Source organism: Artibeus jamaicensis, unplaced genomic scaffold, assembly GCF_021234435.1.
Source record: "Artibeus jamaicensis isolate MK-2021 breed Jamaican fruit bat unplaced genomic scaffold, CSHL_Jam_final contig_452, whole genome shotgun sequence".
NCBI classification, from domain to species: Eukaryota; Metazoa; Chordata; class Mammalia; order Chiroptera; family Phyllostomidae; genus Artibeus; species Artibeus jamaicensis.
In genome coordinates this window covers 17,043,728-17,187,906 of record NW_026521837.1, presented here as the reverse complement: position 1 = coordinate 17,187,906, position 144,179 = coordinate 17,043,728, and the positions used below count along the sequence as shown (strand labels likewise).

The 144,179-nt window shown below is 36.4% G+C and overlaps 1 protein-coding gene and 1 non-coding gene across 3 annotated transcripts; both read left to right on the top strand.

The window, feature by feature from the left end:
* Window positions 1-26,215: 26,215 nt before the first annotated feature.
* Window positions 26,216-115,667, top strand: EMCN (endomucin). 2 transcript variants are annotated; one of them, XM_037151929.2, is made up of 12 exons: window positions 26,216-26,427; window positions 56,473-56,601; window positions 60,631-60,708; window positions 72,643-72,753; window positions 84,450-84,488; window positions 98,158-98,250; window positions 98,736-98,789; window positions 100,449-100,544; window positions 104,511-104,535; window positions 105,710-105,771; window positions 111,050-111,123; window positions 114,846-115,667. In XM_037151929.2, the coding sequence occupies exons 1-11, from the start codon at window positions 26,358-26,360 to the stop codon at window positions 111,082-111,084; spliced, it is 792 nt and encodes a 263-aa protein (XP_037007824.2). In that variant the 5' UTR covers window positions 26,216-26,357; the 3' UTR covers window positions 111,085-111,123; window positions 114,846-115,667. The 2 variants fall into 2 exon arrangements, with proteins under 2 accessions (XP_037007824.2, XP_037007825.2); XM_037151930.2 differs by lacking the exon at window positions 84,450-84,488 and having other exon boundaries at window positions 26,220-26,427.
* LOC119054097 (U1 spliceosomal RNA) lies at window positions 80,799-80,962 on the top strand. Its single transcript, XR_005083446.2, has one exon. It is a non-coding gene; the product is annotated as a U1 spliceosomal RNA (small nuclear RNA).
* Window positions 115,668-144,179: the final 28,512 nt, after the last annotated feature.

The following is a 144,179-nucleotide window of genomic DNA, read 5'->3' as shown; positions in this document are numbered from 1 at the left end:
GTTGCCAACACACACACACACACACACACACACACACACACACACACACCCCACAGTCACGCACTCACATAGAGAAGAGACAGAGCTTGCTTCAGTAGTGGACATCTGTACTAGGTAGCTCATGGGTTTCACCTAGAATCCAATGCAGAGAAATTCACCTGCAACATGTCCCTTTTGTGCTGCAGCAAAAGGACTTCATTCCTTCCCCATGGGGGTCAGATACAGCTGTGGAGTTGGCCAGCTGCTGTATGACAGAAAAAAGCAGAATGAAGGAGTACATGGTGAGTCTGAGACAGGAACAGATATTCCCACACAAGGCAACAAGTCAAGCATGAGCTGTGAGGACTCTTTATCCCTCTTTAAGGAAGTATTCCAAACCCAAAGCCCATTTTGATGTGGCAAAGTAGGGGTTCAAGGAGTATATGCACAAACTGTCTTTCACAGCATCACAAGGCTTCTTCTGCCGTATTAGATCAAATAGTTGCAGGGCCTAGATTCAGTGGAAGAGGCTTTAAAACCTGTCGCTTAGTGGAAGAAGAGTAACAGAGTTTGCAGACCATGTATTAAAACTCCCACAGTCCATCCTACAGCCACAAATTTTATCTCTTTCACAGCTAAAATACATTTACCTCTCTTCAAAACACCCTCAAAAGTTCCATCTATTACCTGATCAGACTCCAGTTGGAAGTCCAGGATCTTGTTATCCAAATGAAATACTGGTAAGGACACAGTAAATTTTTTTAACCTTTTATATATGGTTTCTTTCAGTGTAAAGCTCTGTGAACCAAAGCAGCAAGTTATCTACCCTCAGCACATCCAACATATGTTGGTGAAAGAGGTAAAGGATAACTGACTACCTGCTACGGTCACATTCCAAGGGAAGGAAAATGCGAGACATACATCAGTCACACACATCAGTCAGCAACAGCAATTTGGAAGACCAGCTGGGTGTATGTTGCCACTTTCTTGATTATGGTCAAGTACTGCTGCCTGGGAATAATTCTCTGTAGCTCATGGTTTCATACCCTCTTCATTCAAAAGACTCCATAAAGCATCACCTTAGATCTTCATGAGATCTTAACAATGGATCTCAAGGTACTTCTTAGATTTGATCTTTGCTCTTAAACTTTTTCTTGCTTTTTGAATCTTATGCCATTTGGAGAAACTAGAATTGAAGAATAGTTTTATTTTCACATCCAGAAAGTCCAGCCTCCTTTATGTTTAACTGTTCATTCTTTAACTGATCTCCCCCCTTTTGCATTTTATCACACACAACAAGAATACATAAGGTGCCCTTGGGATATTGTACTTGGACATCTCATTAGGTATATGAGACGTCAGCAGACCATACCCTTTGACATAACACTTATTCTTGTAAATAAACTTTTATTGTAATAGAGTCACATCCATTTATTTTTATCTCTTTGGTTGTTTTCATGCAATAATGGTATGGTTCAGTAATTATAACAGAGAACATACAGCGTAAAAGCCTAAAATATTTACTATCTGGACCTTTATAAAAAAAGTTTGCTGCCCTGGCTAGCGTAGCTCAGTGAATTGAGCACGGGCCTACGAACCAAATGATCATGGTTTGATTCCCAGTCAGGGCACATGCTTGGGTTGCAGGCCAGTTCCCAGTGGGGGACACACAAGAAACAACCATACACTGATATTTCTCTCCCTCTCTCCTCTTCCCTTCTAAAGATAAATAAATAAACTTTTTTTTAAAGTTTGCTGACTTCTGATAAACTGATCATGGAGTTCATCGAGTTTCACAAATTTCCTATTTTCCATGTCACTTCAGATGCCAGTAATGCCACCTGTTGCACCAACACAAGGATCTGTTTTTCTTCAGGTTCTAATTATATTTTCTTCACATTACTTTAAACCATCACTGATAGCCACCTAGATTCTCTTAAACTTCTGTTTGATGTCCCTGGGCTCTTATTAATATCCTGATTTTCTCTCATCATTCAGTCACAAAGCCAACATCACATGTTATAATTTTCTAGGTACAGCAACTAAAATTTGTTCTAATACTTCATAGCAAACCAGTCTATAGCTATATGGCTCCATACAACAGTAGTCATGTACTTGGCCCATGGATCTGCAATCTGGGTAAAGCTCAGTGCAGACAGCTTGTCTCCATTGTACTTAGTACTGGCTAAGGCAGTTTGACTGAGGCTAAAGTATCCACTTCCAAAGTGGTACACTTGTGCTATGCAAGTTCATGTTGGCTGTTGGTTGCTATTCGCACGGGGCCCTTTACAGATTGGGTTTTCAAACTACATGATGGCTGGGTTTCAAGAGAGCATTCCCACCTAGCCAGGTAAAGCATACAGTCTTTTATAATCTAGCCTTTCCAGTCATATGGCAACACTTTCACCATATTACATCAGCCAGGCAGTCACTACGCTTCACTCACTTTTAAGATGAAGTGACATACACCCTGATACCTGATAATAGGGATGTCAGGAATATATCACTTGAGAAATATATGCTATAAGAGATATTATTGTAGTTATTATTTTGACAAATACATGTGCCACAGACCTCAACAGGTCTTTCATAAAAGATAAACAGAGGAGAAATAAGCACATGCACAAAAAAGCATTTTTCAACAGAGAAATGCATATTAAAACCACAGTGTATCACTTCTTGGCCTTCTGGCTAAAATCAAAACCAAGGGGGAGGGTGGAAGCAAGTGGGTTTGGAGGGGGTGGGGGAGGGGTGAGGGGAAAATGCAGACAACTGTAATTGAACAATAATAAAGAAATTTATAGGAAAACACTGCACTGAATAGTTGTTGGAATAAATGTGATGTGTAACAGAAAAAAATTAAAAAATAAAGAAAAAGTATTTCACACTTAGATTTTACTCAAGAGCAATGAGATATTGTCCACAAAAAATTGTACAAAACTTTTAATAGACACTTTATTCTTAAAAGCAAAAAACCAACAAACAATTTAGAAACCACCCAAACTTCCATCAGTAGGAGAATGGATAAATAAATTGGTATATTGATACAAATAATACTACTCATCAATAAACTGTAGCAAACTACTAGTATGCATAACAATGTGAAGTGACTCTTGAAAGCATTATGATAAGGAAAAGGGTCTAGACACAAAAAAGTACCTACTATTTAAGTTCAAGTATAAACAAAACTATATTTATATGGTGGTATAAATGAGACAATAGTTGCCTATGGGGTAAAAATTAATTCGGGCTGATAAATATACTCTATATCCTGATCAGAATGGTAATTACCTGGGTTATACATTTGTAAAAAGTTATCATAGACTTTATTGCACATAAAATTTATCTCATTAAACAACTTTAAAACTTGTTGAGTTGTCCACATGATGTGTTCATTTTTTAGTATTGATATTATAGTTAAAACATCTTTAAGAATTTAAGATAAACCTGTGAGGTTTTTAAAGAAAAATATGCGTAAGATATACTTATGATCCTGCTCACCTCTATCCCCTCTTTAAGAAGTATATGAATGCCCTGAGTTATTCTTGGCAGTTTTATATAGTAATTTGAACTTGTCTTTTGAATTTCTCATCTCTATGTGATTCTGAACTCTGCACTGTCAGATTTCAACATCGACTCCATGTCTTGACACAGAAACCTGAGCTTTCACTGAGGCAGTACTTTTCAAACTTTAATGTGCCTGAGAATCTTGTGAAACTTCAGATTCAGACTCGGGAGGTTTGGAGTGGGATCTGAGAGTGTGTACTTCTAACAAGCTCCCCACTGATGTTGCAGCTGCCCATCCAGGGGTTGTCTGTGGCGGAACTCTAGTGAACACGGGTATAGTTTCTTCTGTGACTCACAGCCCTGTGAGCCTCAAGCAGAAATCTTCCCCAGTTTCTTGCACCTTCAACACAAACTATGACACCATTCTTCAGACTAGTTTCTATGTCAGGCCAGCTCCAGATTCAACATAAGGACACTATTTAACCACTATCCACACAGAAAATATGTGAGGACCTCATTAATCTGGGTAATAGGTTTTTCACTTCTGTTAATTTTCCAAATAACTGAAATTTTCTCTAATCTAAATTTAATATTATTTTTGTGCATCTAACTCTTTGTAGGACTCATTACACTTCCCCGAAGTCTTAAACAGAGAACACTAAAAATGATTGAATCTTTCATTATTAACTCAGGGACATTGTTGGCTTGCAATGCAGTGATACTCTCTGGAGCTATTGAGGTCTGTTTATTCCTACCTTAAAGGGTCCTAAGCCACAATTCTTCCTGTGCTCTGTGTACTTTTGGAAAGTAGTTTTGTTTTTCTAATTCCCTGACATGCTCTCAGACATTAGTTCTTATTATCAGACTTCAGATTGCCTGGCTTTAGCAGTCATCTTTCTCTCTTCTAATTGCTGTTTTAATTCAATTATAACATCTTAAAATAAATAACCGAACAATGGTATACATTTGTATAAAATAAAATAAGACTTTGGATGAGGACATAAAGCTTCTTCCTGTAGGAAGATACAGAAGCTTTAGCATCTAACTTTCACCAATTTAGTAACCTAGAGGCTAATTTTGTTTTATTTTTATTATAGCCTATTTTCTACATTTTTTTATGTTTGGTGTATAGACAACTTACAATAGAATCAGCTATGATGGTTACTAAATCCCAGTTCATAAGGTCTTGCCTTAGATGTGCTTACACATTAGATCCTGAGTTGGACCCAGGATTCTGCGATTACAGAGCACCTCAGCAGCTTTCTACACCTGGAAAATTTGAAAAAAACACTCTTCCTGTATAAATGTCATTATTATTTGAAGATCAAAATGCCTTCTTTAAATTCTCATTACAATGTCTCCTTTATCCCCTTGGTTAGATCAGTCTCTCCATGCTGCACTAGAAGACTTGTTTGTCATGATTGGGAAGCTTCTTATCATTAAATGACACAACCTTTTCTAATTCTTAGAAGTGGAAATGAGATAGAAATTTACTAACTTACATATCAGGACTCTAAGCCTGGTCTGTGACCCTCTGAACTTAAACACTGATTGGATAGGGCATCCAAGTAGCCAAGTCACGATTAACAAACATAAGTTTGTCTTAGATGAAAAAGCCAGATGTACAACTTAAGGTTTGAACTTAAGCTCACCTTGTTGATGTGAAAAATAATTTCTTTAATTCAAAATATTTACCTAGTATCTAACAAAGAACTCCCATCTGATTTTAACATGCCCTCTAAAAGTGGCTCGTCTTTAATTCTCAACTATCTAAAGATTCATGAAACAATAAGAAGCCCAAAATTTTGTCTAAGGTAGAAAGAAGAAGAAAAAACATCTCTGAGACAAATTCTTGTGGTCAAAAGCCCCTCCCTCCCCTTCCCTCTCACTGTATCCTAGCAACTGACAGCTATAGAAAAGAATCACACACTCATGGTCACCACCCTCAACAATGTGGCTTGTATTGCCTCGGCATCTTAGTACATTTTACTCAACACCTGGCTCTCTCATTTCTACAACAATTCATTCATTCAGCAAACATTTGTAGAGCATCCACAGCCAGGCACTGTGCTAGCTGCTAGGGATACAGTAGTGAAAAGGCAGATAGAAAACCCTCTGCTCTTGAAGATCTTTACATTCTGGTGGGAGAGATAGACAAATGACAAGACAAAAAATTTGAAGTATATAATATAATAGGTAATTACACATGCCCAAGACAAAGTAGGAAGGAGAAGATGGGGATGAGAAGTATGGGCAGAACAGTTGAGATGTTAGTGTGGCCAAGAAGATTTCTCTAAGAGTCAAGTTTTGAGCAAATCCTGCAAGATGTGAAAAAAAACCCTAGCCACTTGGACTTCTAGAGAGAGAGAATTCCAGGTAGAGGAAGTGCCAGGTGCAAAGGTCCTGCACTGGAATCATCAGTGGTGTTCTCATGGAAGGCTGGAGCTGACCAAACAGAGAGACTTGTAGAAGAGTGCAGACAAGAGACAGATAGCTGCAGAAGTGAGTGACAGCTGCCTTACAGGTCTTCCTAAGGACTGTTCTGTTCTTCCTCTGAATGAGAGGGAAAGTCATTGATGGGTTTGGACAGAGTAATGTGATCTGACTCAAGTTTAACAGGCAGGCTTGCTCTGGTTCTGTGTTGAGAATATATTGAAGAGAGAGAGGAGGGCTGGAGAAGCATGAATGAATGGGAGGATATTGTAATAGCACAGCTTATAGACAAAATGACATATTTTTCTATACTGTTGTCAAATTTCCAGCACAACCCTTTTCCACTCACCATTAGCTGCTAAGAAAATTGGAGCAATTTTCTGAATTTGAAAATGAGAAATCTCCCTCCCCAGTCCACCACAAACATACTCATATCTGCAACGGCATTGGATCTCTTTTCTAATCCCAATGGAGGAAATTATCTTATTCTAATTAAAGATAAACAGTAAAATTCACTGAGTGAGGATATTGGTTCTGGAAACAGATGCTTGAAATATAGTTGTTTCCTCCAGTTAAATTCTGTGGGACTTGGAAAAATTCTTTAGTAGTTCTGTGCTTCATTTTTTTATCTGAAATATGAGGAAAATTACAACAGATGTTGGGAAGACTAAAAAAAATAATAACAATATATTCCTATCACTGAGAAGAGACCCTGGCATATAATCAGAGCTCAGTGGGACTTAGTCTGACCTTCCATGCATTTGATGGAGACTATCCTACCTCCTTCCTTGAAAACTATATCCCAATGATGATTCTCCCTTTCTCCTGCAATTTCAACACTTTAAAAAAATTCTTCTCTTCGGTAGCATGCTCAGATCTTTGCCATCTTTAAAAAAACAATAACAAAAGGCCTCCCTGGACCCTTAATAGCTCAGGTTTACTAGAAACCAGAGAGCCTGGTACAAAAATTAAATTTCTGATGCCATATTTGAGAGGAAAGGTGTGATGAAGAAGGACTTAAAGCAATACCGAATGAGGTTTTAGCAAATAGCTACCCCTTCGCTATAAGCTCTGAACCATGTAGTAGGTTGTTCAACAGATGACTGACACTTGTAACATTTCTGGACAGGCTGCAGAAGAAAATGTGCCCAGAGTAGTCCTGGGGAGAAAGAAACGTGAGGGAATTGACTTGCTGAACTCCCTTCTAGCTCTTGTTTTCCACTGGGCTGTGTGTACTCCTTGAGTGGTTAACTTCTCAATTTTTTTTTAGTTTTGTGGCCTGGCACTCTTAAATGTCAGATTACGGGTTGGAATCTGGAAGTATGGTTGTGATTCATCCAAATTCAGAAGGGATAAGAGAACCAGAAAATCCAGCAGTGCAACTGGTCAGCTTGGCTACATAACGTAGTGAAGAGGGAGAGGTGGTTTTCCCAGGGCAAGTGACTGGTGGAGCCCAAACAAGGAACCTGTGTTGGTTATAGAGCGTCAGTTGGCCTCCACTGAGACCAATGATCTGAGAGGTGGGCAGTGCCAAAGGAGTACAAGTCACATGTAGCCCCTCAAGTTACCCCTGCCTCTTCAACTTTTTACATACTTCTTAAAATGTCTGTCTGTATGCTTTGTCTATTCTTTATTAACTCCAAAATTTGGTTTCCACACTAACCCTAATATTCAAGTAGCTCTCAGAATAGCCATCCATGAGCCCCATGACCCTTCAGCCAAATAGTATTTAAATTCTTATCATTGTAACTTTTTAGAAGTGTTTGCTGCAAATTGACAATTTTCTTCACTATTTGTTCTCTGCCCTTGGCAAAGACAAGGACCTCTTCTGGATTTCCTCTTCTCTTTCTGGTTACTGATTTTCTTAGTTTTCTCTATTGTGATTCCTTTAAATGATAGCGCTCCTTAGGGCTGCATTTCAAATGACCTCTCCTTTCTTCACATGTTCTTTCTTGGTATCCCATCCACTCCACGGCTTCAATTACCATGTATAATAATTCAGAGCTGTCTCCTACAAAGTGATGTCTTTGGCTCAGTCCTCTTTTCTACTTTTATTTGGTGTTTTAGAGACACCTCAGGCTTTATCAAATACTCACACTTTAATGCTCAACATGCTCAAATCCTAGTCCATGCTCTGCCCCACAAAGCAGCTGCTTCTTTTTAGTAGACGACTCTATCACCTGCCTGATTACTCACACCAGAACTCGGAAAATCTCCCTTGACTCCTCTCCCACCCTCTCTTCCTGTGTACAAGTCATCACCAAGTCTTATAAATTTTACTTTCAAAATATTTCTTTAATTCATCTGGATTGGTCCATTTCTTCCCTAGGTCAAGCCATCTTTTGTTTGTACTAAAACAGTGGCCTTATCATAGGCTATTCCAATCTACCTGTTCCTCTGCAGTAGAAGTAAACCTTTCAAAAACATTTCCTAAATCCTGCACCTACTTCTGAGTAATTACTCTCTTTTTCCCAGTTGAAGAAATCTGGGAAAGATTTCTTCTTTATGTACTTGTGATTTGCATTTCTTGTTTCTCATATTTTAGTCACAATGGCCCGCACCGATTTTCCCCTTTTCAGTAATTCGTTTTCTCCTACTTTTCCTAAACTGCTCAACAAAGGTCTATTATACTTTCAGTCTACATTTCCTCAGAATGATTTCCCGTCTTCTAGTCATGCACCAACCCATTCTAAAAGGGCTTCCATCCATATTACCTGTTGAGATATTGCTAAGCTCTTGAGGTGCTTTAAAGGCCTCATCTTACTTAATGTGTAACTGTATTCCATAGTGTGGGGCTTTTACTCTACTTGGAAAACTCTTCTCCTTTTTAAGTCAAGAGATTTTAAACTTTTTAGATTTCTTTTGTCTTTGTATACTCTTCATCCCTCATCCAACAATTAATGTTAGCATTACTGTAGACCCTTCCTTCCTTGGCAATTTCACCCATTGCTATTCCTTTAAACTAGGGGTCCCCAACCTCTGGGCCATGGACCTGTGTTGCTCTGGGTCTGTTGGGAAGCAGGCTGCACAGCAGGAGGTGAGCTTCAAGGTAATGCACTTGAATCATCCTGAACACCACCCCACCGTTGCCTTGTCCATGAAGAAATTATCTTCTGTGAAACCAGTCCCTGGTGCCAAAAATGTTGGAGATTGCTGTTTTAAACGACAATGTATGTGCAGCTCACACTAAGTTTGCATCTCTGGCCCCTGCATTTTCTCCTCAGATAGACACATGCATGTAGACACTTGTATCTTTTCTTGAATATCCCAAGAGAACCTAATGCTGAAACTTCAAAACCAAACTTAGAGCTTCTGAAACCCTGTGTATTTCTAATATTCTTTATCTCTGTAAATGACACCACTATTATTTAAGTTTTGGAAGTCAGAAACTTAGCAACAGTTTACTTTCCCTCAGTCATTACTTTAACCTTTCATCAATCCTCTCATGATGACCTCCTAAGCACGTTCACAAATAGGGTTTGCTCTCATAGGGAGCAAGTTACTCTCTCTCCTGGAACAAGTCCATGAAACCTTAAGATAAAGTTCAATATCCTTGTCACGCTCCGTGAAGATAGGCTTTTCCCTGACCTGGTTCTTGCCCACCTTTCTGATCTCACTTTTGCTACGTCCTTCTTACTCACTTGTCTGCAGCCATGATGACCTAGTTTCCTCTGCCTAGAAGTCAGTGATATTTTTCTACTTCCAAATCTTCACAACTTCCCAGTGCCCTTTGTGCTTGCCTATCTAAGACTCACTCGTCCTCTAGGTTTCATTTACTGTCTAGTCTTCAGAGAATTTTAAAATACTAGAAGTGAGAGTTTTGTTATATATTTTCATTACATAATTTACATTTTTCTTATAACTGTCATCAAAACTGTAGTTAAATGATAACTTTAATACTTAAATATTTATAATTATGTTTCTCTATGTATTTAATCAAATAAGTATTAAAAATTGAGTTGTATTCACCAAATTTATGTGTTGAGACCATAAGCCCCAACAAATGGGATTTGAAGATGAGGTCTTCAGGAGGTAATTAGGTTTAGATAAGGTTAGGAGGTTTGCCCCTCATGATGGGATTAGTGCCCTGGAAGAAGAGACACCCAAGAGTTGGCCCTGTCTCTCCCACCACATGAGTACACAGAAAGGGGGCCCTTTGCAGGCTAGGAAGAGGGTTCTCACAAGAAACCAAATCAACCAGCCCTTTGATCTGGGACCTCCAGGCTTGTGAGCAATATATTTCTGGTTTTTAAACCACCAGGCTACGGTAATTTGTTATTGCAATGTGAGCAAAATAATACAATAAGTAATTACATATTATTAATTAAGTAATTTTAAAAGAATTAAAATTTGTCTTCACACCATAGACACGAGGGCAGGTACCCTGTTTATTGTTTTATACCTCGTCCCTATGTCAGCAATGGGCTTGTAGTAGGTGTTTAATAAATATATGCTGAACAAATGATTTAATCTTCATAGACTGCTGCATTTTATTTGTTTGACTCCAGTTTCTCTGAAAATTTCCAAATTGGTCACAAGTGTGAACTCAATCTGGTTTTTAAGATTTTATTCTGTGAGCTTAACTTTAAGTTATTGCTGTTACAGTCCTGTCGGCTATCACTGGAGCTGTGGACAGAGCAGAGAAATGTGACCAGAAAATCACTGGACCAAGAGCAGGGAAGCTGGTTCAGATCCTGGCCTGACCTACTTAGTTTCTAAGACTTTAGTGTGAGTGTTAGACTAAATAAAGACTTCTCAAGTTTCTTTTAGTGTAAACTCAACCAGCTGAATGGTTTTCTTTTATTTCAAAGACTGCCCAAAAATGTATCCATTCATTAATCCTGTAGATTTAGTTATATGATCTATTCATCTGCTCAAGGGTTTTCCAGAGATAATAGGACTTTTCTTCTTGTTGTATTCCTAGTTAGCATCTACAGCAAGCGTAAATAGTCAAGGACAACTGCTCAGAAATGTAAGAGGAGTTTAAAGATTACTCTTGATAAATAGTGTTTAGAGACATAGAGGCTTGAAGAGAGTGAACTTTCCAAGTAGATTTGCAATCGATAGAGGGGAAGTATTAATTGGCCTTTGTGAAGACAAGAAAACAAAGTTAGTGTAGAACTCTCTCACTGAGGCTTAGTGATCTCCTGCACAAATTATAATGATGAATGTGGAGGAAGTCTGCTCTGTTTTCTAAAGTATAAAATGTCTAGACAGTCTGTGAGTGTGTGTGTGTGTGTGTGTGTGAGAGAGAGAGAGAGAGAGAGAGAGACTAAAAGACAGAGACCTGGTGCATTTTTATGCTACACTACACAGTTTTGGAGCCCTTTTCTTCAGGACCATGTTATTTTTAGTTGAATATTTTAGACAACTTAATACCTTCCATTTAGCTCCTTCACAAAAGACAAGAAAGATTTTGTGGGACCTGAAGTTTATAAAATATAGTCTTCATTTTTAAGAAAAAGACACAGTATAGGTAGGTACTGATTCATTTAGAATGAAAAAAAGGCACAGAAATTCCATATTTTAAAAGCCAGCAAATATCAAAAATGTCACCAAAAGCATGTTCCTGTAACACATGTATTCTATATGCTTTGGCTTGGCAATATTTGATCTTTTCTTTATATGACAAGGATTTTGTAAAACCATTTCTTACAGGGGGAAGAGAAGAACAACCAATCTTTCTCAAGATGAGTTGAACAAAACTTGTGTTAGGTCACTTCTAGTGGAACCGCTTACATCTGTGACTGCACAGAGCTATACACCTGGTTTTTGGCACAGTAATCCACAAAATACTGCCAGCCTGATTAAGCCTATTTCTCATAATGTCTATCAAAATAAAAATTGATATTGCATTTATACTTTGCCATATGACATTTATTAAGTGTTCTCCTGACCAAAGAGAACAAAGAGAAATATAATTGAAAATCACAAAAATTGTCCATAAATTAGCACCTGACTCCATAGTTTTAAACATTGCTCCGCTTCTGCAATCCACAATATTCCAGTACAAGAGCCGTAGAATATATCCATACTGGAATCAGACAATGGACCTTCCCCATACATGCGCAAGGCCAATTAGTGCTGTGACCAGTATAGACGTTCCTTAAACACTGTACACAGCATACTGGAACAGCTTGCTATAACTTAAAGAAGTGGTAATGAACCGAGTAAAAAATGACTGTAAACCACCAAAAATATATACCACCAAACTTAATTTCCAACTCAGTTTTCCCTTACTTATTTCCCCAAAATATTCATTCCAGTGCTACCCCACAGGAGGAAAGAGAAACAATGGAGAGAGACAAGTTTAATGGATTTCAGTTTAAAGTATCTTCCTTTTGCAAATTTTATAGCAAAAATGTATAGCTACATGAAAGCATTGCTATGTTCCACCCAGATGACCTTGACATAAGTATTTGCAAGTGAAAGTTTCTGATGTGTAGATTGTGTTAGCTTGGTGGTATATCTGCCTCTGCCCCTAGATCTGTCTCTGGGGGACTCTCACCCATCAGTGTACGATTTCCCTTGCAGAATGCAGACAGGGGAAGGCACCGAAGTGGAGAGGAAGTCTGGCTTCCTGCAGAGCAGAGGCTCTTGCCATGGGCTTCTAAAGGGCTAGTAGTCCTGAGGCTCATATTTTGTCTTCTAGCTATTCTGTCTCTTGAAATGTCAAGGGGAAAATGAATTTGTTTGGTATAGCAAGTGTTTCTATTTTTTTTCATTATTTTTATCATGAAGAAAATCAACAGAAGAAATAGGATCTGCTTTTTTTGGAGGTTTTCTATGCATGAATAATAACTACCATAATAAGAACATACCTGAAAAAAATAGAAAACAGAAAGTTTCAGGCTATGGGCAGCTTCAGGCTATGAGTTTCTTCTCACATCTCTAGTGATATCTTTCTTGTGTTTGTTTGTTTGTTGCTCTGTATACAGTCTTTGTCCTTCTAAAGTCTCAGATCATTGTAATCATCAAATAACTTTATACTGTAAGGCGACTATCTCAGCCTCAGGTCTACCTATGGACAAATTCCCCAAAACACATGTTTTACTGCCCTGCAGGTTTGGCTTTAGAAAAATGTCTGAATCTGTACTTTGTGGGCCTTTGTATTTTATAACAAATGAAGTCACTAAACCAGCATTTAAATAAACAGAAACATTCCCTTTCTTTTACTCCTCACCAACATTCCTATACTTACCAATGAGGTAGAAAGGATGTGTGGGGGTTAGGGCTGGAATCCAGGGTATTGATGGACTCCCTTATGTGAAAACTGACCTTGAATATCCAATATGGATTGAATATCTTCCTCAAAACCACATTGGTTATCACCAAGTGCAAAGGGCTTGGTTCTCTTAGTTGCTGATTGACAGATCCCAGCCTCCACATAGAAGTCACACTTAGAAAGCCTTAAAGAAACAAATAAAATAAAACACACACCAAAACGAAACAAAACAAAACAAACACCTATAGCTGTGCTTCCAAAACTTCAGCATACATAAGAATTGCCTGGGCGAACCTCTCAATAGTATAATTTTGGGGTCTTATCTTTAGAATTTGACTATTTCCTCCAGACTGAAAACCCATGCTCTTCATTTGCTTTTTAACAAGCATCCCTGGTGATTTTCATGCTTGGAGAAGCACTGCACTACAATATTTACAGGCTCGGGTTGACAAACCATGACTGTCGATGGCTAGTACTCATACTGAGCTTAACACCAGACTGGGTTAGAGCCAATAGAATTCATATATAAGCATTAAGTATTTTCTTTTTCTTGTCTTTTCACGTTTAATAATTTGTTCTATTTTTGTTTGTTTCTTTGTCTTATTTTTGGTGCAGTAGTCGGTTTTAATGGTTTACAAAAACAAGATATTTTTCAGAAGTTAACATTGGACTTTGGGACAAGAAATCTCTTGGGTAAATCTTAATATTTTTAATAATTGTCAGATATCCTTCTAAACCATGCACTTACAAGTTTTATTTTTTCTTGACTTCCTTTTGTCAATAAACTATAAATGTCTTCCAAAATTATACTTAAGAGAAAGCAAGCAAGATCAATTGTGTCCAGTCTGCTATGGAAATTTGGCATGCATTATTTAAAAGTCAAATCAGTTTTAGAAATTCAGAGCTGCTCAATTCAAGAACAGTGTCAGCCATGGAGTTTATAGGATGTTCTCATTTTTAAAGGACAAAGGAGGAGGCTGCAAAAAAAACTTTCAGGATAAAACTGCTAATTATAGTGCTGGAAGTGGGCACCCATTGCATAGGATTGTGGGCATTGTGACAACTGTGTGCTTGCTATTGAGCTGTTTTTGCTACTTGCAATAAGCTTCCATCAAAACTCCTTGTACATTTTAACAGGAGTGTGAAGAAAAATTCTTTCTTTAAACAAGTAATTTAACACAACAGAGTTTCAATGGAATGGTACTTAAAGAAACAAATAGACTACCATGAGAGTTTATAAAAATGGGAAAGCAATTTTCAATTACAGAATTCAAGGTTTAAAGAGCCATCCTTGATGTTCAAAACAGTTGTTTGGAAAAAAATTTTAAAAAGTGTGTGTTCTATGTAGTTCAGTGGATAATGAAGTGGAGAATTCTTTGTGGTGACAGGAGCAACAGCAATAAAAATGGAGACGTCATCCAGTGTGCTCGTGGCTTGGTGGGTCAAAGTGGATTAGCTACTGGCTTTCAGTTTCAAAAATCCAGAGACTCACATTTTTCAACTGTGGGGAATTAAACCAACCTAGTTATAGTCAAAAGAGATTGGTTGCATAGAAACGCAAATGCTAATTTATGGACTTATATAGAACATAATTACTGCTAAGGAGCAGAGATATTTGCATTATTGGTCAGCATGGCATTTTTTCCCAGGAGGATAATTCCACTTCAATTGTAAATGTCTAATGAGAAGATTACTTGGACAGCATGAAATAAAATGTGGTATAAGTAAACTGTCTAGATAGAACACCATTCTAATAGGATCACAGCTTAGTCACCACGTCTCAAATTTGGTGAGGTAGTCACCATACCTCAGCCAAATAGAAAAAAACAAACAAACCCTGAAACCACTTGGAAAGTAACCATTACCTCAAGAAGATAGAGGCATTGTATTCTTGTTCTATAAATCAGGATGCAACTATAATGAGATTTCAAAGGGGACTCATAAACAATTATTCAAGGCAATTTAGAATATTTGGGATTTAAAGGCTCAAATAAAAAGTAATTATGTGTTTCCATGGACTGGACTCATTGTCACTGGAAAAGATCAAGCCAGGATTCATTGGCTGTGAGTTTGACAATATAAATGGAATTTGTATTTTAATTTAAAGCAGTACAAATTCTGTAAAAGTGAACTTCTAAAATACTGTTATTGCTTTTGAAAATTTCATTATACCGATGTTGAGAAGGCTTGATACAAATCAATTAGAAAGACGTATAGCAGTGATTTTTAACCTTTATCACTTCGTGACATACATAAATTAAGCACTAAAATCCTGCAACACACCAGAAATATATTTTTGCTGTTTTAACAAAAAAACAGGTATAATTTTGAGTCATTTACACCAGATGCCTTTTGTTGTGTTGGCCGTTGTCGTTTTTTAACTTGAGAATTTAAGGGGAAAGAAATCAATGGCCCTGACTAAACAGTCAGGCTTTGCATGTTTCAGACATTCTTACGATGTGCCTCTTGTAGTGCACCACTCTACCGTGGCACAGCGGCTGAGCATTGCTAACAGTCTCTTAAAATGAAGACTTTGGGCATGTTTGCTGAGAGTGAGGACCAGAAAATGAAGTTGCTTCCTTTTAAATATTAGTAAGCACATGTATTAAAATATATCTTATAATGAGCTAAATCATTAATTATTAACTGAGGTGACTATCAAAATCACCAAGAACATATACAGGGTCCAACACCTGCTTTAGTGTGGTTGGTAGAGTACATGAACGTCTCACAGGAGATGGACAGCAATTTGAAAATTCCACCTAAAATATCACATGGCGTGCTTGAGTGTGCTATTGTTATGTTACAGAGTCACATGCTTATGATTTTATAATACAAGATTTTATAATAAAAGTAGGGCATTATTTTTGCTGGGCCCTGTATATAATTTTCTTATACGTGTGCCTAGTCCCCACCCTGGACTTCCTAAATTGAAAGTTTATAGGCAAAGCCTAAAAATATGTTTTTGAAAAACTCTGTAAGGTAATTCTGATAACAAGATTCATGGTAAATGTAGGCAAAAAATCAGTGGTGGAACATCAGACAGTCCAGGTCATCGGTATTGAAAACCTCCTAAGGCAGGAAATTCGGATTCTGTGATTGGACGGGTGCTCAGATACAACACTCATCTTCTTGTGAAAGCCATTGCTATGTAATTTTCTCTGACCAGTTGAAAGGACCGGTCAAAGTGGACACCGGCTTTGTTTTTCATCCAAAATACTGTTATGTTTAGTTACACAGGGTGAGAAAATACTTAGCCAGTGCTAGTTTGCTCAAGTTGAAAATATTTATAAACTATTCTAGCTGGTGATGACATAGAAATGACTTATTTTGAGTAGCTTGGTTTGAAAACCATTTGCATTTTGCTAAAGCAGTTTGCATTCTGGCAAGACAAGGCATTTAAAACTATTTGTATTACTTATTGAAACATATTCTTAATTTTCAGAAAACTTAAAAAATAGTATCTTATTTTTATATAAAAACTAATAGGTTTTAGAATGCATTCGTTCCAATTATCTTGTTGAAATAATACTATCAGTTTGATAGTTTCAGTACTAAGAACTGTCATTGTCATTTGGTAAATGAATAAACTAAGACTCAATTAAAAAAAAACTGCTTCTACTGTAGTGTCATATAACAGGAATGTGAGGAGTGTCAAATGCTTCAGATAATTTACATATGTGAATCTCATGTATTGTTTCCACAGCTCCATGAGAAAACTATTTCTTTCGTCCATTTTAAAGATGAGAAATAGGGTATTAGGAGGCTTTATTAAGGTCAAGAGGGCTTGACCTCAGCCACATAGAAAAAAATGACAGAGCTAGGGACAGAGCTTGCCCCTAACACCCATGTTCTCATGTTATATTAGCACCTCTCAGTAAAATAAGAAACTCTACATGATCTCTACAAAGCTGTTTGGACCTCTTCTCTCTCCACCCACCTCCTGGACCAATCGATGACCCTTCAATTAGATCGATTAGATCAATAAGGGCTTCAATGCATTTTATTGCTGAAGGAAAAATAGAGCAAGTAAATGTGGGGGAGAAAACAGGACTAAAAATAAGATTGTTCTAAAAGGTTAGAATCAGTACTGAGAGATCAACCTACTTGATACAAAAAAAGTTAATTATTTTGTGCCAGACACTGTGCTGAACTATGAGGATAGATGACCAAGACAAATGTTCTGCTGTTGAAGAGTTTAATGTAGTGTGGGAGGCTGATGATGTCTGAAAAGTATAACCAATTTAATTTTAATTCTATCACAGCAACATTTTTAAAAGAAAGTAGTAAATAAGACCCTTACTGGTCAGGATATACTTTGGTAACAAAATAAACTTGAAATCTCATTGGTTACATCTAGTAGCTGTTCATGGGTTGCCCATGTGAATTCACAACAGATCTAAGGTTTTGGGGGTGGAAGGCTTGCTCTCCGCACAGTCACACAGGGATGCAGAATGCACCATCTGAAATGCATAGTCTCAAACAGCGCCATGAGAAGGGAATAAGAAACAGAGAGGACTTCTACCTGTTCATTCATATATTGTCCTGGAAGTGGCACGCTAATTTTTAATTCTTTTATTTAATCTGCACTGTATTTTTTCTATTATCATTTAGTCCCTTTACACCTCTCCCCGCAGCAATCACCACATTGTTGTCCATGTCCATGAATCCTTTTTCCTTTTTGCTCAATCCCTCCATTCCCTAACCTCCCCGACCCTGTAACTAGCTGTCATCTGCTCTTGATCTATGAGTCTGTCTCTGTTTTGTTTGTTAATTCAGCCTATGATACATTACTTTTTTAAAAGCCTCTGGCCAGAACTAGCCATACACACCTACCTAATATGGAGAACTAGACATTCGGTAGGTAGGCAGTAGAAGCCTTGGCTACAAATCTCAGTCAATTTTGACAAGAGTCTGGATACAGGATGTAGAATATCATCACCTGGGAAATCTCTCCTCAGGTTGATCTGCGATACAGCATCCAAAGGAAAACCACACTAAAACAACAACAAGAGAGAAGCATGCGCTAGGTTAAAAGTCAGAATCCTGGAAGAGAATGACCAAAGAAGACTGGGAATAAAATATAGACAAAGAGCAAGCAGCAGTTTCTTGACTCCCTGGGGTATGGCCCAGGGACCATTAGTAATGTAACTCTTTCATGGAGTTATGTGTAGAGTGGTTTATTAAGAAAAGTAAGCCAGTACAAACATTCCATTTCTAACTGTAAGTTTACATGTTTCTATAAATACCAGAAAGCTGTGTGTGCAAGTTGCCTTTCTCTGTTTGGAAAAAAAGAGAGAAAACAACAGAATTTTTAAATAATTAACTTCAACTTTCATTCATCTGGAATTTGGATGGGAGATGTAAATAAATCACCTCATCAGCTTTTAAATTGGTTCAGATCTGGTCCTGCAAAAGATTCTTTCATGTATTGTGAAATCGCCATAGAGATGGATAATACAAAAAAAGAATTTGGGAAAATGAGAACAAGAACTAAAATGAGCCGGGTAGTAAAAGGAATGCACTTTAAATTAGTAAATTAATAAAGCAAATGAGTAAATAGGTGGAGCATATATAAAATGAAAAGTAAAGGCGCTTAGATACTATTTACTTTGCCAACTGAGTGTCCTTGGTGGAGCCAGTTCAACATTAACTGGAATCCCCAATTTGGGGTGTGGTCAGGAAGGAAGCCATTCAGGGCAAACAGCTCCACTGTGACACAGCACTCCTGTTAGGAGGCTCTGAGGCAAAGAGGCAACCTTGGGGCTGGGTCTCTCTGTAGCTAGACAGCTCTGCTCCACTCCTCCCTGGTCTGCTCTGCCCTGTGTTGGTCTGCTTCACTCTGTGCCAGCAAGATATCTTCATTGGTCTATCTTCAGTGTTTCAGCTCCAATAAGGGAAACACATCTCCTATCCTCCATGGAAAGGAAAAGTTGCTCTCAGAGCCAGAGGGGCGCTGACTTACATGGAAAGAACTCCCCCACTCTGATCCCTGATTGCTTTGTCCTTGTGCAAATGAAGACTCCAAATCCTCACAGTTTGTTTGGTCTAAAAAGCACTGTCCTGATTGGTCAGAAAGGAACTGCTGTGATTAGTTGATGAAGAAGCTGATGGGAGATATAGCTGCATAGTTTCGACTGGATGAGGAAAGCCGCAGTCTTATCAGCTGAAAAAGAATTCCAGAAACTCCTTTAAAAGGATTGGTTTGGATGGCAAAAGCACAGTGCAGGCAGGTAGTTCAGTATAGAGGCAGGGAGTTCTGTGCAGGCTTCTCCCTGAAATGCAGTTTGCATGGGAGGCCCCTGTGTAGAAAGGGCTGCTAGCTGTGTTTTTTTTTAAACTTGAAGCCAGTTGGCCCTGGGAGCCTTCTTGGTAGGTATCTTCTTAGTCAGGGTCTGCAACTCACATGTTACACTTTTCTAGGAACTTATCTATAAAACCTCCCTGGCATATACTACACAGTCAACAACTTTTAATAAATACTACTTAACAGAAGAAAAGGATATTTTTCCTAAGATACTGTTTCCGTCACATAAAAAGTGAGACATCTGAGCAGAAATCGTGGATATGGGGCAAATGTTGGACCAAATCGAAAATTGAGAAAACTATTGAAGAACTTTATACTTGCCTGTTTAGTTTTTAGTTTATTTACATATTCTAGATTTCCAAGGAGGTGATCATTACTGTGCTTTATTAGACATAATTAAATAAACTATAAGCTATCTTATTCCCCCAAAATTATTGGAAAAAATCTTGTTTACTTATTCTTGTCATTTATATGACTAATGAAAAAATACACTTCAGTTTAGTTTTGCGCGTAAAAAAATCAATCTATGACAGTGATTTCCAGAGCTTCTTAAGGCAGATAAGGATAAAGAAAACATATTTTAATTTTTAACAAGGAGAATGGTCCAACAGGAGAATGGATGGCCTCACAGTGTAATGAGGTCTCGTCATTTCAACTGCTGATCTGCAGGCTCATTCAGAATTTGCCAGTGAGGTTCCTAAATGAAAATGTTAGGTAAGACTATGTACTAAAGTAATTTTTTGTATATCTCATCTTGAGAAACTGTGTTTTATGATCCCCGCCCCCATACTTATGACTTTAAATATCAAGAGTTTTAAGATATTAATTCCAATCAAGTTAAGGAGTTTGTGTGATGTGAGAAAATCATCTTTATTTTATTTTATTATTTTATCAATTAAATTAACATTCAACATTATTTTGTACTAGTTTAGGGTGTATAGCATAGTGGTTAGACAATTACATACTTTATAAAGTGGTCCCCCTGATATTTCGAGTAGCTATCTGGTACCACACATAGTACAATATTATTGACTGCATTTCCTATTCTATAATTGATATTCTCATGACTATTTTGTAACTACCAATTTATACTTCTTAGTTCCTTCACCTTTTTCACCCAGTCCCCCGAACTCCCTTCCCAAAAGCTACATCAATCTGTTCTCTGTATCTATGAGTCTGTTGCAGTTTTGTGTATTTGTTTATTGTGCTCTTTGGATTTTACATGTAGGTGAAATCATATGGTACTTGTCTTTCCGCAGCTGACTTGTTTCACTTACCATAATACCCTCTAGACCCATCAACACTATCACAAATGGCAAAATTTCGCTCTTTTTATGGCCTAGTAATAATCCATTGTTTATTGTTAATAATGGCCTAGTAATAATACACTCATTTATTGATGGGCACTCTGGTTGTGTCCATATCTTGGCTATTATCATAAATAATGTTGCAATAAACGTAGGGAGTATACATATTCTTTCAAGTTAGTGTTGTGGGTTTCTGTTGATAAGTATCCAGAAGTGGAATTGCTGGGTTCTATTAAAAGAATAGACAATTCTAAAAATAGACAGCTCTGTTTTTAATTTTTTGAAAAACATCCACACTGTTTTCCATAGTGGCTACACTAGTCTGCATTCCCACCAAAATTAGACTAAGGTTCCCTTTTCTCCACATCCTTGCCGGTGCCAGCTGTTTGGTGATTCATTAATGATAGCCATCTTGACAGGTGTGAGGTGATATTTCACTGTGATTTTAAGTTTGATTTTCCTGATGATTAGTGTCAATGGAGATAAAAGACCTGTACACCCGAAATTAAAAGACACCGAAGAAATAAACTGAAGAAGTTAAATAAATGAAAGTACGAGGTCTGTCCAGAAAAAGTCCAACCATTGTTAACATAACAAGAATGGTTTGCACAACATCCATGTAACCTGGCAGCCAAGGAGAGTAGACTGGAATGCACATGCATAAACAATACTGACTTCTTACTGTACTAATCAGTGGGGGCAGTAGATGCTATTGAGTGAGTATGTGTATTGTGTGGCCATTGCACTCAAAATGACTGAGCAGGTGGAGCAATGAATCTGCATCAAATTTTACATTAAGGTTGAACAGTTCACGGAAAATATTCAAGTGATTCAGAAGGTCACAGCTATGGGCGACTGGTGATTGGCGGCTGCATAATGACAATGCGCCCACTCCTGCATCACATCTCGTGTAGAGTTGTTTGGTGAAACATTAAATCACCCAATGACTCAGCCCCGTTATAGCCCAGATTGGGCACCTTGTGACTCCTGGCATTTCCCAAAATTAAAATCACCTTTGGAAGGGAAGCGATTTCAGACTGTTGATGATATTCAGGAAAACACAGTGGGGCAGGTGTTGGTGATTGGGAGAACTGTGTGAAGTCCCAAGGTGCCTACTTTGAAGGGGACTGAGGTGTCATTGTCCTATGTACAATGCTTCTTGTATCTTGTGTTTTCATCAATAAATGTCTCTATGTTTCATATTACATGACTGGATACCTTCTGGACTACCTCTCTTGTATATACTGTGCTCATAGATAAGAAGAACTAACGTTATTAAAATGTCTTTATTACCCAAAGCAATCTATAGATTCAATGCAATTTCTATCGAAATACCAATGGAATATTTCACAAACCTAGAACAAATAATCCAAAAATTTATATGAAACTACAAAAGACACTGAATAACAACAGCAATCTTGAGAAAGAAGAATAAAGTTGGAGGAATCATGCTACTTCATATCAAACTTTACTACAAGACTATAGTAATAAAAACAGCATGGTACTGGCATAAAAACAGGCCTATAGGTCAATGGAACAGAATAAACAGCCCAGAAATAAACCCACATCTATATGATCAACTAATATTTAGCAGAGGAGTCAAGAATACACAATGGGGTAAAAACAGTCTATTTAATATTTGGTGTTTGGAAAATCGAACAGATACACACACACAAATATGAAACTAGACTATTTTTTATATACAAGAATATATGCAAAATGTATTCAATACTTAAGACTACTACCATATACAAGAATAAACCCAAAATGAATTAAATACTTAAATGTAAAGTTCATGCCATAAAACTCCTAGAAGAAAACATAGGCAGTAAAATCTCTTACATTTCTGTTAGTAATATTTTTTCTGACATATCTCCTTGGGCAAAAGAAACAAAAGAAAAAAACCACAACAACTTATCTTTTAGATTACACAAAAAATGCAGAAGGTAAATTGTGAAAAAACAGAAGCAAAAACATCTGTGTATCTCTCAGGTTAGTTTCTCTAGGTGGTTTAGTTCTTTTCACATGTTTTATTTCATTAAATACTCTTAAGTCACACACTAATAATTAAAATATTCAATTAAGGTAGAATATAAGATGTTTCTAGAGATATTTTCTCAAAATATTAAGTTAAACAAAAGTATCAGATCAAATGAAAGCTCTGTTTTTTAAGCTAAAAAATACATGTTTACCTTAAAAATTTAAGAAAAATAAACAAATGTAAGATTTTAAAAATCCATAGTTCACTACCAGAAGATGAAGTGTTAACACTTGTTAACATTTCCTATTTCTCTCTCTCACCCTCTCTCTATATACACACACACATACACACACACATACACATATACATTGCATATAGTTAAATGTATATGTGCATACAAATACATATGTACATAAAATATCATAAATGTATTTTTACATATATAAAATTTCTCTAATACTATTTTTGTCACAGGATACTATTTCAGTTTATTCCTAATAATTGATGTTGCTGACCACATGAACATGGACTTTAAGGAGCATCTTCATTTTTAACAAAACTTCCTAAAGAACTGATTTCAAGTTCAAAGAGTATGATTCTTTAAGAGTTTTGATGTGTGCTGCCAAGTCACACCCAGAAAGGGCAGAGCCGAAGAATAAGACAGTAACCAAACTTGAGCATTCATCAAAACTGAATGTTGTCAGAAAGCATACCTTATGATTTATCATTTGCTTTCTAATGAGATGCATATATATATATTTTTAAAATTTATTTATTTACTGAAAAGGGAGAGAAGGGAACACTGTGTCTCTCCAAGGCTCCTGACTGGGGACCCCCCCGGAACCCCCTTTCCCCCACTGCTATCCAGACAGTGCCTTGACTGACCCTCAAACCGGTGACTTTTCAGTTCATAGGCTGGCACTCAATTCACTGAGCCACACCAGCCAGGGTGAGATGTATATATTTTTTCATTTTGTTGAACTTCTTTTATGATGTTCTTTTGTCTGTCTTTTACTTTCAGAATCATTGTTTTATTGTTGATTAGTAAGAAGTCTTTATGTATTAAATATACCAAATATTTATTGTATATTATACTTTACAAGTTTGTTACCATTTCATCTTTGGTCATGATGTGTCCAGCCAAAATGTTCTAATTTTCATGTAACAGATGAAATCTGTCCTTGAGGTGCTCTGCTTCTGTCATCATGTATAAAATGTCCTCTCGACCCAGTTACAGGCAAATAGTCATCCATAGTCTCTCCTAAAACTTTCTTTGAAAAAAAAATTACTTTAATTGTTGTTCAAGTACAGTTTTCTGTCTTTTACTCCCATCCCAGCCCACCCCCCAGTGCTCCCCACCTCCCTCCCATTTCCACCCCCCTTAGTTGTTGTCCATGTGTCCTTTATACTTGTTCCTCTAAATTCTTCCCCTATTTCCCCTGAAATTCCCTCCTCTCTCCCCTCTTGTCAATGTCTCCTAAAACAGTTTGATTTTGTTTTTTACACTTAAATCTTTAATGTGTAAGAAATTTATTTTGGCATTTGAAGTGAAATAGAAACTTTATTTTAAGATGGTTAACAACTTGTCAAAAATCACTTATTAAGTAATACATCCTACTAACAGCACTTATTGTAATTAATCTCTCTCTACAGATATCTGCAAATATATCTATATCTATATACCTATACATGTCTGCAAATATATTTATATTTATATATTTTTCTGTGTCTGTAATTTCTATTTACATCATTGATCAGTCATCTCCTCAGTGTCAATCACCACTGTTTTAATGAATTATTTTACCTTAAAATATGTTCTGATTTATTAAGACAATCATGATCCACCATATTACTTTTCTATTTTTACCTAGTCTTTTAAAATGAATTTTTTTAATTTTTATTTTAGCTTTTTCATCTATAGGTCCTAGCTTTTTAACTAGACATAATATTTTTTATCAAGCATTCTTGGAATAGGTCTGTAGTCTTTTTCATGGAAATGCCTCTCATTGAGGGCTGAGAAATCACACCGCTATTGAATCCCTGCAACAATGATCGTGACCAGCATCAGTGGTGACCCCGTTTGCTGAAAGCTCCGGAGATAAAGCTGAGCAAGGAGCAGGAAGTGAGGTGATGTGGGTGCTGGACTGTGAGTACATGGCCACACCCCGGCTTATTTCTGGCCTATGCATGTGACATGTATTCACATACATTGCTATCTTTATTCTCTCCAGGATATGCCAAATAAAGGAACAACTGCAAAGGCGGTCGTCTTAGAAAATTAATTAGAAAAGATGGTATAATTAAGTTTCACATATACACAAAATAGAAATTTGGAGGCTCTTCTGAGACGTGGCATAACTTCGGATGAAAGAAGCTAGTGCTCTGGGGCATTTTGATCAGTTGACTTACTCTAACCCCTCTCGTAATGAATCCTTCCCAGCCCTAAGCAGTAGTGAAATGAATGCACATCCTCCTTATAAACAGGTAAATGTATAATTTTGGAATGGTGTTTGTTTGTTTGTTTGTTTGTTGTTGTTGTTGTTGTGGAGCAGATGAATCTATACTGATCCATGGACACTGTTTTGTCCAGGAGGCTTATGCCTAAAAGTATATAAGAGGACAACCAGCTAAGATGAGATGTGCAGACTGTGGCCAAGGAAAAGTGTAGCGTTACTGGCACACACAGGGGTTGCAGCCAGGGTTGTGGCTGTGTACTCACTGTGTTTTAGTCAATTGCTCCTAATATTAAAGAGACCACTGATTCACAGAGGATCTAGGCTGCTTGGCATCTGATTTGAGGAATTCATTCCTCCCAACTCACTGAAGTGTTGCGAGAGCATCCCATGCCAGTTCCCTTCTAACAGCATTTTCTAGAGAAGGGCGTCCTCAAGGGATTGGAATTATTTTTTCCTATCCGTCAAATTCCAACAATAAAAACCATAATAATTGGTGAACATTTACATGTCTTTGCTCAGTTCTATTAGAAATATCCCGAGAAATTTCCCTGGACATGCCTAAGAAGTCTCTTTGCTTAAGAGCAGGTCATGTTCTATTTAATAAGGTTTTGCACTTATCTTCAGAAGATGGTCACTAATCTGGCTTTCGATTTGGAAATAGAAAAGAAAAATTGACTCCTCATGGATTTTGCTTTAAAGTTTAACCCTCAGGCAGTTAAAGCCTCTTTATCCAAACTGAGTCACTCTTTAAAGAGGCCCCTTAATAAGCACTCCAAAAAGCAATTTCAAAACAAAAGTTAGAAAGCTGTATGACCCATTCTCAAGAAAGATTTGTTTCTGTTGAAAACCCGCCCTGACCTTTTTGTTGAAGAAGAACAAAATAATGTAGTAACAAAAACACAAGTGGCTGCCAAAGGAAGAGAGAAAAAAAAGTTCCTGTAAGGGACTGAAACAATAAATCTCCTCTCTGCTGAACTCCCAAAGGGAGTGTGTGTATTTCCTCCAGTTCTTTATCAGAGCCCCCGAAATAAGTAGGAATGGGCAGTGGTTGTTCACATTCAGCACACCTTTTCCATTTGCTAATAAGGGCCTGCCAGACTGGAAGGGAGTTGTCCCTGTCTGACTCTGGAGTGAGGAGCCACTGCAAAGCTCCACCGGCACCATGAAACTGCTGCAAGTGACCATCTTTTGTCTGCTCCTGGTTTCCAGTCTTCGTAGCAGTGAAGGCAACGGTACCATTTTCTCTTATTCCTCTGACGGTGTGGATTAGATGTCACTAGCAGGAGCTGTTAGCCTCAGTTTAGCATCAGGGAGTTTCCCCTGAAACTGAGATGAAGCAGTTCATTCGCTGAGGGGAGGGTGTGGGTGCTGACTGTGAGTGCCTAGAGCAGGCTCCACAGTGAGGATGTTTGCTTTCCCTGAAGGGAAATGTTTGCCCGTGCAGCAGCCTTAAGGTGTAGTTGACGGCATCCTAAAGGTACTGGAAATATACAGTGACCTTTTTAGAGAATGAAAATCTGGGGATTAAAAGCTGGTTTCAAGTGTTCTCTTTCCAGACATAAGTCTAGAAATAACAAGGTTGTCATGTAGGGGTGAAAGGCTGTAGGTGGAAAAATCTCATTGCAGATGCTGGCCTATGCTTTTACCAATATTTCAGCTTTGGTAAATTGAGAGGTTAAGTTGCCTAGAGGGGTAAATCACAGTATTTTGAGGAGTGGGGTAGGTAAAGAGGAGAGTCATTTGATTAAAGTTTATAGATGTTTGCTCCAGAGATATGCACATATTTACACACAACATTTTGCATAACATTTCAGTGTGTTCTAGACACAAAACCCTACCCACTGATTGCAGGTTCTGAAATTCAGACGAGGGCTATATATTAAAGGCTATATATGTACCTGCCTAAGCCCTGACTCTATTAGTGACCAGTTGCAAGAAATGATTACATTTGTCTCTTAACCCTTTTGGAAGTATTCACAGTAAACAATTAAATGCAACCAATATTTATTAGGCTCCAGCCATGGTCTCAGCAGTGCAAGGAATAAAAAATGAACAAGACATTGTTCTTGCCCATAGTGGTGAATATACTATTGGGAAAATAAGCATGTAATTCAATACAAGACAGACTTAATACATACGATACAAACTGTCATAAAAGAACTCAGTTGGGAAGGATTGACCCTGACTCTGAGGAGCCTTGGAGGGGAAAAAATACAAACTTCTGTTCTAATTTCATTTTGCTTGTGCTCTTTTCAAAAGTTTGCTTCCTATAAAATTCTAATTTCCACTGATAATGTAGCAAAACACAAGCACACTCTTCTAAAATACATTTATCATTAATTTCTCAAATATATTTATAAATTTAGGATAAACTCCTGAACACTTCAAAATCATAATGATTGTTCACCATGCATCTTGAAGTTTTCAGGGTTACACATTGCCATGGCTATCAAGGCCATAAAATGGAAGAGCTACGAAGAATCTGATTTCTTGAAAGACATTTATGAGGTGTCACAGAAATCAATGCACTGGTTCAGAAGTAGCTCTTTAGCATGCGTGGGAATGACTAATCAGAATCCTGATTCCTTGAAAACACTGGTGTCATGTCGGTGTAAACTCTGAAAGTCGGGGTGAGGCTGCTCTCCATTTCAGGTCCATGAGCATTATGAGGACACTACTTTCCTGGCATTGTTAAACTCTGAATGAATATGTCCTTCTGTAAGCAAAGAGGAATAAGACTAATAGAAGCAGCCTACTTCTGTTGGAAGGAAAGGTGAAAGGTGAAGGACAACCCAGAAGTGGCCTAGCAGATTTTTCAACAAGGGCATTTTGGGGAAAACACCAGCCTCCTTTAGCTCACTGGTAATGAACCTAATCTCTCAGTTAACAATGTCTTCTTTCTAATGAACTATTAACTGAAGTAAGATAATTTCTCACTGGAGCAGAGACAACAGTTACATAATGACTATCTTCTTCAAACACTGCCAATGAGCCTATCTGTTCACTTTAGGCAAGTGTTTGTAAAAACCACTCCATTTGTCTTAGAAGAGAAACTCTAGTTTGGGAGTGTAATTTGACCATCCAAGTGGTGCCCACAAGCTGGAAGAGATTTTTCCATCCCCGTGAATGATTTTGTTGCACCTGGGTCTGCCTGTTTTACCTTTTCCTTTGCAGATACGGTGCAGGAAATGAAGCATTTCCCAAGATGATTTATTAAGATTTTTCTCTAACTTCCTTTCCCAGAAACACTTTGATTTCAAAGCTTTATATATTCTCAAAACTTAGAATGCTTAACATATTCCATTGGCAGAGTTAATTTTTGGAGATGGGGAGGGAGGAGTTTCATCTGTATTAAATCCACAAGTTGTCAAAAAGATCCATGGGGCTTTTTTGCATAGTAATTTATTCCTAAATAATGATCTTTTAAGGAAATTAGCTACTTTATTTTTCTTTCTTATTCTTTTGTCAAGTCAGTCTGGGATTTAAATTAACTCAATATAGTCCATTGTGGTCTTTGAGAAAACCAAGGGGATGTTTCTATGTGGAAGTGAATGACTTCCTATTACTTGGTTTGTGGTGTAATATTTTACAATCTCCAGTTTGGAAAGTTGTTTCACTGAGATATATATGGAAGTTTCCCAAAGAGGAACCGTCATTCCTCCCTGAGGCTTTCTAAATTATATTCCAAACTGAACAGACCCCTACAGGGGATTTTGAGCCCTTTTAACTTATAAATCTAAATCAATAAGCTTTTGAGTGCTGTGACTGAAAGAAATTAAATAAAAGAGGGATCCCCAGAAAAAGGGTGCCTTGAAGCAATTTAATCTTCAAGTGTCATTTGATTTTTCAACTTTATATTAATTTAGGAAATATTAAAATGTTTTAGGTACTTGCAAGTAAGAACAAATATCACTTTACTGGTATCTGAAGAATAATTTAATTGCTTGGAGAAATTCCTTTGTTAGTGATTGAACATTCAATTTCATGGGGAAAATGGATTGTACACACTGTGCTAAATACTGTAGGTTTATGGAGATCAATCGAACTCAGCCTTTGCCTTTAGAAGTGGGGGGTAAAGGGGAGAAGCCAAATAATTATAACTTTGATTAGATTGTGTCTTAGTTTTGGGTGTAGGGACATCAGAAACATCTTCATCTAAAAGTGGAAATTATGATAAACTATGAAGCTTGACAATGAGAAGTTTCCAGATGAATGTAAATTCCTGAGTAGGAGTATTAAACATCAGTATAGTCTAGTCTGGAAATGAAAGACATCCACAGGTTGAACATAGATAAATGCTGGGAAATAAGGATGGAAATACAGCCTCAGGATATGTTGAATACTAAGATGAAAACTATTGTCTCCTATAATTAATGAGTTTAGAGCCTCTAAATGTGTTGGAGTATGGGAATTATGTAACTGGGCTATACATTGGGAAGATTAATCTGTGAGCAGGATATAGACTGACTACCCAGTTAGGAAGGGTAAAAGTTCATTCTAAACCAACTTCCCCAAAATACAAAATGGCTTTCTAAAAAAGCAAAGTTCACAAAAAGAGAAGTTGAAAGAAAGTTAACTACTACACATTGTTATGGTAATTCATGTGTTATTTTAGGAAACACATAACTTGCTTTAAATATCTTTTACTATAACTTCTTTTCAGTTTAAGTACTATCAACAGATATTACATAAAGTGGGGGATTTGTTACAGGAAGAGTGACCCAACATGGAACCAAATCTACAGGAAAAGTATACAGTTCCCAATCCATTTGCTTAGCCTTCTTTCTCCACTACTTACTTTTTTAATGGTCTGTACCTAAAAGTAGATGTGATCATTCTAGAATTCCTATTTTCAAGAGATTCATAACCATGGTCACCAGCAAATTCTCTGGCAATTTTATCTTGCTGATTGTAATTATTCGGATATTAAGAAAAAACAATGAAAAGTTGAGGGTCTCAAAAAAAGTTTTTAATTTACTGGATAATTGATTGCCCAACCTTTTCTTTCCATTGATGAAGTTACATTTCAAACTTCAAGTAAATATTTTAACGTGTAAATAATGATCTAATCCAAGTAATTTCTATTTGTCTTTTTAGTCATCATTTACCAATTCCTCTTCCCCTTTGAGAACAAATTGAGATGTGCATGCTAAAACAGTGAATGTCAGAGCAGGAACTTACTCTAAGGGACATTCAGTTCCTGTGTAGTGTCTTTTTTCCTGTTACTGAATTCCTATGAATCACAGGTCCTTCTATCAGCTTAGGATCATAGTGTCCTGTGCAGTGTTAGAGAAAGCTCTATCAGTTAGCAAACAAGACCCTTTTGTACTGTTGCTCTCAGTGTTAGCATCAACATGGGAAACATTAGCAGTGTTAATTACATCTAGAAGGGCCACTATATGGTAGCCAAATTTCAGGCAGTCATAGGAAAAACAGTTTTCTAAATTTAAATAGAAATTCTAGGTCTTGTAGAATAATATATTCATGGAGGTAGTCATCACTAGTCTCTAGAAGCAACCACAATATTAACTGACACCTGTTTTGTCTTCCACTCTATTCTCTCTGGCCATGTTTAGTCCAGCCATTGCTATGACAGCACAGGACTTATTATATATACTTTAATGAAAACATTTTGGTTTGGATAATAATGTATGCCTAGATATAGATTAGTGTTAGTTTCTCTAACACTGATTAATACTTATTATTTTTCTTCCTCTTCACTTCAAAAAAGCCTTAAAATTAAAAAGCTTCGATCAATCTTTTATTGCACAGGTTAAATGATATTCTAAGCAGGTCCTATTCTAAGGCAATCATTTGTCTGTTAGACTCAGTAATAAACTATATTTTAAGGTTAGTAGTCAAAAATGTCTATGTCATTGACTTCATTCTTGGTATACTGCATATCCAAAATGTGAACTGCCTTTTAATTCATTTAATCACTCATGGTATAGCCTAAATCTAACTTAGTTGTGTCAAAAAACAGAGACTGGAGGTCACCATTGGATTTGGTACGAGTTAACCCAAGTAAGTATCATCTTAAGATCTACTGACATCTACTATTTATTGTGCCTGACACTTTAAACACATTACTTCCATCACAACACTTCAAGTTCAGCTTTATTATTCCTATTTACTGATTAAGAAACAGAAGTTTGGAAATAATATGAAGTTTTACTAGGGTAATACAATTAAATCAAAGGACATTGTTCTTCAAAATATTCCCCTATAGTCTGATCCCTTCCAATGTAGTGAAACTGCAGTAGCTGAATTTTTCTGATAGAAAATAACAGGGATAGAAGTTTGCCACTTGAATAATTCAGAAGTCATTGCTACCTCTCAGAGCATCTTCAGCACACCTAAACCAACAACTAAGATAATAGAGCTATGAATGAATTTTTAGTGGCAACAATTCTCTTAATATTCTGAATTCAATGAATTCTTAGGGAGTGGGTTGAAAGAGTTGTAGACATGTGCATACCTGCTCATTGTTACTTTATTGTTATGATGTTTGAAAAAAATGTGCTTGGGGCTCCAATATTCACTGAAGCCAAACGCAGCCTCTCACAACACCACCAGCTGGTACACTGAGACAGATGGATTCCTAGAATGCTCACCTAGTGGGGGAAGTCTGTACTACAAAGGGCCCCCCTCCAGAAAATAATTAGTTCTTTTGGGGGGGTCCCCCTGGTAATTAATCTCTTTTCCCCCCAGAACATATCTTTTGACACTTATGCTTACTAACTAGCTCTTGCTTTAATTTGGAGAACTGTATTTCTTCAAAAGTCAGCAGAGTTGAAAATGCCCAAGGTAGTTTGGATTTGTTTTCAGTAACTTGAGGGTAATATTTATTTTTATCCTTGGGCTATGTAGTGGAGAAGATGTGAGTGTCGTTTTGGGATACTCTCTTGGTTGGCTGGTCTTATTTGACTTGCTTTACCAAATTGACTTGCCATCTTATTATAGTATAAATAACAGAAAATGGCTGTCTGTGATTTATATTAACTGTCTTAAGTCACACAAGAGTGGCATGATTATCCAAATGTAAGTGTTGAATCATCATTCCCAAATCTTGCTCATGCACATACAAAAAAATCATTATCCTATAATTCTATACATCATTTATCATGGAATCCTGAACAATTTAAATCAAAGTAATTCTCACCCCCACTAGAATAAAATGTAAACTTATGGAAATTCAATTATAAAGACATGCTGACTATAGATTTCACTTCTCTATTCCTGTAGTCTTGGTTTTGTGTTTTGAGAAATTAACTGTATTCTCATTATGTTCAGAAGCAAAGACATCAGATAATTCAGTTATTCCCAGCTATTTAAACTGTCACTGATCAATAAATAATCAAAATGTCCTTTGGACAAGTGAGTGACCTTATATTATCAGCTTTTTACTTTTTCAAATAAAGACACAGAACCCCTATAATATGTGTACTATTTACCTATATTTTACATAAAGTAAAAGCTACTTTAGCACACTCTCCCTCTTACAATATCACAAAGCTTTTATGTTTTATGCTCACTGAGCTCTGACCTGTGTCATAGGTCAGCATGGGGTCACAGTAAACAGGGCGCTGTCCTGGGAGCCAGAAGCCCCTGGTTTTAGTTACCAAGCTTTCTCTGTGTCTGGGCCAAGCAAGGTTTTTTAACCACTTAAGGTTTTAATTGCCCCGTCTACAAAATGAGTGTGGTTTATCTCAATGATACTCAAGTTTTCTTCCAGATCTATGATTGTATAATCTTATTATAACCAACAATTTCACATATATTTCACCTCAAGTGATCTTGTTTCACTTTCATCATTGTTTCATCTTGTTTCACCATTATTCCTAAATATATTTATTTACAGGAGTAAAGTTTCCATTGTATTTCCTAATGTTTACCTCCTTGGGGAATTTCAGACAGGACTGTTGGGAAGTATCTGCTTTGCATGTGAAAGGCCTATTATCTGCCTTGAGAGACATTTCTTCTCACAGTACACACCAACAAGCAATGTTTTTAAAGATTTTTCCACGTGGTATTATGGGGTCATTTGTATATAAGAGATTTGGTGGTGGGAGGAAGAGAAAAAAGATGGAGGGGTGGGGAAGAGAAAGAGAGAGAAATTCCCTGACATTGAAAAGACTGAAAGAAAGAAAGAGGTTTAAAAAACGAGATAATGATAGAGTCTATGAGAAGGAGAAAGCCTCTCTGATAGGGCTGCATGGGAAAGATGAAGAATGAGAAGGGGGAAGAACGATAGAGAGATGAAGGGAGTACTAAATGCTGTCAGAGAGAAGCATTCCCCAAAGTATCTCTCACCACGTCCACAGGCCCAGTACCCAGCAGAGTTCCTTCTTCTTATTAAATCTCTTGCAAGCCCTTAGTTCTCCATTCATTTAATTTGCAGAATATTCTACATTTTCAAAGCACCTTCATCGATCAATTATTTCACTGAACCCTTGCAACTGCCCAGGGGATTGAGAAGACTGGTGTTGTTTGCGGTCCTTATCGGAGGAAAGCCCAAGGACACATACTTTGTGACACAAACCAGTGGCTCTTAACAGTTATTATTCATAAGAATCACCTAAGTATCTATTAAAATATATTTTTCTAGGGTTCAGCCCCAGAGATCCCAGGAACCTCTTTCAGTAAAACAAAACCAAAACCAAACAAACAAAAAGAAACTGTTTCTAGCAATTACTACTGATAATTTTTACACACTGGTACATCAACACATTCTTTGAGAGATCTTGGACTGGACTCAGGTTTCCTGACTAGTCATTTGAGTCCTTTTGACCGGCCCATACCCACAAGATAAACAGAGATGTTTACCTTTCAAGGAAAGTTCTGGGATCTAGTGTTCTGAGGGAAATTTTTCATATTAACTCAGTGTAATCTCTTTCTCTCTCTCTCTCTCTCTCTTTTTTTTTTTTGCTTGTATTGCTTTAAACTAATAGGAAATGAGATTTGGCCAAGACAAATATTATTTGAAGGAATAAAATATCCCTAGGCACACAGGCTGAAATTCCAGCTTTTCTGACCATCTCTTCTTGAGGAGATGCCCTTCATTCCCTACTTATTATAAGATCTTATTGATTGCTTTCAATTCTACTAATTACCTCTCACCTGTTTTCATTAACACTGAAAGACCCTGGGCCTCTTCTCCATACACTTGTCAGAGAAATTAACCACCTTGAATAGTGATTTTCATCAAAGTTTCAGGTAGGTTCAGGATGTGCTTGATACTCCAAACACAATTTATTATGTTTCCCAGGGAATTTTCAGAGTAGGGGATTAAAAGATAAGTAGTAATAAATAATTTGTGAGCATGAAAGAAAATGAAAAATCTTTGATGTGCTAAATTTGAGCTAGATATACAGGAAAACTGCTAGTATTGAAAATGGCAAACAAATTTGTCAATGGGTTCATTACTCTGCCATTACTTAGTAAGCTGAGATAAGTTATGAGATATCAACAGCCTTTCTCACAAAATTCACAAACTAGCAGCCTCTGGCATGTAACTTGCAGGCGTGTGTTGTTTGGCCACATCGTTTTAAGAGTACAAGGGAATAGTACTTAAGAATAAGAACACTTCACAAAACAACGGTAACAGAAAAAATGGAGAAAATTCTATTTTTAGCTCTTCAGGCAACTCTGGGACTCACATTTCCTCATGGCAGCTATTCAGTTAAAGCTGGATAATGTGCCCCGTTAAGCAGGGAAATGCTCTCTCTCCCACAAACTTGGGCGCACTTACACGTTACCCGATTCTCCTGTTTACCTCACTGCTTAGGCCCTGTGAACATCGAGTTAATCCTTTTGCCTATTTTTATAATAATTGAAAATTCTATCCTGTAGCTCATGCCAGTGTGGAATAAAATCCTACAAAGTGACCTTTTTTAATATGTTCTCTATTTTTCTGCTTCTCTGTTCTCTCTCCAGCCCCTTTGTGACCACTCCACATTGCGAGCAGGGTGAGGGAGCAGTGAAAACATTGAATGAAATGTGTTACTTGACCTGGCACTATAAGTTGTGCCCAGAGCCTGGCAGATGGTTAAAGCCAACTGCTGAATGATGCATTTTAATGGGCTCCTCAAAGGTGTGCCTTTGGGCCTCTCTCTTCTGTAGCTCCTTGGTTCATAAGGATGGGTCCTTATTCTGGGAATTCACTGGTTACTCCTTCCAAAGCACTGGCAGTCCTGTATTAACCAGACCTTCAAGATGCTGAAGTGTCCAACTCCACATAGCTCTAAGGACAAGAACTTGTTCTCTCTTCCCGTTTGGTCCACAGGAAACAATCACTTACCCCTCTCTCTAAATCCCTGCCAGGGCAGGCTTATTCTCAACATAGTAATGATTCTCCCAGTCCCATTCCAAAGCAGCTAGGTGGCAAACTTTCATTTTCTTGATTTCCCAGGTATAAGTCAGACAGCTCACACCAATCTGAGGCCACTATGCCTTTCAACTGTAGTGGGGCCCACATGTTCAGGTGGGTTTGAACTGCAGAGGGCTATCAAGTCTTGCTCCTTGGTGGTGGGAAACTGGAAATGGGACTCAAAAATGTAAAAAAAGTATTCTGCAAAGAGAAGCTCCTCTCAGATAATATCTACATGTCTCATTCCACACTTTTATTTTTCTGATGTTATAAGTGGACAAAAGAACTCAAGGGTCCACAGAACAAGCTTCAGCTATTTTATTTGAAAATCTGTGTATGATTATTTTTCCACCTCTTTGTAATTTCGCATCTTTGTACCTGATTAAAAGTTTTAATGTTCACATTCCATGCCAGATAGCTCACACCAACCTTTCCTTTCAAACAAGACCCAAATGTCTATTTTTCCCAAGTTTATTGTAATTATGCTAAAAATTAATAATGTAATTAGAACAATTAAAACCTCAGTATGGATTGAGCGTGGACCTGCAGACCAAAGAGTCACAGTTCGATTCCCAGTCAGGGCACATGCCTGGGTTGCAGGCCAGTTCCCAGCAAGGGACACACAAGAGGCAACCATACACTAATATTTCTCTCCCTCTCTCCTTCCCTTCCCCTCTAAAGATAAATAAATAAAATCTTTTAAAAAAAGAAATTTTCTTTAAAAATAAAAATAAAACCTCAGTATGTTTAAAAATTAAGGCATTCACTTATAAATAACCAATGAATATAGAAAAAATCATGATGAAAAATATGTTCAATTGAAAGAGAAAAAGTATTTTATAACAAAATGTGCATGATGCAACTAAACCAGAGATTAGAGAGAGGGAACTTTTAGTCTTAATGGCACATATTAGTTTAAAAAAACCTTTGAAGACTAAAATAAACCTAAATAAAATGGATGAGAAAACAAAATAACAGTATTAAATTAATGAAATATTAATGAAATAGAAAAGAAATATTAATATTAGAGCAAATGTTAATGACATAGAAAAGAAATATATAATGTAATAATTTATGTATTAATAATGAGATAGCTAAACCTCTGCCAAAACTAATCAAGAAAAATTAAAAAAGGAACAAATAAATAAATATTAAAAGGAGACAGCACTACATGCTGCTAAACATTTGTTTCCTAGGTGGATAAGATAAAAAGCTTCATACAAATAATTTTGGAATTTATATGAACTGAATACATTTATAGAAAATAGAACCAATTAAAACTAACTGAAGAAGAAACACAAACTTTTATAGGCCTTTAACTATTTAAAAAATTGGCCCTGGCTGGTGTAGTTTAGTGGGTTTGGTACAGGGTGCAGCCAGGGGGGCCCTCCAAAAAAGATTTGGAAAGGTGTCCAGAATTCAAAGTGTATAGAAATATTGGAGAGACATATAAGATGTCCTCACCCCCCCCCCCAGGGGGAAGGGATAAATGGAGCCAGGCCATTGAGAGCTGTTTTGCATAGCAACAGTTTTGCAGCTAACCTCTGGAATGATTATTTAACATATCTATAACCTTTAACTGGTTTCATAGATATGTTAAATAGCAGTGGCCAAGTTTGGAGAAGAGAGAAGGAACTAGCGGGGACTGAGGATGGAACTAGGAGGACTCAAGATGGGAACTAGGGGGTGCTCTCCTGAGTGAGTGGACTGGGACTCAGGAGAATGTAACTAGGAGCTGCACTCCTGAGGGAGAAGGAACTAGCAGGGACTCAGGATGGAACTGGCAGGGACTCAAGATGGAACTAGGAGCTGCGCTCCTGAGTGAGAGGGGACTCAAGATGGAACTAGCTGGGACTCAAGATGAGAACTAACGGCTGCTCTCCTGAGTGAGAAGGGCTTGGACTCAGAATGTAACTAGGGGCTGCGCTCCTGAGTGAGAAGGCCTGGGAGAGAGAGCCACGCGGTTTCAGCAGAGTGAGGACCCCCTCTAGGTGAGGTGAAAGAGGGGAGCCACGTGGTTTTGGCAGGGTGCAGACCCCCTCTTTCCGAGGTGAAAGGGAAAAACCACGCAGCTTTGCCAGAATGGAGATCCCTGCAGCCAGGTGAAGAAGAAAGCCACATGCTTTTGGTGGAGTGCGGACTCCTGCAGCTTTGGTAGAAGAGGCCCACGCAGCTTTCGGGTGCCCCCTTTGGCCGCGTGGCCTGAAAAAGCAAGAGAGACTTTGACTGGAACTGGGTACAAAGGACTCTTGCCAGTGGACCATGAGAGGCTACCACAGTACTTTGGATTAACTAGAGAGAGAGAGATCCTGCACAGTGACACAGCTGACGGTGCCAGAGGCCTGCAACACAGACGTGTGCTCTTTTCCTGATTTACGGTACCCGGAGTTGGGACAGTGGGAGAAGGGAGCACTGTGTGGGTGTAGGTGTACAACCTAAAGGACTTTGATATTTTAGTGGAGGCATTAGGCCTGAATAGCATTAAATAAACATTTTGTTTCCTTTTCACAAATCTCTGGCATTAAGAGATGTCTTTCCAATTGGCGGCGGACAGAAGGGCCCAGTAGATTTTAGTATTTTGTTTTTGGGAGGGGCCCCTGTTGTATAGCAGTTTTGGGCATCCCTAGGTGGGCCAAATATTGTATTGCCCCTCCCTCGGACCTCCTCTTGTTCGGTAACAGGTTGAGCACAGATCTGCAAACCAAAGGATCACCAGTTCAATTCCCAATCAGTGCACATGCCTGGGTTGTGGGCCAGGTCCCCAGTTTGGAGTGTGAGAGAGGCAACCACACACTGATTTTTGTATATCTCACTTTCTCCTTCCCTTCCCCTTTCTCTAAAAATAAATAAATAAAATCTTTTTAAAAATTTGAATAAGCAAGTAATAGTCTTCCTACTCACACATAAAAATTCCCAGTCCAGGTGGTGTTACCAGAAAATTATACTAATCATTTAAATAATAAGTAAACTAGTTTTATATAAAATTGTCCAGAGAATAAAAGTAGAGATTTTACTCCCTAACTTGTATCATGAGGCTAGCATATGGGTGAAAATAAAACCCTGCCAGAAATATAAGAAGGGAATATTATACATCAAATTCATTATTAAAAAAAATGTAAAAATACACTAAATCATTAAAAAAGGTACTTAAGTTCATCAAAGTTGGGATTTCATTTGCAATGTGAAGTGGGTTTAACACTAGGAAATCAATCAGTGTAATTTGCTACACTGACAGAATACAGAGAAAATATATAATCATTTGAACAGATGCAGAAAAAACACTATTAATAATTCAATATGTATTCCTCATAAAAAATTAGTAAATAAGACTATAGGGGATTTTCTTCATCTGACAAAGTAGCTTCAAAAACTATAGCCATCATCATAAACGTTGTGAATAATAGATGAATGTTAGATTTCCCTTTGATAATGAAAATAGCACAATCTTGCCCAGAAATATTACTTTTATCAAACATTGTACTAACTATGCTAGCTAGTGCTGTAAAACAAGAAAATAAACATCTCAGTTAAAAAAGAAAAAATAAAACATTTTTGTAGGTGATATATAATTGTGTAAGTAGAATATCCACAAGAATTTACTGATAAATTATCAGAATTAGAGAATTCATCTACCCTGATAGTATGACTCAGTGTTGTCCCATAAACTGAAAGCTTGCAGGTTCAGTCCCTGGTCAGGGTACAATGCCTACATTGTGGATTTGGCCTCTGGTTGGGACGTGTATAAGAGGTTACAAATCAATGTTTCTCTCTCACATCCATGTTTCTCTTCCTCTCTTCCTTCCTTGCCCTCCCTCTAAAATCAATAAGCATGTCCTTAGGTGAGTATAAAAAAAAAGAATGCATCAAGTTTTCTGGATATAGAACTTACGTATTAATTATATTTCTATCTATGCAACAAAATTTTTTAAAGAAAAACTTAACAATATGCCATTACAGAAAATCAAAATATATCAAGTACCTATAAATAATTCTAATACAAGATAGTCATGATTTCTATGAGAAGAATAATAAAAGATTATTGAGTAGAATTAAAGAATAGCTTAAATATTACTAATATATAATAATGTTCCTAGATTTGACAACCCAGTATTTTAATTTTATTCATTGTCTCCTAAAAGACCTACAGATTGAATATAGTTACAAATAAAACCCCGATAGATTTTATTGTGGAATATAAGGAAATGATTATAAATTTTTATGTGGAAATACATACGGTCAAGAAAATCTTAGTAATTCTTGAAGAAATGCAATAAAGGAAAACTAGCTTTACCAGATATCAAGCCCCATATCAAAGATGTAGTAGCAAAAATTGTTAAATTATTGCAAGTTAGACATATTAAACAATAATGGCTTCAATGCCATGTAGATCAGTAGATAGACTAGAGAGTTCTGACATGAACCTACAGGTATATGGATTTCTGACATAAAATAAAGATAGAACCACAGTGCATTGGGAAAGCATCGGCCTTTCACTAAATCCTGCTGACACAATCAGGAAGACATTAGGGAAAAATTATATGGGATTCCTGTATAACAATTCAACTAGCCAGCCCCAGATGAATTACTTACTAGGATGTGAACTCAAAAACTTTAAGAATAATATATAGAAGAATATTTTTGGTACTTTATTCTAGGAAAATACACAAAAAGCACTAACCATAAAGGAAAATACATGTACTTTATTGTTTTAGAATTCATTACTCTACTTATCAAAAGACAGTAAGTAGCAAAAGTGAAAAGACAGCCACAAAATGGCAGAAAATATCTGATATGATTACAACTAACAAAAAACCCCTTCATCTACAAATATATATGTAAAAACTATAAATCTGTAAGAAAAATAAAAATAATCCAATCCAAAAAAGGGGCAGACTTACACAGGTACTTAACTTTTTCATAAGAATAGAAATAAAGTATGCTTATAGAAATTTTATAATATGCAAAAATTAGTGGAGCACAAATAACTAGAATTGCAAGTTAATAAGCAAATTATGGCTTATTCATTCAATGAACTGTAGACAGTGCCAGTGAACAGACTACAGCTGTACTCAACAAAATAAAGTATTATAAACTATACTATTAAATGAGATACAAAAATACAATATATTTCCATTTACATTAAGTTAAAAACAGTCAAATCTAAGTTTTATTGTATTGAGATGTGCATATAGACAGTAAATCTATAAAACAGTGATTTTCAATCTTTTCCATCTAATGGTAACTGTAAACTAATAAAATTCTGTGGAATACCAAAATATGTATATATTTTTTTACTGATCTGACAAAAAGGTATAATTTGATTTGTTCACACCATATGGCTATTTTTGTGTTGACTGTTGTCATTTTTTTATTTGACAATCTCATGAAAAAGAGGTCAGTGCCCCTGACTAAAATAGTGAGACATTGTATGTTTTAAAAATTCTTGTAGCACACCAGTTGAAAATCCATACTGTAAAAAATGGCTAGAAGTAATGGCCATAAGTCAGATTAGCTATGGCTAACCTCTAGAGCAGCAGGAGAGGTGTGTAACTAACAGAACATTTCCAAGGAGCTTCTGAACAGCTGATAATATTCTATTTCTTAAACCAGGTCATAATTGCACCAGACTCCTAAATTCATTTTGTCCTTTACTGGCTTATAATCTAGTTTGTAATGTCAAAATCAAAAGCCTTAGTCAATCCTAACTAGATTATTGTAGGGCCCTGACTTGCGATTTGTAGAGTCATCCCCTCCTGTCTGTGGATAATACTTCAAAGACATACAGCGGATGCCTAAAACCACAGATAATACCAAATTCACACTTTTTCACTTAAAGGAAGCCCTTTCATGGCTTTTCTTTGGCATATCCGAATTGCCAATATCACTATTCTCATGCTTTAAGGCCATTATAAGTAGAGTAAGGGTAATTTGAACATAAGCACTTCGATACTGTGGCAGTCCATCTGATAACAGAGAAGACTACTAGGGACCAATGGGCAGTGAGTTCACACAGCATGGAGACACTAGACAATGAGATGATCCACAGTGCAGAGGAGAAGGCCAATACCAAGAGATTAGATCATGAAGGGTGGGCAATTTATAATTCATTAACTGTTTATTTCTGGAATTTTTCATTTAACATTTTGGACTGTGGTTGACCATGGGTAACCGAAAATGTGGGAAGTGAAACCATGGATAAGGGGGACAAACATATATATTTTCTTCTCCACATACGTATTTGAGACAGTAAATGATTGTCAATCACCTACTCAGCCCTTCCTTTTTACCAATATCATCAGGCACTTAAGCAATACTGATCTTTGGGCTCCAGTGACCTTGCTTTTTAAAGGGTAAGATTAGGAAAAGGAGAAGCAAAAGAACTTTTATGTGTGACCCACGGACATGAACTAAGGTGGGGGAATGATGGTGAGAGGGAAGTACAGAGCAGAGGGGAATAAAGGGGAGAAAAATATGGGACAACTGTAATAGCATAATCAATAAAATATATTAAAAAAATAAAATACAGTATAATTATAACATTTTGAGGATTCTGGCTATTCAGGAAAAAAATTTACTTATATCTACAATTTAATAAAGCTCTATTTTTCCAGTATAGCACTCATAGTAGAGGTAGACAGACATGTTAATGCTAACCTGGTATTCATTTCTAATTGCTTGAAATCTATCATTCTGGTATATCTGACATAATGATTCTAAACAAATAAAAATGTTTAATTATACAAGGCACCATACTTTTTAGGCATTCTGAACAAAATAAACTAATTATATATTGATAATAATGACAGATTATACATAATTGGTTTCTCTTTCTATCTCTGTTACTCTGTCAGGAAAGTAAATTTAATTGTTCAGCCAGGAATTTGTCTTTGAAACCAGAAAAAATCAGTTTACAAATAAATGTCAACTGTGATTTAATGGCAACCTTCACAGTTAGAAAATACTTTATTGCTTAATACCAGTGATATCTCAGATTTCAGTAATTATTGCTGCTGCATTGAAGTGTTTATTCCATAGCTTGAGGATCTATATTTTTATTATCTATCTTGCTGTATTTATGAAGCAAACAATTTATAGCCAACTCTATCTGGAATAATTTACTACAGAACAAATTTATTATCATCCTCTGCTCAGCCAGTGGATAAATGTGACTTAGCAATTTTGAATCCAGTAAATGGTATTCAATAAACTAAGAAACTAATTTTATATAACTCAGAAGTCACTGGGATATCTCCATCCTTTAATACAAAAATATGTTCAGATCGAACACATACTCTTCTCTGAGGAAAGAGCAATGCTCGACATTTGTGCAAACAAATCCTTTGTGGCAGGGGGAAGATTAAGTTCTCAGGCTCATCTTTCTTTGCAGCTACCTGTGTCCTTTAAATCTTGTACTCCATTTGGTATCTTGCAACATTTAGCTTTGCATTAGCAGCAACGAAAATGTAGTTCCCCTTTCCTTCATACATGCCCAGAAAGGTCCTCTTAACTACAGTTTGGTTTGGTATTTGCAGACTGCATGTGTAGAAACCGAATTTACAGAAGAAAGGAAGGTTTGACCAAAGGAAGGTTTTATGTAAGAGTTAAGGATGAGTTTTAAATATCTCTGTTACTCAAATTCCTTCTTACTTGGCCTTTTTTCTGTTCCTCCATATATTCTGCCTTTTCAACCTCAGAGGGGAAAAAAAACTAACAAATTGTTTCAGGGGTTTGTTTGGTTTTTTGGTTTTGGTTTTTGTTTGTTTTTGGTTTTGTTTTTGTTGAGCGGAGCTATTCAGATCTTTCTAGCTCTTTCTCTTACATCGCTTACGGCCTGCACATCCTTTTGCATTAAAAAAATCACCTTTAGAAAGACCACATCTGACCATTTGTTCTCAGATGAGAACAAATTTTCCATCCAAGTCTTCATTTTCCATGCCTAGTCTTGGCATCTGGGAATGGATTTTTAGAGGGTTCATTTTTGTAGTTAAAAGTGGATGGATGATGTCATGCAAGAAGGTACCACTTTAAAATAATGAGACAAATGAATTTCCTGATTTCTCCCCCATCAAGAGAGCAGATACTTCCCAAACAGGCTTTGAAAACATTTTCTGGAAACGTCTGTTGCCTACTATTAAATACAAAAATCTGTTGCAATGTTCAGTGTAACTTCTTTCTTTTTCCAAGGGCTGCATCTGTCCCTCGACATACAGAGTTATTTTTAAATGTGTTAGATTTAATTAACCCACCACAAGTGACTATTTTGATGGCATTCTAATGAAAAGTTGAGAATATTTTTAACTTGGAAAACATGCCATGTAAAAGCTAGTCTCTAGAATCAGAAAGTAGACACCATAACTACCTTGTCCTTGTGTAAATTCGTGATGGGTTCCTAAGGGGCATGTGGGTCTGTGCAGTTTTTCTATAACCAATGTGGAGAAACTGTGGGAAGTAGATTTACCGAAAGCACTTAGAAATGGGACATACTGGAATCAAAAGGGCGTATAAATCCATTGCTCTGTAAGTCTTTGCTTGTTTGTTTCTAATTAAAAAGTATGAGTCACAGGTGTACAGAGAGTGTCCCTAACCATTTGCCCGGAACAGTTGAAGAAGATAACAAAGTCTGATTCAGTTTGTGCTGCTAGAGAAAGCCTTTAGTCAAAATAACCAAATTGTACTATTATTGATATGCAAAGATATATTGTACAATGAAGTGGACTGCAATTTTCTGAAGATAAATCTCATTTATGTGGAATTTATTATGAACTCCTTTTCCACAAAGATAATAATTGCATCCACGTGTTTAGAAATGGAATGCTTCTAAATATTTAGCACTTTAAAATTTTTCGTATTTTATTACTCACAGTAGAAGCTATATATATCTAAAGATAGCAGCATACATGGGTGACTATTTTTTAGTACATAGACTGGATTGAGTGTGGATACACATTTGGTAATCCCTGGGAAAAGTCTGCAGACCCCAGTGGCACCAGGCTCCCAGCATCGCAGCAACCCGGGCCTAGGAAACTGCGCCATGTAATGTCTGTTACTCCCACTGCATGGAAACGGCTTCCGAGTTTTCTTTCTGTGATTCTGAAATTTTTCCATTCTACTACTATAATCAAACTTTTTTGGAAAAAATGGTATAAGGGTGTTAAAAAGAAAATAAACATAAAATCTGGCAAAGTAGTTGTCAAAGTTAGGACATAAGTGGGAAACAGGTTATGATTTAGGGAAGATTTTAAACTTTTTTCAGAAAGACTTTACTACCTTGAACCCACCGACTGTACGGACATGGCCCTGTAAGAATTTAATCAAGTAGTGAGGGACAATATAAGGAAGAGACATAAATTTGTCTGACCTAATGGTTTTTATGGTAAATTTAAGTGCAACTCAGATATGAGCTGCATCTTTTTACATATACTAATATTTTGACTGTACAAAACCCCTACAAGGTGGGTTTCTATAACATTAAAAACTGAGGCTAAAGAGATTAAGCAATTTGCCCAAAGTCACGTGGCTGGTAAGTGGTGGGTGGGGCCCAGAGCCCTGCGATTATTCTCTTCCTGTGCCACCTGATTTAATTCAGGCTCACAGATTATCTTCAATTATTCAGTGTCTTTTCTTAAATTCACATGGGACATTAGATACATATGTTAAAAAATAAGTTGATGCAAATGAAATAAAGAGGGCAAAATAGTTGTTTGGTATAATCGAGGTGAAGTAATTAGTGATTTTGCTATAAAAGTGAGACCAAACAATAATACATTTACCATGTCACTGCTTCTTTATGCCGAAACAAAAAAAGATAAACATTTTCCTGAAACGTTGCCCTAAAAACAGGACAAGTGACAAGTAAAGTGATAAGCACACTAAAGAAGTTTTATCTTAGAAAGTCCTGCATAAATTTTCTCAGAGTCATTTGATATTACAATAAAAAGTTGACTATTTTACTTTAAAGTTTCTAGTAGAATTGTTTCACACTAATGTTCTAATAATGAACAAGATAAGCTAAAACTTGGAGCCAAGAGATTGTGTTTTGCTTTGATTTGTGTAATAATCCCTGATGGATAAAGGGGCTGGTTGGTCAACCAAAACAAAACGATCAATGTTTTTAACTTTCAATGCTTTTCCTATCTTAACTAGTTATATTTATTTCCATAACAATTAGTAATAAGATAAACATGCTCTCTAAGGTCATTAGAGTCCTGAAGTGTCACGCAGTGATACTGCAGCCGCAGACCTGACTGTCATTACAAGGCTCTAGGCAATGTAGAGGGAAAGACTGTGAACGGTGGAATGAGGACATCAGAGCTGGATGAATGTTACACTCGCCTGTCTTCTAGCCATGTCCATCATTTAAAGTTGTTTGTCCCTTCAAATAACTCTTTTCAGGGCAATAAAAATTATCTCTGAATTTTTAAAAGGTATAAATCAATTTTTGTCTTTTAATTTTTATCTTTTTAATGAAAAGTAGAGTCTTTCAACTGATACAAATTAAGTAACATTTTATTTTTCCTTTTATTCTTCTTTTTAAATTACTTTATTGTTGTTCAGTTACAGTTGTCTGCATTTACCCCCCATTACTCCCCCCACCCCATCCATCCCCACCTCTGTTCCCTGCTTCTGCCCCTCTTGGTTTTGTCCATGTGTCCTTTATAGATGTTCCTGAAAACCCTTCCCCCCATAAGCCCCCCACCTCCCCTCTGGTTACTGTCAGATTGTTCTTCAAATTAAGTAGCATTTTATATCAGCTAGAGTTTTCCTTCACATTTGATGAAGACAAAAATGACATAGATTATATGATAAATAAGATATCTCAAATTCAGTCAAATATGTTCTAGCTCCAAATGCAATATTACAGACTATTTTTAGAAATTCAGTCATCCACAATTAAATGTAGACACGAACGCACATCATGCATGCACACACATATATGCACATCAGTGGGAGGGCAATGACCAGCTTGTTAGATACGAACTCTGTTTCTTCACATAGGAATTCATTTACCTATACAAAATATTTCCTCACACTTGGTATTCTATGTGGAAAAGAAAACTTTAAAAAAAGGATTCCAAATGTTTATTTCAAACTTTGTCTTTCATCCTCCCTTTAATTCTGTGTAGACAAACACTCTAAAGGGAAATATGCTTTATCCAGGCAACACTGTCAAACTGCAAATGGATGTAGACATTTTTGTTCCTTAAAATATAGAATTTCCTTTAGGGCTCAGATTTCTCCCAGATAACAGATTAATGTCTCCATAAAGCTATTGTGTAAAACTGCTGAAATACAAGCATCCTTATGGTCTGCACAAACACAACTTAACTTTATTTTTTGCCATAATGAATATTTACTTTATAGTTATACTTATAGCTGTAAAGGCTTTGTTTAACAGCCACTTTTTATAGAGAGGAAACTGAGGCCCAATGTGGTAAAGTGGCTCAATCAAAGGTACATAGTTAGCTAATGTCAGAATTGCCAGATCTGTTTTCCTTCTACTTCCCATCATGTAATTTCATATGTGCAAGTCACTATTCTACGCTAATGTGATCTGCTGATAAATGTGTCTAGTGAGGCCTTCCCTGTTTCTGAAGAAATGTTCAGGAGAGCCTGTAATTGAGACCCAAGATTACAAGTGACTACATTCTAAGTTCAGAGGAAATTGGGAGCTGACATTTAGACAGATAACAGAAGTGCAACTTCTGTTATTATCACGGGCCCTAGATGGAGCCCAGAGAAGGGACAGAGCAGTGCTTTTTCTCCCAGGGCTGAGAGGAATCCCCCTGCATCCAAGCCCCTGCTGAAGCCATGATGTTGGACCAAGAGACTTGCTTGTAAAGAATGCTGGGGCATACCCCAGTGCGTGAAGGCTAACCATCGCGTTTCCTTGAAAGGTACCTTTTGAGCTGTAGAACCATAGTTCCTCTCTGCAGTCAGAGCACAGGATGGTGGAAGGGACTATGGGACCATCGTCTACAAGCCCAGCAGTAGGGCCAAGCTGTTCTTTTCCCTGTTACTCCTGCCCCTATAAATGTTAACCAGAACCTTTGCCTTTTTATACCTCAAGAAATTGAAATTCTTCAAGAAAACTTGGTGCAGTATACAAAAATCCTTTATCATAGACTCCACCCTTTAAAAATATCTCACTATTATGGAACATGAATTTTAAAGAATCACAGTTACTTTGTGAAGGAAGAATAACTGCTCCATAATTTCCAACCTTAACACCTGGGTGAATAGAGGCATTTGCCTTGTACACCACCACTCATTTGTCAGCAAAACACCTCAGATTTTCAGGTCCATTTTGCAGATATTGTTGTTTTCTGTTTAAGAAATTCACCGACATCCTGCTGCCTTACTATTCTCCCCAGAGGGGCCAGGTGGCTGAGACACCTGTCCGCACTCAGAGCCTGCCGGGCTTGGCGCTCCCTCCACACCTGGCAGATGGCTGGCAACCTGAGGAGATTCCTGTTCTGAGCACAGCTTTCTCCCACTAATCTGCACATTTTTCTCTTTGTAAAAAATGAAATTTTCTTCTTACTTATCCCCAAAATTTATTCCACCTAGAAAATTTAAGCAATCTCAATTTTTTGGCTTGCTACAGTACCTTGTTAAAATTAATTGAAAGTGTACTTTAAATTTAAAATGATTTTCTGAGTTGCCACTGGCCCTGATGTTTTTATTAAAAAGTAAATTCTCCTGTTTACCTCTCCCAAAACACTTTGCTTATAGTGGCTAAGTCATCAATGTCCCCTCACAGGGGATATTATATGGTCTCTACTGACTTTCCCTTTTCCTCAACTATCCAGATGAAACATTTTTCCATGTTGTGCTAAATCATTTGATTCCTCTTGAATCTCTTCTTCCACACAAATGATTCTAGCTACTCCAGATACATAAAGAGACATCACCTTACTTTGATTTCACTTTACATTGTGTAAAACTAGCTATGGATAATATTAATCATGTAGCACCACTTTTATATGGCACTTGAGCATAATCTTACAGCTATCTCTCTCTTAAAGCTGTGTCTCTCTCTCTGTCTCTGTATATATATATATAATCTTGAGGGACAAACTCTAAAAAACATAATTTTATTTAATAAAAGTTAATGGGGGTAAATAACTGATTGGTTAGTGTATTACTTATATGTTTCATAGAGGATTTATGAAGTTTTGGATCAATGCAAATAAAAGAAATCATTAAGGATATATTCTAACATAATAATTGCTTTTTTAATTGAGGAAAATTAAGTGCATTATATTTGATTGGCAGTGAACTAAAGTGGACCTTTGCTATGTCGAAAGAGAAGGACTGCCATTAGAGTAAGTATGTGTTGATATAAAACTGATCATCAAAAGCAGTTGCTGCTTTATCTTTCAGGAAGGCTCTGTTTTGATGGGAACATGAAGAGAGGTGCAATATTTTATTTAATTAATCAATTTAAATATTTTTTATTTTATGTATAAATTTCCCATATATTATATTTTGTTTTTTTAATATGCATGTTTTAATGTGTGAGAGAAAATTGAAATTTTCAACTCAAACTTCATTAATGATCATTTGCTAAAAATTATGGTATAAGGGTCTCATTAAAGAAGAATTATAATGCTAGCAATTACTGACAAATTATTATGAAAAGGGGTCCTCCGACCAATTATAATAAACTGATTTATGTATTGCTATCACATACAAACTTTACCAGTGGATGTGTGTTCATTATAAGCTGTGGTGCTGAAGGCGATAAGCATCAGCAATCGTAACCAAACAATTGACAAGTGCTTTGCCTCACGATAAAATTTGTGTAAAATTTCTGAATGCCTGAGAGCATAGCAATATATATAGACAGTGGCATTGTGTGAACATGATGTGAATTAGTGCAAATAATACATGATAAACTATTAAAATATAGAATTATCTACTTTATCTGAAATTCTGTAGATTAGTTGGTCTAGGTTAGAAAATTATTACCTAATTATGGTGCTTTGAGGATTTATGGGACCATTTAGTAATTAGCATTTTACTGTAATTACATATTTCTAAAGAAATTGTTCTTTTGCTTCCTTAAAGAATTTAAATGTTTCTTCTGGAATTTTGTTAATAGCTAAACCTGGCAAAGTAAATATTTTTTTAAAAAGTAACTCAGGGGAAAACAACATTGTCTCCTTCAGGACTGCACTGACATCTCACATGCCCATATAATAGAAGCAGGAACAAAAACAGATCTTTCTATGCTGTATAATAGAGCACTGAATTGGAATCGGGGGGACATTTTTAGTAACTGGGGTGGTGATCTTTTGAAACTATCTTAAACTAATATATTTTCTAAGCCATGAAATGTAGAGATTATATTATGTTAGGTTATTTAAAACTTCTTGGCAAATTTCAGGTCCTAAAAAGCTAACTTAGTCATCCAGTATTAGTATTGATGTAGAAGCAGCAAGTTCTGTTCTCTTTAGTAGTGGATTTCTAGTGGGCTTCAGACATGGATGTGGGAAGGAAAAAGATAACTGGGCAGAGAGCTGCTCAATATGAGGGTAAATGAAATTCTAACTTGTAGAGACTGTTCGTGAGTTACTAGAAATATTAGGGTTGATGACTCAGTGATTCGAAGACAGGAGAAAATGAGATACGTGGTTTCCAGCCACAGCTGAATTCTCAAAGGCAAAATGTATAAATTCATATAAGAAATGTCCCATTTGGTTTTCTGTATGAACACTGGGGAATTTCATACTTTGAACTTCAGAGAAAAGAAGACTATTCAGGGTGTATGTAAATACCTTAGCATAAATTTATCATGTAGTTTCTATGATTAAAATAGTTGTTTGATTAAAATCCCAACAACGCTTTGCCCTTTGACAGCACAGGAAACCAGAGTCATGGTGTCCCAGGCTGGGTATATGGACACAGGCAGAATCAGGACAAAATGCCATCTGTTTCCCTCCGAACTTCCCAAGAGCAGCACTCTCTGACTTGGCACAAGCGAAGTCACTGGCACAAGCAAAACACAGGTCTTGTTAAATTTATCTCTGATCACCTTGGAGAGAAAAAGAAGGAAAATGCTACCTTACTATATCTTGTGAAGAGATAATACTTCAGAATAAATAGTGTATTGTGACATCAAATCAAGCCTAGAAGAGCCATAAATACAGAACAATCATAACTGCTTCTTGCATCACGAACAATAAAATCCTCAATAGTGGGAGTTAATGGGAATACTTCTTATTCACCATACAATAAGAAAAAGCTTCTATCTGCAGCATTTTTAAACTGAGTAAATCTTTATTTTTATTTTTAAATATAGTTTTAGCACATTGGAAGTTTCTCTTAAAGTGTTGTTGAATATGGAAATACTTTATGTGTGTATGTACATGTATGTAAAAGAATGAATGTTATTTTTAAGAAAATGGTGAGTTATGCCTGTTTCCTCATTCTAGATACGTAAAGGCAAAACACTAGTCACTTTTTCCCTTTTACCATCACACTTTGTCCAGAGAGCAGGTGGAGCCAGGGTATGTGGCTTTGCAGGGAGCCACCTACTCTTGGCAAAATGTGTGGTAGTTAGTAGTATCTTCTCGGGGTCAAGGCTGTCTGAATGAAAATTTCTACTGCAGAACTTCCCCATGTGGGCAAGCTGCTTAGCCTGTCGGAGCTTCAGAGTCCTCATCTGTAAAATGGTGCTCATAAGAGTAGGAGCATCATACTGCCTGCCTTTTGTTAGGATTAAATGCGACAATCCACAGAAAGCACTCACATTGAACCTGGCATGTAGTGACATTCAATACTTTTAGGAGTTGTTGTCAGTACTTGCCAGAAGAAGGCATACTCTGTTGAGTAGGCTGAAGAATTAATAATAGAAATGGTCATTATGAGCACTAGTAGATTAAGGTTTACTCGAGGAAATCAGTGGCCATATGTGTGGAAGAGGATGGTGAGGAGGAAAAGTCTTCCAGTCCCTCTCTATCTTACCTCACCAGCGGCTGGAAATTTGCCTCCTTGTAATTTACCTCAAGTTATTTCATGGGTGGGAACTCAGTGATCTCACCTGCAGACTTCAAAAGGGCAGAAGACATTTCCAACATAAAAATGGGACTTTCGGTGCAATTCTACTGGTGTCTTTTCTCATTCTCTGCCACATCATTTCCTCATCATTTTTTTTCTACAGGACAATTTCTGTTTAGTCATTTTCCAAAGCTCCCCACTGATGCATTGATATTGCCCCAAGTCCCCAGCTTGGTGTTCAAGATTCTCTATGATCTGGCCTCCCAAATTTTACCAAACATCCACTACACCCTTTCACAGAATACTGCAATCCAGCCAAACAGAACCATTTGCAGCCTTCTCGGTTACTTCTCAAGTTCCCACTCCAGACCTTTGCTCATGCTCTCTCCTTTAGCCTGCGGGGAAACACTTTTCAACCTCCAGTACCTATTCACCTCTCAGGAAACATTCCTTGCTCATGCCAGCAGTCATCACCTTTTATCTTATAAATTCTTGTCCAATATCTTTCAAATTTTAGCTGAAATTACACTAAGAAATATATTCTGTATTGGCACACATTTCATTTAAATTTACACACACACACACATATACACCTACACAGACAGTTTATGAGATTATTTGTGAATCATTCTAGTATTGTCTCTTTTTTTTATTTGGCAAAAGGCCTAACTATGGTCCACTAACCAGATTTTGTTGTTGTTATTGTTGTTGTTATTATTGTTCTTTTAAAGTCAAATTTATTGGATCATCATTGGGTGATAAAATTATATAGGATTAAAGTGTACAATTCTATAACACATCATCTGGATATTGCCTTGTGTGCCCACCACCCAAAGTTGAGTGTATGGTGACAGAGGAGATTTGACTTTGGGTAGTCAAACAGTTTTAAACCACAAATCAGTTTTAAATCACTCTGTAACTACATCATAAACTGCACTTTGAAAAACACTGGTCTATGTACAAAATATCCCTTATTATTTATTTTGTAGAGGCATAGGTTCCCCACCAGATAGAAAGGTACACAAGGGTGATACTATGTGGTACCTCATAGAATCTTTTACTGTATTGAATAATGCCTTTTGTATTAGTTAAGTGTTTGTAGAAGAAAAAGGGAAGGAAGAAAGGGAGAAAGGGATGGAGGGAGGAAGGAAATAAAAATATTTCTGAAGATCTCAATTAAACTCAGAAGTCAAGGTTGTTAATATTTAGGTGGTCAATAGATGGGAATCATCCAAAGTATGTGCAAGAAAATTTTCCAGTCAGTGTGATATGTGCTTCTTTGAATAACTTCTTTAACCACAAACTAAACTTAGAAACTAGTGTCACACCATGAACTCTAGGAGAAAAAGAAAAACAGTGAGAACAAAATGTCTAACAGGAGATAACCTCACCCAGGCTATGTCATTTCTCTGTGATGGATACTGTGGAAGGGAGTGGGGCTACACCTAGGGTGTGAAGCTTTTCACAAACTTTTTCACCTCTGAGAGGCAAAAAAAAGTTTTAGACTTGATTTCCATAAATCCTGTGGAAAGGTAGTTCTGTCACTTCTGTATGCACTGAACACATCTATATATGCTGAATACATCAAGCAATTTCTGTGCAAGGTCTGTAAACAAAGTTGGTACTAAGCACTAACACTTCCAAACACCTCAAAACTATAGAGCAGTGATTTTCAACCAATGTGCCACAAGAATTTTAAAACATGCAATACCTAACTATAGAATCAGAGGCATCTCTTTCCCTTAGATTTTCAAATAAAAAAAATGACAACAGCCAATACAACAGTAGCCATCCAGTGTGAATCACAATTATAACTTTTTTGTCAGATTGGCAAAAATATATTTTTGGGTATGCCACAGAATTTTAAAAATTAGTTTATGTGTACCATGAGACAAAAAAGGTTGAAAATGGATGCTATAAAGTGAAATAGGACATACACCTTATCTCATGGCATCTGAAATATTGCTTTTTCACTGACATGAAAGGTTATTGGTATTTCCCAGATTCAAAGAGAAAAAAATTTTAATTAACTTAATTTTTATTCACTATCACTGAAGAAGTTAGCACACTCTATTTTAATGTAACAACAGTTATAATTGATGAGTTTATATCTACATTTTAAATGATTACAATTATTTTAGTATACCAAAGACAATATTTAAATTGTACTATTTTTGAAATGTGAAATGCACAATTATAATACCAGGCTACATATCTTATTTTTAAAATATTTTAAAATTTAAAATTTTTAAAATTATAGTTGACATTTAATATTTCAAAGAGAAAAAATTTGGATGAAATTTATATTTGAGAAGTCATACTGATAACATACATTTACTGAAATGACATTACTAGTTTAGGATTTGAATATGTCATTATTCAAAATCCATCCTCCTAACTAAATGCTATAATATATTCCATTGACCCTGCAACATAAAAATAATGACTTCTATGGACATGAATACTTTTTCTAAGTCCTTTGTAGACATTAGTTTGTTGTTTTTTGATCCTTAAACTAACAGTGAGTGTACAGAAACAAGAATAACAAAATACAGGATTAAAAGATTGTATAAATGCTAATAGATAACAATATTATTTGAAACAATTTTTTTCATAAATCACTGAGAATTAACTCCTACCTCATTCCGAAAAAGTAATAAATTTCAATGAGAGTTTTAAGAATTATTATAAAATATTGACTTTCTACTGCTGAAACAGAATTGTTAAAAGTAAATAGTAGTTCTGGCCAATATTAAGGCACAGGTAAATACACTTTGCCTCCTCACACAACCAAAAGGACAACAACAAGTATAAAAACAAAAAATAACCAGAACTGCCAAAAAATTTGAACTATATGAAAATCCCACAACCAAGGAGTTTTAAGTAAAAATATTCATCCAGACTGGTAAAGGGGCTGAAACCAGTAGCTGGGGTGGTGAGGACTTGCAGCAGGGTGGCAGCTGGAGGACCTGGAGAGGGAATGGCTGACAGAGCAGTCGATCAAACATTCACATTGCCCCCCCTAACATATAACACCACATATAGCATCACAATGCTGTGACTCAGGTTCCCCCACCCTAGTGAACGCCTAAGGCTCCACCCCTTACTACATAACAGGCATGCCAAGACAAAAAAAAAATGGCCCAAATGAAAGAGCAGATCAAAGCTCCAGGAAAAACACAACTAAGCAATGAAGAGATAGACAACCTATCAGATGCACAATTCAAAACACTGGTGATCAGGATGCTCACAGAAACAGTTGAGTGTGGTCACAAAATAGAGGAAAAAGTGAAGGCTATGCAAAGTGAAATAAAGAAAAATATACAGGGAACCAATGGTGATGGGAAGGAAACAGGGACTCAAATCAATGGTGTGGACCAAAAGGAAGAAATAAACATCAACCAGAACCAAATGAGGAAGAATTTCAAAAAATGAGAGGCTCAGGATCCTCTGGGACAACTTTAAACACTCCAACACCCAAGTCATAAGAGTGCCGGAAGGAGAAGAAGAAGAAGAGCAAGAAATTGGAAACTTTTTGAAAACATTATAAAGCAGAACTTCCCCAGTCTGGCAAAGGAAATAGACTTCCAGGAAGTCCAGGAAGCTCAGAGAGTCCCAAAGAAGTTGTACCTGAGGAAGCGCACACCAAGGCACATAATAATTACATTACCCAAGATTAAACATAAAGAGAGAAATTTCTAAGCAGCAAGAGAAAAGAATATAGTTACCTACAAAGGAATTCCCAGAAGAATATCAGCTGATTTCTCAAAAGAAACCTTACAGGCAAGAAAGGGCTGGAAAGAAGTATTCCAAGTCATGAAAGGCAAGGACCTACATCCAAGATTACTCTATCCAGCAAAGCTATCATTTAGAATGGGAAGGCACATAAAGTGTTTCCCAGATAAGGTGAAATTAAAGTAATTCATCATCACCAAGACCTTATTATATGAAATATTAAAGGGAAAAAGAAGATCAAAAATACAAACAGCAAGATGACAACAAACTCACAACAATCAACAACCAAACCTAAAAAAAACAAAAGCAGAAACAAAAAAAAGGTAAGCAAACAACTAGAATAGGAACAGAATCACAGAAATAGAGATGACATGGATGGTTATCAGCAGGGAGGGGGATGGAAGAGAATGGAGGAAAACGTACAGGGAATAAGAAGCATAAATGGTAGGTACAAAATAGACAGGGGGAGGTTACAAATAGTATGGGAAATGGAGAAGCGAAGAACTTATATTTGTGGCCCATGGACATGAACTAAGGTGGGGAATGCTGGCGGAAGAGGGGTGCAGGGAGGAGGGGAATAAAGAGGAGAAAAAAATGGGACAACTGTAATAACATAATCAATAAAAATATATTTTTAAAAAGTAAATAAATAATATACATCACAATTGCCTTTCTTTCCGTGCCTTTGGTTGTTATAATTTAGAAAAGTAAAACATTTGAAAATGCAGATTTGTGGTGGCTTGATGACAAAAAATTTAAGCATGTTGAATATTATAATATTTAGTAAAATATTCACTGTCCAGAGAGTGCCTATTTAATTATTTTATCTGACATTAGTTTAGCTGACTTAAAAATAGTGTTAAATTTCGAATTCACACATTCATTCCTTACTAGTTTTTTCAGACACTGTTTTCTTTCAGACCCACAGACTGCTCCTTCCAGCCATCCTGAAAATTCATGTCATTGGTGAAAAGCAGATGGGGTTGCGAGTGAATAATAACCTCAAGGCTGAATTCATAACAATCAGAAAATTAATTTCAAACTCATGGCCCATTGACTGGGTTAGCAGTAACATACATATAGTTTATTTTACTTAAATGTAATAGTCTGAGATTGGGCAAAATAAATGTAAGTTTTACTGTAACTACTTCAACATAATTTACTTTTTCAGATAATCAGACCACTCCTGCATTAGGCTCAACAGCAGCTCTTGCAACAGGAACTTCTGTCCCAACGCAAGTCACAAAGTCGTCATCACCAGATGTTGTTATGACATCAACAGTTGGAACATCTCCCAATGGTAGGATAAATGCTTAGTGAAATTTACTCTTAACTTTAACAAATAAAATTAGTACCACCTATGTAATTTAATGACAGGAAAATAATTTAGGACCTTATTTCTATTATGAAGTGCTGTGCTATTTTACTATTTTGAAACTCATGTTATTTTGGATTAAGTACAGAACCCTGAGATCTCAGTAGGCTTCTTTGTTAATGTCCCCTTGGGTCACTTCCTGTTGGAGAATTATCCTATTATGAAGGTTACATACACAAAGTTTATTTTTAGAGTAGAATAAAATCACCATTTCCTAAGTCATAAAAATATCTTTCTAAATGTTTTAGTTCTCCACTTAAGCAGCACAGCTGACAAGGTAGAACTGTGCTAATAACAAGTTGATTTTGTTAGTTTTATCAGGCTGGTTACAGCTTTAATTTGTAGGTTTCAGTAACAATGTCATCATTATTGTTACTGGACTGAATGACAACGGCATCACGTTTTATGGCTCTAGGTATTAAACGGAATTACCTTACCATCCATGAAAAGTAAAAGGAGCCATTGAGATCATTGAATGAAAAACTGAAGAGGTTATCAATCCAGTGAATACTTCGCTGTTTGTCCTACAGCATAATAAAATGAGGCAGCTCACTCAGGTCCAATAAGCAAAGGAGAGGAAAAATAAAATTGTTTGTTGATCACCTGGGGGCAGAAAACCTGGTTAGAATGGTAAGTTCACAGAAAGACCTGATAATCACACACCCTGATGAATGACTGACTAAATTCCCACAGCTGTTTTTCTTGCCTCTGTGTTCTTCATTTACCTCTTGTTTGAATGCCAAATTTAAACACATGCTGAGGACACATGAGGGCTAGTTAATTAGGACTGAATGTGGTGGTGATTCTCAAAGAGGATATTATGAACATAGTCCATTATTTCTGAATTGTTTAATTTTAAGGTGAAACCTTAAATGCCTAGAATTTCTCTACAAATGAGGAGAAAGCATCACACAATGAGGACACCACAGGGAATTTTATTTCCAGAATGTAGTGCAGGCTTTATTTCCAACCAACAGAAGCTCCGAATGACATAATCAGGAAATATGAAGCCTCCAGTCCTCTCCTACACAATGTACTTTTATGGTTTTTAAAAATTGTTTCAGTTCTATTTCCAGGGTTAATAATGCTCCCCCCAGTAAATACTGGCTTGACATGCAGACCCAAAAGTTTGAAGTTCCATAATTATTATGTTAATTATTTGGAACTTACGGTTTTTCAATAGAAAGACCCCTAATCCTGCCTACAATGATTTGTGATGCATAATGCTATCCAAATAATACAAATCATAACCACTATGTGAAAGACAATGAAAAGGCATTCAGTGAAGGAATTCAGACAGAATTGTCATTTCTGATACCAGGAATATACCGTATGTTTCTGACTTGGAAGGAAAACTCGGTACCTACTCATGTAAAGCACAGCTGAGAGACATTTTTAGTGCCTTTATAGTTGGGGGCTTCTGTAAAGGGACCATGAAACACCCTTTCCTGAAGCAAGTGCCTAGAACACTCGAGATTGTGTGTACACACACACACACACACACACACACACACACACATACACACTTCTCATTCCTTTTCATGGGGACATTTACTGCTTCATAATCCCGAGTTAACAAAAGTTGAACTCTAGTCTGTGGTTTTCAAAAGTACCCCAGAAAATATTTAAATTATTCACATTCAATGGTAAAAATTGTAATTGGCTAGAGAAGTTTTGTTTCTTATTTTTATAATAATGTTCATATAGTTCCTAGAGAGTTCTATTAATTAATATCAATATGCTCATTTCCCAGAACCAAGATTTTATCACATTTGTTTATTTTTTGTCTTCCCTCCCTCTTTCTTTTCCTGTCTTCTTTTTTCTTTTTCTTTCACTTCTCTCTTTTTATTTGGTTGTAAAATATTTCAAATGGAATCCAGACTTTATGCTGTTTTATGTCTACATACTAAATGTGCATCTCAAAAATATAGACAATTTATTACATAGCTACGATGTCATTATGAAATCCTTGAAGTTAATAACAATTTCTTAGAATCATCTAATATTTGTTTGGAGGGATTTAACAGGTTAAAAAATATAGTAACCTTAAATTTAGCAGTGAAGAGGGGTTAGGGGAAGGAAATGAGTCCATTCTGGAGTCTCTCAGGAGGACAGCTGGGAGAGTGGTGGTCGGAGGCAGATGGAGGAGGAAGGCAGGCTCTGTGGCCACAGTCTGCTCTAACACAGGATGGGCAACAGAAAGTCTGGCATGATGGCTGGGATTGAGGGGGCCATCAGGCAGCTGAGGGTCCATGATGTCTATTGGAAAATTAGCAGGGAGGGAAGGCAGAGAAAGGAACTGCTTTCTGTCTGGCTTACTTCATCAGCATTTTTATATTAGGATGTAAGGAAGGTGAACTATGTATACCGGACATTGCCCATGACCCTAAAAGCAATATAATTAATACACAAATAATGAAGGTGATGAGAAATTAGCTTTGAATTCTCATATTCTAAGCAGTGTATCAGTATAATGTTTTCTTAACTTCAGACCTGTGAGAGGATTTGCATGTTGAGGAGTTTTATACAATATATCATCCTCCAAAATAACTATCTTTAGATTACACAATAATATCACAAAACGTGTGTCTACAGTGAAGTGATTCCATATTCCCCTCATTATCATGGCCAACATGGTCATTTTAGCCACAATAAAAGTTTTAACAACAAAAAAAGCATGCCATGGAGAAGCTCCTTTATTTTCATTGTAAAGCTTCCCAATCGTATTATCTTTTCTAAAGATCAAAAGACACTTGATTTCATAATGTACATGTGTATTCTTTTTTTAAAGATCTTACTCATTGCCCTGGCTGGTGTGGCTCAATGGGTTGAGTACTGGCCTGCAAACAGAAAGGTCTCATGTTCGATTCCCAGTCAGGGTATATGCCTGGATTACAGGCCAGGTCCCAGTAGGGGGGATTCGAGAGACAAACACACATTGATGTTTCTCTCCCTCTCTTTCTGCTTCCCCTCCCCTCACTCTAAAAATAAATAAATATAATCTTTTTAAAAATATCTTATTAATTTTTAGAGAGAGGGGAAAGGAGGGAGAAATAGAGCGAGAGAAACATCGATATACGAAACATTAATCAGTTGTCTCCTGCATGCCTCCAACCAGGGACCTGGCCTGCAACCTGGGCATGTGCACTGACCAGGAACCAAACTGATGACCTGGCAGTTTGCAGGATGATGCTTAACCCCTGAGCCACATCAGTCAGGGTGATGGTGCTTAAGTGTATTCTAAAGCATGCACATTTTCTTTCTCCTGAAAATGGCAAAAATTTTAACATCAGAAAAGTGAAAAATGTACAATTAATATGAGAACCTTTGCAACAATGGCAAAGGTGATGGATAGAGCCCTGCCTGGAGCAGGGCTTGCTCTCGGGAGGTTTGCCCAATTAGAGACAGGACTTGATCTCTTCCTAAATTTGTATCAAAGGCTAATGGACAGAATTGAAAATCAACATTTCGCAGACACTGATTATCATAAATTGAACTTCTAAAATGCAAAAATAAACCTGAAATTTCAGTCTTAAATCAACAAAATGAAATGTGATTCATTAAAAAAAAAGGCATGTTATTCTCAGGTCGTATTGACCAGGTCATTTTTCCCATGGGAAAATCATTTGTTTTTACAATAATATTTTTTGCATATTTTAAGATCCTTGGGTAACAAACTGTAGTAAACCTTGCTTTGAGGCCTCTAATAGAAAAATGTGTGTGCATGTATGTATATGTGTGCATTTCCATAGGCCAGTCAAATATCCAGTACTTACATTTCCTACTTTGGATAAAGGAAGCTGGAAAATGCACAAAATAAAGATAGGCAAATTTATTCAGTACCTCTATAGACGCATTACAGTCCACCTCCAGATTTGACTGACTTTTATTTACTGCTTGGCAGGGGAGATGAAATTGTGATTAATAATAATGCCATCTATCTTCTCAAACTAGGAACGACTATCAAGGACTCTGGACAAACATCTCCACTGCCCTCATTTACTTCAATAACCACTATGGCTAAAGGTGAAGGTGAGTAATAATGTGTTTTGCCACTATTTTTCCTTTCTATGTGTAATTTGCACACCATAATGTCATATATCATATTGTATATTCTTTTAAAGTACAGAATTCAGTGTTTTTAGTATATTCACAAGATTGTATAACCATCAGCGCTATCCAATTTCAGAATATTTTCATCACCCCAGAAAGAAGCCCTGTACTTGTTAATAGTCACTTGCTACTCTCAGCTTCCCTTAGCTCCTGGCATCCACTTTCTGTCTCTATAGATTTGCCTATTCTAGAAATTTCATATAAATAGAACCACATGATCTATGACCTTTTGTGTCTTGCTTCTTTCACTTAGTATAATGCTCTTAGGTTCATCCATGCTGTAGCATGTTTCTGTAGTCCATTCTTTTCTATGACAATAATATTTCACTATATGGATTACTAACTAAATTTCATTGATCTATTTATTCATTGGTGGACATTTGGGCTGTTTCTACATTTTGGCTCTTATAAATAATTCTGCTAAGAACATTTGTTTACCAGTTTTTGTGTGACCATGTATTTTCATTTCTCTTGGGTGTATACCTTGAAATGCTGAGTTACTATGTAGTAACTCTATGTCTAAATTCTTAAAGAACTGATTTCCAGAAGAGCTGCGTTGTATTACATTTCCACCAGAAATGTATGAGAGTAAAAATTTTCTATTTTCTAACCAATACTTGTTGTCTGTCTTTTTCATCATATCCATTCCAGGGATTGTGAAATGGCATCTCTTTGACTAATGAGATAATGACTAGCTAGCCTCATGACTAATGATGTTGAGTTAATACTCATTGACTATTGTATATCTTCTTTGGGGAAATGTTTTTTTAAGCCCTTGCCCATTTTTCAAAATTGAACTATTTGCCTTTTTATTGTTGGGTTGTAAAGGTTTTTTATATATTTTGAATTAGATTCCATTGGGTAGGTAATTTTCAAATTCATTCACCCATTCTAAAGGTTATCTTTTCATTTTCTTGGTGGTATCCTTCAAAGAATTAAAATCTCTAATTTTGATGAAGCAAAATTTATATTTTCTTCTGTCATGTAGAGTAAGCAAAACTTTACCCATCTTAGGTTTTCAGCTGGGGACTTAGCAAAAAAACTTATAACCAAAAAGAAAAAAAAACAGTTTATTAACACATGCAGTGCACATCATGTGAGAAACTTAGAACGAAAAGTAACTCAGAACAGCAGCTTAGAATTCAGCTTATATACCATCTTCAACAACAACAACAAAAAAACCCAATAAATCTGTAAAAAGAAAAAAGATAAAGGAAAATAGAGAATGACAGGACAAAGAAAAATGGTTAAGCCTCTCTAGGGTGGCAGACTGAGGGAAGGTAAATATATGAAAGGAAACTTAATGGACTAAGTTTTGTTTGCAAATTCCTCTGGTGCCTTCTCTGGGCTGATAAAGGTTTGTCTCCATAAAAGAATATATATCCTGCCTTTAGGCAGAAAAGGAAAAGCTTTTCCTGCATTTGCTGTTTCTTAATTGCCTTCAGCTTAAACTTTTGTCCAAGACACATAGTTTGGGATGACACTCTAGTTTTCTTCAGTCACTTGTGCAGTAGGGTCTAATCTAAGAAACCATTGCTCAACTCAAGTCACAAGAGTTACACCAATGTATTTTTCTGAGGATTTTATAGTTTGGGGTCTTACATTTAAGTTTTTGATTTTGTATAGGATGTAAGGTAGAAGTTTGGCTTCCTTCTTTCACATGTAATTATGTGTTTGTCCTAACACCATTTTTTGAAAAGACTATTATTTCCTGATTTGAATTGTCTTGTCACTCTTAATGAAAATCAATAGGCTATAAATGCATGGGTGTTTTTCTGGACTTCCAAATTTATTCCACTTATCTTTATGTCTATCCTTGTCCAGCATTAGACACTCTTAATTACCATAATTTTGCATTAAGTTATGAAATGAGTGCTCCAACATTTTTCTTCTTTTTCAAGATTGTTTTGGCTATTCTGAATCACTTGATTTTTCATATAAATTTTAGAGTCAATTTGCCAATTTCTTCAAGAAGTCAACTGAGATTGTGATAGGGATTACATTGAATCCGTTTGGGCAGATCGTTTTGGGAAATGTTGGCATTTTAACAGCCTTAATTCTTCCAATCCATGAATATGGTGTTTTTCCATTTATTTAGGTTTTTTTCAAATTTCTTTTGGTAATGTTTACAGTTTTCAGTATCAAAGGCTTGTCCTTCTTTTGTTCAATTTATTTCTAATATTCCATTCATTGTGATGATGTTGTAAGTGGAATCGCTTTATTAATTTCATTTTGGATTGTTCATTGCTACTATAGAATTTATTTTCAAATAGTAAAAATGTATCCTGCCATCTTATTGGGCTCATTTATTGGTTCCAATTTGTGCATGTGTTGTGTGGGGGGGTCCCCTAGGATTTTCTATATCCAAGAGTCATCTGCAATTAGAGACAATTTTACTTCTTCATTTCTAATCTGGGTGATTTTTATCTTATTTTCTTGCCTATCTGCCCTGGCTAGAACCTTCAATACAACCTTGAATGGAAGTGGTGAGAGGAGGTATCTTTGTTTTGTTCCTAATTATTAGGAGATGCCTTTAGTCTTTAATCATTACGTATGATGTTACTGTGGGTTTTTCACAGATGTCCTTTATCAGGCTGAGGAAATACTCTTCTATTAGCAGTTGGTTGAGTGTTCTTATAAGATGTTGGACTGTGTCATATATGTCCTCCTACTATATTGAGATTATAATGTGATTTTTCTCTCTCTCATTTTAATATGACATATAATATTGCTTTCTGTATGCTGAAATCAATTCCTGGATAAATCCCAGGTGGTCATTGCATATAATGTTTTTTATATGTATATAGCTGGATATGACATGTTATTTTGTGAATATTTTTGTGCCTACACTTATGAGATTTAGGTTGGTAGCTTTGTGGGGGATTTTCTTGTGATGTTTTTGTCTGATTTTGGTATGAGGTTAGTACTAGCCTCATGGAATGAATTGGGAAGTATTCCCTTCTCTACCAATTTTTGGAAGCATTTATGAAGAGTTATTCTTTAGCCCTGGCTGGTATAGAGTGGATTGGAGGTGTTTAGGGGGGGGAGTGAGGCATATTGTTTTCTTCTTTCTTTCCTTAAGATAATTTTTTAAAAAAAAAAAAAAAGTATTTACATTTGTCAGAATTTACCAGTAAAACTATCTGGTCCTTGTATTTTATTTGTGAAAAAAGTTTGTATCTCAACCTTTGTATCTATTATAGGTCTATTTAGACTTTCTATTATTTCTTGACTTACTTGTCTAGTTGTTGATTTGCTAAGAATTTGTCCATTTACTAGCTTCTTTAATTTGTTGGCACACAATTGTTCATAGCATTGCCTTATAATCCTTCTTATTTCTGTTAAGATGGTAGTAATGTCTTCTCTTTAATTCATTATTTTAGTAATCTGTGTCCTCTTTTTTGTCAGTCTAACTAAAAGTTTATTGACTTGTTTGATCTTTAAAAAATAACTTGATTTCATTGATTTCTCTATTACTTTTATTATACTTCCTTCCTCTCTAATCTTTTATTATTTCTTTCCTTTTGCTCCCATTAGGTTTAGTTTGCTCTTCTATTTCCAAATTCTTAAGTTAGAAGGTTAGTATATTAATTTAAAATCATCTTTCTTCTTTAATAATTGTTGGTTTACACCAATAAATTTCCCTCTCAGGCTATTTTTGCTACATCCCATACATTTCCATATACTACATATTCATGTTCATTCATCTCAAAGTGTTTTCTAATATTCCTTGTAATTTAATTATTGACCAATTTGTTTTTTAGGGTTACATTGTTTAACATCTACATATTTATTAATTCTTCCCTACTAAGTTTTTTAAAAATATTTTTCTGTGCATTTACTGTCTATCAGAGGTTACTCTCCTTAAGCATTTAATTTTAAAATTAAGTTGAATTTAATGAAAAGTAAATGGTATAGAGACTATTCTAAAGAATATTATGGGTATCCTTTTCTCTTTAGGCAGAGCATAATAAGCCTGACTTGCAAGTGCTTTGCAATTTGTTTTTAAATACTATTTTTAAAATAGTGCATTTGACTTTCATCTTAAAAAAGGTATTATCATTTTTAAGTTGGTTTAATATTATTACTTAAATATTATTATTTAAAGACATGAATATGGGTTTCAGAAAGGTTAACTGGCATAACAGTTTTTTAAAAAACAAATTTTATAATAACAATTTTGAATTTGAAACTTGGTCCTTTAACTTCAAAATTTTCTGTCTAATTAGGAAATTCATAACCAACTATTTCTTAATGAATTGATATTATTTTAATCTGAATTCATCACTTGGTTATTAAATAGTGATCCCTTCAGATATTAATAAGACTCACATAGCTTTTCTTTTCCCCCCTCCACAAAGTGGTCACCAAATTCTGTAAATATTTGTTTGTTTCTTTCTGTTTTGGGTACATGCTCTACTTTTTCCCTGCTTTCAAGCCATCCCTTTGAAGACATTGCCAGCCTGCTATGGATGATCAGTTCTTTTAAGTTACTGCTTGAAGTGCAAGCAACTTAACATGTACATACAATAACAACTTGTTGGAATTGTATTTACGAAAGAGTAAGTCCAGACGAAAGGTCATGTTCTTGAGCATTGTGTAGAGACACTATTCACACATGGATTTCACAGTAACAATAGATCTTGTTGTTTCTGTCTACTCTGATGCTCTTCCTCTTACTTTTAGTGTGGAATGGCAAGGTTATCACTGTGGAGCCTCATTATTGAATAACACAGTTGCTGTCTATTTTTTTTTAATTGGCAGAAACATATCCACAGAAAATCTTATTAGTAAGTATAGAATGCCAATGTATCAAACAAATAGAAGTTGAATTGCTCAATTTCAAACAGTTTGGTGGTGGTGTTGGTAGATGAGCAGGGTGGACTTTTGCCCATTATTGCCTCGTAACCACAAAAGGTAGTCTATTTGACTTCCCCACTGAGCCCTTAAGGCTACAGTGGTAGTACAATTAAAAATTACTGAAATAAGATTTATGTTTATTTAAATTCCATTCACAGTAAAAAAATGTATGAGAGAGGACACTCAAAAAAGAGTTATCTTCTGGAGGATGGGACCCTTGTAGTACAGGCATCTCCCACTAGGTTAGTGCTCTAGGAACCCATCTGTATCAGTGAACCAGCTGGCACTGTTGTGAGAGGCTGTGTTTAGCTTCAGTGAAAAATTTTTTTGAAGACTCTTTTAGTGTGCTTGTCTATTTCACGATGGGTGATTTACGGGCACCCCTGTCCACACCACGTTGGGTGTTCAGCAGTTTTGCACCCAAAACCACATGACCCCCATACCCCACCCTTTCTATTCACCTGATCTTGCTCTGAGCAACTTTCTTCATTTCCCTCAATGAAAAAAGTCTTCAAAGGGAAATGTTTTTCCTATGTAGAAGAGACCAAAAAAAGAAAGAAAGAAAGCTGGCAGAAGCTCTAAAAGGCATCAAAATTGATGAGTTCAAAAACTGTTTTGAGCAGAGGGAAAAATGTCTCAATATGTGTATTGCATCTGATGGAGAGTACTTTGAAGGTGACTAAAGTGTAACCATGTAAGAATAAATAAATATAAAGTTCTTAAAATAAATCCCATATTTTGGGGTCCTCCCTCATATTCTATAATCAGGAAACAGAGCAATTCTTTTTCATCACCACCAACTGCAAAGTACTCCACTGTGCAATCGTTGTGAACCACAGTTTTCAAAAGAGCAACTCAAACATTCTAGAAACTTTTAATGTCCCTATAAGCATCATTGGTATTATTTGCTGATATGTAAAAACTTGTAGGTAAATAGGACCATTAGATAAGAGAAAATAAAAGAGAAGCTCCTACCAATATATTCCCTGGCTCCAAAATTAAAATAAATTTTAAGGAAGTAGAAAGTCAACATCTACTCATTAGTGAAGTCTATAAGGAAGAGCAAAGATTTGAAAAAGAATCCCGAATTAGTAGGTACCTGTGAAGTCACAAGACTACTCCAATACATCTGATTTCTGGGTTACATATGCAAATAGCACCTCTAAGTACAACTTTATTAACTGGCCTAGGTTCCATCCCAAATTCCTATATGAACTTACTTTCATAAACTGGGTTAGATGATGGACAGAACTGAGAACACCTAAACACCTGTTAGCAATGCCTCAGTGGCAGGGAGCCCTGCAGTGGTCTGTTCTGGCTTCCTTGCCTTGAGGTTATACTTAGATCCTAAGTGGTCTTACAAGAGGGAGGACAGTAAGCCATGAACTTAACCCCCATGTAAATGATATAGAAAAGAAAAAATATAAAATTTACATTAAAATAAAACTCTTCTGGTCTCCCACCAGAAGCTACAGTTTTTTAATTTTACCTACATTTCTCTAACAGCACTATTTTGTTTTCTCCAAAAACTGAAATTCTTCTATAGCCCGGTGCTGTAGAAAAGAAGGACTAAAGAAGGTGTGGTCTTAAATTCTTGAATCGCTCCTTTGGCCTACACTCCTTCACATCTCTTTTATTATTTTTTTTCTCTTTGGCTTAACGTTTAAACTTACCTATAGTCTGGGGCATTGATTTTCACTTCAAGAAAGGAGATCAAGAGAATCTAACCTAAACCTTAGGAAGCTTCTTTTCCAAGTCTTTAGCATGCTTTGACTCATCTCCCTGGACCATCAGTACACACAGTTAGGCTCCTCAGTCTTTTTATGAGTGGTTCTTTAATATTACCCCAAAAGTCAGTGAAATGAATCTGGACATTAATTTAGTTAATTTATCGTGGACTACCCATGCTGTCATGGGGACAGAATTTCTGGGGAATACTAATCCATAAAGTGATCCCTGAAAATGTAGGTTCTTGGGAAATTACTTAAGAAAATACTCTCCCCTGGGGTTTTACAATGCACACTAACACTTTTTTAAATCTTAGTAATTTTACCACAGACTTTTTTTAATCTATACATCTTCAAATAATTTGACTATAAAAATTACTATAATTTAAATCATATAATTTCAGAAGACTAAAGCTGCTTAATTCTCTTCCCTGAGGAGTTTAACTCCATAATCCCTCGCTTTCAAGTCAATCTGTTGTAAATACACTTTAAACTTCTAATGTAACTAATGTTTATACTTACAGCTTCCTCCCCAAACTGTAATCTCCCAAAATACACAGGATGAATCCCATATTAATATTTTCAAGACAATTATAAAGTAGCCTCAATCCCTTTCTCTGCACTTATATACTTCAGTATTAATGTGTATCTCTCAAGTATCTCTTATGCTAGATTTTCCTTATTCCAATTCAAATGTAAATTAATTTTTTTTAATATTTTGTCTTGCATACATTTCAGCTAAAACGAAGTTCTTAGAATCATGCAGCATGAATTTAAAAAACATGAATCCTAAAACTAAAGCCAAAATTATCTCAATGTTGCAATAAAAATTAATATTTCTCAACTAAAATAATGTTTGTCAAATCTAATACATATATTATTACCTTGATTTACAGTGCAATGTGAACCTGGAATTTTTAAAACATGCAATACTCATCTATTTAGTCAGGGACACTGACCCCTTTTTCCCTAGATTGTCAAGTTAAAAAAATGACAACAGCCAACAAAACAATAGCCATAAAGTGGGAATGAATCAAAATTATATATATTTTTGTCAGATAGAAAAATGTATTTTTGGTGTGCCACAGAATTTTGGGGATTAGTTCATGTGTGTCATGAGATTTAAAAAAAGGTTAAAAATTGCTGCTGTAAACCAAAGCAGATACATAGTGGTATCTGGGGAGAAATGGCCAGATTGAAAAAAAATGGCCAGATGGAAAACAAAGCAAACCATATAAGTATGGAGAATAGCTTTAAGATTGGCTTTTTTCTTTCTCTGAGGTGACAGTCACTTTTTGGCAAGAGTTCAGAATCTTCTATGTGTGAACGCATAATGCAATTAAAAGAATTTTTCCAACAAGACATTAATACAAGGCTATGATTCTTATATATTAATATGTGTCAGTCACTCATTTTCCCCCTCTCCTGAGACTAGGAGTTGAAACATATTACTGTACTAGTAAAATTTACAACTCTGGCAGCATTATTCTCTATATCTTTTCTTTTTTTTTAAATTTTTATTTAGTTATTTTTCAAATACATTTTTTGTCTATTTCTCCCATCCCAGCCCCCCCACCCTGTCTCTCCCCTCTCTCCCATTCCCTTCCCCCAGTCTATATCTTTTCTTCTCATCATTGTAGGTCCACCATGGATATTTAAAAATATTTTGATTGCCTTTAAAGCATTCGAGATTCTTTCCATTGCCTAAGGAAGCATTTAAGATTCCTTCCATTGCCTGACTGTATCACTGACAGCCTCTCATGAAGTTGGTGTGGACTCTAAGTCTACTCATTTGTGAAGCGTATTCCATATTAATAATAGGTAGTTCTCTAAGCAAGATCTTTGGTGTTGCATCCTCAGTCAGCTCTTCCATTATCCTACTCTTTGCTTTGTATTTTTCTCATCTAGCAGCTCCTCACATCTTTCTTACCTATATATTCTCTTTCTAGTGCCAAGATTGTTGAGTCTACTTTATACTATGAAATTTGTTAGATAGTTAGGGTATCCTTTTCATGTGTTCGAATTTTAGTTTAACAGAAGAATTATTCTCCAAAGATTTCTGAAGAGAATCTCCTGTGCCAATGTTTTCCAAGCTTTTAAAAAATTTTTAGTGAGAAGCAAAATCTTTACCCCTATCTTGGGTCTCTATCCTCAAGTGCTAAGTTTCTGCACCTTGGGTGACCTTCCCACTTCCATGCTATCACAGACACCAGTTTTTGCCCTCCTGCTACAAAAAGACTTATCTTTACTTTCTCAAGTATTTCCCTCTCAGTTGAGTGCTTTATGATGTCTCTGAAGTTTATGCCCATTGCTGCTTATCCTTTCTCATATGCAGTGTTAATGATGTAACTTATGTTTGAATTTATTTTACCTTTGTTTGCATGCCAGTTCCTGAAGGCTTTTTGTGTATAGACTTATTTACCCACGGCCTGTGAAGTTTTCTTGCAAATTATTATTTTCTCTAGAATAAATCTCTCAACAGCGCTAAGGGTTTGCATTACACAATAGGTATTTATGCTATAGAATGGAAACTGGCATTTCTGGAAGGCCCCAGCAATTCTAGGTTCCAACCTACTTGGATAAAAATCTATTAAATCACTTTCTCCCCATTTCTGGCCAACATCCTATCTACTTAACACTAAGCATTCACCAACCAGCACACATGTTTTTCTTTATTAACCCAATGTTAGTAAAATGGCTGAAGAGCATTAATCACTTTGTTTTTATAAGATGTGTTGTTTCAAGTAGACTTATTCCTATGTTATTTTTGAAAGCTCAGCTTATTTTTGTTGTTAATTTTCCTTTTAAAAATAAACAAAGTATAATTAAAAGATTATTTTATATATCCCGTGATCCTTCTCCTTAGGGCTAGTATGCCTACCTAAAAATTATTTATTTCTCATACAGCATGGGAACCATGGTACTATATTCAACTGTCACTGCTTCCCCTTTCTAGAGCAGTTGAATGATTAATTTTAGCATCACAAAAACTTGGATGCATGTTCTGGCTCTCTCCTGCTACAAGTTATGAGAATGTGGGGAAATTATTTAACTTTACTGAGTTTTTTTAATGTATTTCACTGATTATGCTATTACAGGTGTCCCATTTATTTTGCTCCCTTTACTCCCTTCCACCCTGCACCCCCACCCACTAGCATTCCTCCCTCTTAGTTCATGTTCATGGGTCATACATATAAGTTGTTTGGCTTCTCCATTTCCCATACTTTTCATAACCTCTCCCTGTCTATTTTATGGCTACCATTTATGCTTCTTATTCCCTGTACCTTTTCCCCTATTCTCTCCACTTCCCCACCCCTCTGATAACCCTCCATGTGATCTCCATTTCTATGATTCTGTTTCTGTTCTGATTGTTTGCTTACTTTGTTTTTTAAGGTTCAGTTGCTGATAGTTGTATGTTTGTTTTCATTTTACTATTCATAGTTTTGATCATCTTCTTTTTCTTTGATAAGTCCCTTTAACATTTCATATAATAAGGGTTTGGTGATGATGAACTCCTTGAACTTGACCTTATCTGGGAAGCACTTTATCTGCCCTTCCTTCTGAATAATAGCTTTGCTGGATAGAGTAATTTTGGATGTAGCTCCTTGCCTTTCATGACTTCAAATGCTTTTTTCCAGTCCCTTCTTGCCTTGTAAGGTTTCTTCTGAGATCAGCTGATAGTCTTATGGGAACTCCTTTGTAAGTAACTGTCTCTTTTTCTCTTGCTGCCTTTAATATTCTCTCCTTATCTTTAATCCTGGGTAATGTAATTATGATGTGCCTTGGTGTATGCTTCCTTGGGCCCAACTTGTTTGGGACTCTCTAAGCTTCTAGGACTTCCTGTAAGTCTATTTTCCTTTGTGAGATTGGTGAAGATCTCTCTCATTTTTTCTAAGTTTTAATTTTTTTTCTCTTTCTTTTCTCCTTCTGGCACCCCTATGATTCAGATATTGGAACTTTTAAAGTTGTGCCAGAGGTACAAGTTTATTTGTACCTCTGGCTCTCCTCATTTTTTTTTAAATTCTTTATTCTTCATTCTGTTCCTGTTGAATGTTTATTTCCTCCTTCTGCTTCAAATTGTTGATTTGAATCCTGGTTTCCTTTTCTTCACTGTTGGTTCCCTGTATATTTTTCTTTATTTCACTTTGCATAGCCTTCACTTTTCCCTCTATTTTGTGACACTACTCGACCATTTCTGTGAACATCCTGATTACCAGTGTTTTGAACTGTGCATCTGATAGGTTGGCTATCTGTTCATTGTTGAGTTCTATATTTGGAGCTTTGATATGTTCTTTCATCTGGGCCACATTTTTTGTCTGGACTCATCTGTTACATAGTAAGGTATGGAGCCTTAGGAATCCACCATGTGGGCAACCCACAAGGCTGCATTGTGGTGCTGTACGAGGGGGAGGGGTCCAAGAGGGAACGCAACTCGCTTGGCTGTGACCTGGTTTTCAGTCACTTCCTCCACTACCCACAAGCAAAGTGGGCCCTTCTGGCACTGATTTCTGGGTGGGTGGGTTTGTGTTTTTTCTAGGACCCTGTGGGTCTCTCCAACAAACTCTCCTGTGAGCCTGGGATTTTCTTCCTTTGCCTCAACCCCCACAGGTTTTTACAGTAAGAGGTTTTGAGGCTTTATTTACCCACACTGAAACCTTGGGTTGTGCAGTTTGTCTTGCTCCACAGTTGTTCTTCCTGGTTTAACCACCTGCAAATGTGGCAGTTCCCAGTCCACTGCCACTTCACCTGCCAGGTCCCCCAGGCACGTCTTTGCCATGCGTCCTCTCCACCTCAGCTATCCAGTCTGAGTAAATGTTTCTTCTTTAACTCCTTAGTTTTATCAGACTTCCATGCAGTTCAATTTTCTGGCAGTTCTGGTTACTTTTTGCTTTTAAATTGCCATTGTCCTTCTTTTGGTTGTGGGAAGATGTAAAGTGCATCTATTTATACCTCCATGTTGGCTAGAAGTCTTTTCTGAGATTTTTAGATGAAATTATTATCATAATTATTATTTTACTCATAGGATTACTATTATACTTAAATGAGGTAACCTATTGCAAACATATAGGAGAGTCTAATGTGCCTCTTAGTTTTAACTGGATCACTAAAATGTAGGCATGAAATGTTCAATTTCTAAATCTTGATCAGATGACTTTCAGTAATTAATCCTTAAGTTGTAACTGGATGTTAATATGAATACTAGTGAGACTGTTTGGTGGTGGTTGATTATACCTCTGATGGCAGTTGATTCTTTTTACATAATTAGGAGCTACGACCAATGATGTCATGACAGAAGACTCGACCACCGCGACTGTAACAGTGAGAAATATTTCACTTCCAAGTACTGTTTCAACATTACAATGTGCTCAAGACAAAAGTAAGTATAAGAATTTGTGCTGAAATGTTAAACTAGTGTGTTAGATAGAATTAGACGCAGAATGTTTTTCTAGACCACTGCTACTGAAGAGTCATGCTTTCCCCAAATTCTCTCCTAGTCTCACCCTTTGGCAGTGTTGGTTTGTACAGTGATACTCTACCCCTCCATAGCCACAAATGACTGGGTGCCAATGAAGATCAAATTCAAGGGTGGGCAGTCACCTGTGGTATCTGGCACATAAAAAATGTGAACTTAGCCTACAAATTAGACAATTTTGATAAGTGGAAAAATTCTTTAGAAACAACAAATTGCTAAAACTGACTCAAGATGATAGGAAATCTGAAAAGACCTAAAACATCTATAGATACTGCATTAGAAATTTTAAATTGTTCCATGAAGCAAATTCCATACAGGATGGGTCCACATGTAAATTCTATAAATTATTTCCAAAAGAAATTAAACAATTCTTTTCAAATTCTTTCATGAAGTAGAAGAGGGAAAAGTATATAAGTAAATATCTGGGCCAGTATTACATTACTACCAAAGTTAGGAAAGAATAAAAAGGAAAAGCAAGTTAAGAAAACTGCAGCCAAATCCCTCATAACTATAGATTTAAATATCCTTAATAAAATATTAGCAAACCAAATTTAATAACATATTAAAAAGGGGTATAAAATTATGATTAAAGGGGATTTATCCAGGAATGCAAGCTTGGTTTAGCATATGAAAATCAAATAATATAATATACCATATTAGTAGAATCAGTAGGTATAAAAAATATTGACAATATTTAACAAATGCTAATAATTAAAACTCTCATGAAATAAGAAATAAATTGCCCTGGCTGGTGTAGCTCAGTGGATTGAGCGCGGGCCTGTGAACCACATGATTGCAGTTCAATTCCCAGTCAGGGCACATGCTTGGGTTGCAGGCCAGTTCCCAGCAGGGGACTCGTGAGAGGCAACCATACATTAATATTTCTCTCCCTCTCTCCTTCCCTTCCTCTCTAAAGATAAATAAATAAAATCTTTAAAAAAATAAGAAATAAATTGATGCTTTCTCAAACTTGATAAAAGACATCAATGAAAAATATACAGCAAACACCATACTTAATAGTGAAAAAACTTAATGTTTTTCTCTTAAGACCTGGAACATAGCAAAGATATCCATTGTCACTATTTCTATTAAAGAATTATAACCAAATATTCTAGATAGTACAATGAGGTGATATACAGACACATGGAGACACAGATAGATAGAACCATTTATCCAAATTAGAAAGAAGAAAACAAAACAGTTTTTCTTAGCAGACTACATCATTATCTGTGTAGAAAATTCCAAGAAACTGCCAAAACTACTAGAATTAATAAAGAATACTTTGTATCATGGCATATGAGATATAAATATAAATGATATTTCTATATATTAGCAATGACAATTCAAAAATAAAATTAAGGAAACAACGTCATTTACAATTTCATGAGAAAGAGCAAGACATATAGAAATAAATGTAACCATAGACATAAGATTTATACACTGAACTACAAAACATTTTCTGTGAGAAATTAAGTGTCTAATTAAATGGAGACACATTATATAATCATGGATTAGAGGGTAGTTTCAATATTTCAATATATCAGTTCTCCCCAAGTTGATAAATAATTGATTAGTATATTCAATGCTATCCCTATCAGAATCACAGCAAGGGTTTTTTTGTAGAAATTGATATGCTGCTCCTAAAATATATTATATAGAAATAAAAAGGACCTGCAATAGCCAAAACACCTTTCAAAAACAACAAAGTTGGAAGGCATACACAAGCCAATTATAAAACTTACTCTGAAGATAGCTTTATCAAGACAGAGTGTTACTGAGATAATGAATGGTAATAGTACCATTATTAATGATAGTCACACTGGAAATAACTCAAATATTTACAAACTGATGAAATGAAACATTCCTTTGGACTTTATTTGGAATGAATTTGGAATTTTTGAAAACATGTGATAGCCATACAATGGAATACTATTCAGCAATTTAAAGAGACACAATACTGATATATGTTATAACACAATGAACTTCAAAAGTATTATGCCCAGTGACAGAAGCCTTTCACAAAACATGACATATTGTGTAATTCCATTTATATAAAATGTCCAAAATGAACATTATTATAGGGAAAGAAAGCTGAAGATGGGTTGCCTAAAGCTGAAGATGGGACTAGAGATTAACTGCAAAAAAGAGGCTCAGGGGAGTTTTTTGTGTTAACGAAGATATTCTAAAACTGGATTATATTAATTGTCACACAACTTTTATAAATTTACTAAAAAGTATTGAGTTATCCATGAACACTGTATATGTTTCCATTTGTTTGTGTCTTCCTTGATTTCTTTCTTCAGTGTTGCACAGTTTTCTGCATACAGGTCTTTTACCTCCTTGGTTAGGTTTATTCACAAATATTTTATTTTTGTTTTTGCTATATCTAATGGGATTTTTTTCTTGATTTCTGCTTCTGCTGATTTATTGTTAATATACAAAAATGCCTTTGATTTCTGGATATTGACTTTGTAACCCACTGTTTTACCAAATTCATTTATTAGGTTGAGCAGTTTTTTGGTAGAGTCTATAGGATTTTCCATGTACGCTATCATGTCATCTGCAAACAATGACAGTTTTGTTTCCTCCTTTCCAATTTGGATGCCTTTTATTTTATTTTCTTGTCTGATTGCTGTGGCTAAAACTTCCAGTACTATATTGAATAGAAGTGGTGAAAGTAGACATCCTTGTCTTGTCCCTGATCTTAATGGAAAAGATTTTAGTTTTTTCCCATTGAGTATGATGTTGGCTGTAGGTCTCTCATATATGCCCAATATTGAGGAATGCTCCCTCTATTCCCACTTTGCTGAGTGTTTTTATCATAAATGGGTGTTGTGCCTTATCAAAAGCTTTTTCTGTGTCAAAAGAACCTATGCACCCCAATGTTCATAGCAGCACAATTTACAATAGCTAAGAGCTGGAAGCAATCTCAGTGCTGTCAGTAAATGAATGGATCCAAAAATTATGGTACATATACACAATGGAATTCTATGCAGCAGAAAGAAGGAAGGAGCTCCTTCCCTTTGCAACAGCTTTGATGGAAATGGAAAGTATTATGCTGAGTGAAATAAGCCAGGCGGTGATCTCACCTTTAATAGGAAGCTAAACAATCAGACAAATAAGCAAGCAAAATAAAAACAATGACACTGAAATAGAGGACAGGGAAACAGCGACCAGAGGGGAGAGGGGAGGGAATTTCAGGGGGAAAAGGGGAGGGATTTACAGGAACTAGTATAAAGGACACATGGACAACTAAGGGGGTGGATATGGGAGGGAGGTGGGGAGCACGGTGGAGGGTTGGCTGGGATGGGAGTAAAAGACAGAATACTGTAGTTGAAAAATAATTAAATAAAAAAAATTTTAATGTAAGACATTTCTCATAGCATGTGATACAAATTGCATTATTAATAAACATAACCATTATTCATTAAAAAAGTAAAAAATAAAAAGTATTGAGTTATAGACTTAAAATTAGTTGATTTAGTTTTTAACTTCTTCAGAAATCTTAGTTAAAAAAGCTAAAGAAAAGAAAATGTTTACCTATGCCAATCCAATTCCCTGGGTCATATGAATTAGGAAATCCAAAGAAACAAAAAAAAAGTGATTAGGTGTGGACACAAGCAGCAAGGTTTCAGTACAGTGAGTCTGAGACAACAGTAGTGATTTCCATGCTTACCTACCACACAATAAAAACTTTGTGAATAAGTAGAGTTGATAGAGAAGAATGGAGACAGTATATGGAAAGATGGAGAAACCCTATAAGCAAGATTAAGTTGTTTGTGATGCACAGAGAAAGCAGCAGGACAAATTCCCGACAGATTTCCAGTTCCAGTTTATACCTTCTTAACAAGCACTTCCCATATCCTGGCCTCCATGATATAAAGGAATCTGCACTTTTACTGAAATTATCTTGACTAGAAAAGCTAGTAATTTGTCATAACAGCATTACCAGATACCGTTTATTATAAATAATGGATGCATTTTTGACATATCCATCAACCTTAATAAGCAGAAGCTACAGATGTGTCTGTGTCTCTTCTTGGGAGACCTCTTAGATAAAAGAAGATGGCAGGTGGAAACCATGACGTCCAAGGCCCACTCTTGTCTTGAAATGCATCGGGAACATTCATTTTCTTCCTTTTTTATTGCGATCATGTTAAGCACAACATAAAGAAGGTTACCAATAATGAATCTGATTTTACAAAATAATTGTGAACTAATCTTTTTATGAGGCAGTGAATAGGCACATAGAGGAATTGGAAGAGCAGGGTCATTTCTACTTCATGTGAAGAACATTTCCTGGAGTAGTGTTTGGCTTCTTACAAGCAGAACCTATTTTGTAGGCAATATATGTCTGAAAGGTGCCTTTAGGAAATCAAAACCTCATGCATCTCATCCTATGACTGCCCTGAATACAAAAATAAAAGTAAATATGAATCTGCAAAATGTATAACAGTGGAAGCTAACACTCAAGTAATTAGTATGCTGCACTCATACACATTCAGTGACTGAGGACAATGTCATTCAGGTTCATAGTTTATTCACACTAACTCTTATACAGAAGTGAGTGGCCAACCCTGTGAGTCACTTAAGACTCCTCATTTTATTTTGATTTGTACAGTAAAATGCTTTCTGCTTCTCAGTTCTAGGGACTACTGTATTCATTTGGCTTCTAAACAGTTAGAACTTGTTTTGTTCCAATAGCTTTAAAAACACCCACAAAGCTATTTCTTGAAAAATCATCTACCCCGGAAAGCAAGATAATGAAGTGAGGGTGTTTACTGCTGCCCTTTCTATTTTTCATTCCATTAGCCAAGGACTATGCTAAGTCCTTTAGATACTTTGTTATGAAATTCATTTCTCCCCAGAGCATGCTCACTCTCCGGGTGCTTCCCACTTAGCATGGACTCCACTGGATATAGTGAGTTTATACACATTCCCATTTGTACATGATGGAACCAGGAGCCTTCCCAGATTCCTGGTTAACACCCTTTCTATTCTCCTCCTTCAGATACATAAACATTTAAAATTAGTGAAGCCATGACAGAGAGGCAGGAAGAGAACAAAACAATCTGCTAGTAAGGGAAGGTTGAACAGCTGAAGACTCATCTCCCTATATGACCTATATAGGCAAGCGATCCTCAGATAAATAAAGCCACTGTGGGTACATTATGTCAAGTGCAGGTTTGATTTGGAGTAGAGAATCATTAGTGAAGATTCTGCTTTACTCTGCAGAAAGACAGAATGAAGGTCTTAAAAAAAGATATCCCAAAACAACATTTTTCTTCAGTCTTTTTCCCATTTTCTTTCTCTCTCTCTCTCTCTCTCTCTCTCTCTCTCTGATAGCCTTGCTGTATAAAACAATACTGGTTGTAGGTTCTTGCTTTCCATGGCTTTGAATATTTCATGCCAATTCCTTCTGGCCTGAAACATTTCTGTTGAAAAACCCAGACAAGACAAGCTAAAAGATTTCATTACCACCAAACCAATATTACAAGAAACATTGAGAGTCACAAATACCATATGATTTCACATATATGTGGAATCTAATGAATGTGAGTGTATTTATCTCGTTTGCTGTCATTCTGTTTTATTCTGCCTGTAGAAGACACATTCCTGGAATCCTAAAATTTTTAAGATATAAATTCTCATTCATTCACTGTTTTGACATTAGAGTTAAAGAAATGGGGCCCTTTGAATTAATTATAAATTAATTCATCCACTTAGGATCCTTTGGAGGGCATCTGTGTGCTGCCATGCTTCCTAGCTTCTGGGGAGGGCCTGCAGCCCTCTGTGTTCCCCGTGGATACAGTGCTATACTCTCTGTCCCCATCTTCACACAGCCTGCTACTCTATGTCTCCCTTCTGTCTTTGTCTTCTCTTATAAAGACAAGTGTCATTGGTTTTAGGACCCAATCTAATCTAGAGAGATTACATCTCAAGATGCTTAATAACATCTGCAAAGGCCCTTTTTCAACTAAGTTCACACTCACAAGTTTCAGATGCACATATCTCTTCATGGAAGGAAGGGGTGTAACCATTTAACCCACTCCAGACAATGTCCCGAGTTTGCCCTTGCAATACCTAGATTCCCTCACCAATACATTTGTCATTTTCTACATGCAAGGCTACCTTGCTGGGCACTGAGGGGTGATTTCATGAAAAAATCGAGCATCCAATATCTAAACCGTGGAAGGACTGGGTGGAAACTCTGTCATAAGACTACAGATTGTCTCTCCCTGAGTTTCCTTTTTCTGCTAAAGGCTTGGAAATGTGGCATCCTCTCTGACTCTTCTTTTTTCATTTCCTGTGCACATCCTGATGATTTCTAAGGAAAGAAGAGAAAAGGAAAAGGAAGGTTGAAGGAAGAAAGCAAAATAGATGCTTTTCTTGCTAGAAAATGAATCATTCAGGTTTCAATAACCAGATCTGAAAGCAAGACTGTAGGGAAGAAGATACTACTACAAGATCTTCCTATGGTGAATTCGGACTTAGCCAAGGGAAAAAAACTGTGGAATGAGATTTTAGGTAGAAGGCAAACTGAGATAAGCAAAATGCCAATACATAACTCTAGTAGGGCAAGTTATTGAATAGAATTTTTTAGTTTTCTGAGCCAGAACTTCTGCTACCACAGCATATGCAATATTGCAGACTTAAATCTGAAGGGGAAAACCTGGCTTTTGTTAATTCAAAATGAACAACACATAGGAAATCAGTAGGCTACCAAGTAGGACTTAATTACATTTATATATAATAAGTAGCGTACATCATGTTTCCTTTTGAATAATTTGTCCTAGTTTAATATGGGATTTATTTTTATACAAAGCATAGATAATTGTACGATAACCAAGTAGACACAGTAGACATTTTAGATATAATAATGCATGAACATGAGTGGAGCCTACACCCAAGCCTGTGATTTTCAAGGCAACATGCTGTTCTTAAAATGAAAATTGTGCATTCTAACCATGCCAAAAGAAACATGGCTTACTGGTTATAAATAATAATTCTGAAGTCAGATTGCTTAGGGTCAAATAATGATACAATCATTTATTTACTTAACTTGTATGTGCTTCAGTTTTATCATTCATAAAATAGTTTATGATAATATTATATCCTTATCAGATTCCTGACAATATTAAAAGAGATAAGATATATAAAGTTTATAACAGTACATGGCAAGTAAACACAGTAAGTTTTCATTATTATTTTATTAATAAATGTCCTTGCAAAGCCAGGCATTGTTGGTATTGATGATACCAGTTCCATAAACAAGAAAACAGGTGCAGAAGATTAAATACCTTGGCCAGGGTTAAATGAAAAAGAGGAAATTCAAACCCTGTTTCTCTTGCCTCAAACCCCATATACTTTACTATATCACACTTACTGTTAGTACAGATACTTTATGTAAAGTATCTAAAGGAAGTAGAGAACAACTACCTTTTAATTGGGTGAATCATATGCTTGACAAGTATTGTTCAATGAGTATAGCACAAAAGACTGACAGAATATAAACATGCAGTGCTAACCAGGGTGTGCTTCTCCATGTTGCCCTCCATGCTAGATTTACTCTTGACCTCCTGTGTGTCTGTGTTCCCTGCCTCCTCATTAGTGCCGTCCTTATTTCTCCCCCCCTTGCCCTTCTTCCAATTTCTTATTCAAATTCTATATATACCTTGGTATTTCCCACAACCAAATGAGTGGTGCCAGATATGTGTATCATCTGCACTATTATTTATTTAGTTCTTTCCTTAAACTGATGTACTTTTTATTCTTTAATTTGTTTGAAAAGAAAACTACCATAAATGAAAAAACAGTTTTACTTGGCATAAGCAGGAGCTCTGAAATCACTATGATATAGGCAAAGTAAAGTTAAGTTCTAGCTAGATTTTCTTGTTCACCAAAGGCTCTGAGTTTGAAGCTTACTTTCCCTTGCTTACAAAAATTAATCAAATTCCTGGCAGGAAAGATACCATGATCATGAAGATGATTTTCCCAGGGCCAGGCTTATCCCTTGCACTCTGGATGTGCTGGCCCCTGTGATTTCCCCAAATGTGGGGAACTCATCTGCATCATTTGTCATAGTGATGGACTGTGTTCTCACTTTCTCCTGAAAACAAGAAGAAGAAAATCAAGGTAAACCCATGATAGTTATTATTGACATATTTGCATTAAACTGAAGTTTTAAAACTTCCTCTTTGAAATAATAAGGAAGAAAAATAAAAAGAAGTAACTTCCTAATTGAGTGTTTCAATGTTATTGAATGCCACTCTCTACTACCACCTCATAGAGTCTCTCACACGGTGCTGTGAGTCTCATCCTTTGGAAACATTAATTTATCTGATCTCCCAGACTCATTATTTATCTTGTAAATGTCATGATTTATTTACGCCACTTATTTGGGAATATTGTCATAACATTTCTTATGTGTTAATTAGTTTATCTCATTTCTTGTGAACAGACACAAGATGAATCCTCAAGATAATAAAGTCTTAGTCACAAGTCATGGTTCAGACAAATGAGAAATAATCTCATATACAACGATTCAGTCAGTACTATATATAGAAGAATAATAAGGGGAATTGAATTGTTTATAGTAAATTATTTGAAGCAAATCAGTAAATAGTTGTAATAACTGTGCATGTTTTTTTCTCTTGGGCCTGCTAATGATGTTCTGTGTGTAACTATATATACCTCTATCAGACTTGAAACTCAATACCCTTTGTCAGATAAGAATATTTAGCAGTTATTTGTTGTACTGTTGTTTAAGATTACTGTTTTGAAACCAAACTACTTGAGTAAAGCTTAGCTTTGTATTAATGTGAATTAAAGTTCAGCAGTTTAGAAGTTCATTTGCATTTCATAAGACTTAAGTTTCATATTAGAAAATCAAACTCAGCAAACAGATTTTAATTGACCAACTACCCTGACTAAGATGTCAGTCTTTATTAAACATCTAAATTTGAGAATAGGTTAAAAGGATGTGCTACACTCATTTGTTATTTGAATGTAATCATTTTCTCTATAAATCAGATCTTGGCCCTTTCTCAAAACACATGTGTATTATGAAAAGTAGGACTTAATTATATAAGGTTTCCTTTCAAAATAGTTTAGTGGAAGAGAGAGCTGTCCATTTTAGTAAAAGAGGATGCATATTATGACCAAGAGATCTGAATTATAATCATTGGACTCCCTTGAGAAAGTAGTTTCACTTATCTCAAAATGTTTGCAGATGTGCAAAATGAGAATCTCTCTTGTAGACATCAACACATAATATATGAGAATAACCATAAGAGTGCTTCAAAAATGGTAGCTGTGACTATCCAACTAGATATTTTAAACAAAGCATTAATTTCCCCTTAAACCCAGGTAGGTATAATTAGCCTAATTTATTATTATTACTATTACTACTATTTTCTATTAATAGTAATAGTAATTACTATTATTATTACCAGAGATCTATAGGGTCCAGCAGAAGCAATGCCTGCTTGAGTGTGGTTGGTAGGGTACTAATATGGGTGTAGTAATTTATAGCTTTAATTTGGACATTTCACCTAAAATGCCCTATGGTGTTCTTCAGTGTGATATTGTTATGCTACAGAATTACATGCTTATGATTTTGTAATAAAAGGTTTTATAATAAAAATCGGGTGTTGTTTGTACCAGGCCCTGTATTTTGCCATATCCTAGCGGTGGGCACTGGAACTATTGTCAAACAAGAATTCTTGGATGGACCTAGAGGGTATTATGATAAATGAAATAAGACAGGCAGAGAGAGACAAATGCAACATGATTTCACTTATATACAAAATCTAAAAGACAAAACAAATCAACAAACCAAACAAAACAAAAACAGACCCATAGAAACAAAACAAACCTATCAGAACATAGGTAGAATGGTGAAGGGGTATAAACGTTCCGTTATAAAGCAAGTAAATTACAGGTTGTAATTTACAACCTGTAATAGGGAATAAAGGTTGTAATAAGGGAATAATAGGGAACAACCAATAAGGTAGGGATTAAAGTCAGTGGTGTCATAATAATTTTTGTTACTAGGCATATCGTGGTGATCACATTCCAATGCATGTAAATGTCAAATCACTATGTTGCACACTGAAAACTAATATAATATTACATATCAACTATACTTTCATTTTTTAATAAAAAAGAAATCTCTGTGTCATGGACTTTACATTCTAACAACAAAATTTTTTAAATAATAAAGTGTATGTCACTGTAGTAATGTAAATACTACTGAGCAAATGAAGCAGATTGGTGGGCTAGTGTGAAAGGAAATGAAGATACCGCTTTAGATAAGGTGGTTGGAGGAGGCTTATTTGAGTGGTGATATCTGAGCAGAGTCATTAAAGGTAGGAGGAAGCTGATGTCAGCTTGAGAAAATAACACTGAAGCATCAAAAGCAGAGAATCCTGAGGCAGGGAGAGCCCCCCTGACTCTGATCTAAACAGGGGCTGACTTGTTGGAGATGAATTGAGGAACAAGAGGGGACTACTTCCTATAAAGACTGGCCAGCCATAATACCAATAGGGAACTAATGAAGCAGCCACGTTTAAATTTAAAAAGATTTTTCTAGATGGCTATTATTGTAGCTAGCGACCAAGGGGAGAGATATGGGTTCCACAGGAATAGTAGGCAATTAAGTGATGGGACATATTTGGAATATATGCTGAAGCCAGAGCTGGTGGAGGTGAGAAACAGAAGAGAATCATGAAAGGCCAATACGTTTGGCGCTGTGCCGCTGGGGGCAGTTGAGCTACGCACTGAACCAGGAAGGCAGGGGGAAAAGCAGATTTAAGGCTACCAGTCAATTGAAGGTACCAAGGAGGCAAATGGATACACTAAACATTTATTATTGGGCTCCTAATATATTTCAAAAATATTTTCTATATTTTCCACATGGCAAATATTGTTCATGTTGAATATACTCAGAGTTGTTGAAATGAACTTTGATTAGAATTATATCAAGTAATATGACCTGTAGGAAGATCTTCTGAACTGTATTTACTTTTAAGGAGTTCCATAAGTTTCAGAGATAGCTGTCTGAACCAGCCAAATTTTCCCCAGGTCAAGAGACGCATCATATCCTATTAGGCATAAAACACATAGAGCACCTGCCAAAAGGATCTGTAGTTGTCTTTGTTATCTTGGTGTATTCAAGATGTGAGTTTGTCCCAGATGCTCTAAAGCAGGATTCGGCAAGTTGTGGCTGGCACGCCAAATCCAGCCCTCGCATGATTTGCTAAGCAGAGTTTCACTGGCCCACAGATGTACCTATACTTCAGGTATTATGTGCGGCTGCATTCACACTCCAACACTCAAGTTAAGTAGTTGCGACAGAGGTGTACGGCCCACAAGCCTGAAATATTTACCATTTGGCCCTTTAAATAAAACCTGGCTGACTCTTGCTCTAAAGTAACTTTTAATCATGAACCTTCATGATTTTATTATTTAAGAGAAAGTGATTCATAAATGAGCATAGATATAGAAGTTCTATATTCATTTACCATCTGAAATAATTATGAGAATAGATCTAATATTCAGCATTTAATTTGAGTGATTTTCTTTTCTTTCCTTTAAAGTTAAGAATCCAAGTTCAATCAATACAACACAAATACCGGGTAAGTTAAGGTTTTATCCTTTGAGGATGTTCATGTGTAAAGTCCCCAAAATGAGACAAAACCAATTAGAGTGCAGGGTGAGATAGTACAAGAAAAACATTACATAGTAACTAAAATGTTTAGGAGACCTTGTATTTAAAAATAAATGCAGACCAGGGAACATGCAAGGTTGTGCCTGAATGTTCTGTGGTTTTAATGAGTGGAACCAACCCTGGTAAATGGATGAAGCATGTGGAATTGTCCTCTGACCAGAACCTGTTATTTCTGGTCTGTTTCTATGCTTGGCATCTCCTCTCGCAGAAGTATAGTGAAAGTATATGTGAGCTGTCTTCTCTATTTCCAAACTAAGCCTGGTCCTGGCATCCAAAGAGATGATGTTAATAGACCACAGTTAACAGCCTAAAATGTCACTTCAAATTGCTTGTTTTGACATCCTTAGTTTTAAACTGAACAAATTTTGGATGATGGAGCAATAGGAACTGAAAGAAATCATTGGGCAGGGGAAGATGGTCACGTTAAATCTTCCTTTTGTTTTGAGATCAAAATTATTTGGATGATTCTTGTTTTTGTACATCCTACCTGGTACTTCAGTAAATGAAAAATCTCTTAGGTTCCTAATCCTCACGACCTTTGGTATTTATAAAATGAGGAATATGTGAAATAAAGATAGGAGATTCTGTAACTTTTTTTAAAAAATTGGAAAAATAAGGCTATGCAAATTTTGAGGGACTCTAATAAAAACATTCTCACAACAAATGTCTAAAATGATCATCAGTCTAAATTCTACTTTTTGTGTTTGAAGTCTTCAAAACTGAATTGATTATGCTTTTAACTTTTAAGTATTTATCTTCCACATAACATCTCATGAATGAAGTTATTTTATAGTATAATTCTCTGTATTTCATCTCATCACCATATTTTTACTCTTACTTCCATAGTCTGGAAATGCACTCAAAAGAGAACTGGGAAAAACAAAGCAAAACAAAACACAAACACAGTACATCCAGGCAAAAAGGCCTCTTTGCATTGGCTGATGCTGTGCGCAGTCTGGAGAAGTTCTTCCCCTCTGCTTAGTGGACTGGTTATCCTGGAGAAGCTGCAGATGGGGACAAGGGGAGCTGCCAAAATCCTCAGCTCCTTTTAAGCAGGATGAAGCAGGCTTTATTTTGTTTAGAAAAGTTGATTTACAAAATTCCGTATTTAACTATAATTTATTTTTAAATGCATTGAAAAGCCCATTTAGATTTTAATTTTGAGTTATGGAAAGGAGTTCTCCTAAAACAGAAAAATAAAATGAGCCAGTGATTTGAATAGTGTAGTCGAAAGAAATGAGACTGATTTTTAAACCACAAGGAAAGTCAGGCTCAAGTTTGAGCTATGTTGTGGCTAAAGACCAAATCAAGATTTATTTAAAAAATAAGATATTCATTATACCTCTGTTAACAACTGTAACTGTGTGTGTTTACTTAAAATAATGTTATATATGTTTATCAAAGATGCTCGAATATCAAATTTGTGAAGTATTTTCACCTGTAAGATCAAGGATAAGGGTCTCTTTTTCTTTTAATATATTTTATTGATTGTGCTATTACAGTTGTCCCATTTCCCCGCCTTTATTCTCCTCCATCCTGCACACCTCCTCCCACCCGCATTTCTTCCCTTTAGTTCATGTCCATGGGTTGTACATTAAGTTCTTTGGCTTCTACATTTTCTATACTATTATTAACCCCCCTTTGTCTATTTTGTATCTACCATTTATGCTACTTATTCTCTGTGTCTCTTCCCCCTCCCTTCTGATCCCACTCCCCTGCTGATAACCATCCACGTGATCTCCGTTTCTGTGATTCTGTTCCTGTTCTACTTGTTTCCTTTGTTTGTTTTTGTATTTTTTTTTAGATTCTGTTATTAGTAGCTGTGAGTTCGTTGTCATTTTACTGTTCATATTTTTTATCTTCTTTTTTTAAATAAGTCCCTTTGACATTTCATATAATAACGGTTTGGTAATGATGAACTCTTTTAACTTGACCTTATCTGGGAAGCACTTTATCTGCTCTTCCATTCTGAATGATAGCTTTGCTGGACAGAGTAATCTTGGATGTAGGTCCTTGCCTTTCAGGAATTTAAATACTTCTTTCTACCCCCTTCTTGTCTTTGAGGTTTCTTTTGAGAAATCAGCTGATAGTCTGATGGGAACTTCTTTGTAGGTAACTGCCTCCTTTTCTCTTGCTGCCTTTAAAATTCACTCCTTATCTTTAATCTTGGGTAATGTAATTATCATGTGCCTTGGTGTGTTGCTCCTTGGGTCCAACTTCTTTGGGACTCTCTGAGCTTCCTGAACTTCCTGGAAGTCTATTTCCTTTGCCAGATTGGAGAAGTTCTCCTTTGTTAGTTTTCAAATAAGTTTTCAATTTCTTAATCCTCCTCTTTTTATTCTGGTACATCTATGATTCAGATATTGGAATGTTTACAGATGTCCTGGAGGTTCCTAACCCACTCCTCACTGTTTTGAGTCCTTCTTTCTTTATTCTTTTCTGGCTGAATGTTTATTTCCTCCTTTTGGTCCACACCATTGATCTGAGTCCCTGTTTCCGTCCTGTCACAGTTGGTTCTCTGTACATTTTCCTATATTTCACTTTTCATAGCCTTCACTTTTTTCTCTATTTTGCAACCGTATCCAACCAATGCTGTGAGCATCCTGATTACCAGTGTTTTTAACTGTGCATCTGATAGGTTGGCTACCTCTTTGTTGCTTAGTTGTATTTTTTCTGGAGCTTTGATCTGTTCTTTTATCTGGGCCATTTTTTTTTTGTCTCAGCATGCCTGTTACATAGTAAGGGACGGAGCTTTATATGTTCATCAAGGCAGGGCAACCCACATCACTGCATTGTGGTGCTGTATGTGAGGGAGGCATCCAAGATGAAACAGTGCCACTTGCTCTGCTCTCTGCTGGCTTTCAGCCACTTCCCCCACTACCCACAATAAAATCGGGTCCTTCTGGTGATGATTCCTGGGTGGGTGGCTTTGTGTATGTTCTAGGACCTTGTGCGTCTCTCCAACAAACTCTCCTGTGAGGCTGGAAGTTTCTCCTGCTGCTTCCTCAACCCCCACAGCTGTTTTCAGTCAGAGGTTTTGAGGCCTTATTTTTCCATGCCAGAACCCTGGGTTGTATGGTCTGTTTCACTCCCCAGTTGGTTCTTTCAGTTTATCTGCATGCAAATGTGGCATGGAATGTGACTGCCTGCTCTGCCAGCCACTGCCTTGTCACAGTCCTCTTTGCCCGGCTGCTTTGCCCGGCTCCACCCCTCCTACCAGTCTGGATGAATTCGTCTTCTTTAACTCCTTGATTGTTGGACTTCCATACAGTTCAATTTTCTGTCAGTTCTGTTGTTTTTTATTTTTAAAATTTGTTGTCCTTTTTTTTTGGCTGTGCAAGGAGGTATAGTGTATCTACCTATGTCTTCATTTTGGCCAGAAGTTCAAGGATCTCAAAATAATTAGTATTTCTCTATTTGGGTAGAAGCTGAGGTAGAATTCCAGCCTACAGAAATATCAGTACTGCTTCTTTTCTTTATAAAAATGAGCTAGTATGCATGTGTTTGACTAGCTCATACATACCTCTCACTTTTGACACTTTTCATATGCATACAGCTTTAATTTTCTTGAAAAGTGCTGTTTTTATCACCCACTTCAAAAACTATTAGTAGGTCTAGAAAATGATGATTATTTTGTATAGGATCTTTTTTGGGAACCCAAAATAAGTAAGGTAAGTGTATATAAAGTGTAAATTATAGAAAATTGTACATACGCACGATGTTTAATATTATATACAAACATAGAGAATGGTAGTTGTATGGAAATGATACAGATATGAAGACATATTCATTCATCCCATTCAATAGTATGCAGTAGATAGCTGTAGTTAACAGTGCTAAGCATGAGGTAATATGCTCAATGTCTAAAACATGTATACAACTTCAGCTGCCCATTATAACAGATCTGTCAAGATTTCAAATTTAGAATGATACCCTATTAAATATACAGAATAGTATGTTCCACTAACTGTGGATTAATTGTAACCATCACTGAGGCATTCAATAATATGAAGTCTTCCATTAAGTGTCCCCAAGGGAAACTTGTCAGCATCATAAGTAATTATAAAAATAGTATTTGTGTAGGTATAAAATGATAGAAAATTTTCAGATAAACTTATGTTAAGATTGATGGAGGTAAAGACTTTTTTCCCTTTAGCTGCGGTTGTTATTCATTATGTATGTGGAAAGCAATTTAAGAAGGATGAGGAATGAGTTTATGAAACAAGTGACCTTATAGCTGCCAGATTATTCTGCCTACTCATTTTTCTAACTGAGCTCATGAGGGGATGGAAATACCTACTACAAAGTGATGAAAGGCTGTTTACTCCCTAGAGATATATGCAGACATCATGTGGCATGCGGCCATTACAAGTTTAAGCAATAATGAAATTCACTTTTCTTTAGCATTATCATTTTTTCACAGACTTCTCCTTGTAAATGAACTTCTTTATTTCTTTGATAAGAGATCTCAGCTCTGAAAAAATAGATATACCATACCTCTGTGAATTAGGAAAGGAATAAACCATTTACCATTAATTTTTTAGAAAATATAAAAAACTGTATTAGAGTTCTCCAGAAAAATGGAACAAATGGGATAGATAAATTATAGATAGATGAAAGGAAGAAAAGAAGAAAGGTATAAAGGTAGAAAGACAGAAAGAAAGGAAGAAAGAAAGAAAAAAGAAAGAAAGAAAGAAAGAAAGAAAGAACAGATAGATACAGATAGATTTATTATAAGGAATTGGGTCATGCACTTCAGAGGCTAAAAAGTCCCAAGATCTGCAGTAGGCAAGTCGGAGGCCTGGAGACCCAAGAAGGTTGATGGTGTCATTCCCAGTGGTACCAGTATGAAAATCAGCAGGCTTGGTGATCAAGATGCTCAAAAAACTCATAGAGCATGGCAACAACATAAAGGAAGATATGAAGATTACACTAAGTGAAATAAAATAAAAATCTACAGGGAACCAATGTAAAGGGAAGGAAGCCAGAATTCAAGTCAATGATTTGGAACATAAGTCAGAAGTAAGCATTCAACTAGAACAGCAAAAATAAATAAATAAACAAACAAACAAACAAATAAATAAAGGATAATATAAGAAGCCTTTGGGAGGCTTTGGAGAATTCCCTGAAGGAATTCTCAGGGAATTTCAAAAGTACCAACATCCAAATCATAGGGGTACCAGAAGGAGAAAAGGGAGAGGAAAAAATTGAAAACTTATTTAAAAAATAATGAAAAAAACTTATATAATTTGATGAAGGAAATAGACATACAAGTCCGGAAAGCACAGAGAGTCCTAAACAAGTTGGACCCAAAGAGGACCACACCAAGACACATCATAATTACATTACCCAAGATTAAAGATAAGGAAAGAATCTTAAAAGTAGCAAAAGAAAAGAAGAGTTAGCTACAAAGGAGTTCCCATAAGACTATCAGCTGATTTCTTAAAAGAAATTTTCAGGCAAGAAGGAACTGGCAAGAAATATTCAAAGTGATAAAAAGCAAGGACCTACAACCTATATTACTCTATCCAGTAAAGCTATCATATAAAATGGGAGGTCAGATAAAATGCTTCCAAGACAAGGTAAAGCTAAAGGTAAAGCATTGGTTCATCAACACCAAGCCATTATTACATAAACTATTAAAGGGACTAACTTAAGGGAAAAAATCAAAACTATGAACTTTAAAGATAGTATTTATTTATTTTTAGAGAGGGGAAGGGAGGGAGAAAGAGAGGGAGAGAAACATCAATGTGTGATTGCCTCTTGAGTGCCCCCTGCTGGGGACCTGGCCTACAACCCAGGCTTGCACCCTCACTGGGAATCAAATCATCAACCCTTTGGTTCACAGTGCAGTGTTCAATCTACTGAGCCACACCAGCCAGGGCCAAAACTATGAACTTTAAAATGGCAACAAATTCACCACTGTCAACGCTGAATCTTAAAAAAAAAGAACAAAACAACAACAAAAAACCCTAAGCAAACAACCAGAACAGGAACAGAATCATAGATACGGGGATCATTTGGAGGGTTATCAGCTAGGTGGAGAAAGGAGGAGGAACAGGTACAGGGATACATAAACATAATTGGTAGGTACAAAGTAGACAGGGGGATATTAAGAACGGTATAGGAAATGGAGAAGCCAAAGAACTTATACGCATGACACATGGACATGAACTAAGTGGGGGGTCGGGGCACGTCCTGCTGGAGGGAAGGTGGTACCAGGCAGTGAGGACAAAGAGAGAAAATTTGGAACTCTAATAGCATAATCAATAAAATATACTTTAAAAAATTAAGAAGAGTCAGTACTTCAGTTTGAATCAAGAGGCAGAAAAAACTGATGACCCAGCTCAAGGCAGTCAGGCAGGAAGAGTTTCTTCATGGTCAGTGGACGGTCAGAATTTTTTTCTGTTCAGGGCTTCAGCCAATTAGGTGAGAGAAACCCACAATGGAGGGGAATCTGCTTTACTCAGTCACTGATTCAGAGGTTAATCTCATCTAAAAACACAGTCACAGATACACTTAGAATAACGTTTGACCAAGTATCTGATCATCCCTTGGCCAAGTCAAGCTGACACATAAAATTAATCATTACAACAATATTCCAGTAGTGACCAGCACAACTTGTGAAGGATCTTGTTCCTATTCTCTTCACATTCCTTCACTGTATTTTAGAAGCTCTATTGCTCTGTAGACATTAATTTTGATGAAAGATCAGAAGCCAGAACAGATATAAAAAGTACCACCCACCCTGACCACTGGCCTTGGAAAAGGAGATACTTTGTCCTATTACATTCACTATGTTTCACATCCTATATGTTGCCCAGAGATTGGTTGCTGATTTCCAGGAATTCATATAACATGAAGTATGATTCATTACATACATGATTGTTCATCTGAGTATTTTAATTTTCAATGACAGAATCTTGACACTATTGTTCACTTAAGATCTACTCAAGCTGAAAATACACATATACCAAAGCAACACTTAGTGGTGTATACTTTTTTAACTTGGAAATTTTATGATGCTTGAAAGATTAGTTAAGAATTAAAGAACTCACTTATAGAATGAGAAGTATATCAATATTTATGTGGTAGGGAGGGTCTACCCTAAACATCCACTTAAAAATGGTATAAATCTGGGTATGGCTAAGTGGTTTCTCCTCTGGTTCCGAGGTCTGCTAATTCTCTGAAATGCTCTGCCCTGCCCTTTGTGCCTTTCCAGTCCACAATGAAAGGCCACAAAATCTCAGTCTCAGCTTACCAGCATTCACTTTACGAGCCAATATTGTTCAATGGTATTATTATGAGTGTGTGCTCCTCCAATGAACTCTGCAACATGTTTTATTTCAACACATTAAGAATAATTCTCACTGTCCCCTTGCATGCATCTGCATGTTCCAGTTTGGCCTATTGAAGGAAGGAGGTGTTCAATTTGTCTTAAAGGAAAAAATACGTTCTTCACAGGAGCCTAAACTGAAATAGATTATATTCTGTGTAACAAAACTACCAGGCATGTATTTATAACTTATTCCTACTGAGATACAGCAGCTCAGACAGCACTGCATGGCTAACTCCACAGAGCTAGAGCCTGCTTTCAAATCCCCACTTTGCCGTCTACTTGCTGCGTGGCCTTGGGCAACTTAAGTTAATCTCTCTAGGTTTCAGTGTTCACTTTGTACAATGCAAATATTAGTAATACTATAATTGAGTGAGTTAATATTTGTAAAACACTTTGAATAATGTCTGGCACATAGTGTCCAGGGCTTGAAGATCAATCTTTGAAAATATTCTTACGGCTTTCATTTGTACCACTTACACTCATGTTCTCAGAAAGCATATCTCATGGATGCAGTTCAATGTTGAAAAGCTTCTGGGTGTTTTCAGGTCACACTACTCAAGTTGTGACTCTGCCTGTTGTGGGAGGGTTGAGAACATTCTAAACCTTTCAGAATGCTCAGAAAAAACTCAATTGATCATTAATAATGATGCCACTAAGAAGTAAGATAACTCATTTCAAATGTGTTGGTTACCTGAGTAATGGGAAGGAACCTAAAAGGGTTTGGCTTACGGTCTAGCTCTTCCACCATTGTCAGATGTGTTACCTTATCTCTGTGAGCCACAGTATCTTTCATCTTTAAAGCACAGGATTAAAATGTTTAAGAATAAGGTGAATTAGCACATATGGAAGTAATTAGCACAGTTCCTCATTCATTCTTTGTATATTTTACATAACTTTATGTAAGTTAATACCTAGTCATATTCAAATCACAAAAGAAAAATACATCCTCCTTCTTCAACATATATTTTCTACAGACTTATTTAAAGTAAATGAATCTCTATTCACAGTTTTTGCTGGGTTGGAGGACACTATTAGCTCAGGTTAGTCACACTGATGACCAAGGGTGAAGTAAAAGACATTGGAGACAAAACGTTTTTCTTGCATTAAGACTACAACTATGTAAAAAGGTAAGGTCTGATGAGAGCAGAAATCAGTTCTCATCATGTGAAGGCAAAAAACTTCCCCTTTGATATTTTGCCCATTAAATAGACAGGTCTGCCATCACAGGTGCAGATACATTCTAGATATGACAAAATCTGCATTGAAAAGAACTCTGGCAATAATCTAAAAATCTTAAAGACAAAAGAGACTTCAGGAATTACATCAGCACATTTTCTACTCAGAACACAGAGTGGTACCAAATGTGCTCACAGCATTTATTGTCTGTAAAACTTATGTGCCATTTATTTTATGATAAACCGTTTTTCTCTATGATAGCAAAAGCCTAGAGTAGACCATGCTTCTTTTCCCTGAGCGTCAAGGTGCTCAGAGTCCATTCTTTTGGCAATATTAGCAACTACATCAACTCTGAGAAGGAACCTGTTTGTTTCTTCAACTTGCATTTGTTCTGATTTCCTATTTCTATTGTATTCATTTTACAATATATATCATTGCTTAAGTTTCCCAAATCCTTCTTGATAAGAGTTAATTTTAAGTAAGAGTTCATAAACAATAACATAGTCTGTCCCTGACATACTCTTTAGTTTTATCTCTTTACATCTATCAATTTTGGGCTGTGCTAGAAGTCCTTAATCTCTTGTACTCTGTTGTATTTCCTTCAACATCTACTCTTGGGCCCAGAGTATATATCTATTCTTTTCTGTTATTGCAAAATGAATGTAAAAACTAATAGTGCAGTAATTTTAAATATGTAACAAACCTAATGCTAAGATTTAAAAGGCCATCTCAATAATACACTTAGTCTTCAACAGCAGTCACCTTTGCTGACAAAAAGTTAATGCATTTAGCAAAGACTTGGGCAGATCCTCTTTCTGGACACTGTTCTAACATTTGGAAACATCAGTGAGCAAAATAAAGATCCTTGCCCTAAATAGTTTTTTTTTTAATTTTGGTATGGCAAAAAACTATAATCAATAAATATATTAATTAACTAAATGATGTAGTAAGGTAGAAGGTGTTAAGTGCTATGAGAAAGAGAAGATATAGAGCCATTTAGGAAGGCGAGATCATGAGTTCTGGAGAGGTGCAGTTCCCATACCTAAAAAAGTGGTCAAATAAGCGTCCCTGAAAAGATCTGGTAAATACAAGAAATGAGCAACCCAGTAGGTGGGGGAAGAGCATCCAAGTAGAGATAGAACTTGAAGAGATGTCTGGTTTGTTTAAGAAACTGCACCAAGTACAGGGGAAGGGGGCAGGCAGGAGATTGGTTGGGCACATTACCCATGGTTTCAAGGGCTATTGCAAGGACTTTGGCTCTCTCTTTAAAAATGAAATGGAAAAATATTGGAGGTTTTAAACAGAAGGGTGACACTATCTGATTCATGTTTCATAAGTATAGTTGTGAGATCTGAGGAGAGACCATCCAGTGAAGCAGGGATACCTTTTTCAAATTTTCCAAAAGCCAGATGATAGTAGCTTAGACTGAGGTTGTGTAAGGGTAGAGGCATGAAATATTCAAATTCTGGATAAATGTTGAAGGTGCATTCAATAGATATTCTTGGTGATTATGTGTGGGATGGGGTGAAAGAGGTGAGTCAGGATAATTCTGAGGTCTTTGGGCTGAGCAGTTGGAAGGGATAATTGCTGTCAGCAAAGATGAGATGGCTGCAGATAAAGACGAGGTCCAAGTTTGACATGTTGACTTTAGATTGTTATTATTTTTCTGAGTGAGCATCTGGACTTATGAAGTTAGATTTTAGGAAATAGGTCTGGGCTGGGAATATAAATTTGGCAAGCATTGGCATTAGTGTTGTATTTAAACCTTGAAATTGAATTTAGTCATGGAAGAAAGTGTAGTTAGAGATGAGTAAGGACTAAGTCCTGGGACCACCAAAACTGTGAGTCAGAGAGAAAAGGAGGAACCATCCAAAGAGACCAAGAAGAATTAGGCCATAAGGTAGGAGAAAAAGAAATAAAATGTGCTTTACCAGAAGCCACAGGAAGAAATATTTTAGGAAGAAGTAAATGATTTAGTTTCAAATACTAAGAAGTTCTTTTTAAAAATGGAACAGAAATCCATCAAATTGCAATTAGAGACTAGTTTCAATTATTTATAAATAATCCAAAACAATTAATGATCATTCAATTCAATTGAATTCAGCCTCTCAGACACATGTACACATATCAATAAAAAGTGTGGAACATATAAGGGAAATAAAAATAGAATACAGTCTTACTTTTTGGTGCCCCAGGACACCAAAAAGGTCTCTGTTTTTAAAACTCCCAATGATTTATCTAGTAATTGGTTTACAGGAAGGGCCAGATAATGTACCACTGTCAGACACCAATAGGATAAGTTTGCATACATATTATTATAACAGTCTTGGTTCTAAAGGTCTCTTCATTTCAATGAACTTTGTTCTGAGGCTCTCTACCTCAAACAGCCAGCTACAAGTTCTGGCCTGAAGTTTGGATTTAAATTCCAAATTGGATTTAAATCATGACACAAAATGTCATCAACTGAATAATCATTCCAATCACCAAAAGTCAGAGTTCAAGAGCAAACCCAAGTCATCGAAGAGTACTACCCACTTTCTTTTCTCTTGCCCCTGACTATAGCGAAAAGTATTTGAAAACATGGAGATTTCTTAAGAATCTATTTCATGTATTTTTACACTTAAAATTTTGGAGAAAATTAGACACATGAACTTTGGTTGAAAAGTACAGCTCTCTAGGGGACTAATCATAATATAATAACAATATATTATAATATAATACATTAATAAAATATGTTAAACTATATAATTTTATAACATGTATAATATAAAAGTATTAGAATCAAGTACTGTTCCAAGCAATTTAAATTATTTTTATTCATTTAATTTTCACAACACCATGATGTGGAATTATTATAATCACCATTTGTAGATGTGAAAACTCAGACAAAAAGAGGTCAAGTGACTTGCCAAAGATTCCACAGAAAATAAGTGCAAGAATCAGATTTCAAACCAGGTACTCAGTCTTCAGAATTATGTCTTAACTATCTACCTCTCTTGTATCTCCTCTGTCAATACTACTTTAGTAGTAATGTAGGGTAACAGAATATCAACAAAATCTGCAGAGATCATTAGCTCTAAACACATTGTGGTTCCTACTCTCTTGGTCACAGAATGAATCCCATTAGGCTCACAATTGATTAATTCAGCCAAGACCCATAATTTAATTAATATGATCATGAGTTAACTTCCATTAGTGTAGTATGACCAGTATTTACAAAATCAAATAAAGAATAGAAAACATCAGAAGCCATTATATATAATAGAGGTAAATTGTGTGTGTATGTATGTATGTGTTTGTGTGTGTGCTGGACTGAGAAATGATTTACTAACTGAAGGTTGAGGTTAAAAGTAAAACAAAAAACAATTTAGTTTTTATTCAGGGATACAAGGAATTCTCCTTCTAAGAAAAATTAATTCTATTGCCTACCTATAGAACATTATCAATAACAGTTGGCACTGGGTCATCAACACATTTTAAATAGGAAAATTGGAGTTTCATCTGAACCAGATAGATTATACTCAGAACTGTTGCTGCCACTTAACCTGTCTATGAGAAGATGACGATGTAAGATTCTTAAAAATTAACCCTTGGAAAATTCCAGATGGGTTTAATGCCATTGGTTATTTAATCAACCATCTCATTCTCTATCAAAACAACTGAAAGGTCATTCATCCTTATTAAAACACTGACACTGAAGAAAGCAACTAAAAACGCCAAGGTTTCAGCTAGATCCCACTCTTATTTAATATCCCTTTTGGGTCTGCCTAGTGCACTAGCCTGGTGCACTTTTCTTTGTTCTTAGGGGCATATATCTAGCTTCCTCCCACATAAATCTTGCATGGAAAGAATGGTACAGACTCTAAACATTATTCTTCCCCCACAGATGTAAAAAATGCATGAGCATGCAGTACTTGCTGGGCTGTGTGTGGCACAGAAGGGAAGATCTAAGACAGCCCGTAGGCAATATCAATTTCTTTGAGACAATTATACATGGCCTCAATACTCCTCAAGGAGTCATAATTATAAGAGATGCCTCTGTAGCTCATCCAGGCTGTCAGCTATGTTTTCCTGCACACTCAGTGTGCTCAGAGCTCCATGTGGGGTATGGTGCGAGTGGTCAGCTTCCCATTCCAGGAGTTTGCAGTGTAGTGGAGAGACAAGGCAAACAGTTGTGATAAAAAGATATCACTTCATACTAAAAGGAGAAGAGAATGATTTTTCAAAAATTTTCTAAATACATATTTCATTTTACCCCAAAGTTACAAGAATCGGTGCTGTATTCTTATAAAATGTTTGATTATATATATTTCATTGAAATTTTTTGAGATTTCTGGATTTTGAATAATATGTTTTTATTTATTTTTTGTTTCAGTCCTTTTCACTAAAGATGGCAAATGTTGACTTACACACAAAAGAAATTATAATAAGTTTAATTTACATTTTCCTTGGAAGAAAAGATCATGGATAATAGTGGAAACCAAGCAGCAGCTTCTCTAGATAAGACACATAAACTTCCTTGTGTGCCTGCTGAGTTTTAAAGATGAAAATGAAAGAATTTTTTTACTTTTCCCCAATCCTTTTAACCATAGCCTCTACTGCAATTTTTTTCTTCAACCATTAAGAAACACTATGGAAATGAAGAGAAATGAAGTCATGTGTATTTATGTTCACTTTAAGGATGGGTGATGGGAAAAGATCACTATCACCCAAAGTTATTGTATCTGAAATGTGATTAATGCTTTTGCATAGATTTTCATCCCAGAAGAATCTCATGCAGCTGGTGATGCAGACTATAGCTTAAGATAAGAGATGCACCCAAGTTTTCTGGGCATTTCTTGAGAATATAATACTGACACCCAGGTTTTGTGATTCTAAATTTGATCACAATTACAGGAGTAATAGAAGAACTCAGGATTTAATGTACAATTATATGTATTCTATTATTCAACAAGGAACACTTTTCACTGATCTTCAGAGATGCAAAGTGTTTGAATCTGCAAAGAAATGCAATAAGAAGAATTGATACTATAATCTGACATTTCCGATTTTTTTCCTACAGTTAGCACTCCACAACCAGATGCCTCAACTTCTGAAACTAGTATATCACCCTTAGTATCAACAACAATTCCAGAAAGCATCTCAGCATCTCAAGGTATGACTTCTGTGTGCATGACCAGAAACTCGCTTTGTTTAACTCCTTCTCACCAAGAAAACCCTATCATTTTTTAAACAAGCTTTATTAACTTATAATTGATATTTAAAAATGCACATCTACAAAAGGGGAGACACAAGGACATTACTGGATGTCCCAATAATGGGAATCCAATAATACATATTATTGGAATGTATATATATTGGAATACCCTCCAATACCCAATTGGAATTACTTCATTGTGGTGATGGTGTCAAGGATGTATGTCCCAGCTCATCAAATTGTATACATTAACTCCCTACCAGTCTTGACTTGCAAAACAGAGTTCTTTCAGAATGAGATCAAACGTACTTATTTGAAGTACCCTATTTATAGATCACAGAGGCTTACTTTGATGAGGGGTTATGGGCGAATGAGGCAAGGATTGTGAAGATTGGCATACATTACCTGAAAGTAATTTATTTTTTTCTTTCTTAAAATAATAGGCACTCAGAATGCAAAAAATGCAAGTCCTTCTTCGACCAGCCCATCTCGTTCCAGTGAGTGACATTCAGAACAATAGATATGTGGGATATTTGAATGTTACTAGTAAGGGAAGGGATTGGATTATAGCTAGACTTTTATCAGCTATCCTAAACCTTGAATCCCATTATAATCCTATCTAATTGCCACTTGCTTTGAGAGTTCCTCAAAGAACTTTGAGAAAATTCTTTGAGCAAATTTCCTCAAGAATTTTGTGAGTCTGGTTTTAATGAGCACAACTTTGAGATTATTTTCTTACCTTAGTACTGAGCAATTATCACCAAACTTCAAGGTTGAACTGATAAAACTAATCTCAGAGAAGCCAAATTGCACAGAGCTCTCCATAAAAATGAATTGTTCACCTACACAAAACTTTGCCTTTATGTTAAAAATGGCCTCTTAATAAATGTTTCATTTTAGCAAAAACAGATATATGTCATATAACATACAAGGTGGGGCAAAGCCAGTTTACAATTGTTCATATGGACAAGAGTAGAGTACAATAGTTGATAAATCATAATACAAGAATAAACTGTGTTTCACGTGCTCACAACTGTAAACCTCCTTTTGGCCCACCCTGTATGTGTGTACGCTGGGACTAAAAGGAGAATATTTATTAATTTCCCTGGAAATTTAGAGTAAGGTGAATACATATGAAGCTGGAATTCTAAAAGATTATTTTAGGTTGAGGTAAAGCCATTCCATTCAATAGGATGGCTTTGCCTTTACTGACCTGCTGACTCTCATCCCCATTTGGGGAGATGTCACTCAAGGTCTCATATGAACCCAGAAGAATTTACTTGAAACAAATATTTAATAACAATGGAAGTATAAACCACCCTACAAATGAATCAGATAACCATTTTCATTCCCTGATAAACACAATGAATACATAAGCAAACAGATAAGAATACCTAACTAAATGCTAACAATAATTTCTATGTCTCTAGTTATATCACTAAGACAGTGTTCTCCTTTCATCACTATTGTTTTAAACTGAGAAATGACTGCCAGAAAAGAAGTCAGATGCTTTTAAAAAAGTAAAACCCTCCTCTTAATAAAAGGAGAAAACACCATAATCACCCAGATATATATTTATATATACATGTATATTATGCACATCTTTCTTGAACCATGTTGTTCATGTTTAGAAATATGCACTGTGATATAAATTATATTCACTTATGTTGTTTTATACCTTTTCTAAGATATTATTATGGAAAGATATTTGTGAGTATTTTAGAAAGCCAGCTTTATAACTAAAGCAGATCCAGTGTAGGTTATGTATGTTATTTTTTTCCAATAACTTCACTATAAAGTAATAATATAAAGCAGTAAAGAATATAATGCATGAATGTAGAGCTGAGTCTAGGTCCAGAGAACATCTTCTGCCTCTTATGTCCCATCTCTTCTCTCCTCTGGTCTCTGGGAAAGTCAGAAAAGAAAGGTTTGAAATTTTATTTCAGAAAGGCTACAAGACTGACATCAAGTGGATATGTCAGAAACGACAGCTAAGGCAAAACCCATGAATCAGATACATTTTCTTTGCTCGAAATACAGTATTTTAAATAGAATGACATTTAAAGAAGAAAGTATGCATGCTTTTGCTCTGTTTGTAAACCATTTATTGTGAAATTCAATTCCATGCTAACTGACTATGTCTACAATATTTTTAGGTATTATTTTGCCGGTGGTTATTGCTTTGATTGTACTAACACTTTCAGTCTTTGCTCTGGTGGGCTTGTACCGAATGTGCAGGAAGACAGACCCAGGTAGGTAACAGTGTTTTGTTTCATTTTGTTTTCCTGAAGGGAGAATACACACGTTATATCAAAATTTTAATTTAAACTCTTAAGGAGCGAGGGGAATTATAGAAAGAAATAAAATGCCACATTGCTGGATCACAGAAATAATGGGGAAGGGACAGAGAAACCCATGAAAGGCTGGTGTATGTAAGAGGCAGAGATAACTACTAGTGGCAGATATTATCAGGTGGGAGCAGATACTTTTTAATGAACTAGCCCTGGATTTGTGGGTGCTTGGGGGAATGTGGTACTAAAGAACACAAAAAATACATGTTTTTTGTAGTGACCATTTGTTTTCATTTTTGTTTTTGTTTTTGTTTTCCATGGAATAGAGGGTAAAGGGAAGCCTTGCTAAGAATCCAGTTCAGGGGCCTATAATCTCAAGAAGAACATTCTGTGACTTAGTCCCTCCCCTGGGGAGGCACAGCTTCCATCCAATGAAAGTGTCTTCCAGGACACTGTGTTCTGCTCATCAAACTGGTTTCTCAGGATGGAACATTGTTGCAAATTTTAGTGGGATTCTAGTTTGAAATTCTTTATTATCTTCCTTAACGTCTCTTTTCCTTTTCTTTAAAATGACACTGCTCTCTTTTAAACATTCTCACTCTTTTTTTTTCTTCTTGTTATTTCATCTTCTCCCTGCCTCTTAAATACTTCTAGTTCCTATAATGGCATTATATCTTTATTCTTTTTTACACAGATGTTTTATTTTAATACAGATTTAGATTAACTGAAACACTGCAAAGATAGGTACACAGAATTCCTATATACCCTATAGCTGTTATTCTTATTAATAATGTGATATATTTATCACAACTAACTAATATCGGTTGATACATTATTATTAACTGAGATCCCTACTTTGTCAGATTTCTTCCAATCTTTATTGTCTTTTTTCTGTTCCACAGGAAGTGGAGGTTTTTATTTATTGCTTCACCTGAATTGACCTTCAGTTCCCATCGCTCACAATCCCCTCTGTTACCTTAAGCATCAATCAGTCCTTCTGTCCAGACCCCTGGCCTGCTTGTATAATGCAGTGTTATGTGTACATGCCTTTGTCCGCACTAGTATTTCTCCTCGAATGTCCAGCTTGCCATTTAACTTTTATCCCATGCCCAATCTCCACTTTGTCTATTAGCACCTAGCTCAAACACCAGTTTAACCTATCTTTTTATAACATGCCATCTCTTTAAGCAGAATGGAGTGTTCTCACTTTAAATGCTATGGACTTTTACAATATTCATCATGCTATAGTATAGTTGCTTTTCTCTGTGCCCGTTCTCCCTTAGTCTGTTCCAGGTACTATAACAAAAATAGCATGGAATGGGTGTCTTAAACGACAAACTTTTATTTGCTATGGTTTTGGAGGCTGAGAGATCCAATTGAGGTGCCAGATTGGGTGTCTGGTGAGAGTCTTCTTCCTGGTTTATAGGTGACCACCTTATCACAGTGTCCTCACATAGTGGAAGGAACAAGAGAGTTCTCTGTGGTCTTTTTTATAGTCACTCAGCCCATGAGGACTCAGTCCTCATGACCTAATCAAGTTCCAAAGGCCCAACATCCTAGTACCATTTTATTTGGCTTGGAGATTTAACACAGGCATTTTTGGGGAACACAAATATTCAGTCCATAACATCAGGCAGCCTCTCCAACCACACACCACGTAGTATTCACCCTGCATTGTGTATAATATATCGCGGAAACTACTACATACTTGATGAGTTGAATTTTTAAGTTATCAGTAAAATAGAACCTTGTCTTTGCTCACTTCCATTCCAAATATTGCATTAACAGAACTCTACCTAAGTCTCAAATACTATTAAAAAGTAAAAATCCATTTTTATAAGATATATAAGCTACATTATTCTTTGTTTACCCCATGGACAGTGTGTCCCCAGGATGCTAATGAATGCTTCTCCTGAGGCCAGTCCTTAACCAGGCACAGCATGGCTGGACTGGTGCAAGAGCATGACAATGTAAGGGAAGTTATGAGCAAAAAGAAATAAAGAAAAAACAGTAGTGTTCATTTTAGCCCTTGGTGGAAAGTAATAAGAAAACAAATCAATGACTCTCCCTTGGGAAGTTAGTGAATAAACTTCTCAATAATGTCTAAAATATGGTTTCTTACTGAGTTTCCAGGGGGGAAATATCATTTTTATAAATCAATTTAATTTATCTAAGTTTCTGAACCACCAATATTATCTTTTATGAGAAATCAACCATTCAAGTTGAAGTCTATGGAGTATATAGGAAAAGTAAAAACTTAATGTGCTAGACCATTTGTAAAAATACCCTTTATTGAAAACTGCTTTGCAGAGGAAGATTTGCGAATAAGTTTTCTGAAAAGTTGACATTTGCTATTAAACAGGACTCTACAAATAAATTAATCATTCAGGAAGAAATGTATAAAATTCCTACCACTGTGAAAAATAAAATAAAATTTCTATCACTATGGAGAGTTATTCTGAAAACATATAATATTTTATGACAAATTTTGGTAATTGCACAATTAGCCAAATCTATTTAGTTATCATTAACTTTGTTTGCCAAACAGAATTTGTAGCATTGTTATCATTAAATTAGCACCATGAAACACCCACAGCAATCATTCTTCAATATGTTCATGAGACTCATTAAGTTCAGAAAATTAGTAAACCTACTCTGCTCACTGGAAGACAACATGAATCAGACTGACTATGAAATTGAACTTATCTGGATAATGTTGACTATAGTCTGAGCTCTAGCCCAAATAAGAACCTCATATAGTTGTTGGTGTGTATCTATCTGGCAAAATAAACCCATGTTACAGAGTTCCAAGGAAAAAATCTTAAAACAGGCATACAAAAAATACCAACTCATGTTGGAACAGGGTTATGAGCATCACAGGTGATATCCTATAGAGCACTTACAATAGGAATTTTAAAATGCTGTTAAAACCCTACTGATGGTAGAGAAGACATGGTTCAATCGAAGTGGTGAACAGCACATGGTAACATGAACTAAATCCTGGGGATTAAGGGTCATGGTGATGTGTTTTAGCCAAGATGAAGTAGAAGTAGCCAAAATATTAGTGGAAATCAAGGTCTTTATAAAACAATGATGCTCAAAGGCCAGAAGAATTATATTTAAAGGGCTTTATATATCCAATGACAATAGCTAGATTAAAGAAGGAAAGAAGAGAAGGCAACTGAGGAGCAATGGAATAAAACCACAACAAAATTGGGAACAAAGCAAAGAAGACCTTGAGTGATTATATATTTTACCTAAGAGCCCACAGTTAATGCAAAGTGTTACCATCATGGCTTCTGGAGGTCATGCTCTTAAGCAGAACGAATCACTCTAAGCCCAGGTTGGTTTCTGCCAGACCCCAGGGAGCAGCCTGGCAAAGCCTACAAAGTATTAGTTGCCCTTAGTTGATTCAGTGACATTTTGCAGGGCACATTTGAGAGACCGAATTAGTATGATTCAAATGTAATTAGAAGCAATATTGACATAGTTCACCACGAATACAGTGATTTGGGTCCCCAGAAAGAGTAATGTATAAAGAAAGAAATGTCAGAAATTCAATTCTCTGATATAAAAAGGAAATTCAATACTTTGAGGAGAATGTTTTCCAGAAATATGGAAGTAAATAGAAATAGTTTCTGGTGTTTGGGGAATGTAAAGCTACAGGATGAACATCAGCACAGAACGAAGTTCAGCGGGGTTGCCCTGGCTGGGACTACCCCATGAACCTATCAGCCACAATCCTGGGGAATGAGTGGTAACTGTATGAGTATCTGAAAAGCTGATCAATAAGGCAGGGAGTGGAGAGAATAAAAAAGGTAAAAAGTATCTCTGCATAACAAATGGCAGGGTCTAAGGTTTGTTTTTGTTTTGTTTTGTGTAGCCAAGCTTCTTCCTACTCTAATAACAATTCTCTCCTCTCCTTAGGTACACCAGACAATGGAAATGACCAGTACGTAAGGCTATATCACTTTTTTTCCTGGAAGCTCGGATGGTATCATTTACATAGAAAAAATATTGATCTTCTACTTATATTTTCAGTTTTTTAAAAAAATTTGTGTAGAAAGTATTGTAAATGGAGTTTGACTATTTGTTAGAGCTCTCTCTTTTCAAAAGGGAAATTCCAACAACTAAAAGAGGATTGTTCTTAAGCTTGAATAAAGCATTAAAATGGAAAATCAAAAAATAAAATGTAAAAACAGAGGAACAAATATAACTATAAGAATAAACACCATAGTAAACATATCTAGAATTTTAAAATAGTTTACCCAGTGAATTTTTTAGTGCATTTCTCACCACTAGGGAGAAACATGGCTGCCCCTTGAGACAGTTCTGAGTGGCTTGATTGATGATAGAGTGTGTTCTGTGTTGACTTTTTAAAAACAAGCAAAACAGTTGTTACCAGTCCAGCCAGCTGGTGCAATCAAGGTGCTATGAAGAGACAAACTGTCAAAAAACAATTCTGTGGTTTATAATGTCAAAAACCATTTCTGTGGTTTCCTTTGTTGACTTGAACTTGTACCCTGCCTTTATGTAGGTGTTTTTGCATGTTTATCAGGCTATGAACTTTTGAAATAAAATGTGTAGATCCCTTCTTAATTAGAAATAAAGGCTTTTGAGATGTCCAGGGAAAGGATCAGCAGTTTGAAACTGTTTAGAATCTGGGAGGACAGGTGAGAACTCAGTTAAAATAGTTCAGAATACTACAGAATAGTTCAGAATATACTACAGAATCCAAGACCACATTAGAAGGGATACCCCTAGAACTCAGTGGTAGCCCCCAAAGTCCAGAAGCATTTCTATATCTTCCCCTTCATAACTCAGGAATGGAAATATACCATAAAGACCTTGTGACAAGTGTTTCACATGATCCATCTTGATGTTCCATTTATCAGAGGATCATTGCTGTATCAGAGTGACGGCAATTTACTGGCTTGATCCAGAAGTGGAAAATGCTATAAAAGTATGTGAATTTGTGTGTGAAGCACGGGTTTTGCCATAGAAACACATCAAACACATATGTTTGTGCATCTTCTTCATTCTGTATATATTGTGCTTACTTTCTATCACAGACAACGTGATGCTAATTACTGTGGCACTAATTTAATGGTTTTTGTTCCAAACAGACCTCAGTCCGATAAAGAGAGTGTGAAGCTTCTCACTGTTAAGACAATTTCTCACGAGTCTGGTAAGCTCCCAAATTGTTGATTAGATGAAAAATGTTTATTTCAAAATCTAACTTGGATTTTGTTTGTGTTAAAACATAACTGAAAAGTACAACTCTTTTGAAGTAGTCAATTGGTAATTCCCACCAAATACCAAATTTTCCTGTAAAGAAAAGATAATCCACAAAACACAATTTTTGATAAAATTATTGCATTATCTTGCTTTTAGAAGTTGCTTTTTATAATGTGTAGATGTGTTCTAAAGAAGGGGTAGTAACTAGGGGCATTTTCCATTCCTTAGGAGGGGTAAAAAGAACACTGCATGTGCTACAGGGTTTTTATCATCACTGTTATTTTGTTTCATTTTTGGTAATGGCTGTGTGTAGTCCACAGAATACAGGATGTGTCAGTTAAAATGTAAATCATGTTTTGTATAATTTCATATGATTTTAATTGAGTTTCCCCATGAGGACAAAACAGTTTCCTGCTGATAAAATTTGCATTTCATTTGCCTTTTTCTTAGGTTTCAATTTTGCTTGATTTGAAATGTAAAGGTTTTTTTCAAAATATAAATACGATTTCTATGAGTTATATTGCATCAACAACAATAAGTGAGATTCTCCATTGCTTTTAAAATTAAAAAGCACAGATTATTTTCTTGCTTTGAGTTGACCACATACTTAAAACATCAGTATTACAAAACAGATAATTAGGAAGTAATTATTATTTTTACAAAAAAATCCACGTGGCTCTAATTTAAATACCAAGTTACATTAACATATTTACAATATTCAGTTCTCCCAATTTTATCAATGCAAAATAGTCTGAGAATACAGATGTTATGTAAAGTGTAAATTATAGAATGACAAATAACATTATAAATATGTAGCAAATTTTTTTAAGATTTTACTTATTTTTAGAAAGAGGGGAAGGGAGGGAGAGATGGAGAGAAACATCGATGTGTAGTGTGCCTTTTGTGCATCCCCTGCTGGGGACCTGGCCCACAACCCAGGCATGTGCCCTGACTGGGAATTGAACCAGCAGCCCTTTGGTTCTCAGGTCGCACTGAGCCACACCAGCCAGGGCAGCAAATTTTTTTTTGTAAAACAAAAAGTTATATTTTCTCACTTCAAGAGCAAGATATGAAAGGCTGCATTAAATTTTAGTCAGGAAATTCTAACTAGAACAAACTACAAGCTGTGCAAAGGGGGGGAGAATGGGGGACATCTGTAATAGTGTCAGAATAAAAGAAGAGAGAGACAATAGAAGATGTGAAAGTGTGAGCACCCAAAACCCGCAGACATACCCAAACCCCTCACATGAGCTGCTCTCTTAAGAGAGACTGTCTTCATTCATGTACCTCTTCCACTCTTTAATGTACATGGTTCCTTTATTTCTACACTGTTCTCTCAGAGGTAACTAACTATCTGAAAGGGCAGAGGAGTAAACTTCATTCATAGGATCATTGGAAACTACTCACAAGGTTTCCCTGGCTATTCACCTGGTGCCACTAAGTAGCCAGGCCTATTCTACCAGGTCAGGGAAAAGCAGCCTAAATGTGAACTAGACCTGAGTAAGTTCAAGCAGAATCCTGAGCATGACTATCCTACTTGTCAAGAAGAGTTCTCAGAACCTGCCCATGACTTGCAAGCAGGCACCATAACAATTTCACGCACTTTCTTTTACTCCTGCGGAAATTTAACCTAACGTTGCAGCCTAGGGGCTCTTCAGGCTGGGGTTGGTGTGCTAACCTGCACTTGGTTGAAGCCTCCATGTACCAGCCCCTGGCCCTCCAAGAGGGGGCTGGGATCGGGACCATCTACTGCACCATCCTTTTCTACCAGGGAAAAGACAACTGATACCTGAATTGAGGCCTCTGGGGGAGAAAACTCTGAAGAACCCTCTGTTACTTGATGACAAATGTGATATCTGACTCTTCTTTAAGGCCCAAGGAGAATGCTGCACATGCTGGTACCTCCCGCTCATAGAGTAGCTGCAGTGATAAGTGGAACAGACCGTGGCAGGACAGTCAAGACCCTTGGCTCTCCAAGCTCCCTTTTCTTCACAGGGAGGCCCGTTCATCATGGAAATAATGAGATCTGTTCTCTGGTACTTCTATTTCTGCCAATCCCCACTTAGAACTCACACCTCATTTAATACAATAACCTCTTAATGGTCAACCCAGCTGATTGCCATGGGAAATATTTGGGCAGAGGACAAGACTGAATTGGTGATTTGGAGTCAGTTTCCACAGCCTAGAGTTAATAATCTAAAACATAATGATCTCCAAATGCTTTTTGTGCTGCCACAGTTTTATCAAAATCTGGTCCCTGAAAACACTCACAAATCTCTTTCCCCTGCCTCTCAAACTTATAACATGCTTTCTTTATAAGCTAATGTTCACTACACTCAACAGAAGTTACATTATAATGATCTTTACTTAATACCTTTTGTCCACTAGTGACATCTTTCCTAAAATATAACTAAAATAAAATCTGATATGATTAGGTTTGATCTAAGTTTACAGATTTAGCCCAATTTTCCCCTAAGTCTTGTATAGACTTTTTAAAGAAATTTTTAAAATACAGAAAATAATTTGATAGAACAAATACCTGGCTACCCATCACTCAGAATTGATAAGCATTTTATGTTATGTACTTCTAAGAAATGCAGTGAGCACCCATGTGCCTAACTGGTAACACGATGGAATTTGAGCTTCTGTGACCATACTAGTTCACTGGATCGGTCAGTGTTTCAATTTATAAACTCTAGTCTTATATCTGAAAATAAATTGTCATTTTCGAGGTCAGAAAATCATGTTTCCAAGGAAACAGCCCTGCAACCACCCACCTTCAAAGGAAATGCAAGCGGGTGCTAAATTGTCAGGGTTTCTAAAAGCCTCTGTGAACCATGGTTATTGCTGAGAAGACAATTCCTTGCCTTCAAGTCTCCTCAGACCAACCATGGTGTTCATCTTTCTATTTAAATATGTTCTCTCTCCAGCAGGAATCTTCTGCTGAAAATATTAGCCCATACATGTTCAAAATTTGATTACTTAAATTAGAAGGTTTTCTAAGTAAAAGAGAAAGCCTACTAGAGTATGACAAGAACATGTTTTTAGAAAAAAATGAACACCAAACATGAGACACCACACAGCTTCAGTAAGAAATCGGGCCAAGTTAAACTTGGCTGTGACAAACTTCAGGGTATGCATGTGAGACAATGCATGCTAAATGTGATTTTCACTGACATCATATCTGAGAATGTTAAAACGCCTTATCTCATCTGTAATATTGAAGGCAATAGAAATTATGAAGAAAACTGCTTAAATTAGTTAAATAGTACATGACTCCATGGAAGAAAGAAAACATAGCACCTTTGAATTTAGTTTCCAAACATTTACTTGAATTTGAAACATTTGGAAGAAGAAAAAACAGACCTGAATTCATTATAATATTGCTCTGCTTGGAAAACTCTGATAAGTGTCTTATTAGCTCAAATTAACTTCAAACACTTTGGAGTGTCTGCCAGGCTGGCCATGGTGTACTGAACTCCCCTGGCTCTGTTTTGAACCACTTAACAGGGCACACTCCCGAAATGTCCTTCATCCCCTGTCCCTGTCCCTCTCGATGCAGTCAAGGTCTTCTGAAGGAGGAGATGGTGTCTTGGTCTCCCTCCCCTCCCATCCTAAATTATGGTAATTACCCATTACCATTGTATTATTAGCAGCCACACTTGTATTTGCTTATTTATGTTTACAGGTAAAAGTTCATCAACAACAAGAAATGAGCAAAAGTGTAAAGATCAACAAAAAGATTAATAGATTTATAAAGCCATATTCAGCCTCTGTCTTCTCAGTCCTTCAGTATTTGTCTCATCTGGGTGCATTGTCACTAAATCATCCTTAGCTCCCCCAGCTGTACACGGGCTTTCCCTCCACTTACTGTTACTCTGGCAAATCAACATACATTACCAGGCTGGAATATCTCTTTATTGCTTAAACTCCCATTTAAATATTTGACCACATTACACATAATGGAGGATAGAAAAATACAAAGGAGAAAAAAAATAAAATTTTTCAAGAAACACAACCCCGTTGCAATCACTGTTGATGTTTGGAGTATTTTATTCCATTTGTTTTTTTTCTAGGTGTATGTGTTTCATTTGCTTTTACCATTCATGTCATTATTCTCATTGTTATTGGAATCAGATTGCTGTTGAATCTTTCTCACATTCTTTATTCCCAATTAGAGAGGTCTTGAAGGAACAGATTAAGAATTGTAATGATTTCCATATAATGTGTTTCACATGACTTCTGGAAGACAGTAGGTGTTCAATAAATGTTTATTTTGTTTACTTGTCATTCCTGTACTTCATATCTACAACTTCCAGGAGGGGCTGTGCCTTTAGTGGGCAAAGATCTGTTCTGGGCTTGGGGCTGTGAGGGCCATCACTCTGGGCCTGGCATTCTCAGACGTGGACCCAAGGAAAGTCCTCAGAGCAAGCCCAGTTTGTTCTCCTCATAGGTGTCTGGCCTATTTATTACCTCCATGACCATGCAGGTAACAGGTGACATCAACGACATTCCCAAAAGACAAATCCCTGATCCCCTACATGGTAGATAAAACCTAGAGCAAAATTATGGCATTTATTCTCAAAGCTGGAGATTTTAATCCATGTTGTTTTTTATACAGTGTGACTGGTGTTGAAACTTGAATCTACCTGGAAGACACAAATGTGTTGACCACAAATCCAGAGTCATGTCTCTAAACCTCCTAGGTTAACAGTTGTCTTTATACTGGGCAGTGGAGTAACACTGTTAATGTCCCCTGTGTCATTCTGTACGTCACCAAGGTGTTCGTGTTGACCTATAAATGCATTTTCACAAAACTCTCACTGAATTAAACAGAGGGTCCTAGAATGTCCTCTTGATAAAATGACACTTTAAATATATGACATAGTTTTACTTAGGCAGGGCCAGCTAATAGAACAAGCAAAAATCAGTAACTCATTCCCTAGGGCCCCTCTCTTGTTATCACCTCCCGCTCACGCCCCTCCCCACTCCCAGGGAGTTAGTTAGCATTGCTCCTTTAGGGCGAAAACAGAGGATGGCTGGAAAAAGCTCATAAATCTTTGTGAACAATTTCCAGACCTTACCAAGAGGTAACTTGTGGCTTTAATGTCACTCTTGCAGGGAAATTAGATTTTTCTTGAAAAACAGAACAAGCCGAGAAACTTTATTTTCCTCCTTACTCACTCTCTCAGCTTCCAGGTGAAAACATGCCCTCCCTCTGTTTTTAGGTGAGCACTCCGCACAAGGAAAAATGAAGAACTGACAGCGTGAAGAGTCCTCCCCACACCTGGGCAGTAAATACGTAAGTTTCCCAATTTCATTCACTGAGCTCATCATTAATATCTGTTTTGTTAGGCTGCTACAGCTTAGATTATTTTTAAAGACTTTTATAAGATGGAAAGGTAATGATCTGTGTTAGTGAAATCATTATTGTCTATTTGTCTAAAAACAAACACTGAAATGATTTGCCAGAGTAATGCATGGCCTGGGGGCTATAAAAAATTCTTCCCGTTGCCCTGCCTACCTCCGGAATGACACAATTCACTCCTCCCGCCCGTTGGCAATCTTTCCTTCTAACTGCAGTTTCCTTTTACCTGGGCCACTATACACACACTGACAGTGGCAGTTAGACAGAATTCTATTGCTATTGAAGACTTGCAGGACTCAAAATGACAATGCCTACAAATTGTAGTTTATTGCAGGAAAGATTAAGAGACAATAGCTATTGAAGTTGGGATGTACATCACAGGCAAAGGCTGGCTCAGGCCATGAAATCCAGAGAAGCCGGTTCAGAGGTCTAACTATCCTTCCTCAGTAGGGGGGTACCACGATATACTTCTTCTCTGGGTCCAGGAACCAACCACCTCACTGAAGATGGTCCTAAATGCAGTCTCACCTGGGCTCTCTTATACCCAGCTGACCCTGAAGGCAAATTCTTGCTATAAAACTAGCCAAGTGACAGAGCCTTCCAGGTGTTTCATTGAGACCATGAGCAGATGGTCAATTTCATTACAATAAGTTAATCAATAAATAATTGAAAAAGAAATACTTATTCTGCATGCTTCATGCTTTGACCAGAAATCAATGCAAAGCATTCAGTGCTTCTTAGTTCATTACAATAGCTCAGGCCAATTTTAGGCCTGCTGGTAGGAATTGTCCATGCTTAACATGGGATTGTCTTTTGCTTTCCTACAGTTGTTAAGAAGTTTTTTTCTGATTAATTTAGCCTTCTTAAGAAGCATTGATTAAGTGCCCCCACAGTTAGTGTTTGATGCTTTTTAGAATGTGCAGAAGAATTTGCCCCCTGACAACTATAGATGTTTTAAAAAGAACAAAAATACACACATGCCTAGAACTGGCCTGACAAAAATGGCAGGCATGGGGTGGTTTCTGGAGAGAAGAAAATTGTTGTGTCCATTATCTGTATGTCCTGCTCAGCCACTAATAAAATGCTATTATGGACACTCTTATGAAACTTCAGTTTGTTCCTTATATTCATGGTAGATCTTTGGGGGGGAGGTCACTGCAATACTAATCATAAGCATTATCCTACTCACATAAACCCAGAGGTTTACCTTGCTGATCTATGCTGCAAACTCTTGACTTCACTTGGAAACTCACCTATGGAGGAGCATGATTCAGTTGAACAAAAAGTGACAGAGATCTTACTCCTTGCCAAGTACTCAGCCAGGTATAAAGAGGTATAAGACATGGTTAACGTCCTCAAGGAGCTCATAAAAGTGAAAAGAAATAAACATAAGGAATATTGCTTTAATATAATTTGGGAAATAATAAGATAGTGGTATGGAAAGGTAGACATGGCACTTTGAAGTTTAATGGCAAATTTTTTAGAGAAGATGGTATTTGGTCTTATACAATAATAAATTTTTTTATTATTGAAGTTTATGGCACTTTGAAGTTTAATGGCAATTTTTTTAGAGAAGATGATATTTGGACTTACAGAATAATTTTAAAAAGTGACCTAGGTTTTTCTAGGGATGGAGAACAATATTTACAAATGCATAGAATTGTAAAATTGAATGATGTGTGAAAAAATTCATAAATAACTGGCTAGCATAGAGCTGCACTGCACACATCTGTTGTTGGGTCAGTGAGCCATTGATTGATACTGTCCGATGATGAGATTAACAGAAACTGTGTATAAACATTTAAAAAATATTGTTAGACCCAGCTGGTGTGGCTCAGTGGATTGAGCGCCTGCCTACAAAATGAAAGGTCACTGGTTTGATTCCCAATCAGGGCACATGCCTGGATTTTGGGCCTGGTCCCCAATAGGGGCCATGTGAGAGGCAACCACACATTGATGTTTCTCTCCCTCTCTTCCTCCCCAATGTCTAAAAATAAATAAATAAAATATTTTTATTTAAAAAATTAAAAATTGTTAGAGCAATCTGATATTGCTGCAACATTCCATTCATGTTATTGTAATTTTTAAGAAATCAGTTGGCAGCTGATTAGAAATTTTTTTAAATCACATGGCACATGGTTCCTGGTTCTTCACTGTAGAATTCCTGGGAAGCACCCACCTGCAGGACAGAGTTCAGTTCCAGGGGTCTGGGAAAAGAGGCTGGAGCAGAAAAGGCACCAGAAGTTCATAGGAGTTTCATTTACCACAGTAAACTATAAAGTCTTCACAGTATGAAAGTCAAATACCTTCTTTTTCTAAGGAGAATAAAATCAGATTCTTTCCTCTGTCATTAATGCCATCAAGAAGTCACTTACTCATTTGGGGAGATCCTCCAACTTTGGATATAAAGTACACCCAGGAAATGAGTCCAAAATTAGAGAGGGAGGGTCTGTTCCACAGTCATCCTTATAGTCATTGTACTCCTTCTGCAGCCACACCATGCTCTGGCATCTGCTGGACCCTCTGTCAGTGGCAGATGCTCTGATAGAACATCAGAAACACTCTGCTCTACAGTTCTTCCCATAGACAAAGTCTTGACAGAGAGCCTATGGTCACTGTCTGACCTTCAAACTGCCCCTGAAGCCATGGCAGCCAGTGGCCATCTTTTCCCTGCGCAAGGCAACAGTGCAACCATCCCTGCCAAAGACCCTGCCTCTGCCAACCATGCCATAAAACAGTAGGGTGCAGGTCTCCACCCCAGCACCACTGGCAATCCCCACGCCCACCCTACCATCTTCCTCCCAGACTCTAGTAAACCCCCAGCACTGCCACAGCAGCAGAAAACATCTAACCTCTGCCAGGTCAGGCCACTACCCCTTTCCCACCCAGAAGCCACTATCTCCTGCTTCTCTTTGTACAAATAGAGAAAGCTGTTTCTGTTCTGCTTAAAAAAAAAAATGTAGTCAACCAAAGTTCTGGCTGTCCTGTGAAGGAGAAGTAGAGAGTTTTCTGTTCATATTTCTGCCAACTTATTAGGAGAAGAATGGATGTCGTCAATAAATTTCTTAATTACATTGCCATCCCAAGCAACAGACCTTGACTTATATCCCACTGGGGATAGAGTAGTTAAGAGTTTTAATCAGAATAGAAATATGATGAGATTTGTGCTTGAGACACATAGAAAATATTTACTTTGGAAGAGTAACTCAAAGGCAGTGAGACTATAAGCAAAGAAGTTAGAAGACTAGTGCAATATTCTCTAGGAAAGAAAACAAGGTCTTTTTCACATCTGCAGAGATGGAGATGGAGATGAAGAGAGAGAATGGAATAGAGAAATGTCTAGCAAATAAAATTCTCCAAAGAATTGATTGAATGTGGGCAGTGGGAAAGGAGGAAAATTAGGACCACAGATGATGTCCACACTTCTAGCATGAGTATCTGGATGACTCATGGAGGTTAGGGTGCAGATGGGAATCGTGGAGTGAGAGGGGACAAGTCTGGGAGGTGGTATCATGGCTTCCCTTTCGGGTGTGTTGTGTTTGAAGTGCTTGTGAAAGGTTCAAGTGACTCTACTGGGTGGAAAAAATTCAGCTATTCTCCCCCAATATCTCCACTTCTTCACTTTCTTGAAATATGAACTGTTTTTTCCCCTATAGGCTTAATCTTCAGCTTCTGTGCTCCAGGAGTAGAACGAGAAAAAGCCCTGTGGAATTCATCCTGACTTCGATCTGGCTCACCCATCCATACCAATCACCTGTCCCAACAAAGTGACATCAAGATGACATATAATAATCTGATAGAATCAAAAAATCCTGGATATACCCTGTCCTTGGAGACAGGAAAAGTCACATTTGTACATTTTATAAGAACATTCTCAGAACAAATTTTAGGAAAGGTGTCTGTGAGCCGTTAACCTGAGAGCCCAGGGGTGTGGGCTCACTGATGTTAGGATCTTGCCTTGAGTTTAAAGTTTCCAGAGCTGACAGTTTTTATCCATAGGGACTTCCCTACTTTTTAGTGTTCTTCTATTACCTAATGTTTGTATTTATTGTTTTCCACTATGTTAATGCAGGGAAATTTGCAAGTGTATTATTAAATATTAGAAATCATGATGTGCCACCTTGTACATAAAGATATTTTATTCATATTTTCATGTGTTACTTGTAATAAATAATTACTCTATTCAAAACACTAAAAATCACTGGGTGACTGTGAAAGTGGCAGTGGTATTGTCTTCCATAATTAGGAATATGCTGGATGGGTTATGAGATTATGGGAACTCTATGATGAAAGGTATCTGTAATAATTGATAAAAGGACAACAGTCACATATCGGACCCCGTTAGAGGTAAGTCGTACCATTTCTTTGGTATATTTGTAATTCATGCTGTGTAGCAAGGATATAAGGGCATTCATGACTCTCTGTGCTGCATTCATTAAGAAGATAAACAGGATTGAAAGCTTTTTTTAATTTTTAAATACTGTCTGTGCATTTTTTATTTCTTTTAGAAATGTAATCATTTGTCCTAGCAATCATTGTTAAATCTCCAGTCTGTAGAAATGAACACTTTAGAAATACATAATTGTGATATTACTTTTCAGTGTATCCCTTTCCCAAAACACACACACACACACACACACACACACGACTATAGACTCCACTCCACCAGGAGCACATTCCTCTGTGGAAAGCTGACAGATCAACCTTGACCATTCCTTGGATACATACAATCAAAATGTCATGTTGGCGGAAGTTCTGTGGAAAGTTTGGAAACTAGTCAGCTGCCAGTGGCAGCTCTTTACCTTTTATGATGAACTAAACTGATTTCGATACTAAATCATCTTGGTGATATGAGGGCAGTGTGGTAGAGACAGAATGCTGTATATAAAAACTGCCCTCTAAATTTCTTTTGTTGCAGTGTATTTGAAAACGTTCAGCTTTAGGGATTATATAAATAATCCTCTTGCTTTTAGCTTCCTGATGCCTGGACATCAAGACACCAAGAAAGCATATCTCTATTTCTGACTGGTGTCTCTTTCTGTCTCTTTGGGAAGAAAGACAGGAAACTGGAGGGGAAAAAGAAGTAAGAGGGTAGAGAAAAGATCAAGGATCTTCAATACATATACTCTCCCTGAGAGATGCTTTGTCCCTGTTTTACTCTAACCCACAAGACTTTTAAACTGGAGTGACAGTGTCCGGAATGTGCCATCCATGGGCCATTTGTCTTCAGAATGAAAATGTTCCAGTACCCCTAGAATGCTCTACTGAGCTTCTCAACAGAAGCCTTGTTAAACAGAATGTATTGCACAGAAACAAACTCTTTTACAACATTAATTACTGCAAGTGATATGTTATTCTGGTGTCTAGAAAAACCATTTCTTCACTTTTAGTAAGAACTTTTGGAAGAATTTGCAACAATTGAAGAAAGGGAAAGCTTTTTAATGGTAATGAAAAAATAAAATTCATTTTGGTTCATGAATTGCACATAAACAATAGGCTTTATACTAACAACTACAACATTATATCTTTAAAAAAATTGAAGTGATGCCCTGGCTGGTGCAGCTTAGTGGACTGAGTGCCAGCCTGTGAACTAAAGGGGTACCAGTTCGATTCCCAGTCAAGACACAGGCCTGCACTGCAGGCCAGGTCCCAGGTAGGGGTGTGTGAGAGGCAACCACACATTGATGTTTCTCTCCCTCTCGTTCTCTCTCTCTTCCCCTCTCTGTAAAAATAAATAAATACAATTTTTTTAAAGTGATAAGAAGATTGAGGAATTTGAAGAGATATTCATGGCATTTTTGTACCATCAATCTCAGAGGTAATGTCAGCATTTTTATAAATCATCTTAAACTTATATTGAAGTAGGAAATTTTGTTATCAAGCCAATATTATCATTAATCAGATATTTTTTAATCATCTGACTTAAATTGTCTATTTTTTATGCCTGACTTGTTATAAGCTTTTTATTCTGATGTACAGCTCAAATGTCACTATAGAAAAGGAATGACTGTATTTAAATCAAAGGCAAACTTTTCTATGTGTTTGTTCTGCAAGACAGTATGAATATAATTTAAGTCTATCAATAGTCAAAACATACACAAGAGCTAATTAACTGGCAGTATTGTTACCTGACAGTAAAAGGATATTGTTGGCTGACACACTGGCTGTGACAAGCAAGCAGAGAAAGACCTCTAAATTCCCCTTGCAGAGCGAAAATATTCCATTACATTTCTGACAAATCTGTACCTTATTTGTTGTTTACCTGCCATGCTTAAGTTTGTGAGGATCAACTCAGAACTTGAGGGAACCACCAACAATGAACCTACCAGCTTTCCCTGATTTGTCTGAGCTGAGCTCTATTTATGATCATTCGAGTCTTTATAAGGTCCTAAAAAGAAAGCTGAGTATGTCCTTTAAAAGTTGTGTTTAGAGTAATGATAGTCTCAAGACTATGAAACTGTTAATTTTTGCCTAATATTAAAGATATCCATTATTGTGATTAATTAAATAATTGGTACCCTGAACTGAGAATTTGTAATGGATTATCCAGAGGTTTTTGAAATTATCCTCAGCAATTTCCCCACAAGCACAAACAAGACTTCTCATGTTCCATTAAATGATCATGCTTTGTCATTGCTTTAAGGAGTTTTGTCCTATGGGCTTGAACATATTTCCTGTTCTGGATGCTTTTTAAAGGAAACCAAGTTTTGATAAATTTGGAAGTAAAAAAAGTAGAATACACCCAATCAGAACAGCAGAAAGAGAAAAAACAATCTTAGAAACTGCAAGAAAAACAGTTACCTACAAGGGAGTTCACATAAGCTGTCAGTTGATTTCTGAGCAGAATCTTTGCAGGCTAGAAGAGATTGACAAGAAATATTCAAAGAGATGAAAAGCAAGGACCTATAAACAAGACTACCCAGCAAAGCTATCATTTGAACTGAAGTACAGATGAAGAGCTTCCCAGATAAGAAAAAGCTAAAGGAGTTCATCAGCACCAAACTTGTGTTATATGAAACGTTAAAGGGTCACTTTTAAGATGAAGAAAAAGGATCTAAATATGAATAATAAAATGGCAATAAAAACATGCATATCAACAATTGATTCCAAAATATATATAAATAAACAAGCAGAAGAGAAACATATTCAAAGATACAGAGGACTTTTTGACAGTTGCCAGAGGGGAAGAGTGTGGGGGGATGAGTTTAAAAAGTTACATGGTTAAGAAGTACACATTGGTAGTTGGAGAATAGCCAGGGGGATGTAAACTACAGCATAGGGAATATAGTCAATAATATTGTAATAACTGTGAATGGTGTCATAGGGTTATGAGATTTGGGGGGATGATCACTTAGTAAGTTATATAATGTTTAATCACTGTGCTGTATACCTGAAACTAATATAATATTGTATGCCAACTAATATTGAAAAAAATAAAAAAAATATTCACAGTTAAAAAATACCCCTAGAGTAAAGCCCTAACCTGACCTAAAAGCAAGCCTTGAAAGAAAACAGCTGCTAATACACAAGATATTTAAAGGTCTCCCAGGACAAAGTCTGATGACCTTTTATAAACAAACTAAATGCATCGAAACAACAACTCAGCAACGTGAAGTTCCAAATATTCACCTTCCAGTTTAAAATTATATAGATGCTTCCAAAGATGTAAATCATGAACCATAACCATGAGAGAAATGAGTTAATAAAAATGTAGTCAGAAGTGACAAAAAGGATGGACACTTCACAATTAATTCCATGAGAACAGTATTATCTTAATAATAAAACCAGCCAAAGACATTACCAGCCAAGGAAATAAAATGATAGGCTTCTAGCCCACATGAACACAAATACAAAAATATCAAAACCACTAACTAAATATTAGCAAATAAAATTTAGCAATATAAAAAAATAAAAAGTGAGATTATCCCAGGAATCTAAGGTGGTCTAAAATTTGAATATCAGTCATTGTAATTCAACATATTAACAGCATACAGAAGAAAACATTCTTATCTCAACATACATAGAAAAACATTTGACAAAATTCAATATTAATCTATGATAAAATCTCTCATTAAACTAGGATTAAAAGGGAACTTCCCCAATTTGATAATGCAAAATTATGAGAAACCTACAGCTAACTTTTTCATAAAGTGAGAAAATAAAAGGCTTTTATTTAAACTTAGAAGCAAAGTAAACATGTTCACTCTGTCACTTCTAATCAACATTAAATCTGAGGGGTGGAGGAGGGAGGTCCTACAAATGCATCTATGCAAAGAAAATAAAGTCTTACAGAGATTGGAAAGGAAAATGACAGATTCATATATAAATCCTATAATATCTACAAAAAAATACTAGAATTAATCATTGAATTTGTTGCGGTTGCAGATTGATTTCTTTTACTAAGTAACAAAGAAATGAAAGCTGAAAGAGTACACCATTTACAAAAATGCCATCAAATATAAAGTTCTTAGGGATAAATTTTACAACATATGTACACACCCTATACATTTTAAGATGAGAGAAACTAAAGAAAACCATATCAAAAATTCAAAAACTTAATATTATTAACATGTCAGTTCTACTTAAATTGATTTATAGACCTATCACAATATCAGTCCAAACCAATTTTCCTCTTTGATTGGAAAGAAATTTATGATTCCAATATTTGTATGGAAATAAACCTACAATAGCTGAAACACTTTATTGAAATTTAAAAGACTCACACTACTACATTTAAAGACTTACCTTAAAATTACAGTAATCAAGACAGTGCACTATTGACCTAAAATCATAATTTAGATTAGATTTTAGTGAAGATGGAGTGTAGGTAGACATGACTCGCTGCTTCACACAACCACATCAAAACTACGAGTAAAATATAGAACAGCCATCACTCAGAACTGTCAGAAATTGAGTTGAATGGAAGTCTGACAACTACGGAATTAAAGAAACCACATCCATTCAGACTGGGAGGAGAGGTGGAGATGTGGAATGGTCCGGTCCCACACCATGTAGTAGATACAAATTCAGGAAGGATATCTCAGAAGCAAGGAGTTCCACCCTATACCAGGCCCCCCAGACCAGGATTCCAGTGCAAGGAAGATAAATCCCTACAACTTCTGGCTGCAAAAACCTACAGGGATTGCATCAGTGGAAGAAACTTCTGGAGCCCCAAGCAGTTCCTCTTAACCCACACATGTACTCACCAACTCACACTCACTCTCTCTAAGCATCAGCACTGGGGTAGCAGCTTGAAAGCCACCAGTGGTATACCACCAGTAATACACAGGGAGAGACTGAAGTGTCTGGCATCAAGGCAAGCAGAGGGCAGTGTCTCTTTTCTCAACTCTCCCCTCACAGAGCCAACAAGCTGGTGCCATATTTAAGATTCCATCAATCTGTCCAACACTGATCCACCTTGGAGATCCCTAGAGACTCCACCAAACTTAATGTAAGGGCCTACCCAAGCTGCTTTTCCATATGAATGGCTGATGTTTACTCTTGCTGCATAACTTCCTAAATCCACTCACACAAGCAATAGCAGGCCTCAGTGAGCTCCAGGCCCAGCACTAGCAACAACCAGCTGAGATTCACAGCTTGGCTTCGCCTGGTAATCTCCAGGACCAGCATAAGTAGCAGACGTCTCAGATTGTTGTATAGCTCAGGCAGGGTGGCCCTGGGCAAAACACTGGTAGGGTCTGACCTTCACCTTTACCATCCAGGAAATCCCAGGGCCAGTGTACCCAGTGGACAGCTACAAACCATGTTGGAGGGCTACCACCCTGCCCCTGCCCCTGCACAGCTGATCTTCCATGGAGGGTGGGATTGGTGGTCAGTTGTCACAGCCAGTCCTTGCAGCTGACTGGCTTGGGTAAATCACTACCATGGACCTGCCAAAAGCAACCAAATCTCAATTACAAGAGGTAGATGTACTCAGCCGGCACAAAGGGCACACTTTGAGCTTGGGTGATAGGAGAGGCTCTGCTACTGGACCCTACAGGACACCTACTACTTTAGACCATGCCAGCAAGACAGGAAGTCATAGCAGCTTTACCTGTACATAGAAACAAATACAGGGAGGATGCCAGAATGAGGAGACAAAAAAACATGGCCCAAATGAAAGAAAAAATAACAGCTCCAGAAAAAGAACTAAATAAAATGGAGATAAATAATCTATCAGATGCAGAGTTCAAAACATTGGTTATAAGGATGCTCAAGGAAATTAGTGAGGATCTAAGAGCATAAAAAAATCCAGTCAGAATCAAAGGATACACTAATTGGAATAAAGAACAATTCACAAAAAAACAACAGTAGGGTGGATGAAACCAACAATCAAATCAAAGATCTGTAACATAAAGAAGCAAAAAAAAAAAAAAAAACCCAAGCAATTGGAAAAACAAGAAGAAAAAAGAATCCAAAACATGAGGATAGTGTAAGGAGCCTTTGTGACAACTTCAAGCATTCCAACATTTGCATCATAGGGGTACTTGAGGGAGAAGAAAAAAAGCAAGAAATTGGAAATCTACTTGAAAAAATAATAAAAGAAAATTTTCCTAATTTGGTGAAGGAAATAGACATGCAAGTCTATTTCCTTCAGGAAGCACAGAGATTCCCAAACAAGTTAGACCCAAAGAGGACCACACCAAGACACATCATAATTAAAGTGCCACAGATTAAAGATAGAGAATCTTAAAAGTGGCAAGAGGAAAACAGTTAGTTACCTACAAGGTAATTCTCATAAGGCTGTCAGCTAATTTCTCAAGAGAAACTTTGCAGGCTGGAAGGGACTGGCAGGAAACATTCAAAGTCATGAAAAGCAGGGACCTACAGCCAAGATTACTCTACCCAACAAAGCTATCAATGAGAATTGAAGGGCAGATAAAGAGCTTACCAGACATGAAGAAGTAAAGTTCATCATCACCAAACCATTATTATATGAAATGTTAAAGGGACTTATTTAAGAAAAAGATCAAAACTGTGAACAATAAAATGGTAAAATACATATCTATCAACAATTGATTCTAAAAAACAAAGTAAACAAAAAGAACAGAGACAGAATTTGGATAAGAAGAGCATTTTGATGGTTGCCAGATTGGAGGGGAGTTGAGAGAATGAGTGGGGATGTGAGGGAATTAAGAAGTTCAAAGTGGTAGTTACGAATAGCCACAGGGATGTAAAGTACAGTACAGGAAATGGAGTAGCCAAAGAACTTATACATTTGACCCATGGACATGAACAATGGTGGAAAGATTTCCTGAGGGAGTGGGTGTGCGGGGTGGAGGGGGACAAAGGGAGAAAAATCAAGACAACTGTAATAGCACAATCAATAAAATATAATTCAAACAATATAATTTAATCAATGGAATGAAATATTAAACAGGAAATGTATGGTTTCCTCCTATATTCATGTGTATATATTATCAACTTCTTTTTGACAAGGATGCCATAGTAATTTCATGAGAAAAGTAGTCTTCTCAACACATAGCTCTGAAACAATCAGATACATGTGCAGAAAAATAAAGCTCAACAATTAGTTTATACCTCATGAAAAAACAACTTGAAATCCAAGTCTATAACACCTGCCTTCTTTAGAGTCAGTAAAGATTTTCTAACTAAGACATAAAAGCCCAACTAAAGGACGAATGGAAAGTTGAACTTTATCAAAGCTACAAATTCTGTTCTTCAAATTAGCTTTAGTATACTGATGATGCTAGGCAAAGAAATAGAAGAAAATATTTATATTATATAGGCCTCTGACAAGTGGCTTGCATATAATACACGTAAGGAACTCAAAAAACATAAAAGAAGTTAATCCACTAAAAAACAGAAAAATATTTGAAAAGACAATTCAGAAAAGAAGATAACATGATTTCCCAATAAGCACATTAAGAGATACTCAATATTATTTTCATGAGGAAAATGCAAATTTAAGACCACCATGAGACTACATATCTGCTATGTATCCACAGGAACGGCTGAAATTATAACAGCCAATGATACAAACTGGTTGTGAGAATATGGCAGAACCTGAACTCTCATACATTGGGAATGTAAAATCATACAACTGCTTGGAAAACAATTTAGCAGATTCTTCTTGAAAAAAGTTTAAAAATTTAAATGCATACTTCTCATATGACATAGTGTCTCCACTTTCATGTATTTACCTAAGAGATATGAAAATCTATGTCCTGCCCTAACTGATGTGGCTCAGTTGTTGGGGCATCATCCTGCAAAATGAAAGGTTGCCAGTTTGATTCCCGGTCAGGGCACATAGGAGAAGAACTGATTCATGTTTATGTCTTGCATCTATTGTTTATTTCCCTCTCTTCTTTCTAAAAATAAATAAATAAAACCTTTTAATATGTTTATATCCTATATACAAATATCTATAACAAAAATGTTCCTATTAACTCTAGCCAAAGGCAATAAGTAATAAACAAATTATGGTATAGTCATAGACTGGAATACCACTCAGCAGTAAAATGGAACAAACGACTAATATACCCTACAAAATGGGTGAACCTCAAAACACTGTGCACTAAGCTACAAAAAAGAAGCCAGACATAGTGAAATGAATACATTATTACTCCATTTATATAAAACACTAGTAAAAAAATCAGACCAGTGACTGTCCTGAGCCAGAGATGAAATGGAAGTGCCAGGAGAGAAGCATAAGGGAATTTTTTGAGATGATGGAAATTTCTGTAGCTTGATTTTGCTTCTGATACATGGGTGTACATATCTGCTAACACTCAAGCCAAACACTGAATGTGGATATATTTTATATATGCACTATACCTTAATAAAATTAACTTTACAGAATATTTTATAAGCATTTTTTAAAAAGAGAGATTATATTACTTTCTTTTATGGGCTAAATTGTGCTTCAACACCCCCACCCCCAATTTGTATGTTGAAGTCCAAACTCCCAATATCTCCTCTTAATGTAACTAAATTTAAAGATAGGGTTTTTTAAGTGATAATTAAGATCAGATGAGGTAACAGGGTAGGCCCTAATCCAATATGACTGACTTCTAGGAACAGGAAATTTGGACAGAGAGAGAGAGAGACCACATGAAGACACAGGGAAAAGACAGCCATCTACAAACCAAGGAAAGACACCTCTGATAGAAATAAGCTTTGACCCCTTAAACTTGAATTTCTTGCCTTCAGAATTATGATAAATAAATTGTTAATGTTTAAGCCCCTCAGTTTGTGGTACTTTGTTACAGCAGCCCTAGATACTAATATGTTCTCCCACAGGGTTATTGAGATAATGAAATGAGATTGTAATGTATCAGGGACACAAGAAAATAACTTTTTCCTGCTTTGTATTTCTCAGTGAGAATCAGCATTAAAACTACTTGAATTTATATTCAAGATTAATGGCAAGCCTGAGGTCCTTTACCAACAACTAGAAGAATTTCTAAACCTTTCTATTCTACCACTAAAAGTCTTTTATATTTCTAAGCATCAAAATTCTAGTGTCACCTGTTAATAAGAGCTTTTAGCAAAGTTAACATTTGTTTGATAAGGTGTTAAAATATTGAAATGTCTTAGTACCATTGATAAATAGCTGTTATTCTGAGCTCACTTACTCCCTAGGGGCCCCTGCCACTCCCCAGCCCTCCTGGTTCCTTCCCTGGGCCTCACATCTCTCTAAGATCCAGCACCTGAAGGGTTAATGCCTGGCAAAAGTGACCCCATCTGGGTTTTTTCCTTTCTTTGACTTTTTTCTTCTTTTATACTTTAATTAAATATTTGGGGTTAACGGTGGTTCCTAAGATTATATAAGTTTCAAGTATACAATTCAGTAATTCTCAGCTGTCTACTGCATTGTGCGCTCACCACCCATAGTCTAATCTCCTTCTGTCATCATATATTTGACCCCTTTACCCTCTACATCCTCACTCAACTCTGGTTGAGTTGAGTCACCTCTGGTCACCACCACACTCTTATCTGTGTTTGTTTGTTTGTTGTTTTCTGTTTTTTTATTCCACATAGGAATGAAATCATATCATTCTTATTCTTTTGAGGCCATCTGTCCTTATAAGTCAATGCCTTGTGCCACACCTGTGGCTATATATTTTAACTATCACTACTGTTTAGGGCTGTGTTTTGATAAGAGGGATAAAACCCATAGGAAGTTTAACTTGAGAGAAATTTTTTAAAAATACAAATTTGCTTGAATTCTGTATACATATGTGTTTTGTTGACCAAATGTGAGTCTGGGTCACCTCAACTTAGGTACACATAAAACAATGTTTGCAAAGTTTTAAGTTATAAAACCTTACCTGTGTACTCAAATTTAGGGTCAGGTGTTTACTGGGCTTCTCTATTATCACAAGTTTATGATTCCCATGGACTTTCTTGCTCACAAATACAAATTAAGCCTGTGGTGTGTGTGCATTCTGATAAAGGATACAGCTTCTTTGAGGTGTTGGCCATGTATTAGTGGAAGGTTTCTTTTGCTTTGGTTGTGTATTCTGTAGTAAGGCTGTGTGAATTTAAATTACAAACGTTGGCACCCTGAAGGGTTTACATGAACAAAATAAAGGCTAAAAAAGCATGTAATCTTATCAGTAGATGCAAAAAATTTGATAAGATACAACATCCATTTACGATTGAAACACTCAATAAAATAGTTATGAAAGGAAAGTATCTCAACATAATAAAGGCCATATATGACAAACCCTCGATTAATATCATATGTAACGGTGAAAAACTGAAAGCTATTCCTCTAAAATCAGGGACAAAACAAGGATGTCCACTGTCACCACTCTTATTCAACATCCAAGTCCTAGCCAGAGCAATCAAGGGAGAGAAAGAAATAAAGGCATCCAAATTGGGAATGGAGAAGTAAAATTGTCACTTTTGCAGATGACATAATTCATTATATTGAAAATCCTAAAGACTCCACCAAAAACTATTAGAAATTATAAACTAAGATAGTAAAGTTGCAGGATACAAAATTGATGTACAAAAATTCACCACTTTCCATACACCAGCAATGAAACTCTAGAAAAAGAAGTGAAAGAAAATTCTTTTTGCATTGCAACCAAAAAAAAAATACATAAGGATACATTTAACAAAGGATGTGAAAGACCTGTAAATGGAGAACTACAAAGCATTATTAAAAGAGATTGAAGAAAACACAATGAAATAAAAAATATTCCATTTGCATAGATTGGAAGAATCAACGAAGTTAAAATGTCCGTAGTACTCAAAGCAAGATACAGGTTTAATGAAATCCTCATCAAAATACCCATTATATTTTTAAAAGGAACAAAACAAAAAAAAAATCATCAAGTTGTATGGAACCACAAAAGACCCCAAATACCCAAAGCAATCATGAGATAAAAACACAAAGCTGAAGGTATGACACTATCTAACTTCAAATTATACTACAGAGCACTGATAATCAGAACAGTGTGACTGGCAGAAAAACAGACACACATACCAATATAACAGAATTGAGAGCCCAGAAATAAAACCACATGTATATAAGCAAAAAAGTTTTGACAAAGGAGTGAAAAACATACAATGGACAGAAGAAATACTCTTCAAAAAATGTTGCAAGAAAAGTTGAAAAGCCACATGTAAGAGAATGAAACTAAACTGCAATTTGTCCCCATACACAAAAATTAACTCAAAATGGGTCAAAGGCCTAAATAAAAGATCTGAAATAATCAAGTACATAAAAGACAGCATAGATACTAAACTTATGAACCTTAGTCTTAGAGAACAATTTTTGAATTTGATCCCAAAGGCAAGGGAAGAAGAAGCAAAAATAAATGAATGATAATATATCAAACTCAAAACCTTCTGCAAAGCAAAAGAAACTGCAACCAAAACAAAAAGACAATTAGCTGAATGCGTAGAGATATTGCAAACAACAGTTTCAACAAGGGGTTAATTTTCAAAATATGTAAAGAACTCATACAACTCAACACCAAACACATAATCCAACTAAAAAAATGGGCAGAAGACTTGAGACACTCCTCTCAAGACATACAAATGATATCAAATACATGAAAAGATGCTCAATTTCACTCGCTATTAGGGATCTGCCAATCAAAACTACAATGAGATAGCACCTCACACCTGTTAGAATGGCTGTTATCAACAAGACAAGTAATAGCAAGTGTTGGACAGTTTGTAGAGAAAGGGTACTCTCACTTGCTGCTGGTGGGAATGTAAACTGGTACAGTCATCATGGAGAGCAGTATAAAGTTCGTCAAAAAATTCAGCATAGATCTACCGTATGACCCAACAGTCTCTCTTCTGGATACCTATGCAAGAAAATTTGAAAACATTTATTTGAAAAAATACATGCACCCCTATATTTATCGCAGCATTATTCACAGTGACCAAGACATGGAAACAACTGAATTATCCCTCGATAGATGACTGGATAAAGAAGGTGTGGGGCATATATATTATGGAATACTACTCAGCCATAAGAAAAGATGAAATACTGTCATTCATGACAACATGGGTGAACCTGAGAATATTATGCTAAGTGAAGTAAGTCAGTCAGGAAAAGCTAAGAACCGTATGTTCCACTCGTGTAGGATATAAAACTGAAATTCATAAACACAGACAACAGTATGGTGGTTACCAGAGGAAAGGGGGTGGGAAGATAGTAAAGGATAAAGGGGCCCAAGTATCAATGATGGAAGATGATTTAACTTAGGGTGGTGGGCACACAGTGCAATAGTGAAATATATAGATTATCTATCATAGAAATATATACTTTAAACCTATATGGTCTTATTAATGTCACCCAATAAGTTTAATTTTAAAAATAAAATTAACAATATAAAACTAAAGCAAATAAAAACACATAAAACGAATCCCGTCAGCCACTACATTGCTGTTTCCATTGCTGTGTCATTTAATCACCTTGAGGAGTTCAGATGATTTGATAGATAGGAGAAGGCACAGATGAGGCTTCCTCGGGCTTCACAGTAAAGCCCACTGGTCTGCCGAGTGCAGCAGCAGTATTTGTCATGTGTGTGTGCTGCAAGGAGCCGCAGGGTTTAATTAATGCCTCTATTATCTAGGAATTATAGAAACTTTTCAGAAAAGTTTTGAACTTCACTTTGGCATTCTAGAAATGTGAGCTCTATCTAGGCTCCATGCAATTATTATGATATGGCCCTCTCCCTAGGATTGGCATAAGTTTTTATTTCAAGAGAAGAACGGTGACTCTAAAGTTCTGATAGCTGAGTTTCTCACTCTGTGGTGGTTCAGAGTGTGAAGTATAAAACTGAAGTCAAACTGTCTGGATGGAGAAGTGTGGGAAGCTTTCAAAGCTGAAGTTTTAAAAAATGTGCATGGGAAGGGAACAGAAATTGAAATTATCTGCTAATACCAAATGCTAATAGTTATTATCTTTGTCATCAATAATATAGCTTTATTACCTCCTACTAGTCCAAGGTATTATTTTAAGCACAGGATTTAAGAAGATACATTGTAAGTGATAATTACTTCCCTGTAAGAGCTTACTGTCTAGTGTAGAAGATATGACAGCTTAAAGGGGAGGGTTCTTCAGACTTACTACTAAAGTGGGCAGGCAAGCTGAAGTGATTGAAAGGAACACTATCAGTTATGTGACATTGCTTGTTCCCTCAGCTGCATACAGAGTGTACAATGCACAGGAGCGAAATAAATGACAAGTTCTGAGTTAGACATGAGCTGAGTCTAGGTTCCATCAGTTATCCTCTTAATTCTAAAATGGCAATATTAAGGTTTTGAGAAGATTAATACAATGTCTAGCAAATAAACCAAGCATGAAAAACAATAACTTCAAAACAAAAAATAAAGAGAGCTAATAAATACAAGTAATTTGGTATAGAAGGTTGAACATAAATAGAAGCCACATACTAGAAAAGCTCTGTCACTTTTCCACAGGCATTGAAGAAACCAAATATATTTCAGCCAGGTTCTATCTTATGGAGGCAAAAAACAGTTTAAGGAAGATGCAACAGATCTTTTCTACTTTGCTTTAATTGTTTTGTAATGCAGAAAGAAAGGAAAAACACAGTGAAGAATATTTCTAAAAAAGCACATCATATGTGCTTTTGATGCTTAGAATAGCATACTTCAAATGGCACAGTTGAATGACACAGGATTATGTTTCCTGCTCTTAACCTATTTTAAGAAATTGTTTTGGCCAAAGATCAAGAAAGACTCTCTTGTTCTTGCTGACCCAAATTAATTAATAAGGTATTTTACTAAAGTAATAAAAGGTTCACACCCTTAAAATACAAACATTAGTTTAAGGACTTCCAGAAAAAAATCCTTTTATTTGCTATTCAACTTAATTAATAATCAATGATTATATGTATACACTGGATTCTCAAATTTCAGTCACCTGAGTATTGTCTTTGGTTCAAAGACCTGGGATTTTCTGTACCCACCAACTCTGCTTCTATCTTTAAAAGGGTGGATTTTTAAAATTTGACTCATCTAGGGCCAAGATCTACAGGTAACTGAATCTCTTCTGTGAGGCAACCTGTCCAGTTACCTTAAATGTAAATGGATTAAACGCTTCAATCAAAAGACATAGGGTAGATGAATGGGTAAGAAAACATGGCCCCTCTGTTTGCTGTCTACAAGAGACCCAGCTCAGAACAAAAGATTTACAGAGGCTTAAAGTGAAGAGACAGAAAAAATACCCCATGCAAATAGAGACAAAAAAGCTCTGGTGGTAATACTTATATCTGACAAAATAGACTTCAAAAAAAAGCTCATAGCAAGATACAAAGAAGGTTACTATGTAATATTAAAAGGATCAATCCAACAGGAGGATATAACCCTCGTAGACATAAGCACCCAATATAGGAGCACCTAAATATATTTTTAAAGTCTTGGACTATTTAAGGAAGAAATCAACAGAAATACTGTCATTGTAGGTAATTATAACAACTTACTGTCAACAATAAATAGATTTTTGGCAAAAAATCAACAAGGAAACAGTTACCTTAAATGATATACCAGATCAAATGGATTTGATTGACATTTACAGACATTCATCCCAAGACCACTGAATACACATTCTCCTCAAGTGCACATGGATCATTTTCAAAGACAGACCACATAATAGGACACAAAATAAGTCTTAACAAATACAAAAATATCGTAGTAAAAATTTTCTTGGATCACAATAGCTTAAAACTAGAAATCAACCTCAGTTAAAAAACTCAAAAATGTTAAAATACATGGAGTATTTAAATATTAAATACTAAATAACATGATATTTAATAATGAATGGGTCAACAATAATATTAAGGAAGAAATCAAAAAGTACCTGGAAACAAATGAAAATGTGGACACAATAATCCAAAACCAATGGGACACAGTGAAAGCAGTCTTGAGACCTAAGTTTGTATCTTTACAGACCTACTTAAAGAAGATAGAAAAATCTCAAATAAACAACCTAACCCTACATGCAAAATACAGAGAAAAACAACAAACAAATTCTAGAGTGAGTAGAAAAAAGGAAATAATCAAGATCAGAGTGGAAATAAGTGACATAGAAACTAAAACTACAATTCAAAAAAAAAAACAAAAACAAAAACAATGAATCCAGGACCTGGTTCTCTGAAAGGATAAACAAAATTGATGAACTTTTAACCAGATTCCTCAAGAAAAAAAGAAAAAGAACCCAAACAATAAAAATCATAAATGAGATAAGTAGAAGTAACAACTAATACCACAGAAATATAATGGATTATAAGAAAATACTATAAAAACTATCTGCCAAGAAAGTGGAAAACCTGGATAAATGATTGTTTCTAGAAACATGCAATCTTCTGAAACTAAATCAGGAAGTAACAGAAAACTGGAATGGACCAATGACGGCTAATCAAAAACTCCCAGCGAACAAGAACCCTAGAGCAGATGGCTTCACAGACAAATTTTACTAATCATTCAAAGATGAACTAACACCTGTCCTTCTCAAACTATTCCAAAAAAGTAATGAACAGAGAAGCCTTCCAAACTCTTTTTTGGAGGTCAGTAATATCCTAGTTCCAAAACCAGGAAATGGTTTTGGAACAAAACCAAAAGAAAGAAAACAAAACAAAAGAATGAAAAAAATTACAGGCCAATATCCTTAATGAACATAGATGCTAAATCCCTCTACAAAATATTAGCAAATGAATCCAGCAATACAGTAAAATACTATATACCGTGATCAACTGGGATTTATCTTAGGAATGCAAAAGTGGTACAATATTAGCAAATCAATAAATGATGTACTGCATAAGTAAAATGAAACACAAAAATCACATGATCATAACAATAGATGCAGCAAAACCATTTGATCAACCCAGCACCCATTTGTGATAAAAGCACTCAGGAAAGTGGGAAGAGAGGGAACATACCTCAACATAATGAAGGCCATATACAATACCTATTGCCAACCTCATACTCATTGGGCAAAAACTAAAAGTTTTTCCTTTAATATCAGCAACAAGATAGGGGTGTCCACATTCACCACTCTTATTCAACATATTACTGGAAGTACCAGCCACAGTGATCAGACAAGAAGAAAAAATAAAAGGCATCCAAATTGGAGAGGAGGGAATGAAACTCATTATTTGCAGATGACATGATATTGTGCATAGAAAATCCTATAGGCTCCACAAAAAAACTACTTAACCTAATAAATGAATTTGGCAAAGTAGCAGGATGCAAAGTCAATATTTAGAAATCAATGACATTTTTATAAACCAATAATGAACTATCAGAAAGAAAAACTAAGAAAACAATGCCGTTTACTCTTGCAACAAAAAATGATAGTAAAGTACCTAGGAATAAATTTAACTAAGGAGGTAAAAATACCTGTACTCAGAAAAGTATAGGACACTAAAGAAAGAAATTAAGGAAGATACAAATAAGTGGAAGAATATACCATATTCATAGGTTGGGAGATTTAACATCATTAAAACATCCATACTACCCCCAAAAATCTATAGATTCAACATAATTCCTACTAAAATACCAATGGCATATATCATAGATCTAAAGCAAATATTCCAAAAATTTATGTGGAAACAAAAAAAGACCCCAAATACCCTCAGCAATCTTGAGAAAGAAGAACAAAGTTGGGGAGGTCACAATACCTGATATCAAACTGTACTATAAGGCCACTGTAATCAAAACAATCTGGTACTGGCATAAGAACAGACACATAGATCAATGGAAAAGAATAGAGAGCCCAGAAATGAACCCATGCCTTTATGGTCAATTAACATTTGAAAAAGAAGGCAAGAGCATAAAATGGAGCAAAGACAGCCTCTTCAATAAATGGTGCTAGGAAACCTGGACTGGTATATGCCAATATATGAAACTAGACCACCATCTTACACCACGCACCAGAATAAACTCAAAGTGGATAAAAGGTTTAAAAATAAGTTGTGATACTGTAAAAATCCTAGAAGGAAACATAGACAATAAAATTTCAGGTATCTTGTACAAAAATATTTTTGCCAATGTATCTTTCACCACTAAAGGAAAAATATAAACAAATGGGACTGCAGTTAAATAGCTTCTACACAACTAAAGAAATGATCATCAAAATGAAAAAGAAACTGACTATGTAGGAGAACATATTTGCCAATGATACATTAGACAAGGATTAATTTTTTTAAATATTTTATTGTTTTCAAGTACAGTTGTTTCCATTTTCCCACCACCAATTTCCCCTGCCCCACCTTCGATCCTATGCCCCTTGGTCCCTCCACACCAGTCAGAATGGCCATCATAAACAATCAACAATAAGTGCTGGCCAGGGGGTAGAGAAAAGGGAACCCTAGTGCACTGTTGGTGGGGATGCAGACTGGGCACTGTGGAAAACAGTATGGAATTTTCTCAATAAACTAAAAATGGAACTGCCTTTTGACCTGGCAATTCCACTGCTGGGTTTATACTCTAAGAAACCTGAAACACCAATTCAGATGAGGGTTTAATCGCCAAAATATATAAAACTTATACAACTGAACACCAGGAATGCAAACAATCCAATCAAAAATGGGCAAAGGGCTTGAATAGACACTTCTCTGAGGAGGACATACAAAAAGCCGATAGACATGTGAAAAAATGTTCAACAACACTAGTCATCAGAGAGATGTACATTAAAACTACAATGATGCATTTCCTCACACCTCCCAAAATGCCTATCATTAATAAATCAACAAACAAGTGTTGGTGAGGATGTAGAGAAAAGGGAATCCTAGTGCACAAGTGTTGGTGGGAATGCAGACTGGTGCAACCACTGTGAAAACAATATGGAATTTCCTAAAAAAAAAAATGGACCTGCCTTTTGATCCATTGATTACACTTCAGTGAATATATCCTAAGAATCCTGAAACATCACTTCAACTGATAAAATTATTAAAGCTCACATATCCACTGACCTGTAATCAAATTATATCACCTAGAATAATAATCCTATAGCATGGCCTAAAGCCATGCTATTCAATGGAAATAGAATGTGAGCCAAATATATAATTTAAAATTTCTTGTAGCCACATCAAAAACTGGAAAAAACAAATGAAATTAATTATTTCATTGTGCATATGAAAAATAAAAATATTTTAAAACTGAAAAAAATGCTTTTTTTTCAAACTAAGTCTTGAAAATAAGGTACACAGTAAGTTTTCCAATTATACCCCATTTCAGTTCAGAGTTGCCACATTCAGATGTTCAACAGCCACGATGTTTAATGTCTGTCTACCTTATTAGCACGTGTAGTCTAGGGACCCCAATACTCTGATTCAGAAACTCCATTACCCAAAGAAAAGGAGAAGCAGGAATACAAGATAAAGCTTTAAAATGTCAAATAGTTCAGAACCAGTCCTTAGTGATAGAATCAAAGTTTGTCTAACTATCCAATTAATTTTTCAAAATAATGTGTCATTTATATGACTTTTATTAAAAAAATATATCTTCAATTACAAATTAGTTGCCCTACCAGATAGTTCTATTCTCCAGTTTTCTTCTCAAAAAAGATTACAACTAGGTTTAAAAATCTAATATTCTTCATGTGGACCCAGCAGATATTTCTGCTTGTCATCAACAGTGAGATAATTATTAACAATATAGTAAAAGAGATGGTAAGATTATTTTCAATTTTACCAGCCATTCATTGTGTTGCATATTTATAAAGAAGGAACTACCTGCGTACCAAATGGGATCATCATTCTCTAGCTCTTACCTTATTAATGCTTCCTTGAGGCTATTTTCTTTTTTTAAATATATTTTATTCATTATGCTATTACAGTTGTCTCGTTTTTTCCCTTCATTCCCCTCCACCCTGCACACCAGCTCCCATGCACATTCCCCCATTTAGTTCATGTCCACATGTCATAAATTCTTTAGTTTCTACATTTCCCACACTACTCTTGCCCTCTCCCTATTTTCTACCTACCATCTATGCTACTTATTCTCTGTACCTTCCCCCCCCTTCTTCTCCCACTCCCCTGTTGCTAACCCTCCATGTGATCTCCATTTCTGTGAATCTGTTCCTGTTCTAGTTATTTGCTTAGTTTGTTTTTGTTTTTGTTTTAGGTGTGGTTGTTAATAATTGTGAATTTGCTGTCATTTTACTGTACATGTTTTTTATCTTTTTTTTTTAGATAAGTCCCTTCTACATTTTATATAATAAGGGCTTGGTGATGATGTACTCCTTGAACTTGATCTTATCTGAGAAGCACTTTATCTGCCCTCCCATTCTAAAGGAAAGCTTTGCTGGATAGAGCAATCTTGGATGTTGGTCCTTGCCTTTCACGACTTGGAATACTTCTTTCCAGCCCCTTTTTGGCTATAAGGTCTCTTTTGAGAAATCCACTGACAGTCTGATGGGAACTCCTTTGTAGGTGACTGTCTCCTTAGCTCTTGCTCCTTCTAGGATTCTTTCCTTCATTTTAATCTTGGCTAATGTAACTATGATGTGCCTTGGTGAGTTCCTCCTTGGGTCCACCTTCTTTGGGACTCTCTGAGCTTCCTGGACTTTTTGGAAGTCTATTTCCTTTGCCAGATTGGGGAAGTTCTCCTTTATTATTTGTTCAAATAGGTTTTCAACTTGTCGCTCTTCCTCTTCCCCTCTGGTACTCCTATAATTTGGATGTTGGAACATTTAAAGATGTCCTGGAGGTTCCTCATCCTCTCCTCATTTTTTTTGGAATTCTTGTTTCTTTATTCTTTTCTGTTTGGTTGTTTCTTTCTTCCCTCTGGTCCACTTCATTGATTTGAGTCCCTGTTTTCTTTCCATCACTATTGGTTCCCTGTGCATTTTCTTTCATTTCACTTAGTGTAGCCTTCATTTTTCATCTAATTTGTGACCAAATTTAACCAATTCTGTGAGCATCCTGATCACCAGTGCTTTGAACTGTGCATCTGATAGGTTGGTCATCTCTTTGTCACCTAGCTGCATTTGCTCTGGAGCTTTGATCTGTTCTTTTGTTTGGGCCTTTTTTTTTTTTTGTCTTATCTTGCCTGAGGGGCAGAGCCTTTGGTGTTCACTAGGGTGGGTCAACCCAGTTGCTGGGTTGTGACCCTGTGTGTGGGGGTGGAGTCTGAGAGGGAATAATAGTGCTTGCTTCACTCTCTATTGGATTTCAGTTCCTTCTGTCACTTCCCACAAGCAAACTGGGCCCTTCTGGTGCTGATTCCCAGGTGGGTGGGTTTGTGTATGTCCTGGGACCCTTGGGTCTCTCCCACAAACTCTCCTGTGAGGTTGGGTGTCTCTCCCAGCACCTCAACCCCCACCGGTGTTTTCAATCAGTGTTTTGTGGCTTTATTTTTTAGCACTGGGACCCTGGGTTGTGCGGTCTGTCTTGCTCCCTAGTTTTGCCTGGTTTATCTGCATGCAAATGTGGGACTGCCTGCTCAGCCAGCGGCCTTGAGCGCTGTGCCCTACTTCCCACTTGCCACCTCGCTGGGTCTGCCCACTGCCACCCTGCGCCCATGGTCTGCCAGCCACCACCTGCTCACCCAGGGTTTGCCTGCTGCCGTCTTGTGTACCCAGGGTTTGTCAGCTTCTGCCTTGCATGCCCGGTGTCACCACTTTTTTTGTCCAACCTCTCTCTGCCTGGCTTTGCCCCTCTTACAGGTCTGGATGAATGTGTCTATTTTAACTTCTTGGTTGTCAGATTTGCATACAGTTCAATTTTCTTTCAGTTCTGGTTGTTATTTTGTTTCTAAATTGTTGTTGTCCTTATTTTGGTTGTGCGAGAAGGCACAGTGTGTCTACCTATGCCTCCATCTTGGCCGGAAGTCCCTTGAAGCCTATTTTCTAATAAAATTGCTGATATCACTGCGAGTGCAAAGAAACTTATGAAAGAAAAAAATTGATTTGTAAATCAAGCCTATGTACTAAAGTCCCCAATCTACAATAAAAATTTAAATAGTTACTTGGTTACTAGATGCATCTGCTAGAGCATTTATTCTTTGCTAAGTTAATAACAGTTATACTGTCATAACTAGGAGGTGAATTAAAGAAAGCTGAACATAATAGATGAATGTTATCCATAACAAAATATATATATATTCATGAAACTCCCCACTAACTACATTAAAATCGAAATCAGCATACATACAAATATAATTAAATCAAAAATATTAAGCAATCTCATCAAACAAATAAATTTATTCAGTGCTTTGATGGGTATTCACATATAAATTTATTTTAATAAGCTTATCAAGATATGGTTCTGTTAAAACATCTTTACTATTATGAAATAGTTGTCACCTGACCTTGAAAAATATTTAAATCAAAATTGCCTCTTCTAAATTAAATGCCACAGAATTCTCCAGTTACAAAGCCTGACCTGTGGACAATCTGCAATTGCAGGTGAAATAGTCTCCATTCAGATAACAACATTGGTCAGGCATTTAGTCATTCATTCATTCATTAATTTAATCACTTTTTTATTTATTCTGCATTCAAATATCTGCATTCAATCTGTGACTCATTTGTCAAGACTATACACAATTAGGTAACAAAAAGTCATTTTAAATTTTATTTTCTATATCTCTTTTATTCTACTCGCATTACTCTATACTTGAGGGCGATTTCCTGACTGTAGCAACATGCTCTGAAATTTCTTCTTTCTGTCACACTTCTTTCTGTTCTTAGAGTAATTGTCCTTCAATCCCTCTCTCAAGATTTTTCTTTCTTCCTGGTTTTTTATCTTAATTCTCTATTCAAATTCTAAGGAAACCTACAGGGTAACAAATGTGGAAACCTTCAGGCAAGCTAAGGAAAGGGAAATAAATGAAATGACAAAATCTTTAACTTGTTTTTTTACAAAGAAGGGAGGGATATTCATAATTTAATTACATTTTGTCCCATTACATATTAATTCAATACACATTTATCAGCTAAAAATAAGTGTGAGAAAAGCAAAAATGAGACTGAAATCCATGCTATTAAGGTGCTCTAATTTAGTGTGTGTGTGTCTCTGTGTGTAGGGTGTTGTTACTAATACAGTTCTGTTTAAATTTTATTAGTGCCTGAACTAATACAATTACCATAAAGGTAGAAGAATAGGAAAGTTGAAAAAATTCTGCAATATAAGACATGAAAGATGAGCAAAGGGAATACATCTTTAGATGACTCCCAGATGGATGCCCCCATTAAATAACCAATTAGTGGTGTTAATATAAGAAATATAAGAGTGAGAGTGAATCTGATAAGTCTAATTTTGAAGAAGTAGAGTTTGCAATATCTATTTATACATATGTATATTCATCCACGTGGAGATGTGATACGAATTAAAAGCCTGGATCTCAGAGGAGGTATCCCAACCAGAAATATAGTTTGAGACATCACAGCACATGTATGGTGGTTAAAGAGAGTGAATGCATTGTGACAGGAAGACTTTACACAGTGAAAATAAAACAATGGAAAAGCACCAGTGCTTAAAAGATGGGCAGAAGGAAAATTAAGATTGAATAGTATCAGGGGTAATGATAAACCTAGAGAGAGAATGCTACAGAAGCAGATGGAAGTAAGCATCGGTAGAAAGCACAACTCCTGAAAGTCAAACACATGAGTCTCATTTGAACCAGTAAATCAGATTCATTTGGCAATACGTCTGCTCCAGGTTCTTAGTGGATAAGTACCAAAAGTCAACTCTGAGCATTTGTAAATGACTCTTCAGAAACTGATAATTCAGATAAATAACATCTGAGTACCTTAACTGAACATTCTCCTAGATTCTCTAAACTTAATGCCTGCGTTAAAAAAGACCTTTATGGAACCCAACTCATTCTGAATCCAACTCATTTTTTTTCTGCAGAAAAGCCTACCCCAAGTTATGCTTTAATGTCACTCCCTCAAGTTCTACAAATAATAGATATGTAAGACTCCATTTTGAACAACATAAATGTATGTGTCCTTTGCAAAATCCTAACAGAAAACATTGCAGGATATGTTCTTTCTCCATAGCCCTTTAATATAAAGACTGACACATGTATTTATTTTTTATTACTTTATTTTACTTTTATTGAATTTATTGAAATGACTCTGGTAGATAAAATTAGGTAGTTTTCAAGTGTACAATTCTATAATACATCATCTGTGTACTGTTTTGTGTGTTCACCACCCAAAGTCAAGTCTTCTTCCATCACCATTTATCCCCCTCTCTATCCTCACTACCTCCCCCACTCCCCTTCCCCTCAGGTAATCAACATACAGCTATCTGTGTCTATAGGCTTTTTTTTTTTTTTGCTTAATTCTTTTATCTTTTTCACCCAGCCCCCCAGCTCCCCTCCCCACTGACAGCTGTCAGTCTGTTCTCTGTATCACACAATGGATTTAAGTTTTTGCCACCAAAGCTTGTCTTGGCAGGTGAGCTGGTATTATTTCTCTTATTAGACAATATAAAGCCAATACAGAGTAAGGCAAGAAATAGGTTTACAGTTGTGAGTACTCAAAACACAGAGTTTATTTTCTTCTTCTTATTTATTATTACATTTTTTCATATGAACAACTGTAAACCTACTTTTGCTCCACCCTGGTATATCTCCCAGTTTGTCAAAGTTATTAGAAAACTCAGAAATAAGTAAGTATATTAATTCATAACTAAAAGATGACATTGTTTCATTGTTATTTTATTTGTTACCTTTAAAATTATGTTTAATTTTTACAGTGAACATAAACATTTGTTAGTTAAAAAAGCAGCTCCAGCTTCCATCACTCCCCATCTCTCCCATGCCTCCACCCAACCAAGACCAGAGCATGATGTATATATAAGTATCCAGCCATGTAATATGAAAAATAGAGATTTTTATTGAAGAAGTTACAAAATACAAGAAACATAGTACATAGGATACAGATGCCTCAGTCCCCTTCAAAGTAGGTAGGCACCCTAGTACCTCACACAGTTCTCCCAATCACCATCAGCTGCACTGCTTTATTTTCCTGAATCTCACCAACAATCTGAAATCTCTTCCCTTTCAAAGGTGATTTTAATTTCATGAAAAGCCAGAAGTTGCAGGACACCAAGTTCAGGTTGTAAGGGGGCTGAGTCATCTGGATGATTTGATGTTTTGCAAAAAACTCTGCAAGAGACGTGACACCTGAGCAGACGCGTTGTTATGATGAAGCGCCAATCACCAGTTGCCCATAGCTGCAGCCTTCTGAATCATCCAATAGTTTCCACAGAGGAATATTCAAGTTTAACGCAAAATTTGTGCAGATTCATTGCTCTACTCACTCAGTCATTTTGAATGTGGCAGCCACACAATTCACATGCTCACTCAGAGATGTCTACCGACCCCACTGACTGGTACAGTGAAGTCATCATTGTTCACACATGTGTATTCCAGTTCCCTCTCCTTGGCTGCCAGGTTATATCGAAGTCACACAACCCATTTTTGTTGTATTAACAATGGCTGAACTTTTTCTGGACAGGCTATCAGACCATTATAAAATGTGTAATCCCTATTTTGTACCCCTGAAACAAATATAATAGTATATGTCAAATATAAAATGTCAAGTGAAAAAATCATTCTTAATGATTTTAACATCATAATTCTGATTGCTTGGATCCACTCTTGCTGTAAACCCCTTACTTAATAGTAGTTTCCCATCTTCATATTTACTCTTTAAGGTTATACATTCACTCTACATCAATCCTCTGATATCAGCTTAGCATCCTTGAAGATCTGTGGTGATGCTTCTCCAACAATGTCACTGGTGGTTCATTTTGTTCTGCTCCCCAAGCATTCTTAGCTTATTCTTTAATTTTATCTGTACTTTTTATGTCTTGGATTTAAGCCAGTGTTTTAAGCCATGGTGCCAAGGGACACCAAACAAATGCTGGCTGACTGAAGCAGCTACACAGCCCGAACTCTAGCTCAGATGCACTTATGATCACACACACACACACATTTCTTCCCATAAGTGCATAATAGTTATCTCAGCACTTTCTTTTCTAACCTATACAATGCTATTTTAAATAGACTTCCTCACACGAAGCCTTTCAAATTATATAACCCTCGCCCATACGTACGTCTCACAGCCCCTCACACGTACGTGCCTTGCCCAGTCATTATCACTTTGGCACGTGGCCTCCCTCTGAATCTGGTGTAATCCACATATTTTGGGTCTAATTCATCCTTGGTGACCCACAGCAGACTGCATTTTCAAACCCCTCCAGTTATCATTCACTTGCTCTTTTAAAACACAGTGAACTACATACAATTCCCTGATCTTTCCAGGACCTGGGTGTCACCACCTTCCCCAGCAATGCTCCTTTCTTAGATCTGCATCCTTCACAACTTGTAATCTTCATGGTTTCCTCTCAAGACCAGTAATATAACTTAAGTGTCATTCCTTCTGTATATCAATGCACACTTCACATAATTCTGTTAAATAATACAACACATTGTACTTCAATATATAACATAATACATTGTACTTCTGTTATACTTCACAATACACTGTAGTTATGTTTAATATAAAATATATTTGTATATTTAACCTATGTTCTTCATATTTATATAATTACCCCCAAACTCCTATCGCCCACAGAACTGGAAAGAATTCTACCCTAGCATAGTTCCAGCCTAAATGTCATGCAAGACATGTTTATGGAATAAATGATTGATCTTAATACAATTTCTTTTATATGAAAATTTCCCAATCAAGTGACTAGCCTTTGTTAAAATTATAGCCACATTACTAGGTAGGATAGAAATAAAATTGGCACTCAAACTTAATGAAACCAACCTGGGAAGCCTAGTTTAAAATTTCTTCTAGCTCATCATCCTAATATAAGAATGGTGACTTTCATTCACTAATTAAATGAATTATTTACCAAGTACCTCGGGTATTCCAGACACTGTGAATATGTCAGAAGTAAGATGACGAGACGGACTGCCACTTTAGAGGTCAGAGAAAAACATAAAAACTCATGCAATTCCCTGAAACTAGATTAAAATGATGAAATGGGACTGCAAAACACAACCCTTGTCACACACATATTTTCCTTCTGGAAAGAAAGCAAATCTGTTCTGCAAAAGCAAGATAATGGAAAAGAAAATATCTTTTTATTTCCTCACTGCTTGTCCCACTCAGAACAAGGACATGAACCAACCAAAACATTGAGCCCAAATCCTGCCACTGTATGGGTTCCATTCGGTGGCCAGCGAGAGGATATTCTCATGCATTCCCTTCCCCCTGGACATTATAACTCTCTTTCTATATCCAAATAGATACTGCAACACTCAGAATACAACCAGCCAGTAAATAGGAACAGGCCTTAAGTACATGGATAAAAAGAACCTGAGGAGTAGAACATTCTACATATACTTTTCATCTAGTTCTCTGATTCTGATTGTTACAAAAGGAAGTTGGGGTGGAAGAGGTTGAGAAGCAATGTCACGTGACTGAACCTCAGTAGGGTTGCATTAAGTAAAAGGATGCCAAACTCCAGCAACAAAATGGAAACTGTGACAACTTGCCCTCTTTTAATGCATAGAAGAAGACTGGAGAAACAGGACAAATGCTAACAGTGGCTGGTGAGTGAGATCAAAGGCAATCCATATACTGCAGTTTGTCAACACCACGTACAGATCTGTTTCCTTCAGCGTATAACAGAAAGCTAGTTCAATACAATGCAGGACAAGAGAAGAGCATAGATCTGAAACTGGCTTACCCTGAGAATCAGGAGAGAAGGCTGGACAAGAGCAACCCTCCATGGCAGAGAGACCCACATGCAGAGTGCAAGGTTAAGAGGCAGCATGTGAGGGCAAGTGTATAGGAGATTCCAAGTGAACCAGGTACAACAGAGGCATTTAAATTCTCTTTTGATGCAGTGAAGTGTAGGGAAGGAAAAAAGGAAGCAGAAGACAAATAAAACAAGGAATAAGAAAAAGTCCATAATAAATACAAAGGATGTGTTTTTTTCATTATAAAAATATATACAATTAGGTAATAATTATTTTATAATCTTGATGAAATGGATAACTTTATAGGGAAAGATAAGTAATTCAGATTTACTCAAGAAGAAATAAAAAACCCACCCAAAACTGCCAAGAAAGGCATTTTCTTCTCTTCTGGGCACAGTCCTCTTGCATGACAAGCTAACAAACTGTGGGCTAAAATGGGTGTGAATTCAGGGCACAGAAAGAAGCCTTTGTCCTGTTCCAGGCCCAGCAAACCAGAGTTCTCTAATGGAATCCTACACCACGCCTTGCTAACAGCCGTGCCTTTAGTGAATGTCTTCCTTGAGTGCCTTTGGGAGAAAAGTGCTGTGGTTTAAGAGAGGCTTTCATTTCTCCAGGGACTCCTTGAGCAATGATATCTAATATCCAGATCTTGCTGCAAGTTATTAAAAACATTCCAGTGGGCTCTTCCTCCCTCATTTGTTAATTATCTCTCTGAATCCCCTCTTCTCTTCTCTCATTAAAATGTTGTATTAGTCTGCTTGCACTGTCAGAGAAAGAGAGAGAGAAGAGAGAGAGGAAGGAAGGAAGGAAGGAAGGAAGGAAGGAAGGAAGGAAGGAAGGAAGGAAGGAAGGAAGGAGAAGAAGGGAAGGGAAGGGAAGGGAAGGGAAGGGAAGGGAAGGGAAGGGAAGGGAAGGGAAGGGAAGGGAAGGGAAGGGAAGGGAAGGGAAGGGAAGGGAAGGGAAGGGAAGGGAAGGGAAGGGAAGGGAAGGAAGGGAAGGGAAGGAAGGGAAGGGAAGGGAAGGGAAGGGAAGGGAAGGGAAGGGAAGGGAAGGGAAAGGAAAGGAAAGGAAAGGAAAGGAAAGGAAAGGAAGGGAAAGGAAAGGAAGGGAAAGGAAAGGAAAGGAAAGGAAAGGAAAGGAAAGGAAAGGAAAGGAAAGGAAAGGAAAGGAAAGAAAGGAAAGGGAAGGAAAGGAAAGAAATTCAGTGGGGTTGCATGAACAACAGAAATTTCTAACAGTTGTGAAGGCAGAAGTCCCAGATCAAAGTGCTGGGTTAGCTTTCTCTGAGGCCCCTGTTCTTTGCTTATAGATGGTCGCCGCCTTACTGTACCCCTTGTGTCTTTTGGTGGATGTCTTAACTCCTTCTTAAAAAGATACCAGTCAGTTTGGATTGGGGTCTACTCAATAGCCTCATTTTAAACATAATTAATTCTTTAAAGATGCCATCTCCAAACACAGTTACCTTCTGAGGTATTAGGGCTTCAATATAAGAATTTGGGGGGAACACAATTCAGCCTCTAACAGATGCTTTCCAACAATGTGTATTCTAGGTGTGCATTGCATGAGTTTAGGCTTTCCTGTGTGTTCAGCCTATGACCTCCCACTGAAATATCTACTCATTATACTCTACATCTGTTCACATGTGACTATGAACATGTTGCCTCTTACCTCCATATGGATATCAAATTTCCATTTTTGTAAATTAAAGACATTTCACTAGATAAAATTTATAGTGTCCTCAGCCTTAACAGAATCAGAATCCTAGCCACTGTGCATAAATTCAGACAGATCATAGTGAG

What these genes read in the sequence shown, in the direction of transcription:
- EMCN (XM_037151929.2), top strand. Translation starts at nt 26,358, where the DNA reads ATGAAACTGCTGCAAGTGACCATCTTTTGTCTGCTCCTGGTTTCCAGT. An exon ending in AAGCATCTCAGCATCTCAAG is followed by an intron (nt 98,251 to 98,735) that starts GTATGACTTCTG and finishes TTAAAATAATAG; the next exon opens with GCACTCAGAATGCAAAAAAT. An exon ending in GACAATTTCTCACGAGTCTG is followed by an intron (nt 105,772 to 111,049) that starts GTAAGCTCCCAA and finishes CTCTGTTTTTAG; the next exon opens with GTGAGCACTCCGCACAAGGA.